Here is a 144179-nt window from a genome sequence, read left to right as displayed (position 1 = left end):
TAGATGTTAAGCTGTTTAATGAACAAACATCAGTTCTAATACATGTATGATGATATCCTTAAATTTCATGTTCAGACTTCCAGATTATTCTGAGTGAAAGTATAAACTCAGCGACTGTGTGCTCACTTGGGCCTTTGGTCCTAGTGAGATGATAATATGATTATTTGTAAAGGTACAAGTACTTGTTATGAGCATACCAGCTTCATTTAAGTTTGAAACACAATATGCCTCACTCTGAGGGTGACATGTACCAGATTTCATCACACTACAGAGAGCTGTTACTCAGTTACTGTGAACATTTTTACTGAAAGACATTGAAAGCTAATTTGACCTTCAATATCAGTTGCGACTATTTCAAAAACAATTGTAAAGTGCTTCATTCAGTGTAATATTGACAAACATATGACAATGATATACAACTATGTGTATAAGAGTTATTTAGACTTCTGCGGGAAAAGGCACATTAGAGAACAAGAGTCATCAGAAAGATGACATATCCCCCCGGCAGCTGTCTGTAAAGTAACCACTAGTGCATTTCTGTATGTAATGAGTCAACAGTTGAATGTTCTTTCAGAAGCATACATTGTTTACCCACAAAAGATCCACCATGGTCGCATCCATATGAATGCCAAGTTTCGATCAAATACATTGAATGTTTTTCGAATTCTGCCCCAGAAATGAACCTCATCCCCAATTGAGTCTATGTCCAACTTGATTCCATTAAAAAAAAAAAAAAAAAAAAATTAGAAAAATCCCAAAATTTGAAAGGCACCACTTCAGTATGTGCATGATAGCTTTGCCAAGTTTCGATCAAATACACTGAATGGTTTTCGAATTCTGCCCCGGAAACGAACCCCATCCCCAATTGAGTCTATGTCCAACTTCACTCCATAAAAATTTAAAAAAAATAAAAATTAGAAAAATCCCAAAATATCAAAAGGCACCACTTCAGTATGTGCCTGATAAGAGTTGCCAAGTTTCGATCAAATACACTGAATGGTTTGGGAATCCTGCCCCGAAAAAGGAAATGATTACGGACGGACAGACGGACAGACAGGCTGATCACTATATCCCCCGTATTATATGCCGGGGGATAAAAAGTAAGTGTATGACCTGTTGCCAACTTCTATCCCTGCCCTAAGGAAGAGTTTGGCCATTAACAATTTTTTTGTCTGGCTGTGACATTGACCTTTGACATAGCAGATCAATGTGTTATTCCAAAGATGTCCAAGCAATGCATGGTTTTATACGATAACTGTGGCTATCAAACTGAGGCAAAATATTGGAAAATCCCCATTTACACAGCTGGCTAAAGAAACAAACAACAAACAAATTATCAATTTATTTTATTTATATGCATATATCACACATTGGACAGTGTTCATATAATGGTTCCTGATGCAGTATGCACTTTCCTCCTATTCTTCAATACTCATAACAGAGCGGGATAACTGTTCGCTTGAAAGCATCAGCAGACCATGCTCACCAGTTCAGAGTTACTTGCCCTCAAACATCCTTTTCCTTCTATATTGCCATGGAAAAACAGGAACCAGGATGAGGGGAGGCCAGATGGGCTCTATCCCTGTTGCATTGTGTTAGTAGAATTGTGAACATTCTATTTGGTGTTTGGGTCCACATTTATAGACAAGTAGTCGCAAACATCATTCCTTTCAAGTGATTACCACATGGCCAAAGACAATAATTTCTTCAACGTCCTTGAAGGATCCCACTCCGACTTGGCATTGGTTGGTCTTCTCCCATTTGCCTGACCACCCTTTGTGAGTGTGTCCCAGTGTCAATTGGCATATAACTTCTCGGTAGGCTCCCATTGAAATAACAGGACTCTCCTCATCGCTGTCTGCCAATCACTTCGGATATCTGGAAGGGTCCTTCCAGACTGTCAACCTGTCACCCGGGTATCTCAAGCTGGACTTCAGTTTCTGCAAAATTATGTATAAAGATTGTAGCAAAAGAAAAGAATTGTTGCAACATGTACTTACAGATAAAAGGCAGCAAATTCACTTAATTTATCATCTTTGAGTTTTGTTATATACCAAACATTTGAGATATATATTGTTCCATGCTGATGAGTTGCAACAATCATTAACTGACATCTCTTAAAAATGTTCCTAGCAACCTATGCTTGCCATACAAGCCAAAGTAATAGATGAGGTAGCAAGTGGGCTCATTGAAAGCTCGTAATCATACCCAATAACATGGGATGTTGTCCATAACAGTCATCATCGGTGCGTCTGGATCGAGCTCATAACATTAATCTCTGGTTTGTCTAGTTGAGATTTGAGATTTGATTAATTTATAATCCTTGTCATTTAGCCGAACTATTGCTGGATGTGGTGTTAAATGAGTGAATTGGGTTTAACGCCTCTTTGAACAGTATTCCAGTTATATCATGGCATGTAAGCTTGATGTGGGAAGAAAGCCCGAAGTGATGCAGGTCTTACATGTTTACCACTTTGATGAAACCCACAAGCAAGTGTATGATGCTACCCTCGATTCAAACCCACGACCATCGGTTTCTGTCAAGCCCAAGAGATGCAACTATGCACAGCAAGTTGTAGTGCCTTTGATAATTAGGCCATCCATGCCAACAGGTGATAAAGAACAAGCAAACTGAAGAAATATTTGCAGAATAGCTACATGAACATGATGAACCAAACAGAATAATTTCAAATATTTACCACTCACTGCTACTCTTCTCTTGTTCCTCATTGCTTCCCTTTTTCCATTGATGCTGTGCAGATGACTTGACTCATTCATTCATCCAGACATTCTGCAAACATAAGTAGCATTCACATTAGAGAAATGTCCAAACTGTACATGCTGTACATTGAATTCAATTGAAAAGGCCCCAGTTGAGTTTCCAACTTAGAACTGTCCTTATTAAAATATTTCATCCCAAACATTCAGATATAAAACATAACCCCATATTTAACAACTGTCAAACAATTATTTGACAACAAAGCCAGGGTCATTCAACATACACTTTACATAAGGAATCACTTGTTGCAAAAAAGATCCTCGCCAAGGTCAGAGTCATTCCATGACATATTGAATGATTAAGTTATGAAGCTTATACAAAACAAGGACATAACAGTGTAATTATAACAATATCCTAAGCGTAAAAAAATAAAGTCTTTGGTGGCCATTATTGTAAATTATAATCTGTATTAGCATCCCACGAAAGTTAAGAGTTAATAATCGTTCCTAGATCTTGGTACTTTTCTTCATTATCCATAAAAAAGCGGATTTAATTTGGATCATCTTGTTTTGACCACAAATCCATTACGCCTCTTATGCTAACAAACAGTTGACCATAATACTAAAAAAGGACCCTTGGCGTTTACGGTAAAGTATGTAGAGCAGGAAAATATCTACATCAATCCGTTCCATAAGATCTCTGCACAGAAATCATAAGGCCTCGAAGCCCTGCTACGTACCTGGCAATGCCAATCGCCTTTCCAAATACTGTTGACTACCGCGTTGTGGATGGCTGAGAGGAACTTCGGCCGGCATTTCCGTGGTGGAGGTGAATGAGAACAATGTATCGATACACGAGGTAAGCTTATCGTAATCAAGAATCACAGTGTATATCGATACACGAGGTTTGTTTACATCCATGTTCTAAAATGGCGCCCTGGACGGTAGGGGAATATGGCTTGTTCCGGGTTAACACTAAGCTGGGCCCCGTCTCTAATATCACATTATTGTTTGGCGCAAGTTGACGACGCGCATAGGGAGCCGGGAACCAGGTTAACACGACATAAGCTGGTCCCCGGCTCTCTATGCGCGTCGTCAACTTGCGCCAAGTTATATTAGAGACGAGGCCCAGCTTATACACTGAACACGATCGGTCATTTCGTCAAAACTGGCCAAATATTGAGATTGCAGCTGAGGTCATGCTGGCAGCTGAAGTGACACATTAAGGTAAGGAATATGTGAATATTACAATGATCACGTATTAAAGTAATTTACCACATGTAAGCCTGTCACATGTGACACATTAACTTTTATAGCCAACATGTAAGTAAATGTATAATTATATTTTTATATGACAAGTAGCCTGTCTATCATATGTTAGTATTTGCTTATGTATATAATGTAGAAATATGTTTACTTTAACTGGATAATTTGTATGCTAATGTGACTCACTGTCTTATTTCATATACTCCCTGTACTCTGTGAGAATGATTAATAGCCTCAACATAATTTTCCAGTCGTGAAGAATCAAGAACAGCTTTAATAACAGGGAAGTTTTGCATCAGAGATCATCGTGAAGTGGAAGAAAAGACATTTTAAGGGTATGAACATTTTCACTTGAACTAGTTGAACAATAACCATGATGACAACTTTATCATGGGGGAATTTTTGGTGGTGGGGTAGCCTAGCGGTTGAAGCGTTCACTCTTCGTGCTGAAGACCCAGGTTTGATTCCTGCCACATAGCTGCGATATTGCTGAGTGTGGCGTTAAACATCAAACAAAGCTAACAGCCGCATACTTACTCACGTGGGGATTCCAGGTTGAAGTTAGTCCCCATAAACATGATCAACCTATGCTAGTTGTGACAGATAACTTAATGGATCGGGTGATCAGGCTCCCTGACTTGGTTGATCCATGTCATTGTATCCCAATTGTGTGGATCGATGCTCATGATGTCAATCACTGGATAGACTGGTCCAGACTTGATTATTTACAGACCGCCGTCATATAGCTGGAATATGGCTGAGTGCAGAGTTAAACAACAAACACCAACATGATTCTACAACATGCTCTTGTGGATACCATTTTGAAGATCCTACACATAACTTCTTTTCGGGTCTTAACTATTGCAATATGTTCTACATGTGTTTTAAACATATATTTTTTTTATAGTGAACTGGATTTGCAAACAAGCCGATGGCTTATCTAAATGATGCTGAAATACAAAATAAGTATTAATAAAATACTAATTCTATACTATTGCAAACTATCAGTTGAGCAATAATGTAATCATCTGATTATAAGTAGATAATGAAGGAGAAGTCCATATTGATTAAATGTACCAGATTCTGAGATAAATGCACGTATTGATTGATTTATTTCAATGTTTTCCTGTACATAATTTTCAACAATTCCATATAAAGCTTTCTTATATCATATCCATGCTGTATCATAATACCTATTATTTCTAATAATAGCATAATTTGGACACACAAATAAGTAATGAATGGTATTTTTATAACAGGTCCCACACATGCGGGATAGGTCATTTGACATGAATCAGTTTTATGTGAATTTAAATCACTACAAGCTGAACTGAGTCATGAAAGGATATGCCTTCGATTCTGTGAAAATGGAAATGCTAAAACATCTCCCAATATTAACCATGCTATTACAGAATCTGTTCACTTGTTTTTGTATGTAAAATATTTTTGAAAGATTACATCCATCTAATGATTGTTTGTATGTGTGATATGCCAGTAGAGGTATATGTGTACAAGCATGTGCATACACATAAAAAAAATTATGTTTGTTTGGCTAGGTACCAGTATATGAATAGGTTGTTTAGTGCGACTTGTATATAAGCATCATCATAGTTTCAACAGACAGTTTATGTATATCAAATGTTAAATGTCTTTGTAGGGAGAATTGCATATCAAAACTGTCATTATTTTATTACTTATGAGTAGAACTTTTTAAGTATCTGGCATGATACATTTCCTTGGTCCACAGACACATGTTACCGAGAGAGAGAGATTTAGGAGATTTTACGACCGCTTCAGCCGTCGGCTATTTCGCAGTCGGGGCCAGGCGGGTTTAATGTAAACAATCAATAATGGGAAATAAAGGTATAATCGACTGGCCCAAAAAACTGTAATTAAAAGGAGAAAAGCGAGAAAAGAAAGCAGTAAAGTTGGTGAGAGGGATAAGACAGTTTAGTGGGGGGATATGCAGCTGTAGGAAACCTATATTACTTGGGAAACTAATGGGAGAGACAGATACTGGAAGAATCAGTTAGGCTGATATACTAGTGTAGTGGTATCACTATTTAACAACAAGTTGTAAAAATGTAGGGGGGAAGTAACCTATTCTATCAGTAAAAATAGAAATAAAAAGGGACTCTTGGTTATTTACGTTGGGGGGGGGGGGGGGGGGGGGGGGGAGGGGGGGGGGTCAGGCTTGTGTGGGGGGGGTGCGTGTCTGGAGCGAGTTGGCTGGGCTTGGGTAGATGGCTGGTTTAATGAACATGATATTGTGTGTCTGGTTATGAGAGAAGTTGCCGTGAGCGTGTATGGAGCTAGCTGACTGGGCTTGGGTATATGGCTGGTTAAATGAACATATAAATGAGTGGCTGGTTATGGGAGAATTTGTCGCGCGGACGTCGGAGAAGACAATCCGTGCTGAGAATTTGGATCCCGATCCTAAATTTTAGAGATGGTGATTTGGTGATAGCTGTTATTTACTAAGATTTGTTTGGGATAGTTCTAAAGTCTGTGGATTAAGTTTGTTGATTTGAGAAATTTGGCTATATGGGTGAATTTAGTTGGGTTTTCAGTCGGGTTTATTAATAGAAGAATGTTGTTTCTATAGGGGGGGGGGGGGGGGGGGGGGGGGGGGGGGGGGGAGAGAGAGTTGTATAGATGATTTTGTTGGCTTTTGTAATGTTTGCAATGGTTGAAGATGTGATCTAGATTTTCTGGTGTATTACAGTGGATGCAGTTTGGGTGGGGATGTCTGTTTTGTTTGTGTAGAGTTTCATTTATGTTGATTTGGCCGCTGAATATTCTATTAATGATTTTTTCCGTGATAATTGACTTTGTAAAGTTTCGACATTTAGTAACTGGTTTAATGAAAAGTGATTTAGTCCAGTTTGACTTTGAATTTTGAATATTAGTTTGGAAATTTTGACTATTTATGTTTTTTCTGATTAATGATTTGACTTCGGCCTTACTTGTATTGAAATTTATGGAGGGTGATGGGTGTGTGGTTGCTAATTTTGCTGCTGTATCTGCTAAGTGATTTCCTTGTATTCCTATGTGTGCAGGTGCCCAGAGTAATGAGATTGTTTTGTTTGTTGCTGTGATATTGTTGTGAATGAGTATTATGTTGTTTATAATATCTTGGCGTGTTTTAGATGTTTTGTTGTGTATTTGGGATAGGGAGCCTAATGAGTCTGAAATAATTAAGAAATTTGTGTCCTGGGATTGTTTAATGTAGTGGTATGCACATTGGATGGCGAGAAGTTCTGCTGTAATAGTATGTGAATAATTAGTATAATGGAAATTTGTAGTAATGGGAGCTGGTTGGGTGACTTGTATTCCTAGTCCTGTAATGTTGTTGTTGTTTTGGGAGGCGTCAGTGTATATATGTGAGTGATTAGGCCAGTTTTGATGTATGTATTGGTTTGTTATTTGTAATTTGTCTTGTTTTGTTAGGTCGGTTTGTGAAATAAAGAGTTTATGTAGTGTACAGTCAGTGCTTGGAGCCGGTTTGTCATTTATATAGGTATGGTTGGGGGGGGAATGTTTGATATGTTCAAGATTGTGGGTTTTAATAAGTTTGTATAGGTGGGTGATGAAGGGGGCTAGGTTGTTGTTGTTTTTAAACTTTTTGAGTGTTGCAGGTCTAAGATGTTTGTATTTGTCTGTAATTTGTTTGAATATAGGGTTGTGTTGGGCCCCAGCCCAGTAATTTAGTGTAGTTTGGTCACGTCTAAGCTTGATCGATGTATTACCTGATATTAATAATAGTGATATAAGAGAGGCACCGGTTCTGGTCCCCAGGGCTGTTTTGAGGGCCTTATATTGTATGGAGTTTAGTTTTTGGTTAAGTTTATCAGTGATTGAGTGGAGAACCGGGGCGGCGTAGTCAATTTTGGGTAGAATGAGTGATTTATAGATGTTTAGAAGGGTTTGTTTGTCAGCTCCCCAATCGGAGCCGCTGATGGCTCTCATTAAGTTGAGATCTTTTTGACATGATGCGACCAAGTTATGAATATGGGGTGCCCATGTTAGTTGTTGGTCAAATGTTACTCCTAGGAATTTTGCTTCATTTTTGAATAGGATGGGTTCATTATTAAGTGTTAGTTTAGGTGTGTATTTTTGCATATGTTTATTTTTGAATAGTAATCCGATGGTTTTTTGTGTATTAATTTTGAAACCCCACTTGGAAGCCCAGTTTTGGATATGATTTAAAATAGGTTGAATTCTTTTTTGGATTTGATTTATTGATGTAGACGACGTCCAGAAAGATATATCATCAGCGAATTTAGCAGTGGTGGTGTTAATTAGGTTTGGGGGGAATATGTCGTCTATCATAAGATTAAACAGGGTTGGTGAGATAATGCTTCCCTGTGGGGTGCCATTTTCTAAAGGATGAAGATCTGAGAGAGAATTGTTTGTTTTGATTATAATATTTCTGTCAGTTAGGAAAGAGTGAATGAAATTTAGGATTCTACCATCTATGTCTTTTTCTCTAAGTTTTTGAATCAGGCCATTATGCCAAACCATGTCGAAAGCTTTACTAAAATCTATGAAAATGGCCAGAGTGTATTGTTTCTGGGCGAGTGCAGTTTTAACGTCGTGTTCCAAATGTAGAATATGGTCTAGTGTTTGTCGATTTGGTCTAAAGCCACTCTGGTCCTCCTGTAGGAGGTCATGGGAAGAGATTTGGAATTTTAATCTATTATTAATAATGGATTCCATAATTTTGCAAATATGGGACGTGAGAGAGATAGGTCTATAGGAATCCGGATCTTTTAGGGGTTTCCCTGGTTTTAGAACCGGTACTACCTGAGCTGTTTTCCAGGATTTGGGGATGGCGCCAGAAGTCCAAATTTGGTTATAGAGTTGTAATAAGAGTTTTTGAAATTTCATTGGGAGATGGTTAAGAATGACGTAGCTGATATTGTCCGGGCCTGTGGCTGGGGTAGTGTTTTTACTGTGTATAGCTGTTTGAAGTTCGTGTATGGTTATTATTTTGTTAAGTGCTTTGTGAGTATGGGGGGGGGGGGGGGGGGGGGGGGGGGGGGGGCTAGGTGTGTAGATGGGGTGATTTTGGATTTTGTTTTGCATGCTAGGGGTGTGGTTGGTGGAGCTACTAGTTGCCGAGAAGTGAGCAGCCATGGCATTAGCCTTTTCTTTGGACACATGTTACCAGTAAACTGGCTTGATAAGTAGCATAACAGTCAGTGTGGTTGGAAACTAATTAAGCCGTCACTACTCAATTAAGTAATTAACAGACAATTGCAAGTGATAATACCCACCTGACACTAATTGCCCTGTTAATCCCTAATCCACCATGAGTTGACATTGAGCTCATCTTGCTAATGAGCTGTTGTGAGCGTAACGTGATGATAAACATCAAAGGTGGGGCAGGCTTTGATCAAGTGTTCTGTAGAAGAGATTATGTCACTTGTTTAATGTTTATTTAGGACTAGCTACATCCCTTGATGCGACCAAGACCATACTTGAGGTTATCAGACATCCAACACTAACCATAAATAAACTAGGCATGTGGCTAAGGCAACAAAAAATCAATTACCTAAACATCAAACGTAGCTTCAAAGGATATCAGATAATCTTCCCAAATCAGGAATCCTACATAGCAGCAACTAAAATTAAACAAATATTCCAATTCACCGTAAATAGCTCTAAACCTAACTGGCAAATATACACTAGGGGAGTTATTCGAGTGCACCCAAGGGAAACCGACGAGGACCTCGACATATACGCCCAAGAAGCTAACACTATCCAAACCCAACCACAAATAACTAGCCTCCGCAGGATTAAATCAAACAGAAACGGGAAAACCACCCCCACACCTATTGTAATAATAAACTTCAAAAAAACAGCTAAACACCCTGAAGCCCCCAAACATATCACTTTCGGCGCTAACCATAACTTAGAGGTCAAACCATACATCAAGCAAGTAAAGCAATGTTCCAATTGCCTACAATATAATCACGCCGCTAACCAATGTACTTTCAAAAAAACTAAATGCAAAAACTGTGCCCAAACAGACTGTCCAGGCATATGCACACCCTGGTGCATCCACTGCAAATCCATAAAACACTCATCACTCTCGAACCAATGCCCCCACAGACTATCACTCACCCAACAGGCCAACAGACATATAGACATAAACACGGCCAAAATCCAAACCAAAAAACCCACACCGCAAGCATACAAACAACTACTACCAACACCACCCCCAAACAACAACACTAACGCACGCAAAACAGTATACCCAATCTCCATATGGGACCAAAATCAGCAAGACGCATACATCGCAAATGAAACAAACACCCCACACATCCCACAAACTCACACTCTCACCCTCCCCGCCTCTCACCCCACAATAACCACATCTACACCCGCAAGCAAAACCCAACGCACAACGACCACCACACAACCAGCACAAACACAAGCCATCACAGCCACAAGGGCAACAACACTCCAAAACCTACAGGCACCCCCCGAACACCCAGTCAACAGGGAAACTACAGAAACCACTCAGACTCTCACACCCAAACCCAGCATGCAACCCACCACCGAAGAGAGTGACCAAACTAAAGATAACTTAACCGAAGAGGACGAGTACACATCCTCAGAGGAAATAAACGATCTTACCTTGTCAGCCCCCAAAACCAAAAGCTATAGAAAAAAACTCACCCAAAACGTAGCAAGCAAAAAACTAAACAACTTAGTCCTCCTACTAGCTTACATGTTAAAGCAGTCTAATCCAGAAGCCAGCTCCAAAGCCTTCTTTGGTGTAGCACATAAACTAAAACTCGTCACCACCTCTTTCGACCGTTTCAGCAGCAACCTTAATAACCTACTAAAGTAAATACCTAAACCAAGCCTAAACCAAACATATATCCACCCAGTTTCCCAATGGAAGGCCTAAACATTTTTCAATGGAATGCCAATGGCCTCGCCGGCCATGGTTCTGAACTTAAAGCTAAATTCAAAATAGATAAAGGTCCCCATGTAGCTTGTATTCAAGAAACCAAATTCTCACATAAAACTAAATTCAACCTACCAAATTATAACGCAGTAAGAACCGACAGGTCCAAAACCATCCCAGGCAGAACAGGAGGAGGTCTAATCATCTACGTTAGAGAGGATATTAACTACGAGGAAGTTAAAGTAAACACTCCTAATCTAGAAGCTAATGGAATCCAAGTCACCATCAATAACCAAAAAATAAAAATCATTAACATCTATCACTCAACACTAAAACCAATTAAAGATACAGACCTAGACATCCTTTACCAATTAGGAAATAAATCAACAATCTTCCTAGGAGACTTCAATGCCCATCATCCTACCTGGGGCATTGCAGATAAACTAGACAACCATGGACAACTAATATCAGAGTGGATCGAAAAAAATGACCTAATACTATTAAACAATAACCAACCAACTAGATACGACAAAATACACCACACCATGTCGGCTATCGACTTAACAATATGTACGCCAGACTTAGCACAAAGTCTGACGTGGGACGTCCACCCAGTACCTCTAGGCAGCGACCACTTTCCCATAAATATAACCCTAGGAAATATAAAAATACCAAATCAAACCCCTAAACAGGAACCTAAATTTCAGTACAAAAACGCCAACTGGGACCAATTCCAAGAATTATGCAACGAAGCTAATCTAAACGATTTAGAAACAACAGACCCCGAAACATTCTGTCAAAACCTAACTAACTTCATAATCAACGCAGCCAAATCCGCAATCCCCTTCAAATCATCCAACCCAGGAAAACCCACTGTCCCTTGGTGGAATGAGGAAATAGAGCTAACTAGACTAAAACGCAAATCAGCTTTCAACAGAGCTAAACGAGACCCCTCTCATCTCAAAACAGCTCATGAACTAAACCACCAAGTCCAAAACCTAGTTAAAACTGCTAAAACCAAAAACTGGAAAAAATTCTGTGAGGAGCTAAACCACCACACCGACGCTAGGAAGGTGTGGCGCAAAATTCACGCCATCCGAGGCATCAAACGGCACAAAAAAAGCCCCAATATAAACAACTCAACTAACCCCAACCAAAAGGCCAACAACCTAGCCAAACACTTCTCTAAAGTTAGTAGCAACAGTAACTTCAGTAAGAAATTCCAAGATAAACTAAATAAAGAAATAAAATTTTCCAAAGAAATCAGACAAGACAACCTAGAAATAAATCAACCTTATACCATAGAAGAACTAAATCACGTACTAAACAATAGAAAAAAAAGGAACAGCCCCTGGCCTAGACCTCACCTCTTACCAAATAATCAAACACTTACCTACCAAACTACTCCAAACTTTACTTAAACTATACAACCTAGTTTACCTAAACGGACAGGTCCCATCCTCATGGAAGGAAGCTCTAGTAATCCCAATACCTAAACCAAATAAACCAGCAGATCAGGCAAACTCCTATAGGCCCATATCCCTAACCTCAAATCTCTGCAAAATAATGGAACTTATGACTAAAAATAGGCTACAGCACTACCTAGACCAAAACAACATCATAAACCCCGACCAAAGCGGCTTCACTCCTGGCCGATCAACTCTCGATAACCTTGCCCGACTAGAACAGGATATAAAAACAGGACAGCTAAACAAGCAATACACCATAGGCATATTCCTCGACTTCTCTAAAGCTTTCGATATGGTATGGCACCACGGGCTAATACAAAAACTAAAAAAAATAGGACTAAAAGGCCAAATAATAAACTTCATCCAAGATTTCCTAAACAATCGCAAAATTACCGTGGGTATAGACCATACGCTATCGGACCAGTGTCCCCTAAAAAATGGAACTCCCCAGGGCAGCATTCTCAGCCCAACCCTCTTCAATATAATGATAAATGATCTATTCGAGGGCTTATCCCCTAAACTAAACACTTCAAAATTCGCGGATGATGGAGCCCTATGGATCCGCACTAAAAGCATTAAAATGGCAGAAAACTTAATCCAAAAATCTCTAAATAAAATACAACAATGGGCAGACAAATGGGGCTTCTCCCTTAACTCAGATAAAACAACAGGAGTAGTATTCAAACATAAAAACATGAAACCTGCCTACCCAATCCTCCAGCTAAACAACCAAACAATCAAATTCCAAAAACAAACCAAATTCTTAGGACTTATTTTCGATCAACACCTCACCTGGGAGGCTCACGTCCAAAACCTAAAAACTAGATGCAGCAAAGACCTTAACACACTAAGATGTCTCACCGGCTCTAACTGGGGAGCCTCCAAAGATACCCTCCTCTCACTCTATACAGCACTAATTAGATCAAAACTAGACTACGGCTGCGCCATATACAACACCCTAAACCACTCTCTATCTAAAAAACTTGACTCAATCCAATACCAAGCCCTTAAACTAATTACACGCACCCAACATGGCACCTCCTACACCTCACTTCAGGCCCTTACAGGAGAAATGCCACTAAATCTACGCAGGGAACATCTAAGCCTTAATTTCTGGGCCGCGTCCCAAACAAACCCTCTCATCCAAAACCTAATTAACCAAAACATTAGCCCAAGAAACCAAGCTCTAGCTCGCAAACACCCCTTACTCACCCCAATATCCCAAAGAATAACTAACTACCTCAATGAACACCAAACTCAAAATCTTAAACAAAACTGCAAAAAATCAAATATCTTCACCCCTAAACTCAAAATACCCCAAATAGACACAACACTAACTAACCAAATAAATAAACAAACCGACCCAAACATAGCTAAAACAACCACACTTTCATACATACACGAAAATTGGCCAAATTGGTGTCACATATACACTGACGGATCTTCAGACCCGATCTCCAAACACACAGGTTTCGGAGTCCATACCACACAACCAGTTATATCCACACAATCTTACCGACTCCCAAACAACCAATCTATATTCACGGCCGAACTTATGGGCATGGCCTCAGCCCTGCATAACCAACATTCAAAAAACCACAAAAAAATCCTAATTCTCACTGACTCGCTTAGTGGACTACAAGCCCTCCAAAACAAAAATACCAAAAAACGACCTAAATTAATAAACCAAATACTTAAAAGCTCCAACGACCTAACAAAAGCAGGCAAACAAATAACCTTCTTGTGGATCCCCGCCCACGTAGGAATTTACGGCAACGAAAGCGCCGATAAAGCAGCTAAATTATCTCTCAAAATACCAGAAATAAGCCTAAACCTACCCATCTCAAAATAAGAAATTAAAAGTGTAAACAAACAAAAAATAACCAAAAAATGGCATAATCAATATCAAAACTCAAATAGCCAAGTCAAAAAAGTGCTCAGAAAACCACTAGCCAAACCTAAAATCCTTCACCCCTCTAAAAAAATTGACAGATTAATTACAAAACTCCAAACAGGACACACGAACCTAAATAACCACCTAAAACAACTTAAAAGACACACCACAGGCAACTGCCCCCACTGCAAACAACCCGAAACCACAGAACACGCACTCATCCACTGCACCCACTACCAAACACACAGAACCACACTACAAACCAACCTCAATCTAAATAAGGTTCCTACTCTAGATGAAATACTAAACCCTCAAAATAAACTAGAAAACTTCAAGGCCCTAGGCGTATTCCTAATCAAAACAGGCCTAATTAAGCGCATCTAAAAACTAATTAATCTACCAACCCAAAATCCAATAAACATACAAATACCCACCTCACCCACCTCACCCAGCTCCCTTAGTTCCCTCCTCCATCCACCTAGGCATTTATTCCAAATTTTAAAATTTCAAAAATCGATATAAGCAACCCCTAAAAGCCCCCCTCTTGTGTTGCACACACCACTTTCACCCTTCTCGGAATACACTAAATGGTCTGGCCAGGCCCGTGTGCGAAATACGCTGCAGTCGGAAAGCGCACGTTAAATCTTCTATATCAGTCAGTCAGTCAGTTGTCTGGATACAGCCTGATGTCTCAACTGTACTTATTGGATTCTGCCTTGTAGCAAACTATGTGTGTGACAAGGACTTTGACCACTCTGTGCAGATGCATAACAATGCATAATGAACTTGGGGTATGATTCAATTATGTCACACAAGTCAAAGATAGGTTCCAATGTATTTAGAAACAGACGATAGATGCAATACTGTGTAACTTTATAACAATCAAATGATTTACAATTACCCTTGAAAAGTTCCAAAACCAAATAGAACTACTTAAATTATGATTACACTTGACCAATATATTTGGCAGTTTTTGCCGTTATTGTTAATCTGAATTAAAGATAGGATAAATGATAAAAATATGATAATGCATATCACACACAAGTGTGTATTATACGCAAATAAATAAGTCTTGTATACATTGATTAATTGGAAAGGGTCCTAATTGGGATTGTTCACTAGCCAATATATTAGCAAATATTCCCATGGGCGCTTATTAGAGCGAGGCGCTTATTACGTCAAATACTTTAGTTCTGTTTTTATGTATAAGAACCTATTTTATGCAATTTGCATTGCCTTGTTTACCTTTCCTTATGTTTTGATGTAATGCAAACATTTGAGAAAAATTCAGGTGAGCCTGCCTTATGGCACTACAGGGATTGTTTTCAGAAGATCAATTACAATTTTGTATTTTCTGTACAATTTACTGTTTGCTATGGCTTTTTTACATTGGTTAACATGGTTTGGTTAACAGTTGCTTGATAAATTGTCATTACATTACTCATTGAGAAACCAAATTTTTACCCTTTGTCAATATATGTGTGTTTCTTATATTTTTAATAACAAGCTTTTATAGATGTTATAAATTGTTTCAGGCACCTGGATTTCACAATGACACCAGATCAGACAAGTCATACAAAGGACTCTCCGGATGATGAATAATCCTCCCCAGAACAACTAACAGGTTCACCTCAGAAAGTGATGATTCTGAATGAATAATGCCACATCAGTGTGATTCTGTAGGTTGTTTTATTACGACATTAATCAAGTCTAAAGGAATTAATACCACAGCAGTGAGACTGTTTATGTGGTGTACACTGACGCTGACTATACAAATCTGAATGACTTTTGTGGTTTACTGCACAAACATAATTGACTTTAGATATTCTTCTACCTTGAAATTCTTCTGAGATTTGACTAATTTGTTTATTTAGAAAATGGCATTGAAGCATCTGTTTCTGTTTTTGAATGTTCTTGCAAACACCTCTGGTTACTGAACCAATGAAATGTCATAAAATCAATAAATATGATTTTTTATCTTAACAATTTTTTTGTTTTGCTTCTTTAAAGAAATATGATATTGATCATTCATAACATAGGTGCTAACATATATCAAATATACTAATGCCCTGAATGTTTTCCTACAATTAATACAGCTCACTGAACGAAGTTTTTAGTTCCATGTCAGTAGAAAAGTTACATTGATATTTTTATGTACCAGTACTTTATTAGGTGTTTTCTGTGGATGCCATTAGTCTTATGCACCCATTTGGGTTAATGATATTCTGTTTCGAACTTCAATGAAACTCGTCTGTCAAGATGTAACAAGTATTGATACAGTTCCAAAATAAACTTTTAATCTCACCAGGAACAAAGGCCCAAGTGAGCACATAGCCAATGACTTTCATTTTTTTGTCAGAGTGAGTATGGTGTCATGCCACTTTATGAGCAAAATTCAAACAATATTATGATGGGTGACACCAAGCAATGTACCGATGTGGTGAATCGAATGCTTCAACCACTAGGCTAAAACAAACTGGGAATATGAAGATGATATGTAAGGATACCATCATACCAGGACTGAATGCTTTTCATTTAATACGCTGAACATCTAAATTGAAATATATATGAACTTGAAAAATGTTTTCACCAAAAGTACATGCCCATAGATCTCAACTTCAAGGGGCTATTTACAACTAAAATAACACAGAATATTACTACAGCTATCTGCTATGCCCAGGCTAATATTATTTGTTAGGAGAAAGACATCTCGAAAAATTGCATCCGGATACCTGCCGGATACCTGCCGGATACCTTCAGCAATGTTCAATTTTCATGGTTAGTTTCCAATATATTTTTAGGTGTTTCACACTTAATTGAACAAAATGCACCCCCCAAATTGTGACATGTTTTTGGAAACTCGGAATGAGGTATCCGGTGCCGGATCCCTGGACACCCAGATTGAGGTATCCGGTGAGGTATCCGGTGCCGGATACCCGGATTCCAGGTGACATACTTTCCGGTGAGGTGTCCATGCCGGATACCACAGATCTGGTATCCGGCAAGGTATCTGCCACCGGATACCCGGACGCGTTTTGGGTAAGTGTCCGGTGGTATCCGGCAGGTATCCGGATACCGGAAACTGCATTTTTTTGCTGTGTACCTAACTTATGTTAATCCTTGCTAATGTATATGATGTAGAAATATGTTTGCTTACTTATATTCCTTTATCTAGATACTCTAAAGTGTCTCATTTTTTTAGGTCATACCGTACCGACTAAACTTACTTTTGCAGGTGTGAAGAATCAAGAACAAATTAAATGACAGGAGTTTTGCAACAGTGAACATTGTGAAGTGGAAGATAAGACATTTGAAAGGTATGGATATTTTCACTTGAACTTGTTAAAGAATACCGTGATGACAACTTTATCATGTTGGGAATTTTGGCGGTGGGGTAGCCTAGTGGTTGAAGTGCTGAAGACAAAGGTTCGATTCTTGTCATGGGTACAATGTGTGAAGTCTATGTCAGGTGTCCCTTGCTGTGGTATTGCTAAAAACAGCGTAAAACCATACCCACTCATGTGGGGATTCCGGGTTGGAATTGGTCCCCATCAACCTATGCTAGTTGTAAGAGAGGGTTATACTATAAAGGGAAATAGCACCTTGCCTACTATTGCCTGGTGAAAACAGCTCCTTGTTATTTTTTTTACCTTGGGTCTGAATATGCCCGAATACATGAAATTAAACTTGCTTGGTCACTTGTAAACACAAATAACTGAGAAATTCAGACAGAGACCATAATACATAGACTGTTATAGTGTCTCTGATTCAGGTAAGGAATATGTTAATAATATTGATCATGTATTAAAGTTATTTATCTTCTGTAAGCCACTTATTCTGTTTTATATATGTTAGTAAATGTGTGATTTATTTTTTGTAGGATAAGCAATCTACCTAACTTATGTTAATACTTGCTAATGTTCAAAAAGGTTTACATTTAAAACTAGCATCTACTCGCCGACTCTGATTTGGAGATGCAACTAAACTTATTGTGAAAATATATTATGCTTTGATTTCTTTGAAGTAAAATAAATGCAATTAAACTTGCAAACACAAATAATTGTTAGATGTTAATCACCTAAAAATAGTTTACATTAGAAATTAGCCTCTGCTCAGATTTACTCATGATTCTGATTGGGAGGTGCAACTAAACTTATCATTGAAAGATCACATGCTTTGAAGTCTTAAGTAGCTTTACTCAGATTAGCTCAATGTCAAGCTGAAACTGAGTCTGGCGAAAATGTCAAGAAACTGGACAACAGGTATACTATATATGTCATATTTATTTTAGTAAGTAAGAAATAAATAGTAATTTTATAGAAATTTCATTTATATATCTTTCGGCCAGGAATCAACATGTCTCTCCAGATAACAGACAACAATTAGTAGCCCTTTTTGCCAAAACAAGGTGCTGTTTTCGTCCGAGAAATCAGTGACATTTTGCCGAGGTGCCGTTTTAGCCTCACCCATAAGAGATAACCTAATAGATCAGGTGATCAGGCTCGGTGACCTGGTTCATGGCATCTGACAGTAACCATCTAACAGTGTGGATTGATGTTCACAATATCAATCACTGGATTGTCTAGAATTTTGGGCCTACCTTTAGAATACAGTACCTAACTTTTCAAACAGGTCACAGTACCCTGTGGTGTAATTCGTAGTATTCTGTTGCCTGACACACTGGCAAAACAATGCCTTGTGATGTCAGGGGTCATTGGATGTGCATATATATGCTCTTTTCAGTGGTCTATCGTCTCCACACGCTATGTTGTTGCATAAGTTTTAATTATTTGTTTACTAAATATTGTTTTAAACATATTTATTTCACAACTTGTGAACTGGATGGGTAAACAAGCAAAAACTTATTTGAATACCGCTCCAGAATTAGAATACAATATGATATGACAAAAGTACAGTCAAGGAATACAATTATATACATGTTCTTATTATAGAAACTACGTTGTCGGCGCTGTCAGGTCGCATTTTTAGTAGTAATAGTGTACTGCAATATACGGCAAGGAATAGTATTATAAATTTAAGATGCTATGTAAAATCACAAAACCTATTGGATAGCTGATTGTAGTCTTGTACTGATTTAAGAATTTCTAAGTTTATTTTTGACGTCCTTTCAGGATTACCTAATAGAACTGAATTTAGATCATATCCCTTAACATAATAGTACATATTCTGTCTTAAATCATTGTAATTTGGGCATATGAGAAAGAAGTGAAGTGCATCCTCAGTGTGATGGCCACAGCTACATTCAGGATTATCTTATAAATATTGCCTGCGGATGCACATTGTATAACAAGTGCTTGTTTATTTTCTATATGCTTTTATTTCATTTTTTACTTATTCAGTGGTTAAAATGATTTTAAATATAAATTGAAACTTATAATGTGCAATAAGCGGGTTATAGCTGAAACGACACCTTAGCAAAACGGCACTGACTGGCGAAATACTGGCCGAAAGCGAAAACGGCGATTATTACTTGACGAAAATGATACCTTATTTTTTTTTTTACCTTGGTAAAATAAATGAAATTAAACTTGGATTGATAACTTGCAAAGACCAATAATTGTGAAATGTTAAAACAAGTTTACATTAGAAATTAGCCTCTACTCCAACTTATCCTATACCCTACTTAATTTATTGTGATAACATGCTTTGAAGTAAAATATATGGAATTAAACACACATCGTCTCATACAAACACAAATACATGTAGTTGTTAAACGTTGAAACAAGTTTACCTTCGAAATTAGTCCCCTACTCCAATTTACTCACCGACTCTGATTGGCAGACACAGCTCACTTGTTGTGAATGTATTTTTCACTTTAAAGTTTAAAGTACTCAATGTCAAGCTGAAACTGTATTTAAGAATCCTAACATGGTGATGTCAGATTACAATTTTTCACAATAGCCTTTCGATGTGTCATTTGAACATGTTGAAAGGTTTTACAAGGGATATTTTTCAGTAATAACTGATGCTATTTCTGCCCTTACATTACAACAAATAAATCCGCCAATATGGAACTATTTTATTGATATGTGGCACCAAACATACTTCAGGCTGTACAGTTTACAAATGGGTTAATATCTATGTCATCTTGTTCCTCCTTATGTCTGGGCAGTTGCTCGCTACAATTTCGGAACTTCTTTACAGTTACAGACAGAAAATACCAGAACCGTTAACTACTACAAATCAAATACTGTATGGGTTTCACTGAAAGTGTCGCCACAACTGAAAATCTTCAAAAACCAGTATTTGGCTATAACTTTGGCTATTTTTTTTCTGTTCCTGCCTATTATCTATTCCTGCATCAGGTAAGGATGCAATGATTTATTTAAGTGCACACATATATCACAGATAAACTCCTGAAGTCTATGAAAGTTATTTACAAGTTATACACATAAGGACTAAAGTGGAGAATGTATTAATGTCAACTTCTTTATTATGATGATCACAACATTTCTGAGTATGTACTTACTCCTTCATTGGGTTAATATTCACAATTCTGCTCCAAATGCTTAGATCAATGCTCATATTGTCAACCATATTTGCCATTTTTATATCATATTCATGTGTATAATACTTTTTATTTCTAATAATGGCGTAATTGGGACACACAAATATAAAGTAACCCAATACTTTCCTTAACGGGCGACAATGCTTGTCTAAAGAGTTGACTAACGCCATCAGGTGGCGATCAGGCTCGGTGACTTGGTTGATGCATGTCATTGATCCCAATTGTGTGGGTCGATGCTCATGATGTCAATCACTGGACTGTCTGGTCCAGACTCGATTATTTACATATAGCCGGAATATTGCTTGAGTGCGGCATAAACCAACAAACAAATCATAAGTGCGGGATGAGTGATTTGAAATTAGCAAGTTTTATGTGACCTTCAATCACTACAACCTGATCTGAGTCTTGAAAAGATATGACTTTGATTCAGTGAAAATTTGCATCATGATAGTTTCAACTGTAGATACAGTTAATCTGTTTTTTGTACAGTTTCTGTTTATTCAATGTATATGTTGTTCAAATAAGCTTTCCTCTTTTGGAATAAATAGTGTCTAATAATTCAAACACCATCACTACTAATCATCCTAGTAAACACAACAAAGAAATGCACATCAAAAACGTCATTATTATTATTTCTGATCTCTGATAAATTAGAAAAAAACTGTTATCCAGCAAGATACATTTCCTGTTACATGTTACATAGTAAACTGACTCGATAAGTTGAATAGCAGTCAGCGTGGTTGTAAAGGCACAACTGACTAAGCCGTCACTACTCAATTAAGTAATTAACAGACAATTGCAAGTACTAATACCCACCCGACACTAATTGCCCTGTTAATCCCTAGTCCACAATGAGTTGACATTGAGTTCATTTTGCTAATTAGCTGTTTTTAGAGTAGCAAGGTAATAAACATCAAAGGTGGGGCAGGCTTTGATCATGTGTTCTGTAGAAGACATGATGCCACTTGTTTTATGTTTATTTAGGATTAGCTACATCCCTTGATGCTACCAAGGCAGCCCTTGAGATTATCAGACAGTTTGGCTAGACACAAACTGATGTCTCCCTTGTAGCACACTAAGTGTCAGACACAGACTTTGACCACTCTGTGCAGATGCATATCAATGCATAAAGAACATTGGGTAGATGATACAACAATGCCACACAAGTCAAAGTTGGGTTTCACTGTATTTAGAAACAGATGATGGATCCACAACTTTATAACAGTAATTATGATTAATTTAAACTTTGCCAGGCCAATATTTTGGCAGATTTGCATGTTATTGTTAATCTTCATTTAGTTAATTTTCAAAAAAGATAGGATAAATTATAAAATATGATAATGAGTCATGAATATTTGAATTCAGATCAGAACAAACAGGGAGGGTCACCTCAAAATGTGAGAGTCTCTAGGGGAGGCTTTTGACAAAATGGACAATAAAATATAAAGTGCTTTGCATTTTCTTTCAGGGAGGGTTGTGTCAAAAAATGAACGAGAGCATACCGGTAATACATGACCGGCCCCTTTAATGTAATATACATAGTTTTTAGTTGATGGTTCAGGTTGTACTTTTCAGTTGAATTTCTTATCACTGTCTATGATGGACTACCAATTAACGGTAGATATTAAATATCCATAATAACTTAGATAAATGCTTCTACAGTGTCATCCTAATTTGTCAAAATTTGAATTTCAATATAGCTTCCATTAATGAATTAATGAATTTGGTGAGAATATCTATTGTCTGAATTCCTAATATACTTTCTTTTGTATTTGGTGTGCAAGGGTAGCCTAGTGGGTGAAACAGTCTCTGAAACCCGGGTTCAATTCACCACACGGGTACAATGTGTGAAGCCCATAGCTTGAATATTGCTAACAAGCTGCATGAAACTAAACCAAATCACTCGCTCATTATGTTGTATTTTGAGATCACTTACATGACATGTGTTTTGATAATTATGAATAGTTGCATTTATGTATTTATGTATAAGAACCTATGTAACTTAGTTTTGCATAGTCTTGTTTACCCTTCCTTACATTTTGATGTAATGCAAACATTCAAGTAAAATTCAGGTGAACCTTGTGGTATTGTTTTAAAAGACCGGATACATTTTTGTATTTTCTGAACACTTTTCTGTTTGCAATGGCTTATTGACATGTTCAAAGATTGGTTAAATATCAGTTGCAAGATAAATTGTCAATACCTCACTGTTGGAGAAAACAACTTTAAACATTTGTAAATATGTGTGTGTTTCATAACTTTTGACTAACAAGTTTCTAAAGATGTTATGAAATGTTTCAGGTACCTGGATTTCACCATCTGACACCAGCTACATTTAAGAAGATCTTGCTCACACAATTCAGACAAGCGACTCGCCGGATGATGAACAGTACTCCTGATAACAACCAACATATTCACCTCAGAAAGTGATGATTCTGCATGAATAATGCCACACCAGTGTTACTGTAGGTGGTTTTATTATGACACTAATGAAGTCTGAATGAATTTATGCCAAAGCACTGTGACTATGTCCAGTTTGTGTACACCGATGCTGACTATACAAATCTGAATGACTTTTGTGGTTTACTGCAGAAACATAATTGACTTTAGATATTCTTCTTCAATAAAATTCTTCTGATATTTGACTAATTTGTTTATTTAGAAAATGGCATCGAAGTGTCTGTTCTGTAAGGCCTTGCAAACACCACTGGTTTCTTTATGCTAGTTCCTCTTCTTGCTTGATCAAATTTAAATTTGTGATATGTACCAATGAAATGCAATATAATCAATAAATAAGATTTTTTTCCAAAAACATGATTTGTTTTGCTTCATTAGCATAAAGAAATATAATACTGATCAGCCATAACATAGGTGCTGAACAAATATAAAATGTACTAATGCCCTGAATGTTTTCCTACTATAAATACAGCTCACTTAACAACAGTTGTAGTTCCACCTTAGTAGACAAATGACATAGATATTTTGTCTGTACTTTATTTAGGTTTTATCTATGGATGCCATTAGTCTTATGCACAAATTTGGGACAATTGTATTCTGTTTTATATTCCCATGAAACTACACTGTCCCGATATAACAAGTACTGATACCGTTCCAAACTAATCTGTTTATCTCACCAGGGCCAAATGCCAAATCACATAGCCAATGACTTTCCATTTTTTTTCTGAGTGAGAATGCTGTTTTGCCACTTTTAGTAATATTGCAACAATATCATGGTGGGGGGCACCAGCAATAAGCATCACACATTGGACCCATGTCGCAAAACAATGCATGCCAACATATCTCAGTTTGAGGAGGATATTTACAACTAAAATAACACAGAATATTACAACAGGTACCTGTAATGCACAGGCTAACATTATTTACCAGAAGCAAGTCATGAAGAAAATTTGCATCCGGATACCTTCGAAACCTTCCGGAAACCTTCCAGATGCCTTCAACAACCTTCAAATTGCTTGGTATGTTCAAGTTAATTTTTTTATGTGTTTCACACTTAAGTGAACAAAATGCACCCCTCAAATTTGGACATTTTGTTTGGAAGGTTTCCGGAAGGTGTCCGGAAGGTATCCGGGCCGGATTCAAAATGGGTAGGTATCCGGAAGTTTTCCGGAAGGTTTCCTGAAGACGGAAACCTACACTTTTTTTGCTGTGATCACCACCACAGCGAGGGTTAGGTACACACTTACAGTATGATCACCACCACAGCGAGGGTTAGGTACACACTTACAGTATGATCACCACCACAGCGAGGGTTAGGTACACACTTAAAGTATGATCACCACCACAGCGAGGGTAAGGTACACACTTACAGTATGATCACCACCACAGCGAGGGTTAGGTACACACTTACAGTATGATCACCACCACAGCGAGGGTAAGGTACACACTTACAGTATGATCACCACAACAGCGAGGGTTAGGTACACACTTACAGTATGATCACCACCACAGCGATGATTAGGTACACACTTACATTAGGAACACCACCACAGCGAGGGTTAGGTACACACTTACAGTATGATCACCACCACAGCGAGGGTTAGGTACACACTTACAGTATGATCACCACCACAGCGAGGGTAAGGTACACACTTACAGTATGATCACCACCACAGCGAGGGTTAGGTACACACTTACATTAGGAACACCACGACAGCGAGGGTTAGATACACACTTACAGTATGATCACCACCACATCGAGGGTTAGGTACACACTTACAGTATGATCACCACCACAGCGACGGTTAGGTACACATTTACATTAGGAACACCACCACAGCGAGGGTTAGGTACACACTTACATTAGGAACACCACCACAGCGAGGGTTAGGTACACACTTACAGTATGATCACCACCACAGCGAGGGTTAGGTACACACTTACAGTATGATCACCACCACAGCGAGGGTTAGGTACACACTTACAGTATGATCACCACCACAGCGAGGGTTAGGTACACACTTACATTAAGAACACCACCACAGCGAGGGTTAGGTACACAATTACAGTATGATCACCACCACAGCGAGGGTTAGGTACACACTTACAGTATGATCACCACCACAGCGAGGGTTAGGTACACACTTACATTAGGAACACCACCACAGCGAGGGTTAGGTACACACTTACAGTATGATCACCACCACAGCGAGGGTTAGGTACACACTTACAGTATGATCACCACCACAGCGAGGGTTAGGCACACTTACATTAGGAACACCACCACAGCGAGGGTTAGGTACACACTTACAGTATGATCACCACCACAGCGAGGGTTAGGTACACACTTACAGTATGAACACCACCACAGCGAGGGTGAGGTACACACTTACAGTATGAACACCACCACAGCGAGGGTTGGGTACACACTTACATTAGGAACTCCACCACAGTGAGGGTTAGGTACACACTTACAGTATGATCACCACCACAGCGAGGGTAAGGTACACACTTACAGTATGATCACCACCACAGCGAGGGTTAGGTACACACTTACATTAGGAACACCACGACAGCGAGGGTTAGATACACACTTACAGTATGATCACCACCACATCGAGGGTTAGGTACACACTTACAGTATGATCACCACCACAGCGACGGTTAGGTACACATTTACATTAGGAACACCACCACAGCGAGGGTTAGGTACACACTTACATTAGGAACACCACCACAGCGAGGGTTAGGTACACACTTACAGTATGATCACCACCACAGCGAGGGTTAGGTACACACTTACAGTATGATCACCACCACAGCGAGGGTTAGGTACACACTTACAGTATGATCACCACCACAGCGAGGGTTAGGTACACACTTACATTAAGAACACCACCACAGCGAGGGTTAGGTACACAATTACAGTATGATCACCACCACAGCGAGGGTTAGGTACACACTTACAGTATGATCACCACCACAGCGAGGGTTAGGTACACACTTACATTAGGAACACCACCACAGCGAGGGTTAGGTACACACTTACAGTATGATCACCACCACAGCGAGGGTTAGGTACACACTTACAGTATGATCACCACCACAGCGAGGGTTAGGCACACTTACATTAGGAACACCACCACAGCGAGGGTTAGGTACACACTTACAGTATGATCACCACCACAGCGAGGGTTAGGTACACACTTACAGTATGAACACCACCACAGCGAGGGTGAGGTACACACTTACAGTATGAACACCACCACAGCGAGGGTTGGGTACACACTTACATTAGGAACTCCACCACAGTGAGGGTTAGGTACACACTTACAGTATGATCACCACCACAGCGAGGGTTAGGTACACACTTACGGTATGATCACAACCACAGCGAGGGTCAGGTACACACTTACATTAGGAACTCCACCACAGCGAGGGTTAGGTACACACTTACAGTATGATCACCACCACAGCGAGGGTTAGGTACACACTTACATTAGGAACACCACCACAGCGAGGGTTAGGTACACACTTACAGTATGATCACCACCACAGCGAGGGTTAGGTACACACTTACAGTATGATCACCACCACAGCGAGGGTTAGGTACACACTTACAGTATGATCACAACCACAGCGAGGGATAGGTACACACTTACAGTATGATCACCACCACAGCGAGGGTTAGGTACACACTTACAGTATGATCACCATCACAGCGAGGGTTAGGTACACACTTACATTAGGAACACCACCACAGCGAGGGTTAGGTACACAATTACAGTATGATCACCACCACAGCGAGGGTTAGGTACACACTTACAGTATGATCACCACCACAGCGAGGGTTAGGTACACACTTACATTAGGAACACCACCACAGCGAGGGTTAGGTACACACTTACAGTATGATCACCACCACAGCGAGGGTTAGGTACACACTTACAGTATGATCACCACCACAGCGAGGGTTAGGCACACACTTACATTAGGAACACCACCACATCAAGGGTTAGGTACACACTTACAGTATGAACACCACCACAGCGAGGGTTAGGTACACACTTACAGTATGAACACCACCACAGCGAGGGTGAGGTACACACTTACAGTATGAACACCACCACAGCGAGGGTTGGGTACACACTTACATTAGGAACTCCACCACAGTGAGGGTTAGGTACACACTTACAGTATGATCACCACCACAGCGAGGGTTAGGTACACACTTACAGTATGAACACCACCACAGCGAGGGTTGGGTACACACTTACATTATGATCACCACCACAGCGAGGGTTAGGTACACACTTACAGTATGATCACCACCACAACGAGGGTTAGGTACACACTTACAGTATGATCACCACCACAGCGAGGGTTAGATACACACTTACAGTATGATCACAACCACAGCGAGGGTTAGGTACACACTTACAGTATGATCACCACCACAGCGAGGGTTAGGTACACACTTACAGTATGATCACCACCACAGCGAGGGTTAGGTACACACTTACAGTATGATCACCACCACAGCGAGGGTTAGGTACACACTTACAGTATGATCACCATCACAGCGAGGGTTAGGTACACACTTACATTAGGAACACCACCACAGCGAGGGTTAGGTACACAATTACAGTATGATCACCACCACAGCGAGGGTTAGGTACACACTTACAGTATGATCACCACCACAGCGAGGGTTAGGTACACACTTACATTAGGAACACCACCACAGCGAGGGTTAGGTACACACTTACAGTATGATCACCACCACAGCGAGGGTTAGGTACACACTTACAGTATGATCACCACCACAGCGAGGGTTAGGCACACACTTACATTAGGAACACCACCACATCAAGGGTTAGGTACACACTTACAGTATGAACACCACCACAGCGAGGGTTAGGTACACACTTACAGTATGAACACCACCACAGCGAGGGTGAGGTACACACTTACAGTATGAACACCACCACAGCGAGGGTTGGGTACACACTTACATTAGGAACTCCACCACAGTGAGGGTTAGGTACACACTTACAGTATGATCACCACCACAACGAGGGTTAGGTACACACTTACAGTATGATCACCACCACAGCGAGGGTTAGATACACACTTACAGTATGATCACAACCACAGCGAGGGTTAGGTACACACTTACAGTATGATCACCACCACAGCGAGGGTTAGGTACACACTTACAGTATGATCACCACCACAGCGAGGGATAGGTACACACTTACAGTATGATCACCACCACAGCGAGGGTTAGGTACACACTTACAGTATGATCACCATCACAGCGAGGGTTAGGTACACACTTACATTAGGAACACCACCACAGCGAGGGTTAGGTACACACTTACAGTATGAACACCACCACAGCGAGGGTTAGGTACACACTTACAGTATGAACACCACCACAGCGAGGGTGAGGTACACACTTACAGTATGAACACCACCACAGCGAGGGTTGGGTACACACTTACATTAGGAACTCCACCACAGTGAGGGTTAGGTACACACTTACAGTATGATCACCACCACAGCGAGGGTTAGGTACACACTTACAGTATGAACACCACCACAGCGAGGGTTGGGTACACACTTACATTAGGAACTCCACCACAGCGAGGGTTAGGTACACACTTACAGTATGATCACCACCACAACGAGGGTTAGGTACACACTTACAGTATGATCACCACCACAGCGAGGGTTAGATACACACTTACAGTATGATCACAACCACAGCGAGGGTAAGGTACACACTTACATTAGGAACTCCACGACAGCGAGGGTTAGGTACACACTTACAGTATGATTACCACCACAGCGAGGGTTAGGTACACACTTACAGTAAGAGCACCACCACAGCGAGGGTCAGGTACACACTTACAGTAAGAACACCACCACAGCGAGGGTTAGGTACACACTTACAGTATGAACACCACCACAGCGAGGGTCAGGTACACACTTACAGTAAGAACACCACCACAGCGAGGGTCAGGTACACACTTACAGTAAGAACACCACCACAGCGAGGGTTAGGTACACACTTACAGTATGATCACCACCACAGCGAGGGTTAGGTACACACTTACAGTATGATCACCACCACAGCGAGGGTTGGGTACACATTTACATTAGGAAATCCACCACAGCGAGGGTTAGGTACACACTTACAGTATGAACACCACCACAGCGAGGACAACAACCAGGATGAGGAACACAGGGACAAGTATCGCAACCAGGTCTGGTGTTGTGTCTGTGTTGGATTCACTCGGTGCTGCCGACGATGTGTCTGTGGGAAAATACAGACAATGATATGAGACGCACAAAATCAGCAATAACAAGCACATATGATTCTTAACGTCACTTTAACCCATATGAGTCTTAGTTTATATAGTGTACTCACGTGTGCTGTATTCCCTGGGTGGTGTCGCCGACGTGCCTGTCAGACACAGATGTATTCAGCGTTATTAGTATGTGATATCGATACAACGATACATATAACTAGTCATCTTTCAGTTTGATATGCTCAAGTTCTTGATCGTTTGAGAAAAAATACATAGATACTGAAATCAGGTAGCAAACGTACATATACTAAGTACTATGTATGAAACTGATATAAAGAAGATGATGGACTAACGTGGACTTTATTATTTTATTATATATATATATATATATATATATATATATATATATATATATATATATGAAATAATAGCACAGAGAGATTGTGATACAGGCAAATTGTATGAAGCGTTGTATTTGGTATTTGTGAGTGCATGACCGTCTTATATTTGGTTGATAAAAGTCAAACATTATCTGTTCAGTTTCCTTTCCGATAATAACATGTGAAATGTAAAATTAATAAACAATGGTAATAAATTCGAATAATAATATAGCCAAAACTTTCAATTGTTCATATCACATTCCTAAGATAACATCTGATATTTGTTTCTTTGTTGTCAACGACACAATGAACAATTTTCAAGCTATATGACGATGGTCTGTAAAGAATCGTGAACCAGGCAATACCATAATGCATATTGATCTATCCTATAACGGAGAAATGCCATTCATCAACGAGTGAGTGAGTGAGTATGGTTTTACGCAGCTTTTACCAATATTCCAGCAATATCACGGCGGGGGACACAAGTAATGAGATTCACACATGGTACCCATGTTGGGAATCGAACCCGGGTATTCGGCGTGACAAGCGAACGCTTTAACCACTATGCTACCCGACCACCCCTTTCATCAACAAAGTCATCGACCATGACCTTCTGATACGTTTCTCGCCTCTGAAGACAGGCATGGGTTGCTGAAGACTAATTCCAATACAAATCTTCTTGGGTTGAAGATCTAACAAATCAATAACGTTGTGTGTATGTTTCTTGGTAATAATTGCCTGATTTAGTAGCATTCATATATCCATCCGTATATACATATTATCCATTCAAAGTTCAATGGGTTATATTTCTTCAGATAGAGAGCAGTTATGAATATTTTGCCTGTCGATTTTGTTTTTGCATAAAAGTGATGAGAATTTCTTCTACTGTTTAAGAAAAGAATCAGCTTATTTTCATACCTGGAGCAACGTTGCAAAACTGCCCTTTGTAATCTCCACTACAACCGTTCGTGCAGATGCCATTTTGGTAATTACAGACGCCCCCCTTACAGTTCTTGCTGCAAGCTTTATCACACAGGTCATGGAACCACCCCGGCACACACCCCTCAGAACACTTCCCTGTCACCTTGTGGCAGTGTCTGAGGTTTCTGCCTGGGTTGGTGAAACAGTTCAGAGGGCAATCATTCTTGCAGTGTTCACCATACTTCCCCCATTCACAACTGTCTTGACCGTGTGATTCGAATACTGAAAGGTTGAAAAAAAGCAAACATTATAACTTTGTTTCTTGATATTTTAAAATGGCGACCATACACATAGTTGCAGCTCTAACGTCGTAGGTTGAGAAAAACTTGTAAAAAAACAACTGCTGTCTGAACATGCAGTCATATTGATAATCGGATACTATTCAATAATGGTCAAATAACCAATTACCTATTTCAACTTGTACCGTCCGTTCCCGTGGGTTTATTTGTTGGGTATATAATGTACATGATTTTGGTCGTGTTTCATCTTTTCCCGTACATCCAGTATTATCACAATAGTGATTTACAAACATATTCTTTTCATGGGAATAGTATGATAGGTACTTATTGAAATGGCTCTCTTGCATTTAATGACTTGCATCAAACTGTATCGCTTGGTAATTTAGGTTTATGCCATCAATGTGACGCAACAGAGTAATCATGTATAAAACTATGTCATGTAATGTGTTCCACAATGTTAGAACAATGTAGCAGCTGATACTATAGTAAATGTTTGAGTAGAGTTGTCAGCACATTAAATGTTTACATTTTCTATGAAAATATTGTTTTTATTATTAGTTGAGAAGGTGGATATGTTCAAATCTGTTATGTCCAAGGGAGCAAGTGCCTTTAATACTCACCGACTATCATCAGAAAATGTAGGACTACCTGCATGACTCTGGTACATACGGTGCTGCAGCGCCTGAAAAGGGCAATAAAAACAATGCTTAGATGTACAAGACACATTGTGCTACAGATACATAGGAACATTGCGCTAAGTTTAACTGTGAACAGTATGCTGTTTTATACATGATGTTTTTAAATATGTTGTTGTATATTTTTGCTCACAACGGTTCACGATGACTCTGATGACAAAACCTTGGTGTGATATGTCGATCTGCATAGATAATTAACACTTATAAAATGTAATGTGAACATAATTTGCACTGTGATATCTGCTCCCTGTGGCCCTCTCCATCTCAAATCTCCATATATGGCTTCTACTACGTCAGCTTTTGAAACCTATATTTTCAAGCTCAAGACTAAAACCTCTTTACTGTAGTGTTTCGGTGTAAGTAGTCAATTATACTAATATAACAAAATCTTCTCACAACTGCAATAGTAAATTTACTAAGTTTCAAGTAATTATGTGCTACATATTGTCAAGTATCAAATGAAACAAACAATACAGGTGAAAGATAACATATAACTGACTTCAGTGGCATTTCAAATTTATTTGCAAAATAATGAATAGTTTTGAAACTTTTGTTTTATCACATTACGAACGGGGACGAGAAGAAAAAAGAAGATATTTCCGTACAGTCATCAACCGTGACGAGTTCTTCGAGAGTAGGTTCACGTCAAACGTCTTTGTTAATGACGTCACAGCGCAAGTGTTTCCTTGCACCCGCCGTGGCACTTTATGTACGACCAGGGTTGTGAGGGGGAGTTGAAGGGTTGTGTAATGTTAGACCACTCGGTTTCGATGTTTAATCGTCGAAATGGTAAGTTAAAACCGGACCCACCACAATGCATCAGTTCAACCCTGCACACCTGAACTCCACCAAATTACTCCCATCCACAACCCCTGTCAACTTCACACAACTCCTTACATCCCACACTCAACCCGGGACTCAGACTTACACCTCCTCAGAACCCAACACCCCTCAACACTACCTAGCATCAACACCTCAACCTCACGCTTTTTACATCAACACCGCATCTCCACACCACAATCCTGCACCTCCCCACAACAATCCAACACCATCCTGGCACAGACCTGTAACTTCCCACCACAATATTCACCTACCCTTCACATCCTTGCACCTCACCTCCACAACCCTTCAACTCCTCACCGCAATCAATTTGCCTCCCCCTCACAACCCTTCAACTCCCCACCACAGCCCTTCAACTCCCCCTCACAACCCTTCAACTCCCAAACACAGTCCTTCACCTCCCCTTCACAACCCTTCAACTCCCCACCACAACCCTTCATCTCCCCCTCACAACCCTTCAACTCCCCACCACAACCCTTCACCAACCCCTCACAACCCTTCAACTCCCACTACAGCCCTTGACCCCCCCCCCCCTCACAACCCTTCAACTCCCCACCACAGCCCTTCATCTCCCCCTCACAAACCTTCAACTCCCACTACAGCCCTTGATCCCCCCCCTCACAAACCTTCAACTCCCCCTCACAACCCTTCAACTTCCAACCACAACCCTTCACCTCCCCCTCACAACCCTTCAACTCCCCACTACAGCCCTTGATCCCCCCTCACAACCCGTCAACTCCCCACCATAATCCTTAACCTCCCCCTCTCAACCCGTCAACTCCCCACTACAGCCCTTGACCTCCCTCTCACAACCCTTCAACTCCCCACCACAGCCCTTCACCTCCCCCTCACAACCCTTCAACTTCCAACCACAACCCTCCACCTCCCCCTCACAACCCTTCACCTCCGCACCACAGCCCTTCAACTCCCCCTCACAACCCTTCAACTCCCCCTCACAACCCTTCAACTTCCAACCACAACCCTCAACCTCCCCCCACAAACCTTCACCTCCCCACCTCCCCACCCCAGCTAACACACGGCGTTGTCACAACGTTGTGGAAAGGTTGTGGATTGATAACGTCAACGTTCAACGTTATTTCACAACGTTATTACAACGTTGCACATTCACGTTGTGAAAACGTTGTGCATCGGACATCGCACAACGTTTTGTAACTACGTTTCTGAAACGTCGGTAATACGTTATAGAGTTTGCTTCTTGATAGTCATAAAGGAATAGAACTGCTTTATCAAAATCAACATGAATTTGTCAGAATACCAAGGCAGTAATGCATTACCTTTCTGTATATTCGGCATTTGAATTTTCATCTCTTAATGCTAAAATTTCCAGAACGTAATTGCGTATCTCTATTACAACGTTAGTATGACGTTACATTGTAACGTTATTCCACAACGTAACAACAACGTTGCAAATTAACGTTGTGATAACGTTATGCTTTGGACATTACAACACTTTTTGTACTTCCCGCCCACAACTCTTCATCTCCCCACCACAATCAATTACCTCCCACCCACAACCCTTCAACTCAACACCACAACCCTTCACCACCCCCTCACAACCATTAACCTCCCCACCACAATCAATTACCTCCCCCTCACAACCCTTTACCTCCCCACCACAATCAATTACATCCCCCCCCACAACCCTTCACCTCTCCCTCACAAACCTTCACCTCCCCACCACAATCAATGACCTCCCCTTCACAACCCTTCACATCCCCCTCAAAGCTCTTCACCTCCCCACCACAATCATTTATCTCCCCACCACAACCCTTCACCTCACCACCACAATAAATTACCTCCCCCTCACAACCCTTCACCTCCCCACCACAATCAATTACCTCCCCCCCCACAACCCTTCACCTCCCCCTCACAAACCTTCACCTCCCCACCACAATCAATTATCTCCCCACCACAACCCTTCACCTCACCACCACAATAAATTACCTCCAAACCAGAATCAATTAACCCCCCCCCCCCCCCTAATCAATTACCTCCCCCCCCCTCCCACAACCCTTCATCTCCCCACCACAATCAATTATCTCCCCACCACAATCAATTACCTCAACCTCACAACCCTTCAACTCCACACCACAATCACTTACCTCCCCTAACAACCTTCCACCTCCTCACCACAATCAATCACCTCCCCTCACAAACATTAACCTCCCCACCACAATCACTTACCTCCCCCACACAACCAATAACCTCCCACCACAATCAATAACCTCCCCTTCACAACTCTTAACCTCCCCACCACAATCAATTACCTCCCCATCACAACCTTTCACCTCGCCCTCACAACCCTTCACCTCCACCTCAAAACCCTTAACCTCCCCACCGCAATCAAATACATCCCCGTCACAACCCGAAAGCTCCCCACCACAATCAATTACCTACCCCTGACAACCCTTCACCCCCCTACTACAATCAACTACCTCACCGAAAAAACCCTTCACCTCGCCCTCACAACCCTTCACCTCCACCTCAAAACCCTTAACCTCCCCACCGCAATCAAATACATCCCCGTCACAACCCGAAAGCTCCCCACCACAATCAATAACCTCCCCCTCACAAACCTTCACCTCCCCGCCACAACCCTTCACCTCCCCACAACAATCAAAAACCTCAACATCACAACCGTTCACTTCCCCACCACAATCAATTATCTCCCCCTCAAAACCCTTCACCTCCCAAACACAATCAATTATCTCAAAACCACAATCAATTACCCCCCCCCCCCCCCCCTAACAACCCTTCACCTCCCCACCACAATCAATTACATCCCACTCACAACCCTTCAACACAACTCCACAACCCTTCACCTCCCCCTCACAACCATTAACCTCCACAGCACAATCAATAACCTTCCCCTCACAACCCTTCACCTCCCGACAACAATCAATTACCTCCCCCTCACAACCCTTCAACTCAACACCACAATCAATTACCTCCCCCTCACAACCATTAACCTTCCCACCACAATCAATAACCTCCCCTTCACAACTCTTAACCTCCCCACCACAATCAATTACCTCCCCATCACAACCCTTCACCTCGCCCTCACAACCCTTCACCTCCACCTCACAACCCTTAACCTCCCCACTGCAATCAAATACATCCCCGTCACAACCCGTAAGCTCCCCACCACAATCAATTACCTCCCCCTCACAACCCTTCACCTCTCTACTACAATCAACTACCTCACCGAAAAAAACCTTCATCTCCCCACCACAATCAATAACCTCCCCCTCACAATCCTTCACCTCCCCGCCACAACCCTTCACCTCCCCACAACAATCAATAACCTCAACATCACAACCGTTCACTTCCCCACCACAATCAATTATCTCCAATTCAAAACCCTTCACCTCCCCAACACAATCAATTATCTCAATACCACAATCAATTACCCCCCCCCCCCCTCCCTCACAACCCTTCACCTCCCCACCACAATCAATTACCTCCCCCTCACAAGCTCTCATCTCCCCGCCACAACCCTTCATCTCCCCACAACAATCAATTACCTCCCCTTCACAACCTCTCATCTCTCAACACAACAATCAATTACTTCCCCTCTCACAGCCCTTCTCCTCCTTACCACAATCAATTACCTCCCACTCAGAACCTTACACCTCCCCACCACAATCAATTACCTCCCCCCCCACAGCCCTTCATCCCCCCCCCCCCCCCCCCCGGCAATCAATCACCTTCCTCTCACAACACTACACCTGCCGACCACAATCATTAACCTCCCCTCACAACCCTTCACCTCCCCACTACAATCAATTACCTCCCCCTCAAAACCCTTCATCTCCCCACCACAATCAATTATCTCACCACAACAATCATTTACCTCCCCCCTCACAACCCTTCACCACCCCACCACAATCAATTACCTCCCCCTCACAACAATTCAACTCAACACCACAATCAATTACCTCCCCCTCACAACCATTAACCTTCCCACCACAATCAATAACCTCCCCCTCAAAACCCTTCACCTCCCCCTCACAACTCTTAACCTCCCCACCACAATCAATTACCTCCCCATCACAACCCTCCACCTCCCCCTCATAAAACTTCACCTCCCCACCGCAATCAATTACCTCCCCCTCACCACCTTTCCCCTCTCTACCGCAATGAATTACCTCGCCCTCACAACCCTTCACCTCCACATAACAACCCTTAACCTCCCCACCGCAATCAATTACCTCCCCCTCACAACCTTTCCCCTCCCTAACGCAATGAATTACCTCGCCCTCACAACCCTTCACCTCCACCTCACAACCCTTAACCTCCCCACCGCAATCAATTACATCCCCCTTACAAACCGTAACCTCCCCACCACAATCAATTACCTCCCCCTCACAACCGATCACCTCCCTACCAAAATCAATTACCTCCCCGAAAAAAACCTTCATCTCCCCACCACAATCAATAACCTCCCCCTCACAACCCCTCACCTCCCCGCCACAACCCTTCACCTCCCCACAACAATCAATTACCTCAACATCACAACCGTTCACTTCCCCACTACAATCAATTATCTCCCCCTCAAAACCCTTCACCACCCCAACACAATCAATCACCTCCCCCTCACAACCCTTCAACTCAACTCCACAACCCTTCACCTCCCCCTCACAACCCTTCAACTCAACTCCACAACCCTTCACCTCCCCCTCACAACCATTAACCTCCCCAACACAATCAATTAACTTCCCCCCACAAACCTTCACCTCCCCACCACAATCAATTACCCCCCCCCCCCCCCCCACACACACACACACACACACACACACACACCAACCCTTCACCTCTCCCTCACAAACCTTCACCTCTCCACCACAATCAATTACCTCCCCATTACAACCCTTCACCTCCCTCTCACAGCTCTTCATCTCCCCACCACAATCAATCACCTTCCTCTCACCACACTACACCTGCCGACCACAATCATTAACCTCCCCTCACAACCCTTCACCTCCATACTACAATCAATTACCTCCCCCTCAAAACCCTTCATCTCCCCACCACAATCAATTATCTCCCCACCACAATCATTTACCTCCCCCCTCACAACCCTTCACCTCCCCACCACAATCAATTACCTCCCCCTCACAACAATTCAACTCAACACCACAATCAATTACCTCCCCCTCACAATCATTAACCTTCCCACCACAATCAATAACCTCCCCCTCAAAACCCTTCACCTCCCACTCACAACTCTTAACCTCCCCACCACAATCAATTACCTCCCCATCACAACCTTTCCCCTCCCTAACGCAATGAATTACCTCGCCCTCACAACCCTTCACCTCCACCTTACAACCCTTAACCTCCCCACCGCAATCAATTACATCCCCCTTACAAACCGTAACCTCCACACCACAATCAATTACCTCCCCCTCACAATCATTAACCTTCCCACCACAATCAATAACCTCCCCTTCAAAACCCTTCACCTCCCACTCACAACTCTTAACCTCCCCACCACAATCAATTACCTCCCCATCACAACCCTCCACCTCCCCCTCATAAAACTTCACCTCCCCACCGCAATCAATTACCTCCCCCTCACAACCTTTCCCCTCCCTAACGCAATGAATTACCTCGCCCTCACAACCCTTCACCTCCACATAACAACCCTTAACCTCCCCACCGCAATCAATTACATCCCCCTTAAAAACCGTAACCTCCCCACCACAATCAATTACCTCCCCCTCACAACCGATCACCTCCCTATCAAAATCAATTACCTCCCCGAAAAAAACCTTCATCTCCCCACCACAATCTTTAACCTCCCCCTCACAACCCTTCACCTCCCGGCCACAACCCTTCACCTCCCCACAACAATCAATTACCTCAACATCACAATCGTTCACTTCCCCACCACATTCAATTATCTCCCCCTCAAAACCCTTCACCTCCCCAACACAATCAATCACCTCCCCCCTCACAACCCTTCAACTCAACTCCCCAACCCTTCACCTCCCCCTCACAACCCTTCAACTCAACTCCACAACCCTTCACCTCCCCCTCAGAACCATTAACCTCCCCAACACAATCAATTATCTTCCCCCCACAAACCTTCACCTCTCCCTCACAAACCTTCACCTCCCCACCACAATCAATTACCTCCCCAACACAATCAATTACCTCCCCCCCCCCCAAACCCTTCACCTCTCCCTCACAAACCTTCACCTCCCCACCACAATCAATTACCTCCCCATCACAACCCTTCACCTCCCCCTCACAGCTCTTCACCTCCACACCACAATCAATTATCTCCCCACCACAATCAATTACCTCCACCTCACAACCCTTCAACTCCACACCACAATCAATTACCTCGCCGTCACAACCTGCTCCTCCACGCCCCAACCCTTAACCTCCCGAACACAATCAATTACCTCCCCCTCACAACCCTACACCTCCCCGCTACAACCCCTAACCTCCCCACCACAATCAATTACCCCCCCCTTCACAACCTCTCATCTCTCAACACAACAATCAATTACTTCCCCACTCACAGCCCCTATCCTCCTCACCACAATCAATTACCTCCCCTTCACAACCCTTCACCTCCCTACAACAATCAATTATCTGCCCCCCACAACCCTTCACCCCCCCCCCCCCCCCCCCCACACACACACACACACACACAATCAATCACCTTCCTCTCACAACCCTAAACCTCCCCACCACAATCATTAACCTCCCACTCACAACCCCTCACCTCCCCACTACAATCAATTACCTCCCCCTCAAAACCCTTCATCTCCCCACCACAATCAATTATCTCTCCACCACAACCCTTCAACTCAACACCACAATCAATTACCTCCCCCTCAGAACTATTAACCTTCCCACCACAATCAATAACCTCCCCCTCACAACCCTTCACCTTCCCATCACAACTTTTAACCTCCCCACCACAATGAATTACCTCCCCATCACAACCCTTCACCTCCCCCTCATAAAACTTCACCTCCCCACCGCAATCAAGTACCTCCCCCTCACAACCTTTCACCTCCCTAACGCAATGAATACCTCGCCCTCACAACCCTTCACCTCCACCTCACAACCGTTAACCTCCCCACCGCAATCAATTACATCCCCCTTACAACCTGTAACCTCCCCACCACAATCAATTACCTCCCCCTCGCAACCGATCACCCCCCTACAAAAATCAATTACAGCCCCGAAAAAAACCTTCATCTCCCCACCACAATCAATAACCTCCCCCTCACAACCCTTCACCTCCCCGCCACAACCCTTCACCTCCCCACAACAATCAATTACCTCAACATCACAACCGTTCACTTCCCCACCAAAATCAATTATCTCCCCCTCAAAACCCTTCAACTCCACAACACAATCTATCACCTCCCCCTCACAACCCTTCAACTCAACTCCACAACCCTTCACCTCCCCCTCACAACCCTTCAACTCAACTCCACAACCCTTCACCTCCCCCTCAGAACCATTAACCTCCCCAACACAATCAATTACCTTCATCCAACAAACCTTCACCTCCCCACCACAATCAATTACCCCCCCCCCCCCCCCCCAACCCTTCACCTTTCCCTTACAAACCTTCCCCTCCCCACCACAATCAATTACCTCCCAATCACAACCCTTCACCTCCCTCTCACAGCTCTTCACCTCCCCACCACAATCAATTATCTCCCCACCACAATCAATTACCTCCACCTCACAACCCTTCAACTCCACACCCCAATCAATTACCTCGCCCTCACAACCCTGCACCTCACCGCCACAACCCCTAACCTCCCCACCACAATCAATTACCCCTCCCCCAAACCCTTCACCTCTCCTACACAAACCTTCACCTCCCAACCACAATCAATTACCTCCCCATCACGACCCTTCACCTCCCCCTCACATCTCTTCACCTCCACACCACAATCAATTATCTCCCCACCACAATCAATTACCTCCCATTCACAACCCTTCAACTCATAACCACAATCAATTACCTCGCCGTCAGAACCTGCACCTCCCCGCCACAACCCTTAACCTACCGAACACAATCAATTACCTCCCCTTCACAACCTCTCATCTCTCAACACAACAATCAATTACTTCCCCACTCACAGCCATTCTCCTCCTTACCACAATCAATTACCTCCCACTCAGAACCTTACACCTCCCCACCACAATCAATTACCTCCTCTTCACAACCCTTCACCTCCCCCTCAGAACCATTAACCTCCCCAACACAATCAATTACCTTCCCCCCACAAACCTTCACCTCCCCACCACAATCAATTACCCCCCCCCCCCCCCCCCCCCCCCCAACCCTTCACCTCTCCCTCACAAACCTTCACCTCCCCACCACAATCAATTAACATCCCCATCACAACCCTTCACCTCCCTCTCACAGCTCTTCACCTCCCCACCACAATCAATTATCTCCCCCCCACAATCAATCACCTTCCTCTCACAACACTACACCTGCCCACCACAATCATTACCCTCCCCTCACAACCCTTCACCTCCCCACTACAATCAATTACCTCCCCCTCAAAACCCTTCATCTCCCCACCACAATCAATTATCTCCCCACCACAATGATTTACCTCCGCTCTCACAACCCTTCACCTCCCCACCACAATCAATTCAACTCAACACCACAATCAATTACCTCCCCCTCACAACCATTAACCTTCCCACCACAATCAATAACCTCCCCCTCAAAACCCTTCACCTCCCCCTCACAACTCTTAACCTCCCCACCACAATCAATTACCTCCCCATCACAACCCTCCACCTCCCCCTCATAAAACTTCACCTCCCCACCACAATCAATTACCTCCCCCTCACAACCATTAACCTTCCCACCACAATCAATAACCTCCCCCTCAAAACCCTTCACCTCCCCCTCACAACTCTTAACCTCCCCACCACAATCAATTACCTCCCCATCACAACCCTCCACCTCCCCCTCATAAAACTTCACCTCCCCACCGCAATCAATTACCTCCCCCTCACCACCTTTCCCCTCTCTACCGCAATGAATTACCTCGCCCTCACAACCCTTCACCTCCACCTTACAACCCTTAACCTCCCCACCGCAATCAATTACCTCCCCCTCACAACCTTTCCCCTCCCTAACGCAATGAATTACCTCGCCCTCACAACCCTTCACCTCCACCTTACAACCCTTAACCTCCCCACCGCAATCAATTACATCCCCCTTACAAACCGTAACCTCCACACCACAATCAATTACCTCCCTAAAACCACCTTTCACCTCCCTACCACTATCAATTACCTCCAACTCACAACCCTTCACCTCCCAACGACAATCAATTAAAAAAAACCTTCACCTCTCCCTCACAAACCTTAACCTCCCAACCACAATCAATTACCTCCACATCACGACCCTTCACCTCCCCCTCACATCTCTTCACCTCCACACCACAATCAATTATCTCCCCACCACAACCTTTCACCACCTCCTCACAACCCTTCACCTCCCAACCACAATCAATTAAAAAAACCCTTCACCTCTCACTCACAAACCTTAACCTCCCCACCACAATCAATTACCTCCCCATCACAACCCTCCACCTCCCCCTCATAAAACTTCACCTCCCCACCGCAATCAATTACCTCCCCCTCACCACCTTTCCCCTCCCTAACGCAATGAATTACCTCGCCCTCACAACCCTTCACCTCCACCTCACAACCCTTAACCTCCCCACCGCAATCAATTACATCCCCCTTACAAACCGTAACCTCCCCACCACAATCAATTACCTCCCCCTCACAACCGATAACCTCCCTACCAAAATCAATTACCTCCCCGAAAAAAACCTTCATCTTCCTACCACAATCAATAACCTCCCGCTCACAACCCTTCACCTCCCCGCCACAACCCTTCACCTCCCTACAACAACCAATTACCTCAACATCACAACCGTTCACTTCCCCACTACAATCAAATATATCCCCCTCAAAACCCTTCACATCCCCAACACAATCAATCACCTCCCCCTCACAACCCTTCAACTCAACTCCACAACCCTTCACCTCTCCCTCACAAACCTTAACCTCCCCTCCACAATCAATTACCTCCCCATCACAACCCTTCACCTCCCTCTCACAGCTCTTCACCTCCCCACCACAATCAATTATCTCCCCACCACAATCAATTACCTCCACCTCACAACCCTTCAACTCCACACCACAATCAATTACCTCGCCCTCACAACCCTGCACCTCACCGCCACAACCCCTAACCTCCCCACCACAATCAATTACCCCCCCCCCCCGCTCTCCCTCACAAACCTTCACCTCCCCACCACAATCAATTACCTCCCCATCACAACCCTTCACCTCCCCCTCACAACTCTTCACCTCCACACCACAATCAATTATCTCCCCACCACAATCAATTACCTCCACCTCACAACCCTTCAACTCCACACCACAATCATTAACCTCCCCCTCACAACCCTTCACCTCCCCACTAAAATCAATTACCTCCCCCTCAAAACCCTTCATCTCCCCACCACAATCAATTATCTCCCCACCACAATCAATTACCTCCCCCTCACAACCCTTCAACTCAACACCACAATCAATTACCTCCCCCTCACAACCATTAACCTTCCCACCACAATCAATAACCTCCCCCTCACAACCCTTCACCTCCCCCTCACAACTTTTAACCTCCCCACCACAATGAATTACCTCCCCATCACAACCCTTCACCTCCCCCTCATAAAACTTCACCTCCCCACCGCAATCAAGTACCTCCCCCTCACAATCTTATACCTCCCTAACGCAATGAATTACCTCGCCCTCACAAACCTTAACCTCCCCTCCACAATCAATTACCTCCCCATCACAACCCTTCACCTCCCCCTCACAACTCTTCACCTCCACACCACAATCAATTATCTCCCCACCACAATCAATTACCTCCACCTCACAACCCTTCAACTCCACACCACAATCATTAACCTCCCCCTCACAACCCTTCACCTCCCCACTAAAATCAATTACCTCCCCCTCAAAACCCTTCATCTCCCCACCACAATCAATTATCTCCCCACTACAATCAATTACCTCCCCCTCACAACCCTTCAACTCAACACCACAATCAATTACCTCCCCCTCACAACCATTAACCTTCCCACCACAATCAATAACCTCCCCCTCACAACCCTTCACCTCCCCCTCACAACTTTTAACCTCCCCACCACAATGAATTACCTCCCCATCACAACCCTTCACCTCCCCCTCATAAAACTTCACCTCCCCACCGCAATCAAGTACCTCCCCCTCACAATCTTATACCTCCCTAACGCAATGAATTACCTCGCCCTCAGAACCGTTCACTTCCCCACCGCAATCAATTACCCCCCCCCCCCCCCCCCCCCACAACCCTTCACCTCTCCTTCACAACCCCTAACCTCCCCACCACAATCAATTACCTCCCCTTCAGAACCTCTCATCTCTCAACAAAACAATGAATTACTTCCCCACTCTCAACCCTTCTCCTCCTCACCACAATCAATAACCTCCACCTCACAACCTTATAACCTCCCCACCACAATGAATTACCTCCCCTTCACAACCCTTCACCTCCCCAGCAAAATCAATCTCCTTCCTCTCACAACCCTACACCTCCCCACCATAATCATTAACCTACACCTGACAACTCTTCACCTCCCCACTACAATAAAATACCTACCCCGCAAAACCCTTCATCTCCCCACCACAATCATTTACCTCCCCCCTCACAACCCTTCACCTCCCCACCACAATCAATTACCTCCCATTCACAACCCTTCGACTCAACACCACAATCAATTACCTCCCCCTCATAACCATTAACCTTCCCACCACAATCAATAACCTCCCCCTCACAAACCTTCACCTCCCCCTCACAACTCTTAACCTCCACACCACAATCAATTACCTCCCCCCCACAACCCTTCACCCCCCATGATCAATCACCTTCCTCTCACAACCCTACACCTCCCCCTCACAACTCATAACCTCCCCAACACAATCAATTACCTCGCCCTGACAACCCTTCACCTCCACCTCACAACCCTTAACCTCCCAACCGCAATCAATTACATCCCCGCCACAACCCTTCACCTCCCCACAACAATCAATTACCTCAACATCACAACAGTTCACTTCCCCACCACAATCAATTATCTCTCCCTCAAAACCCTTCACCTCCCCAACACAATCAATTACCTCCCCCTCACAACCCTTCAACTCAACTCCACAACCCTTCACCTCACCCTCACAACCATTAACCTCCCCAACGCAAGCAATAACCTTCCCCTCACAACCCTTCACCTCCCCACCACAATCAATCACCTCCCCCTCACAACCTTTCAACTCAACTCCACAACCCTTCACCTCCCCCTCACAACCCTTCAACTCAACTCCACAACCCTTCACCTCCCCCTCAGAACCATTAACCTCCCCAACACAATCAATTACCTTCCCCCCACAAACCTTCACCGCTCCACCACAATCAATTACCCCCCCCCCCCCCCCCCCCAACCCTTCACCTCTCCCTCACAAACCTTCACCTCCCCACCACAATCAATTACCTCCCCATCACAACCCTTCACCTCCCTCTCATAGCTCTTCACCTCCCCCCCACAATCAATCACCTTCCTCTCACAACACTACACCTGCCCACCACAATCATTAACCTCCCCTCACAACCCTTCACCTCCCCACTACAATCAATTACCTCCCCCTCAAAACCCTTCATCTCCCCACCACAATCAATTATCTCCCCACCACAATCATTTACCTCCGCTCTCACAACCCTTCACCTCCCCACTACAATCAATTACCTCCCCCTCACAACAATTCAACTCAACACCACAATCAATTACCTCCCCCTCACAAGCATTAACCTTCCCACCACAATCAATAACCTCCCCTTCAAAACCCTTCACCTCCCACTCACAACTCTTAACCTCCCCACCACAATCAATTACCTCCCCATCACAACCCTCCACCTCCCCCTCATAAAACTTCACCTCCCCACCGCAATCAATTACCTCCCCCTCACAACCTTTCCCCTCCCTAACGCAATGAATTACCTCGCCCTCACAACCCTCCACCTCCCCCTTACAACCCTTAACCTCCCCACCGCAATCAATTACATCCCCCTTACAAACCGTAACCTCCACACCACAATCAATTACCTCCCCCTCACAACCGATCACCTCCCTACCAAAATCAATTACCTCCCCGAAAAAAACCTTCATCTCCCCACCACAATCAATCACCTCCCCCTCACAACCCCTCACCTCCCCGCCACAACCCTTTACCTCCCCACAACAATCAATTACCTCAACATCACAACCGTTCACTCCCCCACCACAATCAATTATCTCCCCCTCAAAACCCTTCACCTCCCCAACACAATCAATTATCTCAACACCACAATCAATTCCCCCCCCCCCCCCCCCCACGCCTACAACCCTTCACCTGCTCACCACCACCAATTACCTCCCTAAAACCACCTTTCACCTCCCTACCACTATCAATTACCTCAAACTCACAACCCTTCACCTCCCAACCACAATCAATTAAAAAAAACCTTCACCTCTCCCTCACAAACCTTAACCTCCCAACCACAATCAATTACCTCCCCATCACGACCCTTCACCTCCCCCTCACATCTCTTCACCTCCACACCACAATCAATAATCTCCCCATCACAACCTTTCACCACCCCCTCACAACCCTTCACCTCCCAACCACAATCAATTAAAAAAAACCTTCACCTCTCACTCACAAACCTTAACCTCCCAACCACAATCAATTACCTCCACATCACAACCCTCCACCTCCCCCTCATAAAACTTCACCTCCCCACCGCAATCAATTACCTCCCCCTCACAACCTTTCCCCTCCCTAACGCAATGAATTACCTCGCCCTCACAACCCTTCACCTCCACCTCACAACCCTTAACCTCCCCACCGCAATCAATTACATCCCCCTTAAAAACCGTAACCTCCCCACCACAATCAATTACCTCCCCCTCACAACCGATCACCTCCCTACCAAAATCAATTACCTCCGCGAAAAAAACCTTCATCTTCCTACCACAATCAATAACCTCCCCCTCACAACCCTTCACCTCCCCGCCACAACCCTTCACCTCCCTACAACAATCAATTACCTCAACATCACAACCGTTCACTTCCCCACCACAATCAATTATATCCCCCTCAAAACCCTTCACCTCCCCAACACAATCAATCACCTCCCCCTCACAACCCTTCAACTCAACTCCACAACCCTTCACCTCTCCCTCACAAACCTTAACCTCCCCTCCACAATCAATTACCTCCCAATCACAACCCTTCACCTCCCTCTCACAGCTCTTCACCTCCCCACCACAATCAATTATCTCCCCACCACAATCAATTACCTCCACCTCACAACCCTTCAACTCCACACCACAATCAATTACCTCGCCCTCACAACCCTGCACCTCACCGCCACAACCCCTAACCTCCCCACCACAATCAATTACCCCCACCCCCCACCCCCAACCCTTCACCTCTCCCTCACAAACCTTCACCTCCCCACCACAATCAATTACCTCCCCATCACAACCCTTCACCTCCCCCTCACATCTCTTCACCTCCACACCACAATCAATTATCTCAACACCACAATCAATTACCTCCACCTCACAACCCTTCAACTCCACACCACGATCATTAACCTCCCCCTCACAACCCTTCACCTCCCCACTAAAATCAATTACCTCCCCCTCAAAACCCTTCATCTCCCCACCACAATCAATTACCTCCCCCTCACAACCCTTCAACTCAACACCACAATCAATTACCTCCCCCTCACAACCATTAACCTTCCCACCACAATCAATAACCTCCCCCTAACAACCCTTCACCTCCCCCTCACAACTTTTATCCTCCCCACCACAATGAATTACCTCCCCATCACAACCCTTCACCTCCCCCTCATAAAACTTCACCTCCCCACTGCAATCAAGTACCTCCCCCTCACAATCTTTCACCTCCCTAAGGCAATGAATTACCTCGCCCTCAGAACCGTTCACTTCCCCACCGCAATCAATTACCCACCCCCCAACCCTTCACCTCTCCTTCACAAACCTTCACCTCCCCACCACAATCAATTACCTCACCATCACAACCCTTCACCTCCCCCTCACAGCTCTTCACCTCCACACCACAATCAATTATCTCCGAACCAAACAACCCTGCACCTCCCCACAACAACCCCTAACCTCCCCACCACAATCAATTACCTCCCCTTCATAACCTCTCACCTCTCAACACAACAATCAATTACTTCCCCACTCACAGCCCTTCTCCTCCTCACCACAATCAATTACCTCCCCCTCACAACCCTTCACCTCCCCGATACAACCACTAACCTCCCCACCACAATCAATTACCTCCCTCTCACAACCTCTCATCTCTCCACCAGAACCCTTCACCCCCTCCCCCCACAATCAATCACCTCCTCTCACAACTCTTCACTTCCATCCCAAAATCAATTATATCCCCCTCACAACCCTTCACCTCCCCAACACAATAAATTATATCAACACCGCAATCAATTACCTCCCCATCACAACCCTTCACCTCCCCCTCACAGCTCTTCACCGCCCTACCACAATCAATTATCTCCCCACTACAATCAATTATCTCCCCACTACAATCAATTACCTCCACCTCACAATCCTTCAACTCCACTACACAATCAATAACCTCCCCCTCACAACCCTTCACCTCCCCCTCACAACTCTTAACCTCCCCCTCATATAACTTCACCTCCCCACTGCAACCGATAACCCCCCTACCACAATCAATTACCTCTCAAAAAAAAAACTTCATCTCCCCAACACAATCAATTATCTCAACACCACAATCATTTACACCCCCCCCCCCCCCTCACAACCCTTCACCTCCACCTCAAAACCCTTCACCTACCCACCACCATCAATTATCTCCCCCTCACAACCGTTCACCTCTCCGCCACAACCCTTAACCTCCCCACCACAATCAATTACCTCCCCCTTACAACCTCTCATCTCTCCACCACAACCCTTCACCCCCCACCCCCACAATCAATCACCTCCCTCTCACAACAATTCAACTTCAATTATCTCCCCCTCAAAACCCTTCACCTCCCCAACACAATCAATTATCTCAACACAACAATCAACTACCCTCCCCCCCCCCCCCCCCCCTTCAAAACACTCCACCTCCCCCTCACAACCCTTCACCTTCCCAACACAATCATTAACCTCCCCCTCACAACCCTTCACCTCCAAACCACAATTAATAACCTCCCCTCACAGCCATTTACCTTCCCACCACAATCAATCAACTCTCCCTCACAACCCTTCACCTCCCCGCCACAACCCTTAACCTCCCCACCACAATCAATTACCTCCCCCTCACAACCTCTGATCTCTCCACCACATCCCTTCACCCCCTCCCCACACAATCAATCACCTCCCCCTCACAACCCTTAACCTCCCCACCACAATCAATTATCCCCCCCCCTCAAAACCCTTCACATCCCCGCCACAACCCTTCACCTCTCCACAACAATTAATTACCTCAACACCACAACCGTTCACCTCCCAAACACAATCAATTATCTCAACACAACAATCAATTAACCCCCCTCCCCAACACACCCCAACACACCCCTTCAACTTCCCGTTACAACCCTTTACCTCCTCATCACAATCAATTACCTCCCTAAAACAACCTTTCACCTCCCGACCACATTCAATTACCTCCCTCACAACGCTTCACCTCGCCACAACCCTTAACCTCCCCACCACAATCAATTACCACCCCTCACAACCTCTCATTTCTCCCCCCCACCCCCATACAACCACCTCCCTCTCACAACCCTTGACCTCCCCATCGCAATCAAATATCTCCCCCTCACAACGCTTTACCTCCCCGTCACAACCCTTACCCTCCCCACCACATCCAATTACCTCCCCCTCACAACCCTTCACCTCCTCGTCACAACCCTTAACCTCCCCAAAACAATAAATTACCTCCCCCTCAGAACCTCTCATCTCTCCAACACAACCCTTCAATCCCTCCCCCCACAATCAATTACCTACCCCTCACAACCCTTCACCTCTCCAACACATCCCTTCATCTCCCCATCACAATCAATTATCTCCCCAAAACAGTCATTTACCCCCCCCCCCCCCCTTCAGAACCCTGCACCTCCCCGCCAAAACCCTTAACCTCCCCAACACAATCAATTACCTCCTCCTCACAACCCTTCACCTCCCCGCCACAACCAATTACCTCCCCCTCACAACCTCTGATCTCTCCACCACATCCCTTCACCCCCCTACCCACATAATCAATCACCCTTCACCTCCCCGCCACAACCCTTCACAATCAATTACCTCCCCATCAGAACCCTTCACCTCTCCCTCACAACCCTTAACCTCCAAACCACAATGAATTACCCTCCCTCACAACCCCACACCTCCCAGCCACAACCCTTAACCTCCCCACCACAATCAATTACCTACCCCTCACAACCCTTCACCTCTCCAACACATCCCTTCATCTCCCCATCACAATCAATTATCTCCCCAAAACAGTCATTTACCCCCCCCCCCTTCAGAACCCTACACCTCCCCGCCAAAACCCTTAACCTCCCCAACACAATCAATTACCTCCTCCTCACAACCCTTCACCTCCCCGCCACAACCAATTACCTCCCCCTCACAACCTCTGATCTCTCCACCACATCCCTTCACCCCCCTACCCACATAATCAATCACCCTTCACCTCCCCGCCACAACCCTTCACAATCAATTACCTCCCCATCAGAACCCTTCACCTCTCCCTCACAACCCTTAACCTCCAAACCACAATGAATTACCCTCCCTCACAACCCCACACCTCCCAGCCACAACCCTTAACCTCCCCACCACAATCAATTACCTCCCCCTCACAACCTCTCATCTCTCCACCACAACCCTTCATCCCCCCACCCCCACAATCAATCAGTTCCCTCTCACAACCCTTCACCTCCCCAACACAATCAATTATCTCAACACCACAATCAATTACCCCCCCCCCCCTCCCACAACCCTTCACCTCCACCTCAAAACCCTTCACCACCTCACCACAATCAATTACCTCCCTAAAACAACCTTTCACCTCCCGACCACAATCAATTACCTCCCTAAAACAACCCTCACCTCCCGACCACAATCAATTACCTCCCCATCACAACCCTTCAACTCCCCACCACAATCAATTTTCTCCCCGCAACAAACCTTCAGCTCCCAGCCACAATCCTTAACCTCCCCACCACAATCAATTACCTTCCCCTCACAACCCTTCACCTCCCCCTCACAACCCTTCACCTCCTCACCACAATCAATTACCTCCCTAAAACAACCTTTCCCCTCCCGACCACAATCAATTACCTCCCCATCAGAACCCTTCACCTCTCCCTCACAACCCTTAACCTCCAAACCACAATGAATTACCCTCCCTCACAACCCCACCTCTCCCAGCCACAACCCTTAACCTCCCCACCACAATCAATTACCTCCCCCTCACAACCTCTAATCTCTCCACCACAACCCTTCAACACCCACCCCAACAATCAATCACCTCCCTCTCACAACCCTTCACCTCCCCAACACAATCAATTATCTCAACACCACAATCAATTACCCCCCCCCACACACACACACAACCCTTCACCTCCCCCTCACAACTCTTCACCTCCCCACCACAATCAATTACCTCCCCCTCACAACCCTTCACCTGCCCCTCACAACCTTTCACCTCTCCCCCACAACCCTTCACCTCCCAACCACAATCAATTATCTCCCCACCACAATGAATTACCTCCCCCTCACAACATTTCTCCTCCCCACCACAATCAATCACCTCCCCAAAAAACCCTTCATCTCCCCGCTACAACCTTTCACTTCTCCGCCGCAACCGTTCACTTCCCCACCACAATCAATTATCTCCCCCTTACAACCCTTCACCTCCCCACCACAATCAATTATCTCCCCACCACAATGAATTACCTCCTCCCTCACAAACCTTCACCTCCTAACCCCAATCAATTACCTCCCCCTCACATCCCTTCACCTCCCCCACACAACTCTTCATCTCCCCACCACAATCAATTACCTCCCCCTCACAACCTTTCACCTCCCCACCACAATCAATTACCTCCCCCTCACAACCCTTCACCTCCCCACCACAATCAATTAACTCCCCGCTACAACCCTTCACCTCCCCACCACAATCAATTACCTCCCCCTCACCACCCATCACCTCCCCACCACAACCCTTCACCTCCCCGCCACAACCCTTCATCTCTCCGCCACAACCGTTCACTTCTACACTACAATAAATAACCTCCCCCTCACAACCCTTTACCTCCCCGCCACAACCCTTCACCTCCCCACCACAATCAATTACCTCCCCCTCACAACCTCTCATCTCACAACCACAACCTTTCATCCCCACCCACTCAATCAATCACCTCCGCCTCACAACCCTTCACCTCTCCCCCACAACCCTTCACCTCCCCACCACAATCAATTAACTCCCCGCTACAACCCTTCACCTCCCCACCACAATCAATTACCTCCCCCTCACCACCCATCACCTCCCCACCACAACCCTTCACCTCCCCGCCACAACCCTTCACCTCGCCGCCACAACCGTTCACTTCTACACTACAATAAATAACCTCCTCCTCACAACCCTTCACCTCCCCGCCACAACCCTTCACCTCCCCACCACAATCAATTACCTCCCCCTCACAACCTCTCATCTCACAACCACAACCCTTCATCCCCAGCCACTCAATCAATCACCTCCGCCTCACAACCCTTCACCTCTCCCCCACAACCCTTCACCTCCCAACCACAATCAATTACCTCGCCCTCACAATCCCCCCCCCAACCCTTAACCTCCCAACCACAATCAACTACCCCCCTCACAACCCTTCACCTCCGCGCCACAACCCTTAATCTCCCCACCACAATCAATTACCTCCCCCTCATAACCTCTCAAGTCTCCACCAAAAACCCTTCACCCACCCCTGACACAATCAATTACTTTCCCCATCACAACCCTTCACCTCTCAATTACCTCCCCCTCACAGCCTTTCACCTCTCCACCACAATCAATTACCTCGCCCTCACAACCCCCCCCCCCCCTCACAACCCTTAACCTCCCAACCACAATCAATTACCCCCCTCACAACCGTTCACCTCCCCGCCAGAACCCTTAATCTCCCCACCACAATCAATTACCTCCCCCTCATAACCTCTCATCTCTCCACCAAAACCCTTCACCCATCCCCTACACAATGAATCACCTCCCCCTTAGAACCCGTCACCTCCCCACCACAATCAATTACCTCCCCCTCACAACCCATCACCTCCCCACCACAATAAATTACCTCTCCCTCACAACCCTTCACTTCCCCGCCACAACCCTTAACCTCCACACCACAATCAATTACCTCCCCCTCACAACCCATCACCTCCCCACCACAAAAAATTACCTCTCCCTCATAACCCTTCACCTCCCCGCCACAACCCTTAACCTCCACACCACAATCAATTACCTCCCCCTTACAACCCATCACCTCCCCACCACAATAAATTACCTCCCCCTCAGAACCTCTCATCTCTCCAACACAACCCTTCAATCCCTCCCCCCACAATCAATTACCTACCCCTCACAACCCTTCACCTCTCCAACACATCCCTTCATCTCCCCATCACAATCAATTATCTCCCCAAAACAGTCATTTACCCCCCCCCCCCCCCCCCCCCCTTCAGAACCCTACACCTCCCCGCCAAAACCCTTAACCTCCCCAACACAATCAATTACCTCCTCCTCACAACCCTTCACCTCCCCGCCACAACCAATTACCTCCCCCTCACAACCTCTGATCTCTCCACCACATCCCTTCACCCCCCTACCCACATAATCAATCACCCTTCACCTCCCCGCCACAACCCTTCACAATCAATTACCTCCCCATCAGAACCCTTCACCTCTCCCTCACAACCCTTAACCTCCAAACCACAATGAATTACCCTCCCTCACAACCCCACACCTCCCAGCCACAACCCTTAACCTCCCCACCACAATCAATTACCTCCCCCTCACAACCTCTCATCTCTCCACCACAACCCTTCATCCCCCCACCCCCACAATCAATCAGTTCCCTCTCACAACCCTTCACCTCCCCAACACAATCAATTATCTCAACACCACAATCAATTACCCCCCCCCCCCCCCCCTCCCACAACCCTTCACCTCCACCTCAAAACCCTTCACCACCTCACCACAATCAATTACCTCCCTAAAACAACCTTTCACCTCCCGACCACAATCAATTACCTCCCTAAAACAACCCTCACCTCCCGACCACAATCAATTACCTCCCCATCACAACCCTTCAACTCCCCACCACAATCAATTTTCTCCCCGCAACAAACCTTCAGCTCCCAGCCACAATCCTTAACCTCCCCACCACAATCAATTACCTTCCCCTCACAACCCTTCACCTCCCCCTCACAACCCTTCACCTCCTCACCACAATCAATTACCTCCCTAAAACAACCTTTCCCCTCCCGACCACAATCAATTACCTCCACATCAGAACCCTTCACCTCTCCCTCACAACCCTTAACCTCCAAACCACAATGAATTACCCTCCCTCACAACCCCACCTCTCCCAGCCACAACCCTTAACCTCCCCACCACAATCAATTACCTCCCCCTCACAACCTCTAATCTCTCCACCACAACCCTTCAACACCCACCCCAACAATCAATCACCTCCCTCTCACAACCCTTCACCTCCCCAACACAATCAATTATCTCAACACCACAATCAATTACCCCCCCCCACACACAACCCTTCACCTCCCCCTCACAACTCTTCACCTCCCCACCACAATCAATTACCTCCCCCTCACAACCCTTCACCTGCCCCTCACAACCTTTCACCTCTCCCCCACAACCCTTCACCTCCCAACCACAATCAATTATCTCCCCACCACAATCAATTACCTCCCCCTCACAACATTTCTCCTCCCCACCACAATCAATCACCTCCCCAAAAAACCCTTCATCTCCCCGCTACAACCTTTCACTTCTCCGCCACAACCGTTCACTTCCCCACCACAATCAATTATCTCCCCCTTACAACCCTTCACCTCCCCACCACAATCAATTATCTCCCCACCACAATGAATTACCTCCTCCCTCACAAACCTTCACCTCCTAACCCCAATCAATTACCTCCCCCTCACATCCCTTCACCTCCCCCACACAACTCTTCATCTCCCCACCACAATCAATTACCTCCCCCTCACAACCTTTCACCTCCCCACCACAATCAATTACCTCCCCCTCACAACCCTTCACCTCCCCACCACAATCAATTAACTCCCCGCTACAACCCTTCACCTCCCCACCACAATCAATTACCTCCCCCTCACCACCCATCACCTCCCCACCACAACCCTTCACCTCCCCGCCACAACCGTTCACTTCTACACTACAATAAATAACTTCCTCCTCACAACCCTTCACCTCCCCGCCACAACCCTTCACCTCCCCACCACAATCAATTACCTCCCCCTCACAACCTCTCATCTCACAACCACAACCCTTCATCCCCAGCCACTCAATCAATCACCTCCGCCTCACAACCCTTCACCTCTCCCCCACAACCCTTCACCTCCCAACCACAATCAATTACCTCGCCCTCACAATCCCACCCCCAACCCTTAACCTCCCAACCACAATCAACTACCCCCCTCACAACCCTTCACCTCCGCGCCACAACCCTTAATCTCCCCACCACAATCAATTACCTCCCCCTCATAACCTCTCAAGTCTCCACCAAAACCCTTCACCCACCCCTGACACAATCAATTACTTTCCCCATCACAACCCTTCACCTCTCAATTACCTCCCCCTCACAGCCTTTCACCTCTCCACCACAATCAATTACCTCGCCCTCACAACCCCCCCCCCCCCCCCCCACTCACAACCCTTAACCTCCCAACCACAATCAATTACCCCCCTCACAACCGTTCACCTCCCCGCCAGAACCCTTAATCTCCCCACCACAATCAATTACCTCCCCCTCATAACCTCTCATCTCTCCACCAAAACCCTTCACCCATCCCCTACACAATGAATCACCTCCCCCTTAGAACCCGTCACCTCCCCACCAAAATCAATTACCTCCCCCTCACAACCCATCACCTCCCCACCACAATAAATTACCTCTCCCTCACAACCCTTCACTTCCCCGCCACAACCCTTAACCTCCACACCACAATCAATTACCTCCCCCTCACAACCTTTCACCTCCCCACCACAATCAATTACCTCCCCCTCACAACCCTTCACCTCCCCACCACAATCAATTAACTCCCCGCTACAACCCTTCACCTCCCCACCACAATCAATTACCTCCCCCTCACCACCCATCACCTCCCCACCACAACCCTTCACCTCCCCGCCACAACCCTTCATCTCTCCGCCACAACCGTTCACTTCTACACTACAATAAATAACCTCCCCCTCACAACCCTTTACCTCCCCGCCACAACCCTTCACCTCCCCACCACAATCAATTACCTCCCCCTCACAACCTCTCATCTCACAACCACAACCTTTCATCCCCACCCACTCAATCAATCACCTCCGCCTCACAACCCTTCACCTCTCCCCCACAACCCTTCACCTCCCCACCACAATCAATTAACTCCCCGCTACAACCCTTCACCTCCCCACCACAATCAATTACCTCCCCCTCACCACCCATCACCTCCCCACCACAACCCTTCACCTCCCCGCCACAACCCTTCACCTCGCCGCCACAACCGTTCACTTCTACACTACAATAAATAACCTCCTCCTCACAACCCTTCACCTCCCCGCCACAACCCTTCACCTCCCCACCACAATCAATTACCTCCCCCTCACAACCTCTCATCTCACAACCACAACCTTTCATCCCCACCCACTCAATCAATCACCTCCGCCTCACAACCCTTCACCTCTCCCCCACAACCCTTCACCTCCCCACCACAATCAATTAACTCCCCGCTACAACCCTTCACCTCCCCACCACAATCAATTACCTCCCCCTCACCACCCATCACCTCCCCACCACAACCCTTCACCTCCCCGCCACAACCCTTCACCTCGCCGCCACAACCGTTCACTTCTACACTACAATAAATAACCTCCTCCTCACAACCCTTCACCTCCCCGCCACAACCCTTCACCTCCCCACCACAATCAATTACCTCCCCCTCACAACCTCTCATCTCACAACCACAACCCTTCATCCCCAGCCACTCAATCAATCACCTCCGCCTCACAACCCTTCACCTCTCCCCCACAACCCTTCACCTCCCAACCACAATCAATTACCTCGCCCTCACAATCCCCCCCCCAACCCTTAACCTCCCAACCACAATCAACTACCCCCCTCACAACCCTTCACCTCCGCGCCACAACCCTTAATCTCCCCACCACAATCAATTACCTCCCCCTCATAACCTCTCAAGTCTCCACCAAAACCCTTCACCCACCCCTGACACAATCAATTACTTTCCCCATCACAACCCTTCACCTCTCAATTACCTCCCCCTCACAGCCTTTCACCTCTCCACCACAATCAATTACCTCGCCCTCACAACCCCCCCCCCCCCCCCCCCCCCCCCTCAAAACCCTTAACCTCCCAACCACAATCAATTACCCCCCTCACAACCGTTCACCTCCCCGCCAGAACCCTTAATCTCCCCACCACAATCAATTACCTCCCCCTCATAACCTCTCATCTCTCCACCAAAACCCTTCACCCATCCCCTACACAATGAATCACCTCCCCCTTAGAACCCGTCACCTCCCCACCACAATCAATTACCTCCCCCTCACAACCCATCACCTCCCCACCACAATAAATTACCTCTCCCTCACAACCCTTCACTTCCCCGCCACAACCCTTAACCTCCACACCACAATCAATTACCTCCCCCTCACAACCCATCACCTCCCCACCACAATAAATTACCTCCCCCTCAGAACCTCTCATCTCTCCAACACAACCCTTCAATCCCTCCCCCCACAATCAATTACCTACCCCTCACAACCCTTCACCTCTCCAACACATCCCTTCATCTCCCCATCACAATCAATTATCTCCCCAAAACAGTCATTTACCCCCCCCCCCCCCCCCCCCTTCAGAACCCTACACCTCCCCGCCAAAACCCTTAACCTCCCCAACACAATCAATTACCTCCTCCTCACAACCCTTCACCTCCCCGCCACAACCAATTACCTCCCCCTCACAACCTCTGATCTCTCCACCACATCCCTTCACCCCCCTACCCACATAATCAATCACCCTTCACCTCCCCGCCACAACCCTTCACAATCAATTACCTCCCCATCAGAACCCTTCACCTCTCCCTCACAACCCTTAACCTCCAAACCACAATGAATTACCCTCCCTCACAACCCCACACCTCCCAGCCACAACCCTTAACCTCCCCACCACAATCAATTACCTCCCCCTCACAACCTCTCATCTCTCCACCACAACCCTTCATCCCCCCACCCCCACAATCAATCAGTTCCCTCTCACAACCCTTCACCTCCCCAACACAATCAATTATCTCAACACCACAATCAATTACCCCCCCCCCCTCCCACAACCCTTCACCTCCACCTCAAAACCCTTCACCACCTCACCACAATCAATTACCTCCCTAAAACAACCTTTCACCTCCCGACCACAATCAATTACCTCCCTAAAACAACCCTCACCTCCCGACCACAATCAATTACCTCCCCATCACAACCCTTCAACTCCCCACCACAATCAATTTTCTCCCCGCAACAAACCTTCAGCTCCCAGCCACAATCCTTAACCTCCCCACCACAATCAATTACCTTCCCCTCACAACCCTTCACCTCCCCCTCACAACCCTTCACCTCCTCACCACAATCAATTACCTCCCTAAAACAACCTTTCCCCTCCCGACCACAATCAATTACCTCCCCATCAGAACCCTTCACCTCTCCCTCACAACCCTTAACCTCCAAACCACAATGAATTACCCTCCCTCACAACCCCACCTCTCCCAGCCACAACCCTTAACCTCCCCACCACAATCAATTACCTCCCCCTCACAACCTCTAATCTCTCCACCACAACCCTTCAACACCCACCCCAACAATCAATCACCTCCCTCTCACAACCCTTCACCTCCCCAACACAATCAATTATCTCAACACCACAATCAATTACCCCCCCCCACACACAACCCTTCACCTCCCCCTCACAACTCTTCACCTCCCCACCACAATCAATTACCTCCCCCTCACAACCCTTCACCTGCCCCTCACAACCTTTCACCTCTCCCCCACAACCCTTCACCTCCCAACCACAATCAATTATCTCCCCACCACAATCAATTACCTCCCCCTCACAACATTTCTCCTCCCCACCACAATCAATCACCTCCCCAAAAAACCCTTCATCTCCCCGCTACAACCTTTCACTTCTCCGCCACAACCGTTCACTTCCCCACCACAATCAATTATCTCCCCCTTACAACCCTTCACCTCCCCACCACAATCAATTATCTCCCCACCACAATGAATTACCTCCTCCCTCACAAACCTTCACCTCCTAACCCCAATCAATTACCTCCCCCTCACATCCCTTCACCTCCCCCACACAACTCTTCATCTCCCCACCACAATCAATTACCTCCCCCTCACAACCTTTCACCTCCCCACCACAATCAATTACCTCCCCCTCACAACCCTTCACCTCCCCACCACAATCAATTAACTCCCCGCTACAACCCTTCACCTCCCCACCACAATCAATTACCTCCCCCTCACCACCCATCACCTCCCCACCACAACCCTTCACCTCCCCGCCACAACCCTTCATCTCTCCGCCACAACCGTTCACTTCTACACTACAATAAATAACCTCCCCCTCACAACCCTTTACCTCCCCGCCACAACCCTTCACCTCCCCACCACAATCAATTACCTCCCCCTCACAACCTCTCATCTCACAACCACAACCTTTCATCCCCACCCACTCAATCAATCACCTCCGCCTCACAACCCTTCACCTCTCCCCCACAACCCTTCACCTCCCCACCACAATCAATTAACTCCCCGCTACAACCCTTCACCTCCCCACCACAATCAATTACCTCCCCCTCACCACCCATCACCTCCCCACCACAACCCTTCACCTCCCCGCCACAACCCTTCACCTCGCCGCCACAACCGTTCACTTCTACACTACAATAAATAACCTCCTCCTCACAACCCTTCACCTCCCCGCCACAACCCTTCACCTCCCCACCACAATCAATTACCTCCCCCTCACAACCTCTCATCTCACAACCACAACCCTTCATCCCCAGCCACTCAATCAATCACCTCCGCCTCACAACCCTTCACCTCTCCCCCACAACCCTTCACCTCCCAACCACAATCAATTACCTCGCCCTCACAATCCCCCCCCCCAACCCTTAACCTCCCAACCACAATCAACTACCCCCCTCACAACCCTTCACCTCCGCGCCACAACCCTTAATCTCCCCACCACAATCAATTACCTCCCCCTCATAACCTCTCAAGTCTCCACCAAAACCCTTCACCCACCCCTGACACAATCAATTACTTTCCCCATCACAACCCTTCACCTCTCAATTACCTCCCCCTCACAGCCTTTCACCTCTCCACCACAATCAATTACCTCGCCCTCACAACCCCCCCCCCCCCCCTCACAACCCTTAACCTCCCAACCACAATCAATTACCCCCCTCACAACCGTTCACCTCCCCGCCAGAACCCTTAATCTCCCCACCACAATCAATTACCTCCCCCTCATAACCTCTCATCTCTCCACCAAAACCCTTCACCCATCCCCTACACAATGAATCACCTCCCCCTTAGAACCCGTCACCTCCCCACCACAATCAATTACCTCCCCCTCACAACCCATCACCTCCCCACCACAATAAATTACCTCTCCCTCACAACCCTTCACTTCCCCGCCACAACCCTTAACCTCCACACCACAATCAATTACCTCCCCCTCACAACCCATCACCTCCCCACCACAAAAAATTACCTCTCCCTCATAACCCTTCACCTCCCCGCCACAACCCTTAACCTCCACACCACAATCAATTACCTCCCCCTTACAACCCATCACCTCCCCACCACAATAAATTACCTCTCCCTCACAACCCTTGACATCGCCACCACAATCAATTGCATCCCCCCCCCACCCCCGACCCCACCCCCGCCCCCACCCCCACCCCCACCCCACCCCCCAAACACACACACACCCTCACGACCTATCACGTCCCCACCACGATCTATTACCTCCACCCCACAACCTTTCCCTTGTGAGCACCTCTCTACATCTAGCTCAACCATTGTCACAACCCCGCACCTCACCATCTCAACTCTGGAATCTAAACCTTAACACCCCTGCCAAATCACAATCCCGCACATATCCACCTTGCCCCATGAGCGAGGTTTTGGTGTAGATTCTAACACTGTTATCAAACAAACGCTGCTCTGAATTGTAATACAGAAGTTTTCATTCATATCAGTTCATTAGAACGCCACGTCACTCCAAAAGTGTACTAATTTTCACTTTAAATCATCCACCTCACCTACACCTCGCCCACACCCTCCACTACACTACACGTTTCACCTGCTGTGCCAGCCACGCACTAGTCATACCCTTCACTCCTCCATTGTATCCAGTCCAGACCCCATTTACTGACACTTACTGCCTGTTGTACAGGCCAGCTAATCCAGCTTGTGCAGAGCTCACCGCTCAGTTGTGATACACATCCAGGTCACTAGGATTTGTCAAGCCCCTTTCCCTGGGAGTACAGTGGTGGCGTGCCTACTATGTGTTAGGGAAGCAGGAAGTATAAGCCAGGGAATGTCTAGTTATGAGATGGCTTGCAAAATTGCCTCATCTAACTTAATAACTATAAATATAACACTACAGAAAGCTTGTATGAGTTTTTTATAATTTATCACGTTATATTCGAATTGGTCGTCTACACATTTGGGCAATTCTACCTATTTCTGACAACTGGCATACGCGCCATGGCCCATTCACTCAGTAAGATTGCAATTGGGCACCGGCTATAAACCTGCCAGATATGCACAATCAGGATGCTTGCGGAGGCGTTAATATACAGTTTCAAATGACTCAGATAGTACGAAAATTCAGTAGCAGTCATGTATAGCTTCCCAGCATGTTTATTGATAGCTCAAATGTGTGAATTGGTGGCACAGAATGCATTTCAAAGTATGTCCCGAATATCTCGAAGACGATAATTCAGTGCACGGTTGACACACAAGCATTGTAAATTAGTAAACACTATCCACTTATCACTGTATTCATCAAACAATACCAACTCTATCCTGTACCTATGCTTCCAACTCCGATTTAGTACTTTTTTTAAAACCAACCTACTTCCAGACAAATGGGGGTTCCAAACGCTTTATAATATGACGATAGAATAAAGTATCTTAACATATCCTTTCAATGTAAATATGAACAAATGTTGCGAATCATGAACAACAAATGTCACTACCCAGTATTAGAACAGGGATGAAAGTTGATGGCATACATCCCATGCATGGACGTTTATGTATCTGAAACGTAAAACCAAACACAAAAACTGGTGCCAATCTCGTATATTGACATAAGGGGAAAGCTCAATCATCCGTCAATCATAAAATAGTACTCCATTGAAGTTGGTCGTTCTGAACAAGGAAACACTCGTGTTTCTGCTGTGTTTCCTTTTTCAATTAGGCGATTGTTAGAAACGGGACACCAAAACAAAATTTAGTAAAGATGACTGTTCCTCACTGACAGCAAAAAATAGATGTGGACAATAATCGCCTCATATATTTAAAATATTAGGGGCACACCCTACAATTTACATGCGGTGAACGAAGGAGCGCCTCACAAACGTCATACCTAACGGGATCAAGGTATCAGTACTGCGTATCTGATAAACATTAGTTAAGCTTCTAATATTAAATAATAAATTGAGTCCATTGAGCATCAAGTTTTACAATAAGTGTACAATAGATTATTTATAAGAAACATCCTGGTGCCAATCTTGGACATAGACATAAAGGGTAAGCTCAATAATCGGTAAATCATAAAATATTACTTTACGCTGAGCAAGGATGTTTGTGTTGTGTTTCCTTCCCTGATCTACATTAGACACAGACCTCTCAACTTCAGGCCCCATGTCATACCGCCCCAACACTGCACCTTGTGATCTGAACCTCTGATTTCCAAACTCAATACTTTGCCTTACAACTACAAACCAACAACTCCCTTTCGCAACTGCACAGTCTTTCACTACAAACCTGCACTCCCCCAACCCGCAGCTCACCCATTCAACGATTCGCCCTCGCACAGTATTAGTGTATCAATGCAACCAGTGTGCGAGAAGACAGTGAGGGCGTGTAGGGGAAGCAGCTAGCTGCAGTTAGGGAAACAAATATTGCTTACTTCCAGGCATGTATCTATGAAATTGCTAGGCAATATTCATTTAACTATTATTTCATTCGTCAATTGCGACCAACCTCTCACCTCTCTGTTTTTTTCTACTCATTCCTGAGGAATGATTTAGCCGGACGACGTTACATGTAAGAGGCCTCTTCATATTTCACGTGCAGTAAAGGCTGTCAAATCAGGTGATATGATACTATACAAATAATAGATTGAGGACTTTGAAACCACTCGGTCAGATAACGGTGACTGAAATCAGGGTCGCAAACATCTGTACACGAATCGACGTGCGCTAAATATTAACTATGGTGACTGATTTCCAAGTGTATAGTTGAAACTAAAGCGCTTGGTTTAAAATTAGAATAAAGAGGTATCTACTCTACAGTGGGACTACATCAAATTTCAAAACACAGTAGGTTTATCTCCTAATCCATCTCTCTGCTTATGTCCTTGCAGGTTTCCAAACAAGGGGCATTAAGACAACTGTAATTAATGTCATTTACCAACTACAGGTAATTCAGTGGCTGATAGCATGAACAATCACTGTTTGACAGCTTGAACAACTCCAGGTACATCAGTGGTTGATAGCTTAACCAGCTTCAGATACATCAATGTTTTATAACATAAACAACTCCAGGCAAATCCGTGGTTGATAACATGAATCACTCTAGGCACATCGGTTGTTAATAGCATGAACGAATCCAGGTAGTTCAGTAGTTGATAACATGAACGTCTCCAGGTAAATCCGTGCAAGGTAACATGAACGACTCCAGGTAAATCCGTGCAAGGTAGCATGAACGTCTCCAGGTAAATCCGTGCAAGGTAACATGGACGACTCCAGGTAAATCCGTGCAAGGTAACATGAACGACTCCAGGTAGTTCAGTAGTTGATAGCATGAACGACTCCAGGTAAATTCGTGCAAGGTAACATGAACGACTCCAGGTAGTTCAGTAGTTGATAGCATGAACGACTCCAAGTAAATCCGTGCAAGGTAACATGAACGACTCCAAGTAAATCCGTGCAAGGTAACATGAACGACTCCAGGTAAATCCGTGCAAGGTAGCATGAACGTCTCCAGGTAAATCCGTGCAAGGTAACATGAACGACACCAGGTAGTTCAGTAGTTGATAATATGAACAGTTCCACGCAAATCCGTGATTGATAAAATGAACAACCACAGGTAAATCAGTTGTTGATAGCGTGAACATCTCCAGGTAAATCAGTGGTTGATTGTTTGAGCTACCCCCAGTAAATCATTGGCTGATGATGTAAACAACTTCACCCTCCTTTGCATCTAAGACAACCATGAATACTGTTGACGCATTATTATTAAATGTAGCTCCATGAACTTAGATAATCATGGATAAGATTTTAAGGTATATATTGTCTTTGTAAGGTTGTTATTGCTATTTCTTCTGTACTGACAACATTATGAACTTAATAACATGTACTTAATGACTAAAGGGAGGCTAGATGTGTTTGCCAGTGTAAAACAATGTTTTCTCATTTCATTTAACTGTCAATTACATGTCGTAGTATTGTCAAAATATACTTCAAATGTCACTGCAAGTCATAACAAATCATCTTCCGCCTGTATTGCTTATGTCCTTTTCCTATTGAATTGTTGTTGTTTTCAGCAGAGGTCAAGAGGGAGGGCAGGAGGAGCAATACATGAACATCCATTAAATTGCAGAAACATGGATAAAACATTTACAAACTGATCGATATGTTTATTTTCTAATTTATGATATGCCACCTAATAATTGGCAATCTGACTAGCAGAGACCATTAACATGTTAGTGTGAGTGGACAGAGAAATTCACTGACCATGTTAGTTTTATTATCGAATCATATACTTATAAGAACACACACTATTTGATCGCTATTATTGTTAAATAATATATGTCTTTAATTTAAGGTATATAATTGTCGAACAACTAATGTGCGCCAACCCGAATGTGCAATACACAGTTAGGGTGGACACACAAGGACAACTACGCTTCGATAATGGAGGCCGAGGCGAAATTGAAGTTGACGAAGCCGATAACAGTTCATTACGATTACGAAAAGTAACGTTGAGTCCATTGTTTCTGTCTGTACTCTACATCATAAGTTCTGAATCACTGAAGTAACATGTTGTGGTAAAGAGAACTAATCACAAACAGAACTCACCACAACATTGTTGATAACAACGGCTATGCTGCCACCATATCCGATCCCTTCCCTGTGCTAGGAGGCCAGGCTATAAATAACATCATGCTTCGGGTATTGCGGGCTCTCAATCGGTGTACACCTCAAGCGCATTAGCGTATTATAGAGAAGGTATTCATGTGTATTTAACACAGCACGTGGTGTTCACTTTCAGTAGTTGTCCATCAGGTGAACTGTCTGAACAATACAATTGAACAAGATGTCAGACAACGTGGCATGCTGTGGTCAACCAGGAAGTACCCTCTACTTATTTCTCCATGCTCCTTATCCATATTATCTATTGTGAAAATGCGTTTCTTGAAAACGATTTCCGATAAAAATGTCCAAAATACCACATGAAGACGGCATCTTTGTCTACCTTTTATGTTGTAGAGTGGTCGGATAGCCTAGTGGTCAAAGCGTTCCCTCATCACGCCGAAGATCTGGGTTCGATTCCAGGCATGGGAACAATGTGTGAAGCCCATATATTAATTATGACATTTGATTTATTTTAGTTTAGTATGGTTCGTTGTTCACCTTATCCTTTTCAGCTTCACAATTAGTCTTAAGGATATCACGCAATTGAGACGTGTGGGGATGGCAATTTGCTTTATTTGACAATCCCATGACGTCACAATAGTACAATGAAGTTCTATGTAAATTACCACTTTGTGTAAATTGATCAGTTGATTAAATCTCATTTGCTATATGTGTAGCTGTATAATATATGTGAACTGAATGACATTGTATATACATGTATATGTACGTGTACATGTTTTTGTGTATGTGTGTGTGGGTTGGGGTTGGTGACATGTTGTCACCATGTCTCAGAGCTCGTCATTAAGGGGATAAAACAAGCAGCATTAATATGGATTCAGTATATTGTGCCCATGTCGGGTATGCATGTTAGCATTATAAAACCTGCATTATGTCACGTCCTCGGTAGGGTCTATCTTAAACAGTTTCGGTCGGTTCTATCTGAACAGTTTTTGTCGGGTCTTTGGGCAGAACTGCGTTTTGTGAGGTATGTTGACATGGACAGTATACTATCCTATCTTTGAGTAAGAATGTGGATTATCCAGAACCAGCATATCAAACATCAAACATCAGGTACAACTCTCCACACGAACCTGGGGAAGCAAATACACTATGCAATTTAACATTAAGTCCAGCTGCATTAAATTCTCCACCAAACACTTGGTGTCAAGTTGCAAATGAAATCCCAAAATACGATTTTAAACTTCTACTTCCGCGATGGGAACCTGATCACAGAAGGGTTATTTCACAGGATCCACAAGTGGCCACCAAGGTTATAGTGACCCAGTCATCTATTCACCCTTATTCTGTTAATAATCAAGGCTGGTGGGGGAGATCGCATACAATTACAAAATACAAGGTAAGCTGACCTTAAGATTGCTTCTTTCTATGGGTAGGCATTGGTTGACCTCTGAGGCCATAAGATCTGAAGGTGATGTGGTCCGGAGCAACATGTTTGGCTGCCCGAAGTGACGCCATAGGGAAGCGGAAGTGAGGTCAAAAGTGACGTCAAACATCGCCGAAGGGGAGTCGGATGTGCCGTCATAAATATGATTGTGAATAATAAATACTAACTGGCATATGGTTCGATACGTGTGGCAATAATCAAGTGACCTCAGAACCGGACATTAGTGACAACATCTATATAATGGGAAACGAGTGTGACATCATTAGAGTCAGTGACGTCAGAATTAATGAGGCAGGTCGTCAATAAGGCTGACTGTGACAACATTAAAAGTGGAAAATATTCATGAAGATGTCACGAACAAAAGCGGTATGCCTCTGTCTGTCCTATAATCCTACTTCACTGGTTCTTACTATCTTGGTTTACTAGATGCCAGATCCCGTCAGTGCTGGTTGTCGAGGGTAATCAAAGTAATTATCAAGCATCAGTTATCAGTGCATATAATTGTAAGAATACGACCTGCATAACATCAGTAATTAGTCCCACCCCAATATATCTGCACCTAGTTGATGGGTTATTTTTCCAGTTGAATGAAAACTAATAAGATAAGTTGTCAGTGAGAAGGACGTAAGTAACCTAAACTATGTGATTGTGTGATGAAAGCCAAAACAGGATATTATGGCTATGATGTAAAAGGTGTACACATAGTGTTTATACCATTATACAAACTGGTAACTATTGTATGAATTAAAGTTTGCATCTTTACAATGTTGCCATTAATAGTGTTCATGAACTGAACACTTTTTTGAAGGGTCCGATGGTCTGGAACCATTTCTTCAACCTATTGGTTCATTTTCATAATCATTTAGTTTGCCTATAATGAAGTTTTGTTTTCTCGTTCATCTCTCGAGGCTACTATAGGACGCCTACACCGTGTGGAGTACACTGCATTAGGTAGAATAGGTCTCATAAACCAACGCGCGCAGACTAGCATGGAAGTATAAATCATGGACAAAGTCTGTGTTTGAGCCTCGTTATCTTTATTTACACAAGCATTGTCAGTTTTCGAGCATCGTAACTGTTTTGCCTCACCCGCTTCCTTCTCTTTTGATTTTGGCATTTGTGAGGATTGTTTGTTTTGTGTGTGCTTTAGTCTGAGAGTCGTATTTAGAAGATAGATGACTTCATAACAGGCCGCCATAGTGGACACATCAGACGAGATAGAGAACTAAAACTGATACATATATAAAAAGACGATAACGAATTTCCAGTCCTCCATCATTCATGCAGCATTGATCCCTTTTTTTAGCCAAAGATGATGAAACGTGTAACCTTATTCAGCGGCAATAAGCAAATTAGTCACATTTTTTTATTACAATCAGCTGGAGACAAATTTCATATGTAAACTTAAAAAAGCATACAAGCGTATGTAACAGAGTAATATTTGATCGTAAAGTAACAAGGCTAGTTTATGTGTGATTTAGTTCTGACGTAACTGTGATATATATTGTTAAATATATCTTAATAATCAGAGATAAATATACAATCAATAAGATGTAGATACAAAACAATATGATTAGTTAGCTATCACAACACGAACCTGTAATCTATTGGATAAAACATACATACATATTGTCAGATGAATACGATCAATACGAAAATATGTTGTCAGATGAATATGAATAATGCATGAATATGCTAACAGATGAATATGAGGAAGACAATAATATACATGCAATATCTGCCGCGGCTGAATTAATATAGGTTCGAAATGAATGCCACATTGATGATTATATGACCGTTACATCTATGTTAATCATCAACTGGTGATAAGTAGCAGACCGCTACTCCTGACGGAACACAGGCATTGGGTCCTGAACAAGGATTTACATTTGCGACTTCACCTTCAGCAGGAAAACAATCTGCTAAAACAGGCATGATTTGATTGTTTTCCTCTCCTTGGTTCATTATCGGCTGTTGACAACGAACGGCGATGTCTTCCTCTCGTATTTCACAATACCCATCTTCAGTCCTGTACTCGACAGCATTGTTCTGGTGACGAGCAGTGGCATGGTTGGTACTGTAAAATTAGAAGAAAAGATATGCATTTCAAGATCACAGGTTATTTTGAATATATATATATTGAATCTCTTCATTTTGCACCTCTTGGTCCGCTAATTTTGCTTTTATGGCCCCACATATCTTTTTTTGAAAAATGTCGTTGTATATCAAACAAATTTTGCAAGAACTAATAGTGTTGAAATTTAATAACATATATTTAGGGACAATGAAAATGTAAAGTACCCTAGTTTGATCCGTTTTAGCAAGTGGCAATTATCGATTATAAAATGAAACATGTATTCACATCAACTTCGAAAGAGGAGGACTTGTACAGGTAGTTGAAAAACAGAATAATAGCCTGGATTGGTGAAGTGGTTAGCGTGAGATATAGAGGTAGTGGTGTAGTACAGGTAGTCGGTGAAAGAGAAGCCTTTTGAGGTAGTGTTGGGTCTATGTAGGCATGACATTGGTGACAGCGGGAGAGATATGGGTTGTGGTAAATGGAACAGAAACATATTAACGTAGAAGTACGGGTCGGGGGCATTTGAGAAGTGGTCATCGTGAGTGATGACGTAGTAGTGGTTGCTGCAGCATAAACATATTGAAGGAGGAGTAGGGATCAACAGCGATTTCTGAATCGGTGTGTGTGTAAAAATCCATGGAGATGGTTGTGGTCTATGACGTTAACAAGAACCTAATTTGGGAGGTAAGCCAAATGTCGTAGTTGACTTTAATGTTTAAGAATCCCTACCGTTTCCTCCCCGGGTAGTTTATACATTATGCATATTATGACAACCCCTTTTTGTTTTCCATATTCATCTTATCTCCCCCAAAATGTCAATCTTTTCCCCAGTTCCCAACGCACACATCTACCTCTTTCAGTTCTAGAAAGTACCAAGTTGTTCATCTGATCTCTGAACGTCACATCTTCGAGTTTGCATCATCAAACTCCAGGGTTAATCCTCCCTGAGAGCGTCAAGTCGCTGGTTTAAGTCAGACGCAATGTTGGTGATTGTACTGATCACACTGATCACTTGTACTGACAACAATCAAAACGCTTTTACTTACCCAGAGTATTGAAAGCAGATGGTAGCATTTTAAGCAGACACTTTTAATAGCCAATAGCACATGGTTGATGTTTAGCTTTGCTGGGTGAGCTATTCCTCAGCTTGGCAATTGAAGGTTTGTTTTCTGTATGTTGGTATAAGGTATTAAGAGCTACAGCACACTGCAGTTATGGGTATAGTCTGTCTTATCAATAGGGGCGCATCTAGATAAACCTTTCTCAGAATGTACATTGCTTCGGTAGTGTCTGATCATGTAGTTGCCCCGATAGATCAACACTCTAATTTTGTTGCAATATTTATTTGAATACACACTGTTTTATCCTGCATTTAATACCCTTTACACTATGTTCATTAACGTCCGACGAGGTGGGATAACGAGACTGCACACTTCACTGGAGACTTGATGTTGGCCAGGAGGTCGTCTTTGTCAAGCTGGAGTGGTATTTTCGTTGTCGATATTTCCTCCTTCCTGGTTTTGGAAGATTGCTATGTGCATGGGTCTGGGCTATGGTCAGAAGTGTTGATGATAGCTGGACATGTAGCAGTAAAGCATTTCCATAGTATGGTGGAACCTCGTGTTTTACTAACGCTAACCTCGTGTTTTACTAAGGCTGTGGCCACCACGACTGGTAGGAGTAAACTCGATATATATTCTCAAGTGCACTTGCCATTTTGCAATGAACCTACTTGGTGTGCTCAGTATTTAGATGCAATATCTTTGATCTCTTGTCAACTTTCCGAAACAACCATCTTAATTATTGCAATGATCAAATTGAGTTAACTGAGGTACCGTTCATCCAGAGTTTAGTTCACTCACTGAATATGCTGCCCCCAGTGCTTGTAATAACACAGTAACTGTAAACTCGTTTACTAGTCCAAATTAGATTTTCATTGAATTAAAAACATTGTATGAAACATTGTATGAAATCAAATCGTATATTGAATTTATATAAGTATATAAATAAAATGTTATGTACACTTCATATATGAGTAACAGATTAACTATTGTTAATCTCCCCATTGTCGCCTCATTTACCATGGCTGACTGCACTTATAACCAGAACAATAGGCGGTGTCAAAACGGGAAGACCCCAATTAAAGCGGCATTTCAATGTTGTAAATATAAAAAGTGAATTACTTGAAAAATATGGCTGGTTCTAATTAGCTTGCGAAGTGAGCGACGTCAGCTTCCATTTTGCTATGGTGGATAATTTAAGTGATGTTTCCATATAAGTAGCTGTTAAGAACGAGGTACATGAACTATATGTAAAATATATACAGAATATAAACATATAAATTAATGTGAATAATGTGAAGTATCTAATTATAAATTGTGAACTTTTGCAACTGGAACAGTGAAAAACTGAGTTGCCAGACATTTGAACTTTCATCGAAACACGAGACGTTACCAACAGGATGGCAACACTCATTCCTTGCAACGAGGTGATGCTCCAAGTGTGATGTCACGTCAACAAGACCTCAATATTCGGTTTGTGCATCTACAGAATCGACAACAAACTGTCACATTAACAGCTCGGAAACTTCCTGTGTTGTGATCAATTCGTTGCAGAACCATACAACACTGGTTGAGGGAGCACAACGTCCTGCTCTGATTTCACCCTCTTTGCTTCCTAGACACGCCTTGCTTGGTGCAGACAGTACTGGGACTGTGTACTGGGATGAGGCAATTCTTCATATGGACAACTCTGAAGGTCGTGCAATGGTCTGCAGGCGTCCATGAGAACAAAATAGAGGCGCTTGCGTTAATCAACTTCGTCAGTGTGGGTTCAGAAGTGAAATGGATATTGTGTGGCTCATTAGTGTTACTTGAAGGTCATAATCTACAGTGACGACATTGTTCGATACCATATTCGACCCTTTGTGTAAATGCAACGTTGTAACGTCAATTTGCAGCAGGATTATGCCCGGGCACGGATTGGACATGTTGTAACATACGTTTTGAGATAGCATGACACTGCTGCACTGACATGGCGGACTGTTTCTCCAAATATTTCACCAATAGCATATGTTGGGGATGTGATGAAACAGCTGATATTGACATTGATGGGTTAGATGTTACTCCATCCTCCTTTAGTGTGTAGCGCTTTGGTTACCAGGTATGGGTTTGTCAACGAAATTCGTATTTAAGTAAGGAAGATCAAATCCAAACATTAGATTCTATTCAAACCTTCATTTGGTATTGTAAAATCATATCATCGAGTATCAACGTCCCCTAGTAACAATGTGTTGAATTGGCATCAACCTTGTGTGAAACATATACATTTACAACATATGTAGCTGTATCCTTTACTTGTATATTGTTGTGGATATCACGTGTCACTGACGTGGTTCCTGCTACAGCTGTGTTTCAATTTATGTGATATATATATTTATATATAATCTATATAACGTCATGAACCTAAACACATGATGTAGCACGTTCTTGCTCGCGCGTCATTGATGTCGTTTCTGGTTCTGCTGTGTCTGCATGCCCAGGTCACGTGACATGTTTGCATGCTGTGCCGACCTCAGTTGATCATAGCCAGAACAACTGGCACGTACTGGCTGCCTCCCACCAGTGAGCGGATCATACATTTTTGCTTCATCGACGACAGCATATTCTCGAGCATCAATGGCCTCTGGTGACACATGCGTGCAATGAACAGGAGAGACGTACTGCTAAAACCTGCAAGTTGATTACTTTTTGAGAATAATCTTCTCGAATTCACAACACTGTAATTATGGCCTTCTCTATTTTGGAGCAATTATTTCTATACCCAATTTCTCACTGAAAAGAAACTACCTGAGCCTTAACAATAAATGTATAAATGCATGAGTCCGAAAATATGTGAATTATGTGTTACAAACTTGGAAACTGAGAATATTAAGATTGTTATTTTCGATACGTTTAACTATTGATATTCACTGTAATTGTCATTGGTTTCATAATGACTTGCATGTAAGACTAGCAATATTAACAAATATCATGTTCAGGATGACATAGTTAGCACTCAAGTGCCCTGCACTGCCCAATCATAATATGGTGCACAAGCAAGGTCATCATTTCCTTGACTTACGGATAGGTGTCTCTGTGAAGAATTGATGAATGGAGAGTTACGCTGCAAGCTGTGATCCAAACCAAATGATGGTGAGTGTAGGTTTGACACCAAATAACTTATTCAATATTTAGATGACACTAATACACATTTCATATTTAGATCTATGCATTCAGATTCTGAGAGACAAACATATCACTGCAAAACTTTATGACAAGAAGGATGACTTCAACTTCCTATCAGTCAACTTTCAATTTATGCAGAGCAATATTCCTGCAGCTCCAGCCTTTGGTGTCTATATTTCATAGCTTGTGAGTCACAATCGGGCATGATCTTGATTTTCAAAGATCGTCATACAATCTTTGCTCACAAGCTGTTTGATCAAGTTTCCAATATTCAAAGCATCAGTAAAACTTTCAAGTCGGTTCGTGCAAAGCTTATGAAAGACATTTCCATATTTGATTACACGATTATGTCCGATGAAACTATGTACGTATTTTCACGTATTTTGTTTCAGGTGAACAATTGCCTTGCTCGTGCATGTACTTATAACAAGGGACACCGAGAGGACAGGATTCCCGAACACCCTGTATCATCACAATTTGATAGGGATATATAAACCCATGGTGATAAAATAGTTCGAATCGTGCAATCGACTCTGTGTTTAGAAGACATTTTATTTTATTGGTATGTCAATGATTTTGTCACCTTTATTAAATATATATAACTGATGGCGGATAACACAAGACTTCATCAATGCTTAAGTTGTTGAGCTGTTTCGTACATCAATCAGCATTAGTCAAGCTTTATCATGGCGGCCTGTCAATAATTGAATCTGGGCCAGGTAAACCAGTTGATGATGTCATGTTCAACATTCCATGTCATCAAGTTAGGATGAGACACAGCCATCAACACCACAGTGGCTGGCCACCCTATTGGTCCCAAATTTAGAAGCCTGCACTTACGACAAGCCTGGCACGGGGACTAAAGGACTCATGGAAATGAAAAAATAAACTGTTTTGATGGATTTAATAATCGACACAAAGCATTACGTAGATGTAAATACGAAATAACAAAACAACTGGAAAAGTACTAGTCTGGATGTGCTAGTTTTATCTCAGTGCTCAATAAAAAATGTACTTTACAGGAGGTAATTTGTAGGCACTTTCAACATTCAAAAATAAAACTAAGTCCAAACTGACATGGCAGAAACAGGCTATAGGCATTGTGCTAATTAGCCTTGAAAACAAATATCAAAACAACAATAAAAAATAACAGCTATGTTTATGTACATAATAATAATAATGACATGTAAGTTATTGTTTGAGAAGGGAATACGTTACTTTTACGTTCTGATATTTTGACGATGATTCACTATCCCACAATGCCACTCACAAATCTTTAACCACTGACAAATCACATGCACGTGGCTTTCAAGCACCTGTTTTCACCTGTCGTCAAAGTGTCATAGGTCATGGAATTTCACCTTGATCTACTAACACCTGGTTATGCTCAGTTTCACAATAGTTTTGTTCATATTTTTACACACTTTTACGTGTAAAAAGACATAAAAAACCTTTGATACGCTGTAGTTGTGCCAATTAGTACTAATTAGTACTAATTAAGTTGTTTAAATATTTATATATTTTGTATATAAACTGCATTTAGTTAACATCTGAGATCGAAAAAACATTTCTTTTTCATTTCCGTGAGTACTTTTATTGTGAAACTGAACATGGGGATACTGCAGACGGTGGCTTGTTCACATGCTCCATCACTAACCTGTTTCTCCTCGAGCGTTGACAATATCGGCAGAACACAACAAGGGAGATCGTAACAATGAATAGGAAAGATGATGTAGCTAGTCCTATAGCTACTCCAGTAAACAGTCCCCCGTTATCACCTGAGGACGAAAAAGGTTGATTTGCAAATACTGTCTGGGTAGAATAGCGGTGTTTGCAGGGTTAGGTTTCAGACAGAGGTAGGTTGAGTGGAAGGAGTTGGGGTACTGTAAAGGTGCGGTTGGGAGAAGTTCGAGGTTCTGGAGGGATCGGTCCAGGTATTAAACATATGGGTAGGGGTGGGTAGATGTGAGAAATGAGTGGTGTGTGGAAGAATTAGGGATAGTGGTAGTTTCATGATATGTCGAGCAGTAAGTGTGCAATATAGGATGTATAGTAGATCTAAGACATGGGGTAGTGAGAAGGGGATTGGTAGGCTTATGCAATGGGGAAGCAGGAGGTCTGAGGGACCTGACAACTGGCAATCTAGATCACATACTTTGTATACTCATCTGACCAGTGTAAATTGGCATGGCTCCCATGCCATTTAGAAAGTGGTCAAATGTAAAAAAAAAAGGCACTTTCGGAAATCCAGTTGGTATAAATAAATTACATGAAATTAAACCAACTATTGGTAACACCTACTTGTGATGTCAGTCATAATATGACGAAGTCGTATTGGCCATGAATATCTCTTGAAAAGTGTGGATCCTCCATTTTGTACTCCTTGTGATAAGAGTATCACGGTCAAGCATATCCTGCTTGACTGTATTGATTTTGCCATCACAGGGAATAAATATTTCAAATCGTCATCTATTTAGGATCCTTTTAACAGTATCAATTCTCGTGTAATCATTGTTTTTGTTTTTTTTAAGAAAATAGAGTTGTTTGCAAAATGTTGATTGTGTCTTGTAAAATATAAATGTTTTATGATTGGTAGATTTAATAAGCAGCCCTCCTGAGAGGGTACGTAAGTTCCACTTATTTCAAGGTTAATTTAGATCTACCATGTTTTTAATCGTAGAATATGTGTCATTTTAAGATGTTAGACTAACTCTGCCAATAATCTACAACACTTGAAGGGACGATGTAAATCCTGCTGGGGTCGATGCAGGTAGAAAAGGTGCTGTAAGTCCCCATGGTCCCCAGTATGGTGACCTCCCTTCAGCTGCTGGCGATCTAAAGCCCGTTTTGATCATGCTATTGTTGTGTATAAGTGCTATTCTTTTTTTATGATTCCATACTAGTTTTAAAATCTTTATTTTCTGTGAAAAATCCAGTAATTTTACTGTCTTCGTTGGCAGTTTTTTATTTAAGTTTAATTGTATTTATTACATTTAACCCTTGATAGTCACGATATGGCTGAAATATTGCCGATGTGGCTTAAAATTTCAACTCACTTACTCACTGAGTGAAGGGGTTCTCGTACCTTTTTGGGGATGAGTCCCATCTGGGATTTGAACCCACACTGCCATTGCGTGTTCAAATCTTTCACCCATGAGAGCCGTGCCAATTTACCCTTGTCAGAGGGGTGCACAAAGTTTGTGATCTAGACTAACAGTTGTCGGACTTTCATTTTTTCGTGGAAGCCTCAGTGGCTTAGTGGGTTAGATCGCTAACTTTGTGTGCTGTCGAATCGATGCCTCATTCTGGCAGTGTGTGTTCGAATCCCGGACGGGACTCAACCCCAAACATTTCGAGAATCTTGACTCAGAAAGTGTCATCTCAAATATAACATTTGCTTTATATTTGACCACTTTCTAGGTGGCGTTGTGTGTTCAAAGAAGGTTTATGACAACAGCGCATACAGTAGTTTTAATGTGCTGCACGCAACAGTGACACACATGTGTGTAGGTAGTGATTCATGATTTTGGCCACTTTAAAGAAGGTCGAGTAATCTCTGTTGACCATTAGTTCTGATTCTGCAACAGTTGGCATGATGGAAACTGGCAGTGGTCAATACGATCAACGTTTCACAGTCTGAGATGAGCAGACAATGGATTAAGTACCAAGAAACCCAAATATGTTGGCAATCGACCTCGTTCAGGGCGTCCAATTTCAACGACTAGAGTACTTCATCGATTGTTCTGATAACAGGCTCTACAAAATCGAGCTCAAATGGCGAATGAAATTGCTGCAAACTTTCATCATGCAACTTGAGTTCCAGTTACGGGTCAGGCAATAAGAAATCGTCCACAAACAGGTCAGCTCCATTCTCCATGGCCACGTGTTGTGTCGACCCTTACACATCGTCATACTGACAACATACGTCAATGGTGTACACAACATCTTAACTGGAGTAATCATAGCTAGTCACGTCATGTTTTGAGATGACTACCGATTTACTTGCACTGCCATGTTCGTGTCACCATTATGGCTAAGTGAACCCCATTCCATTTATGGGACAACATACTGACACCCTTTGTTGTTCCGTTTGCGAGGCATGTGGGTCGACGTTTAGACTTTTGCCATACTTTCCATGCACGAATCGTCAATGCTCAGATTGAGCAGTACAACATATATATAATGTTGTTGCCAGCAATGAGCCCAGACCTTGCCCCTAATGGACGTGTCATGGACAGGACAGGGAAGCGTATACGTCAACGTTATAGGCCACAGTCCACGTTGGCTTAACTTGGCCAGGCGCTGCAAGAGAATGAGACAGACTCACTTAAATCGCCATGGGGGACTGATACACAGTATGCCTCGTCGAGTGCATTCATGTTTGACAAATCATCCAAGAAACGTCAACGTCTAAATTTCCCATCGTCCTTCAAGAAAGGTGGTGGTCATAGCATCCACTGGCATTCCTCACTACCGGTTGTAATGTGTTCCAATGTTCGACCATGATTATCATACAACTATTACTAGAAACTAATGTCAGATATTTGCGAGTGTCCCCTACTTTTTGTAAAAGAATGAGAGACAGATTGGTGTACCGGAAACATATTGAAGCAGGAGTAAGGGTCAATGATGGTGACTAAGGTCATAGCAGAGATTTCTTATGGAATGAGTGGTGTCTTCAGTGAGACACCAAGCTGTCTGTGCACCATCATTCAAAGCTGTGTTACTTAGAGCAAGTTCTGTGCAGGCGTTAATAATATTCACTATATCCAAACATAAGATAATACCTACCAGGTTTCTCATGACAACCAGTCCCGTAGTAGGAGTCGACACATCCAGACACACAGAAGGAGCCCAGCTGACAATACCCTTCCTCACAACCACCTGGACATGTTGTGCATCCATCTCCTGGATTATCACATGATATGTTGCAATCCAAACCTTGATATCCTGGCACACAGCCGTCAGTGCAGTTACCAGAGCCAGTTTTGTTATTTAAAAGAGTGCACTTCTCATTCTTACAGTTGTCACTGCAAATTGATCTGCATTTCGGATCAAAATACCCCGTGTCACACTCAGTGAGGCAATGTCCCGTTGTGTTGGCACAGTCTGAACAGTGTTGGTTATCAATGCATGGGTCAACTGAAAGTAGAAATGCAGATATGTATTAATATGCGTGTGAATAAGGTTCAATGTATCCTGAATACGATGTTTAATACAAATTGAAGGTGTATAATTGTGGACCTGAACAGCTGTCTAAAGGTTTCGATTCTTCTCTTGCGTAAAGTAGTTTGATGAACTCTCTGTGCGGCCAAGCTAACAAATGTATCCCGCCACCATGTTTATCATTTACACATTTTGAAAACAAATGAAATCCAGACGCTTTATTTCTTTGAGTTGCATACTTATAGTTAGGTTGTGTGCATCACGTACACCTAAAGGCAATGTTAATACACACTACCAGACACCCTTTCGCTGTAAAGGACCCCATTGTAAATATAGGCGATATGCAATATACATAGATCATAAAGCTAGCAATGCGCGTCATACAAAACATGGTTTTCTTTACTGAATGACATTGTTGTTTAGCACTTTTAAGTGTTTGTGGTGGGTGCCACAAGTGAGACAGTGGAGTCTCTACAGGAACATATTTCTTATGATTATGGAAACAATTTTGTTTATCCTGCAAAAAGACTACCTTAGTGGGACACCTTTTCTCGTCAGGTTTAACTCGTACCAGCATATTAAGCTATTGTACTGTGATTATGAACTGCAAGATCTGATTGACTCATGCATCTCATGTTGTAGCCTAAATGATATTTCAACCGGTCATAAGACAACACCTACCATGTCTCTCTACACAGTCAGTCCCGTACGAGGAGTCTACACATCCAGACACACAGGAGGAGCCCAGCTGACAATATTCTCCAATACACCCATCTGGACATGCTGTACAGCTGCCTCCTGGACTATCACATGGTATGTTGCAACCCAAGCCTTGATATCCTGACATACATCCCTCAGTGCAGTTACCAAAGCCGTTGCTGTCAAGTACGCATTTGTGATTCATACAGTTATCACTGCACTCTGAGCTGCATATCTGATCATAATACCCAGTGTGACACCCAGTGAGGCAATATCCCGTCGTGTTGTCACAGTCTGAACAGTGATTTGTTTCATTGCATGGGCCAGCTGAAAGTAAAGATGCAGGTATATATTAATAGTTGTTTTGTGAATAAGACTGAAGTGTGTTGATTATGGTGATAAGTGAGTGAGTGAGTGAGTGAGTTGGGTTTAACACCGCTTTTAACAGTATTCCAGTTATATCTTGTTGTATGGTGATACGTACGAATTGAATTGGAAAATGTGTCACACACGACACCTGACCAGCCATTATATGTTGAACGCTTATGCCAAAAAGAATACTGTTTGATGTACTCTTTTTAACCGACTACCCTGACAACGAAAATTATTTGCCGTCATGTTTCATCATTTACCGCATTTTGAAAATAAACGTTTATTCACAATACAATTCTAACTTAGCTCCAGACAACTACTTATTTTCGCGTGGGCTCTGTGCATCCCGTACATCTAAATTAATTCCCTCAAACACGCACGCACGCACCGTACGCATGCATCGCACGCACGCACCGCATGCACGGACGCACGCACGCACGCACCGCACCGCACCGCACCGCACCGCACCGCACCGCACCGCACCGCACCGCACCGCACCGCACCGCACCGCACCGCACCGCACCGCACCGCACGAACTACCATATGAAGACACTACAAAGACAATCTCAACAATATATTATTTTACCTCTAATAGCAAACATTAAGTACGCTATCCATATCATTAGCGCGGCGGCCATTCTTTTGCCTGAAACTGACGTGAAAGAAGAAACATTTGATAAAACATGCATCACCCATTAAAACACAAAGTAAGAGAACACTAAACAAAGTATAAACGTTCTGAAAACAAGGTGCTGCAGATGCAATGGACATGTTGATATTTACCTCCTCTCTGAAACTGAGAATGCACAAGACAAATAAACCCTCAGCATGAGTATTTTGTGGTGTCCAGAACATCATAAATGCTCTTTTATTATCATCGACATGTACTTCCATTATGTCGTATTTATACACTGAAGCTTTCCGTTGATACCTTATGCTGAAGAACTGTATGTGGACCAAATGAAGGAGTTTACAATTGACGTCACATCGGCAACATTTCAGCCACATCGTGACGAGTACTGTATGTGGATCAAGAATGGCCTATATCATACATGTGTCAGAGGGGGCTGGTAATTTAATATTTTAATGCATTATTTTATGTAAATATCTTATCAGTGAAATTTAGACAATGCTATATAAGAAGGCACTTTTAAGAAAAACACATTAGTTCTTTACATCGAGGGAACTAAGTTATATATTCAAGTAGGTGGTCTCAGATGTTGACAAGGAACAACTCTGAGAGAAACCCCAAAGATGATGATGGCCTTAGATGTTTACAAGGAACCCGTGTTGGAGAAAAACCCAAAGATGGTGGTGGTCTTAGACATTTAGAATAAACTTCTGTGGGAGGAAAGCCCAAAGATGGTGGTGGTCTTAGATATTTAGAATAAACTACTGTGGGAGGAAAACCCAAAGATGGTGGTGGTCTTAGATATTTAGAATAAACTACTGTGGGAGGAAAGCCCAAAGATGGTGGTGGTCTTAGATATTTAGAATAAACTACTGTGGGAGGAAAACCCAAAGATGGTGGTGGTCTTTGATGTTTGGAAGAAACTACTGTGGGAGGAAAGCCCAAAGATCGTGGTGGTCTTGGATGTTTAGAAGAAACTAATGTGGGAGGAAAGCCCAGAGATCGTGGTGTTCTCAGATGTTTAGAAGAAATATGTCGCTCGAAATGTATTGACTGTCAAACAGCTCTTCACCAAACAATATAAACATTGACTACCCTTTTCAAAATCCAATCCCGTGTATGGATACTTTTATCGGGAGACATTTTTCCTTACAAAAATAATCGTAGATGACCTATTCACTGATATTTCCAAATAGAAACAAGCTGACTAAAAATTTACATTTTGAGACTCAATTAATATGATCATGCCTTTTTTCAATTGAGGAAGTTACAAATACGTATGTGACACTGATACCTTTCCCCCGATAGTTAACCGTTAATACTGACCTCTTGCCCCCAGGATATAAAATCAGATGTTATGTACAACCACGTGTAAATTTGATAGATTGAGTGAAACAGGTTGCATGCATGTGTTGTTACCATGCCAATCTGCATCATCTCAATAATGTGGAACATGTTCTCTGGATGCATATAGCACCGAACATTACACTCTGTGCACGAAGCCTCCTTTCCAAATAAAATTGACAAAACCCTTTTCTTAATTATAACAATGATCAGCTGAAACAGTGAGTCCATTGAACGTTTCTTTAAAAAACAACAGCCTTGAAAAAACCCCATGTTGACCCATGTTAATATATTATGAGCATCGCCCCTATACCAAGCCGCCATGCATAGAAACTCAACAACACAAGTTACCTTGACACCACTATTTTAGTATATGTTTCAAACAAGTAAAGTTTGGTTTTCAATATTGTAGTACATGTATGAAATCAAGTCACAAACACGCAACTGCTACAAAAAAGCATGCATTCTATGCAAACACTTACTTTTATGCAAGCCCCATGCATTTCACTACCTAAGAATGGGTATTAAAACATGTGCCTTAACGGGATTCCATATGCACTGTTTAGCATCGTGCTGACAACAACCACTCAGAAAAACAAGAACACTACTCAATTATTCAACATTACGAAATTCCACGCCTGTCCGAAAATGAGCGTCTGCGAGCCATTGGTATGCTTGAAGCAGTATCGAGTCAACGTGATGTTGCAAGACAATTTAACGTCCACCGAAACACCATTTGGTGTTTATGGCAACGTTGGCAACAGACGAATGCAGTCAGAGACCATCCTGGGAGTGGCAGGCCACGCATAACCAATAATCGACAAGACTACTGGATTCGAACAGCACACCTACGAAATCGATTCCAGCCAACAACAGAGACTGCAAGAAGCATCCCTGGCCTTGGACGAACATCTTCACCATCCGTACGTCGTCGCCTCAGATGTGCGGGGATTGTCGCCAGAAGACCCGACAGACGTCCCATCTTGACAGGAAACCACCGCCAAGCACGTCTACAGTGGTGCAGACAGCGTCTACGCTGGACGGCCATGCAGTGGGGACAAGTTCTATTCACTGACGAGTCTCGTTTTCACCTCAGCCACAGTGATGGACGGATTCGAGTGCACCGACGTCGAGGTGAACGTTACGTCAATCATTGTGTCATAGAAGAAGATCAGTTCGGGGGCGGCAGCATTTTGTTATAGGGTGGGATTACAGCAAGACAGAGGACCCGTTTGATAGTGGTAGAGGAAAATCTCAATGAACAGCGCTACCGCGACGAGATCTTCGGCCCTGTTGTACTACCGTTTTTGCGTCGTCATGGCCCAGGCATTACCTTTCAACATGCCAACTGCTCGACTTGATCAGGATTCTCTCCAACAAAACAACGTGAATGTCATCCCCTGGCTGGCTCGCTCCCCTGATCTCTCACCAATCAAGCACATGTGGGATGAGATGGATCGGCGCCTTCGACGTCAACCACGTGTTCCACAGACACTCCACGAACTTCGAAACATGCTCCAGCAGATATGGACAGATATCCCACAGGACTTTGTGCGACTCCTGGTCCATTCCATGAGACGAAGATGCGTTGCTTGCATCGCAACCAGAGGTGGACACACACGCTATTGATTTGTAAATTGACATTTTGGCACGTTCATGTTTTTGTTTTTTATGAAATCACGCATTTTCTGAAGTCAGTATGGCAAATTAAACCATTTAAACACTTACAGGAGTCTTTTATCTGTTTGAAACCGAAATTGTTTCAGATTTGGTAAAAAACATAACTTTCTTTGCATTAAATCTTATTCAATGTCACAGGAACTTTTCTTGTTCAGTATATGTATTACCAACACACATTTTTATAGAATGAAGATTTCCGGTTCATGAAACAGTCACTACTTTCAACTTCCTATGCATTTTCATTGACAGAGGACCGCCCGCGTCGTTTAATGGATGGAGTTGACGGGAAGAAGAAACTGGGTGATTCATACGGAGTCAAGGTCATGCTATTGTCCTATATATGACAGGGCACTATTACACGTCATGCAAAGAAATAATGCCAACAATCACATTTTTGATGAAATAAGTCACCGGAACCGAAGGAACTGGGTGGCAGGGATTAGGTTTTAACTAAATGCGAGTAAATATGTATCATCCAATGACGGTCACACTAGACTGCAGAACCTCACCCTCAGGTACACACGTCTCATCATGTGGTACAACGGTTTCACCCACTAGTACAAACGTCTCATCCTAAAGAACAGCTATGCCAGCCTGTGGTGCCAACTCTCTGCCTTGAGCAAATAAGCCTCATCCTGGTGTACATGCGTCTCACGCCGAAGACCCGGGTTCGATTCCCGACATGTGTACATGCCTGTCCCTTTCGCGAACACCTGGTACCATCACAGACTGTCAGTGATGCATCACTACGTTAAAGTTTTGTATTTACGTAAGTATATAACTCTCCGCCAGCTGGTGATAGATACGATTGTATTCAAAGTAGACTTCCAGATATTGATCTATCTCTTGTATCTCTTTAGTATCTGTCCCTAAGGCGTTGAATTCTGCTATTGTAGATGTTAAAACGATGGATTACTGACGACTGAGAATCTCCAGCGTCTGTTCGTGTGATAGCGTCATTTCGAGTTTCAAGGTCTAGACGTGGCATATCAACAATTACTCACAGTTCAAGCAACATTACAGTTTCCGGAAATAATTCCACCTTTTATACCCAACACCCATGCCTTCAATTTACCCTAACACGGAGTGTGAATTGCATGCAAATATTAGTCCAGGCTTCTTTTGTGACTGCCATTCATTCGAAAGCATGGTTTCGTTTATAATAAGGACGTATTTAATTTGACTTGAACAAATAATACACTGACACATCGCACAACAACAACGGATGAAGGATTCTGTTCCCCAAATACACATATCACTAATGAAACATACTTCCGGTATTGTACAAGCTAAACAAACAGTGAGGATACAGGGAAATTCAAATTGCTGTGTTCAATGTAGTTTCTGTTGAATTTAAAGAAAACAAACACACTCAGTTTGAGCAGACCACACAGATGGTGCGAACATAAAAAAAGTTTAAATGATGTGATGCGTGATGTAATCAAATGTATATTCGGGTTCCTTTCGAATAAACGTTCTACATTTCTACAAGACACGTGTAGACGCGTTACAGTAATGCTGCACTGATGTAATGAATATGATGAAATGCTTCCTTCTGACACAATAAAGATCTCATCCCTCTCTCTTTTGTGTAGCTTTGAGACTAGTGGCAGATTAGTGTCGGGCGAAACTGGAAACAGTCAACATGGGAAATTGCATTGAAAAGCATTTCACGCTCACACAAGTGCCAGCACGCATATATCTTCATATTTTAATGTCTGATCAGTTGAATGATGTGTTTTTACAGGTCCTGTTGGCTGGCTTTTATTTATCAATTCCAGTCCTTACATTTCCACGAGGTTCAGCGTTTTCACAACACATGCAAACAGTGAATGGTAAATATCGAACGTGAACACAGTGAAACTGAATAGCTGGTTTTCGCCATTGAAATTAAATGAATGTTGTTGCCATTTGTCAAAAGCATATTCTGCTGGTGTGTTATCCCGAGGATTTAGAACCCGCTTCACGATTTACAACAGGTATCAGTTCACAATACCTGCTGCTTTTCAATAGGTAGCAGTTTAACATTTTAAGTACGGCGTATGGCTTTCTTTTCAATTACACTTGAAATGCTTGTGCTGCCTGGATGACTCCACATTTGTATTATGTACCAGTATGACACAAATAACTAGTGCGCCTGCAAATTGCTATAAGCGTAATTGAAAGGAAATGACAGTCAGCCATAAGCCGTAATTGAAACGACATTTTTTTTCCCTGTGTGTATAACTTGTTCACAACCTTATTCAAGGCGCAATATAGACAATAGGTTGACGCCGTTTAGTCAATGCAACCATTACTCTGTGCCTGAAATACAAGGAACGCTTGAAACAGGAAATATGTCATCGTTATGCATGTTCTTTATGTCGAGTGTTGACTATATTTGACAGTGTTACCTAAATGTGGTTTTAATGCTCTTTTCGTATTTATGAAACTTTAAATAATTACTTATTTATTAGTGGAGTGTCATATGGTTCAATGAATTAACCTCAGTTAACGATTCTGGGGTCGTATCGGTGTTCAGTACTTCATGAGAATTGTTTTCATTGAAAGGGTTGCCTGAATCAGCCATATTTGAAAATTTTGAACGGACAACCCTTGTAACAACCGACGTGGTGTTGAGCCTCTGTGACGGATTGCGTGGCTCGTTACTACAGGGTTTCATTCACTGGGTACCTCATCTAGATTCAAATATATTCAGACTGTCGTGATACATTTTGGGGCACGGCTGACAATGTAATCATTCTCCCCGGGAAAAGCGACTTCACTTGAATACTCTGAGTGACACACATCAACCTTCTTGACCCACTCTGATAAAGCCCCCCAGACTACCGTGGCGTGCAAAGACTCACTGAGTGGGTTTAAATTCCAGCCTTGACTATGCTCCTTTGTCGTGTCATAGTTTCGCAGTTTCGCAAACATTTCCTCCTACATTGATTTGACTTGTGGTAACAAAAGGAAATATTTGCGTGAACCGCGTTAAAGTCAAACTACTCACTCAGAAACAGAGCAGTATGCGTGAACGTTTATCGCAGGATATCACAACTCTGATAATCTCTGAGAAATGTGTCTGGCTCAGTAAACGAGTAAATCAACGTCTACGCAAAACGATCAGCGTATCTTCCCCACAAGTGGCACACATGCGTCAAACAATGTTAATGTACATGCACAGTGTAAATTATCAGTATTATTTTATGTATATAAAATGGAATATGTCAACATAGGGGTATTCCGTACATAACGTTGGGCACAGATGCGTCAAATCTGGAAAAAAGGGCCTCCACATGTCTACCTATAAAACGTTTAAGGCTTTGAATGCTATTAATTAAACATTTTGAGGGCGAGATCTGCACAACACTATTTGAAATCTTTGTCGACAGACCATGCTTGATTGCACCTCAAAAGTTGTGACACTGAAGGCTAGAACTGTTGGAATATTGCTCGACATAAGGGGGACGTTGACTATCGTAAAGTTGGTGCAGTTCCTGCTTTACCTGTGTCCTGGTCACTTGATAACCCCATAAGGTCATTAACCCTGTGCGTATGTAAGTTACATGAATGCTATTTTATATTTCTAACAACACGTCTGTATCTATTTGTGAACACGAACAGAATACATTCTACACACAAACTGAAACCTGTGAGAAACAATGACATGGTGCAAACATTTACCAAGAACGTATAAACCACATGCATCACACATCAGTCATTTGTTAGACTGGATGTAAAAGTGTCTCGTCATCCTATAGTATAGTATACACGCCTCCCCTATATAAACACTCTTTAATTCGCATGGCGCCCCCTCATCCCATAGTAGACAGGTCTCATCTTTTAATACATACGTCCTCGGGGGGTAAAGACATCTCTGATCACATATAGCCTTCCTCACACACAATGTAGTCCGAAAAGTAAAGTAAATTAAGCATATGGTGTATTCAGGAAATGCGTTCTCAGAGAAATCCAGTATTGATCAGAGTGAGTGAGTGAGTATGGTTTTACGCCGCTTTTAGCAATATTCCAGCAATATCACGGCAGGGGACACCAGAAATGGGCTTCACACATTATATCCATGTCGGGAATCGAACCAGGGTCTTCGGCGTGACGAGCGAACGCTTTAACCACTAGGCTTCTCAACCGCCCCCCGGCCCTATAGTTACGGTGATAAGATAAAACCTTTCCATTAGCGTAAGCAATAACTGATAAAGTCAAGTGAACGATACCGACTCTATCACAAGCATGTACTTGGATTACTACGAATCAGTGACGATTCAAGGTGTTTGCAAAACGATGAGCGTATCTGCCCCACAAGTGGCACACATGCGTCAAACAATGTTAATGTACATGCACAATGTACGTTATAAGTATTGTTTTATGTATATAAAATGGAACATGTCAACATAGGGGTATTCCGTACATAACGTTGGACACTGATGCGTCAAACCTGGAAAAAAGGTCCTCCACATGTGAACCATAAAACGTTTAGGGCTTTGAATGCCATTGATTAAACATTTTGTGGTCTAGAGCTGCACAACACTATTTTAAATCGATTTCCTCTCAAAAGTCGCGTGCAGTTCCTGCTTTACCTGTGTCCTGGTCACGTGATACAACCCCATAAGGTCATTAATCCTGTCCGTATGTAAGTTACATGAATGCTATTTTATATTTCTAACAACACGTCTGTATCTACTTGTTAACATGAACAGATGACATCCTACATACAACCTGAAACCTGTGAGAAACAATGACATGGTGTAAGCATTTACCAAGAACGTATAAATCACTGCACCGAAGACATGCATCATACATCAGTCATTTGTTGGACTGGATGTAAAAGTATCTGTCAAAAGAACACACTCATCATCCTATAGTATACACGCCTCCCCTATAGACACACTCTTTAAATCGCATGGCGCCCCCTCATCCCATAGTGGACACGTCTCATCTGTAAATACGTACGTCTCTTCCTTTAGTACACAGGTATTGTCCTCTTGTACACACTTCTGATCTCACGCCTCACCCTTATGTAACAATCGGGACAGCTTATAGAACACACACCTCACCCTATCTAATCCTATAGTAGACATGTCTCAATGCATTGAAACAATCTAAACCTATAGTACAGTCGACGTATCATGTAGTGCTTTCCTTTCACACTTTTGAACACACGTTTTATCCCACAGTCCAGTCAGCCCATCCTTTAGTCGACACGCCTTATCATATAATATTCCACACTCACCCTATTGAAACAACTGTCTCAACCTAAAGTACTGACATGTCTTCCTGTACTATACGCATCACATCCTCACATCCACGTATACAAACCCCCATTCCTATATTACAAACGTCCCATCCTACAGTACACAAGTCTCATCCAAAAGTATAAACGTCTCAAGTTATAGTACACACATCTCATCCTGTAGCACACACATCTCATCCTATAATATACACGTCTCATCCTATAGTACACACGTCTCATCCTATAGTGCACACGTCTCACCCTGTAGTACACACGTCTCATCCTATAGTGCACACGTCTCATCCTATAATATACACGTATCATCCTGTAGTACACACGTCTCATCCTTTAGTTCATACGTCACATCCTATAATAGACACGTCTCATTTTATAATAGACACGTCTCATCCTATAATATACACGTATCATCCTGTAGTACACACGTATCATCCTGTAGTACACACGTCTCATCCTTTAGTTCATACGTCACATCCTATAATAGACACGTCTCATTTTATAATAGACACGTCTCATCCTGTAGTACAAACGTCTCATCATGTATTACACACGTCTCATCATGTAGTACACGCATTTCATCCTGTAGAACATGCTGTAGTACACACGTCTCATCCTATAATATACAAGTCGCATCCTGTAGTACACACGTCTCATCCTGTAGTACACACGTCTCATCCTGTAGTACACGAGTCTCATGCTGAAATATACACATAGGGTACACCCGTCTCATCCTTCATTGCACACGTCTCATCCTGTAGTACACAAGTCACATCCTCTGGCACACACGTCTCAACCTCTAGTACACACGTCTCAACCTCTAGTACACACATCTCATCCTGTAGTACACACGTCTCATCCACCATTGCACACGTCGGACTATCCTATAATACACACATCTCATCCTGTAGCCCACACGTCTCATCCTCCATTGCACACGTCTCTTCCTAAAATACACACGTCTCATCCTATAATACCCATGTCTCTTCGTATAATACACACGTCTCACCCTACAGTATACACATTTCATCCCTTAGTCCACACGTCTCACCCTCCAGTCCACACGTCTCATTATGTAATAAACACGTCTCGTGCTATGGTATATACGTCTCATACTAGAGTACGCATGCATCATCCTAAAATTTGCACATCTCATCCTAAAGAACACACGTATAATTCTCCAGTACACACGTCTCATCCTATAGAACACACGTCTCATCCTGAGGTACATACGTCTCATCCTATAGTACACACGTCTCATCCTGTGGTACATATGTCTCATCCTATAGTACACACGTCTTACCCTAGAGCACACACGTATCATCCTCTATTACACTCGTCTCATCCTATTAAAGACACGTCTCATATAATAAACACGTCTCATCCTACAGTATACACATTTCATCCTTTAGTCCACACGTCTCATCCTTTAGTACACACGTCTCCTCCTATTATAGAGACGTCTCATATGTAATAAACACGTCTCATGCTATGGTACACATGTATCATCCTAAAATTGGCACATTTCATCCTAAAGAACACACGTATCATTCTCCAGTACACACTTCTCATTCTATACTGTACTACATAACTACTGCACAAGTATCTTCCTATAGTACACACGTCTCATTCTGAAGTATACAAACTTGATCCAATAATAGACACATCCAATCATAGAGTACGGCCGTCCTATCTCATAATAGACACATCTCAACATATGGTATCAAGTCACATATTGTAATAGAGAAATATGTTCCTCTAGTACAGGATTCTCATCCTACAGTCCACACGTCTCATCCTATATACAGACGTATCACCCTACAGTACATACATATCATCCAATAATTCACGTCTCATCCAGTAGTTCAAACGTCTCATCTTGTAGTACACACGTCTCATCCTACAATACACACGTCTCATCCAGTAGTTCACACGTCTCATCCAGTAGTTCACACGTATCATCCTACAGTGCACACGTCTCATCCTTTAATACACACGTCTCATCCTGTAGTTCACACGTCTCATCCAGTAGTTCACACGTCTCATTCTACAGTGCACACGTATCTTCTTACAGTGCACACGTCTCATCCTGTAGTTCACACTTCTCATCCTGTAGAGCACACGTCTCATCTTGTAGTACACACGTCTCATCCTGTAGTTCACACGTCTCATCCTACACTGCACACGTCTCATCCTACAGTGCACACTTCTCATCCTACAGTTCACACGTCTCATCCTGTAGATCACACGTCTCATTTTGTAGTACACACGCTTCATCCTACAATAGACATGTCTTATTCTATAGTACACACGTTTCATTCTATAATATACAGCTCTCTTGCTAAAGTATAGACGTTTCATACATTAGTAAACACGCCTCATTCTGTAGTACACACGTCTCATCCCATAGTAGAGACGTCTCATCCTAAAATATGCAGGTCTCTTTCTATAGTATACACGTTTCAATTAGCACATACGTCTCATCCTACAGTGCACACGTCTCACCCTGTGTTTTACACGTATCATCCTATGGTACACACGCCTCACCCTGTCTTTCACATGTATCATTCCATGGTACACACACCTCACCCTGTGTTTCACATGTATCATCCTATGGTACACACGTCTCATCCTGTGTTTCACATGTATCATCCTATGGTACACACGTCTCACCCTGTGTTTCACATGTATCACCCTATGGTACACACGCCTCACTCTGTGTTTCACATGTATCATCCTATGGTACACACGTCTCATCCTATCATATTCACGTCCCATCCTATAATACTAACGTCGCATCCTATAATAGTCACGTCTCATCTTTTAATAAACAAGTATAATCCTTTAGTACTCACGTTTATCCTATAATAGTCACGTCTCATCCTACGATTATCCAGGGATTGATATCTTCTGCAACCAAGCCAGCGTACCTGTCCACCTGATCTCTTTGGTAGCCGCTTTCGACCAGCAGAGTTTGTTGGGGACATTTTCTAACACAGTATCCTCCTTGATTCGCCTTTACAACTTACGGCAGTAATTCAGTTCATAAAGATTGTATTTTCTATGAAGCCTACATCGACAGATAAATAAATGGTAAATAAATAATAAATGTCAAGGAGAAAATAGTTTACCTTATGGACTCCACTTCGAGCTTGTTAACTGTCAGAGGCTGACCAACGTGGCCTTCACCACCGACACATGGGCTGCACATGTCATGATCATCCCATTCAAAAAGGTTTATGTTTCCTTCTTAATAGGAAGCAGGACATACATAGCTTCATTTTACTGTATAACGACTGAGAGGTAATACATTCAATTAAATTGGAATTTAACTGTAACTTTTATGGATATTCTCGTTTGAAAGGCGAAATAGTCAAGGAAAATACATTGCCTCGATTCAGTTTCACATTAAATGCGTTTGAAGCTAGCTGGACTCTTGGTAGATTGGTAATCTTCAGATGGATAAACATGTGTCTCTAAGATTAGAGTACATGTGTGTACAACTGCCTATGCAGCTGGTTATATGTAGTTTCCACATATCGTGGTCATAACGCTCAAATAGCCCTCATCGGCGATATGGGGGCACGGGTGGCCCAGTCGTCTAAGGCGCCTCGCCTCGACTCGCTGTGCAGAGTTGCGTCCCTTGGGCACGCCAGAAACCAGATTATGTTTCTAGGTTTGCTAGCCCCATACCCGTGCTCGTGGGTTTCACCGAAGTGGTATACGTCTGAGACCTGTCATCACTGCGGGCTTTCCTCCCACATTGAGCTGACACGCCGCGATATAACTGGAATACTGTTAAAAGCGGCGTTAACCCAACTCACTCACCCACTTATCGGCGATATATATGTGGCCCATCACATAGTCAACATGTCCAGCAGACCTTAGATGGGTATAGCAAAGTTGTGTACGTAGTTTACATCTGTGTACACCCTACCAACAGCTAGGTAACAATTGGTATGTACATAATGATACCTCTCGCCCCAGGTCTACGTTAGCCCCAGCGCTCAAATGAAGCGCTTTTAAGCAGTTCTTTGAACTGGATACCAGCGCTATATAAATCTGTAGTTATTCTCTTTCACACATATCTACCCAGCATTTGTATAACAATAAATATGCCATATGTCGTTGAACTATCGTGATGTATTCATGAATTTATGGATGTTTTGGCTAGTGTTTGCCCAAGGTAATAATGCGAATGAGAGTGATGCCTCAATTGAAGGATCAGTGATTGAAGTTACTTACAAATATTTATATAATGAATTTAATTACATTGTAGTCTGTAAATCATCAATTTCGCACCCGTTTTTCACAATAATTTCCACCCAAGCGGGTTTTGAGATATGTCATTCCATCTGTCGGATTTGACACAGGCATTTAACACAGCTTGTGACAAGCATGGGTGACACATTAAGCCATTGCTGTGATGTATTAAACCCCCACTTCTTACCCCTACTATACTATAGTAGTCACAAAATTACCTGAACACAATGGAGAAATAGTTTTTTTCGAACATGAAACATTATAAAAAAGACGTTTTTAGTTAGGTAACTGGATATTATCCGATTGCGTGTAAAAATAATTGTGAAAATACAGGTGTCAATATGATTGTTGGCAGTCAAGAACATACTTTATCTGACGCACAGTTGAAAATGATATTCTCAGTTAATGTTCCGACTGTTACTATTTACATTCGGACAATGTAAACTGAAGCTAATGTCGCTTGTCAATGTAATAACATCACGGATTTTCTTAATATATATCAAAGAAAATGAAGCACAAAATCAGTTAATAACATCACTACCGAGCTATCATGTGATCTGGTTTTAAAGTTTCCTTTAAGGTGAAGCTGCATGATTTTCGTGTACCTTTATGACGCCTGTGCGATCATTTGTTTCATGAAAGGGTGGCGTCACCAAGACACAGTCAATAGTCAGCGAATAGTCAAGAAAGAGCATGCACAACTAAAGTGTTCCAATTGACAGCCCTGATAGCATCTCCAATTGTCACACTTGGTGTCTCTATGCACCCTTATAAAAAGAGAGAAATGAATAATACAGAACAAGTGACACTTAATGAGTAGTTATCTACAGCTCCCATACTCTCTCCTTCGTCAAAATGAGGGCAGGTTGAAAGTGTGTAAACTTTAAATGAATACACTTGGATTTGCAAAATGTACTCATAAATGATGCCTTATGTTCTGCCTATTTTCTTTAAAATGTCCATAAGAAGTGTCTGGTAAAATGAAAAGATATGTCACACTTGACAGTAAATAGTTAAACCATGGGATCATTTCGCGCTCACACATGCGACAGCACGTACGCATGCAGCCACACATACGGACTTGTGAAAGAATATTACCATTTTTTCTTTTGCTTTACTATTCCCTAAACTTCTTCCAAAATTGATCTGACAAGTGGTAACACAGCTAAAGTAGATTGTACGCTCGCTGCCATCACGGGAATGTTAAAAGTTATCACTTGACAACATATATGTAGGTATTACACAGGATATTGCAACATCTTCTCTCGGGGAGAATATCACATTCATGGTTATCGACCTCAGTGATTTGACTAAATACACATTACCAAGGGACTCATGCCGTTGTTTTGGAGATATAGATTGCCACTGCCCAGAACGATGGGCATCCAAGAACTGAGGGGTTGTGGTGGGTGAGTGGACAGCTCAGATATACTATTCTAATTTGAAGTGAACACTATACAGCTTTTCCATAGGTAGAGAGGCCGGAACCTCACTGTCAATAGTGTATGAGCGACACAATTTGACGTTCATACGTTTTTGCACGTGACTGTATTCTTGAAATGATGTAAACACTGACGGACTACTTCCACATTCATAGGGAAATCCCAGGGATTTCCCTTGCACGAATACATACAAAAGCTTTTCTTTCGAATCATTTAGACCTATTTATCTTGAACTCAGCCTTTTAACATACATTGAGAAACGTCAGAACGTTTGACTGCATTATCATTTACCAATACCCTTGCTTTGGCTCATCCGATGTAACAAAATGTATTAATGCACATCGACCAGGCTATTGTAGTATCGATTCGATCCGGGTCTAGACTGTTATATACAGTCTACAGCCACAGATTCATTGACAGCTTCGAAAATCTCCTGTGCTGGCCATTTTGAGGTACTGTACTTGATGTAAATGTAAGACGCGCTGTTATTGTGACTTCCTCACTGATGTAGTTCTTAACAGACATTTCTCACCTAATGATGATATTATTTGAATACATTCATTTCAAACAATCTACAACCGATGTTCCTTTTGAGCAAGTTGAGCATACATACGTTCATGAATAAAATTTATCTTTGTGTGTTAATCTGAGAATGAACCTTCAAACCAGGACCAAACTGTATGAACGTCAGAGCTTGTAATTCCCAAACACTCATCACCCGTGTAAGATACACCACCAAATTCTTCCCGAGCCTCCCCCCAAAGGGACAGTTGATGTTCCTGGGTCAATAGTTCAGATTACTTTACCTCCAAACCCTCCTTCGTCAATCCATGACATGGAGCAGGATCCTGCTTTCGTCTGACCAACTGACTTTCAGCAAGGTTCTCAGATCGCATGTTTGTCATCCTAAACTCCATGTAGTACTAAACCTCTGAAGGCTTCCATCGCAGCTTTTGTTCCGGCCATGGTTTCTCCCCATTCGGTTGACTGCTGTGTAATAGTTGCCAAGTTGACGACTGATAGACTGGAATGGAACCCTGTGGAATGCATTCTGATTGTTTCGTTGCGCCTCTGATTTCCTCTTCCAACCGCGATCAAAAGGAATGATTAAAACAGTGCAAAGCAACGATCCTAAATACCTAATTTCTATGCCAGGGCCTACATTTTCGAAACAATCTTAGCCCTAAAATTATCGCTAGGAAAGCGTAAACTATTGTGGCCTATTTTCGAAAGGTTTATCGTTAGGTATATGTGAATGATATAGACTTAATCACACAGGCTCCGAGACACTGATCCTAAAGCACTGTCATACCACTCCAGTGCACAAGACGACGCTCCCAGTCAGGGACGAGATTCGATCTTTTGATAATGTCGATAATACAGCGTTCAGTCCACCGGGTCTTCTTTTGTACATATGTAAATTAATGAGATTGTTAAGCATGAGTTAGCGAGTTTTATTCACATATTGCTTATGGAAGGTAGCGTCACTAATAAAACAACAAATAAATAGATAGTGAGTTGTCAAATGCCAAGAGTACTTTGCTACAAGCTATGACTATCGATAGATCTGTGATCGTACATATCTATTAATCTGTATTACTGACATGAGTTCTCCTCTGCAAGTGACTGTGTGGTGTCCCTTTTCGAAGCAAGACATGTTGGCGACAGCAGAGGGTGTGTGGACCTTATTCTGTGCATAACAAGTGTATTTATTTCTGTAAGTGTGTATTTATAGCTTACCGTGAGTGGTTAATGTGTTGCTGTCTGATGCTGAAGTTTGGAGCCCATTCTTATCATTGAGGCTTGAACATTGACAAACGCTAATGTACGTTTTCTATTTCCACTTGCAACCTATGTTGTTGGGTCAAATTATATCCAGGTGCAAATGTAGTTACTTAGATCTATTTTACAAACCAAATCATGCCATCAATAAACACTTACGAATATAATTGTTTAGTCATATTGTTCGTTTTAGTGCAAGGCATATATAGGTATGTGGCTATGCGCTCCTCAGTGACGTGTATTTGTACTGGGTTACAAGCTCCATAAAACACATACCGCACTGAGATACCATGCCACAGTTTTACACAAATACCCAACTCAGAAGCCATTACTGTTCCACATCAACAAACAAGGCCGTAGCAAACCTTTCTTGAAACATAGAGTACAACAATTATTGTAACTGTATGACATTGCTCCTCTTGAGATTCGGTAGGAGTCCATTGCATTGTATTTGGACATAAACTAGTTGTCAGGAATGTAGTGTTATTTTATGTAAGCAGTGGCGAAGATGTTACTACATTTAATTCCTCTTGTGATGCGTAAATTTCGGACACTGTGTTGAAAGTTCTGAAAGGTGTTGGGCTTTATTAGAGGAAGAGGGCGTGGGTAGATCATCTCTCACACATTTCGTCATACATTTTTTTTTTTACCTAAGAATACATCAAGGCCAGCTTTCATGTGAAGATCACTCTGGATTTCTGGCCATAGGTCTTTCTCGGAAGCTTGACAGCTGTCCCTGCTTGGTGAATACATTATTATCACTGACTTTTTCTATTGCCACTATTTACATATTTCACACTGAACACTGCCATCATATTATTTATTGCTAAAACAAGGACTGGTCGCTTTGAGTCAGCATACTGTATCTGAGTGGGCAATTCATGTTAAGCTGATCAGGCAATGTAATATATATATAGTCATACAAAACTTAACATTTGAATGTTTCACTAAAAATCTTGTTTTCCTTCTGTCACAAAAAAGTGGTAGTATTTAATATGTTGTCATTTAGGATACATACATGAATGTAGGATTGGCAGATTGATTTGCAGAGGATTAAGCATCACAACAAATACTGTTCCCAACATTTGTATGTCTTACTTTATTTGACTCACATAGTGTCGAAAGCAGCGTAGATACTCTCCACTCGCTCCAGTTTGGATCAGATATGGACAGTATAGTCATCACATGACATATCTAAACATGATGTGTAACTACTACATCATTCTAGCTGTTGACATGAGGATTCAGACAAATATTACCGTGCAATTATGCTGGTTCTGTAATATTCATGACCTAATTTTCCTTCCGTATATACGTCGTCCTCTTTATCACTTTGCTACTTCCTGCCTGATAGTATTATACACTCATTATCTTCCTCACACACAGTTTTCGTTATATTTTGAACATTGTTTTTTTCTGCATATCCAAGATTAATACGTTCCTGTCATTTATAGAAAATGTGATTCTGGGAAAAGTTTGATCACTATTTCATTTATAAACATCACGATAAAGTAGGAATCGAGAAATCGACTCTGCTTTTAGCAGATCTTTGTTATGAACATGGAAAGGGGCATTTTGTTTATTATTACAGTGATGATAACTCAGAGGTATTGTGCACATTTAAGTGTTAACGTGTTGGCTTTCATCACCTCTGTGTCTAAATACAAATACGTCCCACAGAGGTTATAACATCTGAGAAGGAAATATATACACAGTAAAAAAAGTGTTGCACCCCCACATTAATACGTTTGATACATCACAACATTTAAAACGCCCGACTCTGGTTTTAATGGTAGGTATTCCTTGGGGATCTGATGTTAAATGTGTAATGTTTTCGGAGGGAAGATGATCACCAAAACATAGCAATCAGCACGTGAATTGCATGGTGCATGACATTTGCAGATTGCAGTATCTTCTTAAGCTCAACATCGCCTATAAAAAATGTTCTCTGACAGCCCAGTTTATTGTAACCCACAATGCCGGGTAGACGATTGTCAGAAGCAGTCAAGTGGCAGATTATTGGCCTTCATGGAGCAGGTCTTTCGTTCAAGGAGATTGGCAGAAGAACCGGACATCACTACTCAACAATAAGCCGTTTGGTCAGAAAACACGCACAAACTAATGATGTAAGGAATCGCAGACCCTCTGGCAGACCACGTAAGACCACAGTTAGAGATGACAGAGCGTTGTTGAGGGTGGTAAGGCGTCATCCATTTGCTACAAGCACAACCTTGAAACGTCTTTGGCTTCCTCGTCAACAGTTCAGTACCCAGACCGTGAGAAATCGTCTTAAAGCTGCAGGGTTGAAGTCCAGAAGGGTTATCAAGCGACCTAAACTCACAGACAACCACAAACGACTACGTCTAGCCTGGTGTAGACTGAGACAGAACTGGAACTTGAGGTCCTGGAGAAGAGTCCACTGGTCGGACGAAAGCAGGTTCCTTCTGCATGTTGTGGATGGCAGAGTGAGAGTATGGAGGCGTCCTGGAACAGCTTATACTGCAAGAAACATCATGCCAACTGTACCATATGGAGGTGGATCTGTTACGGTCTGGGGATGCTTCTCATTTGATTGTAAGCTTGATTTAGTGACCATACGAGGCAACTTGACAGGGGAGCGCTACATCCAAGAGGTGCTGAATCCAGTTGTGGTGCCCCATTTTGACAATCATCCACTGGCCACCAGACCGATATTCATGGATGACAATGCCAGACCACATCGTTCACGAGCTGTGACCCAGGTTATCCACAACAATGCTCTGACGCAGATTCCATGGCCAGCAATGAGTCCAGATCTGAATCCTCTGGAACATGTATGGGACATTTTGGGACGCCTGATTTATCGTCGGGACCCTCCTCCACAGAACTTGCGTGAATTGGAAGCAGCATTACACGAGGAGTGGCAGCAGCTGCCCATGGAGCGATTCCAACGTCTGGTGAGGAGTATGAGATGAAGACTTCAAGCTGTGATCCAAGTGCTTGGTGGAAGTTCTCGATATTGACTTACTGTGTTCGTCAAATCTCCATATGACATTCTTACCCTATTGGATGAATTTGGTCACTAAAAATTATTGAGATGTCACCATACTTAATGCGCCTCGTTGTTCGTTCATTTTTCGTAAAAGTTCAGCATGAGATTATTACATGCCATAAGGTCATGGAATACCCCATTTAAGTTCATTGTATAGACAATACACTGGTTTGTTGGTATACACGAAATCCTGGTTATAATATTAATTCGGTTATCTTTACACCCTTTCAAAACACCCCTCCATGAAAAAGTATAGGGGGTGCAACACTTTTTTTACTGTGTATATATGTTGATGTGCCAGGTTATTTGTAACCTCTCGTCCCAATATAAATAATTCCAGTATAGATTGCCCCGCTGAGCCAAACCCATTAAAATATATTTCCCTAATGCACGCATCAATTTAAACAGCACTGCTGTTTATCGCACATTTGCACATTGTTTTGATAATGTCAAAGTGATGCAAAATGTGCCCTCCAGCAGCATTTGAAGAATGAGTTAGATATCTCTATTGAACGTAAAATAATCGTGAGCATTTCCTGATTGTGAGTTGTGATCTGAGTGAAGGAAAGCCATAAGTGATGCAGGTTCTTAGACGTTTGCAACTTCAGTGAAACTCACGAGCATGGGTATGGTGCTGAAAAATATAGAAACATAATCGGGGCGAACTGAGATTCGAACCCACAATCATAGGTTTCTGGCGTGCCCAAAGGACGCAACTCTGCACAGGGAATCGCGGAGCCGTAGACGACTGGGCCACCCGTACCGCCTGAACAACTGAGCTATCGTAGACCTGAAATTACGTAATACGATTATCAATATTTTAGTCAACATGCTTGAAATAGATACATTCCTCTATTTTTCAAATGCTGATACAATAAAATACAAAAACAACAAAACAAACGCTTTTGATAAAAGTTAATAGTAGTTTATTTACACACTTGGCAGACGACAAAGATAAAGAAATATGGCTGCCTAATCGGAATTACTGATGCCCATCAAAGTTAATGATATGATCAAAATTGATGGCAGATTAGTAGGAGGAGTGAAAACTGCCCTTCAACCTCTCAGAACATTCAATGTTTACAACGTTCAATAATAAAATGAGCATTTGAAACAGTTTCAGAGACATCGTCTCCTAGTTCTTCCAGAGAGAGTCATCTGCTACCTCTTGAAAGTAAATATACCGCAATCTGTCATCGACGATATTTTGGAAGATGACCTTTTTGAGGATTCTGATCAAGTTAAATGGCAAATAAAACCAAATCTCTAGGGTTTGTTGATGTTCAAGATCACGACATTGTTGGCTTCTTATCTGATCAGGAAACAAATACTGCTCAATAGACGAGGCATAATTACTTAAGTAAGGATAAGATATATTGAACATCTTCTTTATTGCAACACCATTGTCAAGCAACATGTCTCACTACGTGGTGATTTCGGAGAACCTAGCACTATTCCTCCCATTGAACTTTAACAATATTCTGTTCAGGTTTTTCTTCAGTGTGAGGAAGGCAAATAGGGGATAATATGAGTTCAGGGGAACGTTTTCGAGTTTTGACAGGCATTTGAAAAGGCAAAATTATTGCACGTACATGTTCTTGTCAGAGTGTACACACACACGTGATGTTCTAAAATCTAAACATAAATCGTTGATGAAGGAAGGGAAGGATACCTTAACTCAAAGGGCTCATCAGCGACGACGAGGTTGGTAAAGCCGGGGGTTCTGGGGTGGGTGATGAGGGGGAGTGGGGAGGGTACCTGGGAGTACCCAGACAAAAGAAGACGGATACAACAGGGAATACCTTGAATATAATGAGCGTCAAACAAACACACGTACAGGTGAAAATCCAGTTGATGCCCTCGTGTTTGGGCTCATCCGGAATATCTATCACGCTGTCCTGTCAGGATTGACAATTTTTACAAGTAAGCTCTAGCTCGGGAAAACCTGAAACTTAGACCTTCGTGCCGTAAACTTAGTATGACTTGGTCCCTCATATTATACTTTCTATGTATGCATATATCACACACTTAACAGTGTTAACATGATGGTTACTGATGCAGTGTGCAATGTCTCTCTTATCGTCACTATTTATAACAGAGTGTGAACACTTTTCAGTCAACAGCACCTTTGTCACCAGTTATAGTTCAGAGTTGCCCCTACTTACTTCTATATTGCTGGGGAAGGAAAAAAACATATATGTTTCGAAAGTACCTCCCATTTACCACCCCTTTCATGTGTTCACTGCAAGAAAGCAACTTTTTCGGCAGGCGATCCTTGCAAGTATTTAAAGGGGCCTTTTCTGTCTGGAGAAGTGAAATAATATGCCTTTTTAGTTTTAAAACAAGACATAGGATTCCATTTTTTTTGGTTTAGCAGTATAGATTTGATAAAGTTCAATATTGTTTGCTGTGTCGAGTTCATGGTGAGTAAATGATTTAATAACACTATCACTGCCAGAAACTTAACTTGAATTATGAATCTTATGGCACAATGACACTCTTTAAAAAACAAAACAAAATGCAATGTCATAAGATCCACATAACTTGTCATTCAAATCAGTAACTTGGTTTACATACATATGTTGATTAATTGATTTATTAACAAATCACATTTGTGGTAACAGGAGACAGATGAGATGAGGTGAGGTGCAATTGGGTTTAAGGTCGCGTCCAGTATTATTGCACTTACATTTCAATGTGCATGCACGTGCGTGCGTGCGTGCGTGCGTGCGTGCGTGCGTGCGTGTCACAGTAACTTGACACGGTAAGCTGACCCTGAGCCAACCACGACTTGTTTTTGCTCCTTTAGGCTGAGCCCATTTTTTAACGTTTTACTATATGATGCGGCAGGGATCGAACCCCGGACCTCATGCCCTCTGGACAGACGCTCTCCCACTGGACCACCACGGAGGTCGTTGGTACCAGGAGACAGTGGAACATGTTCTTTAAGGGGAATGGTCTTAAAACTCAATAAAAATTGTCAATATTGGGTTTGACCAAAATTCGCGATGATTCAGAAGAGGAAGCTGTGTAGCAATGAAGAATTCAGATGATTGAAAACAGCCCTGGGGATGTTGTTCCAAATGTGAACCAAAAATTTGGCTCAGATCAGCTAGAGTTGCCATAGTCCTGGTGTAGGCAGCTTTCCGTCCCATCCCAGATATTTCCTATGGGGGAGTGGTCTGGAGAAACTGCGGATCATGGTACAGCAAGGTAATACTGCCCCAAAAGGTCAACAGAAGCAAGGTGCGCGCTTGCTTTATTCTGCTGTGCACATAGTGACGTCATGTACCTTCATTTTCACAAAGGGGAGAACATGTGCTCGAACGAGGTCGCCGCGGAAGTGCATGTCATTCAAATTGCCATTAAGTTGTGTCCTCCCATGACTTGTGATGCCACTCCATAACATGACACTTCAACCCCTAAACTAACGACGTTGGGCAACACTGGTGGTGATGTGGCAGCAAAACAGGGCGTTTCACTTGATGTGTGGTTCTGATGGTTCTCTCCCTCAACCGTAAAATTATGTCACGTAATGCATTTGCGTAATACTATGTCCCTAATTGATATCAAGGTATTGTCAGAACAGTTAATAGTATCGAAATAGGATTTTCTTGTTTACCTGTGACAAGTCACTAGTGTTGCCTTGCTGTAGTGAACTTCTCCAAAGAGATATGAAAAGAGCGTTATCTACGGTCAAATACCTGATAACTAAACAATCGGTGTGTGTTGTTCATTTCAACAAAACATTTATGCAAGTATCATGCTACTAACAAACACACAAACATCCAGTTAGCGTGTTGCGCATTAACATGCACATACACTTTGTGAATCACACCCTTTAAGTCGAGAAGTCTTAAAACAAATTGTTTCGAAAGACGCATTATTCAATTTCCGAACAAATATATATTATTGCTGAATTGTATATGAAGCACAGTTATATTTTCCGCTAGTATTTATATAACATTGACATATATTTGAAAAAATAGAAAATAAGGTTATGTACAGTCCTAAGGTTTCATTTTCATATATTCTAACATCATTAACAGCGCAAGTCATGCGGCATACACAATGAAAACATTACTAGCATGTCTGTCGATATGTGAACAACTGAATACACCATGAATGAAGACACAATGCAGATTGAATGTCCATACATGATTTTCATTTCAAAGAACGTCCTTCTATTCTCGTGTTATTTCTCAAACTGTTTAAAAAGTTCTCGCCGCCCCAGAGAGATCAGACTGGGATCTACCTTGTGAAACATCAGGAGTCGGAAGACATCATCATGTCCACATACAGCCGTTACCGTCACAGAAGGGATGGGCGATTCACACGTTGCCTACACAACAAGCCAGAGGTTGGAATGTTTCTGCAGATTAATCTGTTTGTTTCAAATCAAAATCATTGCTGTTTTCAGTGGGGGAGCTTGGACTCTCATTTGTGACTTCTGAGCTTATTCCAGAATGTAACTGCACGTTCTTCTTAGATGGAATAAACAGTTTGCCAACCTTCGTATCTTTCAGTGCAGACAATCGTTTAACCTTCTTGGCTGGTTGTAGTTGTTCTATGATTTGTCTGCATCCTGCTTCACGAGCGAGCTTCAACATGTCATTCCCTGAGTTGTCAACTAACGTCAAGTCTATGCCTCTCCTTCTAAGATATTCGAACACAGCAACTTTGCCAGATACTACTGACATCATCACAGGTGTCAAGCCAGCCTCGTCTCTAGCATTGATGTCAAAAGAGTCTATGATGTATTTCACCATACGAAGCTGACCATGCTGAGTAGCAAGATGTAGAAGAGTGTGTCCACCCTTGTCCACAAGAGTATGGTCAGCTTTATGAGATACCAGGAACTTGTACACAGCAATGTGGCCTCCACTAACTGCCCTCATTAGAGGAGTCTCATCATTTCTGCCTCTGGCGTTGATGTCAAATTTACCAATCAGGGCCTTGACAATGGTTACACTACCACCTTGACAGGCTGCGTGAAGAACAGTATCAGTCTCAGGGGAAGTCAGTGATGGATTACCCCCTCGTGTTGCAATCAGATCATAAGCATCCTTTTTTCCACTGAGAGCTGCCATCATTATTGGCGTCCATCCATCTTCTCTCGGAGTGTTAATGTCAAACATGGGCAAGAGATGTTTTATGATGAAGCTATTTCCACCCTGACATGCAAGATGCAGTAGATTGTTTCCTGAGAGATCAGACAGTTTCATCTGAGCTTTTCTTGACACAAGCAGATTAAACACATTCCCCTGCCCAGCCCTAGCTGCATACATTACTGGTGTCAAGCCATTCTGTCCCTTGATATCCTTGTTAAATATATTAAGAAGATGTTCTACAATAGTTGTGTTCCCACTCTGACATGACAAATGAAGCGCATTGTCTTGGCTGTTATCAGTTACTTTCAGATCAGCATGGTGTGTCACAAGCAGATCAAATACTCTCATTTTGCCTGCCAAAGCTGCCTTCATTATGGCTGTTCTCCCATGATTTCCCAGTCTATTGATCTTCTTTGGCAGAAGACATTCCACAATGGAACTTCTTCCACCTTGACATGCTAAATGAAAAACAGAATCATTGTGGTTATCATTCACTGTTTTATCAGCGTCTCGTGACAACAGCAGGTTAAACACATTATCTGTTCCATAAACAACTGCATTCATCAATGGTGTCCGTCCATCTTGTCCTGGAATGTTGATATCAAACTTAGGCAGAAGAGAGTCTACGATGGAGCGATTTCCACCCTGACATGCAAGGTGAAGTGCATTGTTACCGTAATCATCAATCAGGGTGAGATCCGCTTTTCTTGACACAAGTAAGTTGAACACATCCTTCTGCCCAGCGTTCGCTGCATGCAATACTGGTGTCCAGTCGTCCTTTCCACGAAGATCGATATCAATTATTGTCAACAGATGTTCTACAATAGCTGTTTTTCCTCCCTGGCATGCCATATGTAGAACATTGTCTTTGTAGTCATCGGTCAATGTGAGATCAGCTTCCTGACTCACAAGCAAATCAAACACATCCTTCCTTCCCGTCCATGTTGCATTCATGACTGGTGTTCGGCCATGTCTTCCAGAAGTATTTATGTCATATTTTGTCAACAGATATTTCACAATGGAGTAGTTCCCCCCTTGACACGCAAGGTGTAAGAGAGTGTCATTATGATCATCAATCAATGTCATATTGGCCTTCTTTGACAACAGTAGTCTGAAAAGAGTTGGTTTAGCAAGCAAAGTTGCAATCATTAGTGCTGTTCTCCCATGGTTTCCCCGACAGTCGATAGCAGTACTTGGCAATAGATATTTCACAATGGAAATATTTCCACCTATAGATGCTAAATGGAATACAGAATTGTTGTAGCCATCCCTCAGTGTTATATCAGCCCCCTGTGACACAAGCAGGTTGAAAACACTCTCTTCTCCACTTGCAGCTGCAAACATCACTGGCGTCCAACCGTTGTTTCCCCGACTGTTGATCTCAAACTTTCGCAATAATATTTCCACAATAGAGACATTTCCTCCATGACATGCAAGATGGAGAAGATTGTTGTTGGTGTCATCATTCAGTTTCAGGTTAGCCTTCATTTTTAGCAGGATATTGAATGCATCCATTTTTCCATTTATTGCTGCCGTCATCACTGCTGTCCAGCCGTGTTTTCCGCGAGTATTAATGTCAAACTGTGGTACGATTTGCACTAACATGGATACATCATCAACGTGGGAAGCTGTATGAAGGAGATTGTTGTTGTCAGCGTCAGTCAATGTAATGTCAGCCTTTTTTAACACAAGAAGGTCGAAGGTTTCCTTCCTTCCAGATAACAGTGCAGACATAACTGGCGTTTGTCCATTGCTGCCACGTGTATTTATCTCTGTGTTTGGGAGAAGACTTTCTACAGTGGACTTATTTCCATACCGACTTGCAAGATGAAGTGCTGTGTTGTTGTTGCTATCTCTTAATGTTAAATCAACTTTCTTTTTGCAGAGATAGTCTAAAACATCATACGTGCCAAACAGCACAGCACACATTACTGGTGTCAAGTCATGTATTCCTCGACTGTTGAGATTCAAATCAGAATTCAGTTTCTTAAACTCTCTTTTCACATGTTTTACTGTGGACACATCTCCATGTTGACAGGTCAAATGTAATAAATTGTTCTTGTTGCTGTCACATAAAGTGATGTCAGCTTTGTGTTTCACAAGGAAGTCAAAACATTCCATCTGTCCAGAAACAACTGTATACATCACTGGTGTCCAGCCATTCAACCCACGCCTATTGATTTCACAGTGAGGAAGAAGTCGCTGCAGGATATTCTTGTTCCCAGTGACACAGGCGTAATGGAGAATGTTGTGCTTGGCTTCATAAGACAGGGAAAAAACATTTTCAGTCATTTGAGATAAATAGGCAGCTATTTCCTCTCTTTTCACTATGGAATACATGATGTATTTACTTGGAGCACCGTAGACAAGTGAATCAGCCAGTCTGGCAACAATTATTTCCTTATAGGTCCCTGATAAATAAATGGTGAGCTGGTGTGCACTAACAGGAATAACTTTGGCTTGCTCGTCCTGTACATGCTCAAACAGGAACTTAATACTGCAATGTTTTAGAATTAACTCTGGTTCAATATTGAATACAATAGAAGCACAAACATCGTACATCACAGAATGAGAAAATGTTGTTATGTTTCCTTCTGTCAACAATGTACCACAGAAGCCCCGGACAGCTTTAGTGACACCCTGTCTGGTTGATGTCTTCACAAGAGTTGCAACTGCCTTGAGGTGAGCCTCTAGGTCTGGGCTAGCACCTTCACTCTCCAGTTGACTGATGTTTAGCTGCCCATCAGAAAGTAAGACCAGGATGAGGGCAGCTGACTTGTCATCCAATGAGCTGACAAGCGTTTGAAGTTGATTTTTTACGTAAAATATAGGTTTCTCGAAAAAGGCTTCAGGATGCATTTGAAAAGTATCACAACTTGAGAACAGTTTGCATACGAGAGGAAACCTGACAGTTGTTCCTTCAAAGGCAATAAGTTTGTTCAACTCATTTTGTTTACTACATTGTGTGTGACTTGTGTGATTTAGCCACATTTTTTTCTTCTCCTCACGTGTAATCTGACAACCTAGTGTGACATCTGTTAAACTTCTGAAAATCAGATGGCTCTCCAACTTCGATATTGCAAACTGAAGAATACCTGCTTCTACAGTGAATATAACACAAATGTTTGTTTGTTTGATCTTGCTTGGTTCTTGTTGCAGACGCAAGTATCTTCCCTCGGACCTTCCCTCACACTGATCCAGATGCACATGCAGGTCATATAAAAAATGCATAAGACCGGACAGATCCATATTTGATCTGACTGTCTTCAATACGTCATCCAATATAACACACACGTCTTTGCCTTTATCTATAAAATCAGACAACTGTACTTTATCTACATCCTCAAGCAGTACCAGCTCATACCCCTGCTTCCTGTATTCAGCTCCCAGCATCAGGGCCATGGATGTTTTACCTTCTCCTGGAGAGCCACTTATTGTCACATGGCCAAACGTCTTCAGCTTCTCTTTCATCTGCTTAAAGCTCTCAGTTTTAACAAACACCTTTCGGACATCCTTTAGCCTCTGTTCTAGTGAACCTGTCAAAATTGATAAAAAAATTAGACAATTGAAGCAAAGTGTGAAATCCAGAATCCCCAGTTCAGTTTCTGCTATCCGAGTTTGATATACACTTCTTGTACATTTACATTAAGAGGGCCATCTCAATAAATACTTTACTTTTAATCTGTTGTCATGATTATATATTTACACCCATATCATACCTATACAATTAAATTCTCGATGTGTCCATTGACATTCCTGCATTCTGATTAGCTGAATTGGTCACGTGTTATTGCATTTACTTCCCAATGAATGTAAAAAATCAAGCCACGCCCACCTAGACGCACTTCTTTTATTACTGCGGAATGTCGGGGATTCCCAATATTACACTCGAGGGAATTGCCTTTCTGCTCACGTGTATCGACATGCAGAGGACATTTAGCGACTTTCATGAATATTCATTGTCTGAACTACCCTTTGAAACCGAAAGGCCGAGAATGAATGAAACAACAAGCGTGCAGGCTCGCTCGCCTGTTTTTTCCCCGCACGCCTCGGTTCAACTTTCATGTCTTCGGGTTTCATTTCTAACTCGCATATTTCCAACTATGTTTAACCGTAATCAGGGAAGTAATGTTTAAATTTGGCGGCGACTGACCATGTTATTTGAAACAGCCACCTTCTCCCGGACATATAAATTTCTTCCGGTTCGTTACAGTCTGACTGTTGCCGTTGTTTTCGCCTCCTGACGTAATTGACAGGTCCAATGAACATTGTTTTGATCCTACGCTACGTTGATTGGCTACTGACTGTAGGCGTGTCAAGTTACGTGTATAAATTAAACGATCACCTGATTCATGTCACGCCACAGTATGTATTCCTACACCTGGAATGTTTATCAATCTCTTCATTTTTGTCTGTTTTGATATATACAACTGTTTTTGGTTAAACTATTGTTAATAAAACATGTTTTACGCTGTCAAAGTTAATTATAAGAATTGACTGTGTATTTGATTATGTTCATTGAGGTATGAATCGATAAACCGATGTGCAAACAGTTTGCACATCAGTTTTTCGATTCATACCTCAATGAACAGAACAAAATACACAGTCAATCCTTAAATAAACATCAGTTACACGTAATCAAAGACATTTATTCACCTGATGCGGTACATGTGCCTGCACAGGACGAACCTGAACAATACTCCTCATGGTAATTACTATATGCCGATGAACGTATTCTGTTCTTACCAAACGGCAAGGCTTCATCTTCCACGAGATCAAAACTGCAGGTAGATTCAGCGTCTCCATCCGATGCTGGTGAGAAAATTCAACTCAATAATTGCATAATGTATAATGTTTGCAAATTATCAACTGAAACCTCACTGCATGATGAAATGGTGTTGGCGAAATTGGAAAAGTTGTTCATAACAACAGTAATGTTTCTTTTCCCTTTTATCACTATACATAATGCAATGACTTATATGCGATGATAATATTAATTCGTTAACATATCGTAAGGTACCAATTACTGTTGGTCCGTATATTCGACTAACAGTCATATATTATGAAAATTATCCTCTACACATATTCCACTCAAAAGGAAGGGGTAATTGCATCACCAGTGAACATATTCATTATTAATACACAAGACACTTGACCAACAAAATAAAATTACCACATCTACCATGATATAATGTGAAGTTTACACGAAAGACGGACATATTAAAACAATTGGCATTCACTTCGTATCAGCCCACGTGACAACATTCTTTCATCAACACTTTATATATTACATGTATCCCATACTTACTGGCTCCACCCTCCTCTGCCATGAGAAGTTCTAAAACATTAGATGTGATGGTTAGATGAAGCATGTGTAACCCCGTCTGGGTTGTCTAAGCTCCATTTCAATATCTAAAGTACAAGTAATGGAAAGCAAACATGCTAAACACTAGCTTAACCATGTTTAAGGGAAATATATACCAAGCTTGTATTGCTGAATAACGCGTAGATCATATATCAATATATATATATAATACACACGACAATGTCTCTGTCCACGTCTGTAGTGTCGGAAGCCCATAACTAGGAAACAGTTTCTGTTTCTCGAGATTTACAATCTGCTGTTTCTTTCAAACAACGCTTGTGTTAGCAGACAATTTATCTGGAAATGCTGAATATATATATATTCCCTGTCTGTGATGAAGTTTAATGAGCCCAACAAACATAATGGTGATTTAATTTCTTCTATCACAATTACTTTTAATGTTTGTAAAAACAATATCGCGTTTATACAAACAACCAAGGATAATTAACTGTCATTTTTTGTAGAATTAATGAGTAACGTTGTGTATACTCACCATTTTCACCAGCACTGGATCTGAAATAAAAAATCGAGATCATGACAAATGTATGAATCAGCATGTCCAAATTGATAGTTTTAGAAATCAGGGAATTTCATATGTGTACTTCGCTGTGTTTTGATATATAATCTACTGTACATAGACGTAAGTGATTGGGATGAAGAAGACGTCCTGCCTGAGGTTATATTTCAGTATTACCCGGCAGCCGTACCAGCTGTAGCAGTTGTCCTCCAGCATGGAAGTACCCCTGTCACTGCATCGTGTTATATGTCTGTATTACCTGGCAGTTGTTCTCCAGCATGGAAGTATCCCTGTCACTGCATCGTGTTATATGTCTATATTACCTGGCAGTTGTTCTCCAGCATGGAAGTATCCCTGTCACTGCATCGTGTTATATGTCTGTATTACCTGGCAGTTGTTCTCCAGCATGGAAGTATCTCTGTCACTGCATCGTGTTATATGTCTGTATTTCCTGGCAGTTGTTCTCCAGCATGGAAGTATCCCTGTCACTGCATCGTGTTGTATGTCTGTATTACCTGGCAGTTGTTCTCCAGCATGGAAGTATCCCTGTCACTGCATCGTGTTATATGTCTGTATTACCTGGCAGTTGTACTAGCTGTATCAGTTGTGCTCCAGCATGGAAGTATCCCTGTCACTGCACCGTGTTATATGTCTGTATTACCTGGCAGTTGTTCTCCAGCATGGAAGTATCCCTGTCACTGCATCGTGTTATATGTCTGTATTACCTGGCAGTTGTTCTCCAGCATGGAAGTATCCCTGTCACTGCATCGTGTTATATGTCTGTATTACCTGGCAGTTGTTCTCCAGCATGGAAGTATCCCTGTCACTGCATCGTGTTATATGTCTGTATTACCTGGCAGTTGTTCTCCAGCATGGAAGTATCCCTGTCACTGCATCGTGTTATATGTCTGTATTACCTGGCAGTTGTTCTCCAGCATGGAAGTATCCCTGTCACTGCATCGTGTTATATGTCTGTATTACCTGGCAGTTGTTCTCCAGCATGGAAGTATCCCTGTCACTGCATCGTGTTATATGTCTGCATTACCTGGCAGTTGTTCTCCAGCATGGAAGTATCCCTGTCACTGCATCGTGTTATATGTCTGCATTACCTGGCAGTTGTTCTCCAGCATGGAAGTATCCCTGTCACTGCATCGTGTTATATGTCTGCATTACCTGGCAGTTGTTCTCCAGCATGGAAGTATCCCTGTCACTGCATCGTGTTATATGTCTGCATTACCTGGCAGTTGTTCTCCAGCATGGAAGTATCCCTGTCACTGCATCGTGTTATATGTCTGCATTACCTGGCAGTTGTTCTCCAGCATGGAAGTACCCCTGTCACTGCATCGTGTTATATGTCTCTATTGCCTGGCAGCTGTACCAGCTGTATCAGTTGTTCTCCAGCATGGAAGTATCCCTGTCACTGCATCGCGTTATATGTCTGTATTACCTGGCAGTTGTTCTCCAGCATGGAAGTACCCCTGTCACTGCATCGTGTTATATGTCTGTATTACCTGGCAGTTGTTCTCCAGCATGGAAGTACCCCTGTCACTGCATCGTGTTATATGTCTGTATTACCTGGCAGTTGTTCTCCAGCATGGAAGTACCCCTGTCACTGCATCGTGTTATATGTCTGTATTACCTGGCAGCTGTATCAGTTGTTCTCCAGCATGGAAGTATCCCTGTCACTGCATCGTGTTATATGTCTGTATTACCTGGCAGTTGTTCTCCAGCATGGAAGTATCCCTGTCACTGCATCGTGTTATATGTCTGTATTACCTGGCAGTTGTTCTCCAGCATGGAAGTACCCCTGTCACTGCATCGTGTTATATGTCTGTATTACCTGGCAGCTGTATCAGTTGTTCTCCAGCATGGAAGTATCCCTGTCACTGCATCGTGTTATATGTCTGTATTACCTGGCAGTTGTTCTCCAGCATGGAAGTATCCCTGTCACTGCATCGTGTTATATGTCTGTATTACCTGGCAGTTGTTCTCCAGCATGGAAGTATCCCTGTCACTGCATCGTGTTATATGTCTGTATTACCTGGCAGTTGTTCTCCAGCATGGAAGTATCCCTGTCACTGCATCGTGTTATATGTCTGTATCAGCTGTATCAGTTGTTCTCCAGCATGGAAGTACCCCTGTCACTGCATCGTGTTATATGTCTGTATTACCTGGCAGTTGTTCTCCAGCATGGAAGTACCCCTGTCACTGCATCGTGTTATATGTCTGTATTACCTGGTATTTGTTCTCCAGCATGGAAGTATCCCTGTCACTGCATCGTGTTATATGTCTGTATTACCTGGCAGTTGTTCTCCTGCATGGAAGTATCCCTGTCACTGCATCGTGTTATATGTCTGTATTACCTGGCAGTTGTTCTCCAGCATGGAAGTATCCCTGTCACTGCATCGTGTTATATGTCTGTATTACCTGGCAGTTGTTCTCCAGCATGGAAGTACCCCTGTCACTGCATCGTGTTATATGTCTGTATTACATGGCAGTTGTTCTCCAGCATGGAAGTATCCCTGTCACTGCATCGTGTTATGTGTCTGTATTACCTGGCAGTTGTTCCCCAGCATGGAAGTACCCCTGTCACTGCATCGTGTTATATGTCTGTATTACCTGGCAGCTGTACCAGCTGTATCAGTTGTTCTCCAGCATGGAAGTACCCCTGTCACTGCATCGTGTTATATGTCTGTATTACCTGGCAGATGTTCTCCTGCATGGAAGTATCCCTGTCACTGCATCGTGTTATATGTCTGTATAACCTGGCACTTGTTCTCCAGCATGGACGTACCCCTGTCACTGCATCGTGTTATATGTCTGTATTACCTGGCAGTTGTTCTCCAGCATGGAAGTATCCATGTCACTGCATCGTGTTATATGTCTGTATTACCTGGCAGTTGCTCTCCAGCATGGAAGTACCCCTGTCACTGCATCGTGTTATATGTCTGTATTACCTGGCAGTTGTTCTCCAGCATGGAAGTATCCCTGTCACTGCATCGTGTTATATATCTGTATTACCTGACAGTTGTTCTCCAGCATGGAAGTATCCCTGTCACTGCATCGTGTTATATGTCTGTATTACCTGGCAGTTGTTCTCCAGCATGGAAGTATCCCTGTCACTGCATCGTGTTATATGTCTGTATCAGCTGTATCAGTTGTTCTCCAGCATGGAAGTACCCCTGTCACTGCATCGTGTTATATGTCTGTATTTACCTGGCAGTTGTTCTCCAGCATGGAAGTACCCCTGTCACTGCATCGTGTTATATGTCTGTATTACCTGGCAGATGTTCTCCAGCATGGAAGTATCCCTGTCACTGCATCGTGTTACATGTCTGCATTACCTGGCAGATGTTCTCCAGCATGGAAGTATCCCTGTCACTGCATCGTGTTATATGTCTGTATTACCTGGCATTTGTTCTCCAGCATGGAAGTACCCCTGTCACTGCATCGTGTTATATGTCTGTATTACCTGGCAGTTGTTCTCCAGCATGGAAGTATCCCTGTCACTGCATCGTGTTATGTGTCTGTATTACCTGGCATTTGTTCTCCAGCATGGAAGTATCCCTGTCACTGCATCGTGTTATATGTCTGTATTACCTGGCAGTTGTTCTCCTGCATGGAAGTATCCCTGTCACTGCATCGTGTTATATGTCTGTATTACTTGGCAGTTGTTCTCCAGCATGGAAGTATCCCCGTCACTGCATCGTGTTATATGTCTGTATTACATGGCAGTTGTTCTCCAGCATGGAAGTATCCCTGTCACTGCATCGTGTTATATGTCTGTATTACCTGGCAATTGTTCTCCAGCATGGAAGTATCCATGTCACTGCATCGTGTTATATGTCTGTATTACCCGGCAGTTGTTCTCCAGCATGGAAGTATCCCTGTCACTGCATCGTGTTATATGTCTGTATTACCTGGCAGTTGTTCTCCAGCATGGAAGTATCCCTGTCACTGCATCGTGTTATATGTCTGTATCAGCTGTATCAGTTGTTCTCCAGCATGGAAGTACCCCTGTTACTGCATCGTGTTATATGTCTGTATTACCTGGCAGTTGTTCTCCAGCATGGAAGTACCCCTGTCACTGCATCGTGTTATATGTCTGTATTACCTGGCAGTTATTCTCCAGCATGGAAGTACCCCTGTCACTGCATCGTGTTATATGTCTGTATTACCTGGTATTTGTTCTCCAGCATGGAAGTATCCCTGTCACTGCATCGTGTTATATGTCTGTATTACCTGGCAGTTGTTCTCCAGCATGGAAGTACCCCTGTCACTGCATCGTGTTATATGTCTGTATTACATGGCAGTTGTTCTCCAGCATGGAAGTATCCCTGTCACTGCATCGTGTTATGTGTCTGTATTACCTGGCAGTTGTTCCCCAGCATGGAAGTACCCCTGTCACTGCATCGTGTTATATGTCTGTATTACCTGGCAGCTGTACCAGCTGTATCAGTTGTTCTCCAGCATGGAAGTACCCCTGTCACTGCATCGTGTTATATGTCTGTATTACCTGGCAGATGTTCTCCTGCATGGAAGTATCCCTGTCACTGCATCGTGTTATATGTCTGTATTACCTGGCAGTTGTTCTCCAGCATGGAAGTATCCATGTCACTGCATCGTGTTATATGTCTGTATTACATGGCAGTTGTTCTCCAGCATGGAAGTATCCATGTCACTGCATCGTGTTATATGTCTGTATTACCTGGCAGTTGCTCTCCAGCATGGAAGTACCCCTGTCACTGCATCGTGTTATATGTCTGTATTACCTGGCAGTTGTTCTCCAGCATGGAAGTATCCCTGTCACTGCATCGTGTTATATATCTGTATTACCTGGCAGTTGTTCTCCAGCATGGAAGTATCCCTGTCACTGCATCGTGTTATATATCTGTATTACCTGGCAGTTGTTCTCCAGCATGGAAGTATCCCTGTCACTGCATCGTGTTATATGTCTGTATTACCTGGCAGCTGTACCAGCTGTATCAGTTGTCCTCCAGCAAGGAAGTATCCCTGTCACTGCATCGTGTTATATGTCTGTATTACCTGGCAGTTGTTCTCCAGCTTGGAAGTACCCCTGTCACTGCATCGTGTTATATGTCTGTATTACCTGACAGCTGTTCTCCAGCATGGCAGTATCCCTTTCACTGCATCGTGTTATATGTCTGTATTACCTGGCAGTTGTTCTCCAGCATGGAAGTATCCCTGTCACTGCATCGTGTTATATGTCTGTATTACCTGGCAGCTGTTCTCCAGCATGGAAGAATCCCTGTCACTGCATCGCGTTATATGTCTGTATTACCTGGCAGCTGTACCAGCTGTATCAGTTGTTCTCCAGGATGGAAGTATCCCTGTCACTGCATCGTGTTATATGTCTGTATTACTTGGCAGTTGTTCTCCTGCATGGAAGTATCCCTGTCACTGCATCGTGTTATATGTCTGTATAACCTGGCACTTGTTCTCCAGCATGGACGTACCCCTGTCACTGCATCGTGTTATATGTCTGTATTACCTGGCAGTTGTTCTCCAGCATGGAAGTATCCATGTCACTGCATCGTGTTATATGTCTGTATTACCTGGCAGTTGTTCTCCAGCATGGAAGTATCCCTGTCACTGCATCGTGTTATATATCTGTATTACCTGGCAGTTGTTCTCCAGCATGGAAGTATCCCTGTCACTGCATCGTGTTATATGTCTGTATTACCTGGCAGCTGTACCAGCTGTATCAGTTGTCCTCCAGCAAGGAAGTATCCCTGTCACTGCATCGTGTTATATGTCTGTATTACCTGGCAGTTGTTCTCCAGCTTGGAAGTACCCCTGTCACTGCATCGTGTTATATGTCTGTATTACCTGACAGCTGTTCTCCAGCATGGCAGTATCCCTGTCACTGCATCGTGTTATATGTCTGTATAACCTGGCAGTTGTTCTCCAGCATGGAAGTATCCCTGTCACTGCATCGTGTTATATGTCTGTATTACCTGGCAGCTGTTCTCCAGCATGGAAGAATCCCTGTCACTGCATCGTGTTATATGTCTGTATTACCTGGCAGCTGTACCAGCTGTATCAGTTGTTCTCCAGCATGGAATTATCCATGTCACTGCATCGTGTTATATGTCTGTATTACCTGGCAGTTGTTCTCCAGCATGGCAGTACCCCTGTCACTGCATCGTGTTATATGTCTGTATTACCTGGCAGCTGTACCAGCTGTATCAGTTGTTCTCCAGCATGGAAGTATCCCTGTCACTGCATCGTGTTATATGTCTGTATTACCTGGCAGTTGTTCTCCAGCATGGCAGTACCCCTGTCACTGCATCGTGTTATATGTCTGTATTACCTGGCAGCTGTTCTCCAGCATGGCAGTATCCCTGTCACTGCATCGTGTTATATGTCTGTATTACCTGGCAGTTGTTCTCCAGCATGGAAGTATCCCTGTCACTGCATCGTGTTATATGTCTGTATTACCTGGCAGTTGTTCTCCAGCATGGCAGTATCCCTGTCACTGCATCGTGTTATATGTCCGTATTACCTGGCAGCTGTACCAGCTGTATCAGTTGTTCTCCAGCATGGAAGTATCCCTGTAACTGCATCGTGTTATATGTCTGTATTACCTGGCAGTTGTTCTCCTGCATGGAAGTATCCCTGTCACTGCATCGTGTTACATGTCTGTATCAGCTGTATCAGTTGTTCTCCAGCATGGAAGTATCCCTGTCACTGCATCGTGTTATATGTCTGTATTACCTGGCAGTTGTTCTCCAGCATGGAAGTATCCCTGTCACTGCATCGTGTTATATGTCTGTATTACCTGGCAGCTGTATCAGTTGTTCTCCAGCATGGAAGTATCCCTGTCACTGCATCGTGTTATATGTCTGTATTACCTGGCAGTTGTTCTCCAGCATGGAAGTATCCCTGTCACTGTATCGTGTTATATGTCTGTATTACCTGGCAGTTGTTCTCCAGCATGGAAGTATCCCTGTCACTGCATCGTGTTATATGTCTGTATTACCTGGCAGTTGTTCTCCAGCATGGAAGTATCCCTGTAACTGCATCATGTTATATGTCTGTATCAGCTGTATCAGTTGTTCTCCAGCATGGAAGTACCCCTGTCACTGCATCGTGTTATATGTCTGTATTACCTGGCAGTTGTTCTCCAGCATGGAAGTACCCCTGTCACTGCATCGTGTTATATGTCTGTATTACCTGGCATTTGTTCTCCAGCATGGAAGTATCCCTGTCACTGCGTCGTGTTATATGTCTGTATTACTTGGCAGTTGTTCTCCTGCATGGAAGTATCCCTGTCACTGCATCGTGTTATATGTCTGTATTACCTGGCAGTTGTTCTCCAGCATGGAAGTATCCCTGTCACTGCATCGTGTTATATGTCTGTATTACCTGGCAGTTGTTCTCCAGCATGGAAGTACCCCTGTCACTGCATCGTGTTATATGTCTGTATTACCTGGCAGTTGTTCTCCAGCATGGAAGTATCCCTGTCACTGCATCGTGTTATGTGTCTGTATTACCTGGCAGTTGTTCCCCAGCATGGAAGTACCCCTGTCACTGCATCGTGTTATATGTCTGTATTACCTGGCAGCTGTACCAGCTGTATCAGTTGTTCTCCAGCATGGAAGTACCCCTGTCACTGCATCGTGTTATATGTCTGTATTACCTGGCAGATGTTCTCCTGCATGGAAGTATCCCTGTCACTGCATCGTGTTATATGTCTGTATAACCTGGCAGTTGTTCTCCAGCATGGACGTACCCCTGTCACTGCATCGTGTTATATGTCTGTATTACCTGGCAGTTGTTCTCCAGCATGGAAGTATCCATGTCACTGCATCGTGTTATATGTCTGTATTACCTGGCTGTTGCTCTCCAGCATGGAAGTACCCCTGTCACTGCATCGTGTTATATGTCTGTATTACCTGGCAGTTGTTCTCCAGCATGGAAGTATCCCTTTCACTGCATCGTGTTATATATCTGTATTACCTGGCAGTTGTTCTCCAGCATGGAAGTATCCCTGTCACTGCATCGTGTTATATGTCTGTATTACCTGGCAGCTGTACCAGCTGTATCAGTTGTGCTCCAGCAAGGAAGTATCCCTGTCACTGCATCGTGTTATATGTCTGTATTACCTGGCAGCTGTTCTCCAGCATGGAAGAATCCCTGTCACTGCATCGTGTTATATGTCTGTATTACCTGGCAGCTGTACCAGCTGTTTCAGTTGTTCTCCAGCATGGAAGTATCCCTGTCACTGCATCGTGTTATATGTCTGTATTACCTGGCAGTTGTTCTCCAGCATGGCAGTACCCCTGTCACTGCATCGTGTTATATGTCTGTATTACCTGGCAGCTGTACCAGCTGTATCAATTGTTCTCCAGCATGGAAGTATCCCTGTCACTGCATCGTGTTATATGTCTGTATTACCTGGCAGTTGTTCTCCAGCATGGCAGTACCCCTGTCACTGCATCGTGTTATATGTCTGTATTACCTGGCAGCTGTTCTCCAGCATGGCAGTATCCCTGTCACTGCATCGTGTTATATGTCTGTATTACCTGGCAGTTGTTCTCCAGCATGGAAGTATCCCTGTCACTGCATCGTGTTATATGTCTGTATTACCTGGCAGTTGTTCTCCAGCATGGCAGTACCCCTGTCACTGCATCGTGTTATATGTCTGTATTACCTGGCAGCTGTACCAGCTGTATCAGTTGTTCTCCAGCATGGAAGTATCCCTGTCACTGCATCGTGTTATATGTCTGTATTACCTGGCAGTTGTTCTCCAGCATGGAAGTATCCCTGTCACTGCATCGTGTTATATGTCTGTATTACCTGGCAGTTGTTCTCCAGCATGGAAGTATCCATGTCACTGCATCGTGTTATATGTCTGTATTACCTGGCAGTTGTTCTCCTGCATGGAAGTATCCCTGTCACTGCATCGTGTTATATGTCTGTATCAGCTGTATCAGTTGTTCTCCAGCATGGAAGTACCCCTGTCACTGCATCGTGTTATATGTCTGTATTACCTGGCAGTTGTTCTCCAGCATGGAAGTATCCCTGTCACTGCATCGTGTTATATGTCTGTATTACCTGGCAGTTGTTCTCCAGCATGGAAGTATCCCTGTCACTGCATCGTGTTATATGTCTGTATCAGCTGTATCAGTTGTTCTCCAGCATGGAAGTACCCCTGTCACTGCATCGTGTTATATGTCTGTATTACCTGGCAGTTGTTCTCCAGCATGGATGTACCCCTGCCACTGCATCGTGTTATATGTCTGTATTACCTGGCAGATGTTCTCCAGCATGGAAGTATCCCTGTCACTGCATCGTGTTATATGTCTGTATTACCTGGCAGATGTTCTCCAGCATGGAAGTATCCCTGTCACTGCATCGTGTTATATGTCTGTATTACCTGGCAGATGTTCTCCAGCATGGAAGTATCCCTGTCACTGCATCGTGTTATATGTCTGTATTACCTGGCAGTTGTTCTCCAGCATGGAAGTATCCCTGTCACTGCATCGTGTTATATGTCTGTATCAGCTGTATCAGTTGTTCTCCAGCATGGAAGTACCCCTGTCACTGCATCGTGTTATATGTCTGTATTACCTGGCAGTTGTTCTCCAGCATGGAAGTACCCCTGTCACTGCATCGTGTTATATGTCTGTATTACCTGGCAGATGTTCTCCAGCATGGAAGTATCCCTGTCACTGCATCGTGTTATATGTCTGTATTACCTGGCAGATGTTCTCCAGCATGGAAGTATCCCTGTCACTGCATCGTGTTATATGTCTGTATTACCTGGCAGTTGTTCTCCAGCATGGAAGTATCCCTGTCACTGCATCGTGTTATATGTCTGTATTACCTGGCAGTTGTTCTCCAGCATGGAAGTATCCCTGTCACTGCATCGTGTTATGTGTCTGTATTACCTGGCATTTGTTCTCCAGCATGGAAGTATCCCTGTCACTGCATCGTGTTATATGTCTGTATTACCTGGCAGTTGTTCTCCTGCATGGAAGTATCCCTGTCACTGCATCGTGTTATATGTCTGTATTACTTGGCAGTTGTTCTCCAGCATGGAAGTATCCCTGTCACTGCATCGTGTTATATGTCTGTATTACATGGCAGTTGTTCTCCAGCATGGAAGTATCCCTGTCACTGCATCGTGTTATATGTCTGTATTACCTGGCAGTTGTTCTCCAGCATGGAAGTATCCATGTCACTGCATCGTGTTATATGTCTGTATTACCTGGCAGTTGTTCTCCAGCATGGAAGTATCCCTGTCACTGCATCGTGTTAAATGTCTGTATTACCTGGCAGTTGTTCTCCAGCATGGAAGTATCCCTGTCACTGCATCGTGTTATATGTCTGTATCAGCTGTATCAGTTGTTCTCCAGCATGGAAGTACCCCTGTCACTGCATCGTGTTATATGTCTGTATTACCTGGCAGTTGTTCTCCAGCATGGAAGTACCCCTGTCACTGCATCGTGTTATATGTCTGTATTACCTGGCAGTTGTTCTCCTGCATGGAAGTATCCCTGTCACTGCATCGTGTTATATGTCTGTATTACCCGGCAGTTGTTCTCCAGCATGGAAGTACCCCTGTCACTGCATCGTGTTATATGTCTGTATTACCTGGCATTTGTTCTCCAGCATGGAAGTACCCCTGTCACTGCATCGTGTTATATGTCTGTATTACCTGGCAGTTGTTCTCCAGCATGGAAGTATCCCTGTCACTGCATCGTGTTATGTGTCTGTATTACCTGGCAGTTGTTCCCCAGCATGGAAGTACCCCTGTCACTGCATCGTGTTATATGTCTGTATTACCTGGCAGCTGTACCAGCTGTATCAGTTGTTCTCCAGCATGGAAGTACCCCTGTCACTGCATCGTGTTATATGTCTGTATTACCTGGCAGATGTTCTCCTGCATGGAAGTATCCCAGTCACTGCATCGTGTTATATATCTGTATTACCTGGCAGTTGCTCTCCAGCATGGAAGTACCCCTGTCACTGCATCGTGTTATATGTCTGTATTACCTGGCAGTTGTTCTCCAGCATGGAAGTATCCCTGTCACTGCATCGTGTTATATATCTGTATTACCTGGCAGTTGTTCTCCAGCATGGAAGTATCCCTGTCACTGCATCGTGTTATATGTCTGTATTACCTGGCAGCTGTACCAGCTGTATCAGTTGTGCTCCAGCATGGAAGTATCCCTGTCACTGCATCGTGTTATATGTCTGTATTACCTGGCAGTTGTTCTCCAGCATGGAAGTACCCCTGTCACTGCATCGTGTTATATGTCTGTATTACCTGGCAGCTGTTCTCCAGCATGGCAGTATCCCTGTCACTGCATCGTGTTATATGTCTGTATTACCTGGCAGTTGTTCTCCAGCATGGAAGTATCCCTGTCACTGCATCGTGTTATATGTCTGTATTACCTGGCAGCTGTTCTCCAGCATGGAAGAATCCATGTCACTGCATCGTGTTATATGTCTGTATTACCTGGCAGCTGTACCAGCTGTATCAGTTGTTCTCCAGCATGGAAGTATCCCTGTCACTGCATCGTGTTATATGTCTGTATTACCTGGCAGTTGTTCTCCAGCATGGCAGTACCCCTGTCACTGCATCGTGTTATATGTCTGTATTACCTGGCAGCTGTACCAGCTGTATCAGTTGTTCTCCAGCATGGAAGTATCCCTGTCATTGCATCGTGTTATATGTCTGTATTACCTGGGAGTTGTTCTCCAGCATGGCAGTACCCCTGTCACTGCATCGTGTTATATGTCTGTATTACCTGGCAGTTGTTCTCCAGCATGGAAGTACCCCTGTCACTGCATCGTGTTATATGTCTGTATTACCTGGCAGTTGTTCTCCAGCATGGAAGTACCCCTGTCACTGCATCGTGTTATATGTATGTATTACCTGGCAGCTGTATCAGCTGTATCAGTTGTTCTCCATCATGGAAGTACCCCTGTCACTGCATCGTGTTATATGTCTGTATTACCTGGTAGCTGTACTAGCTGTATCAGTTGTTCTCCAGCATGGAAGAATCCCTGTCACTGCATCGTGTTATATGTCTGTATTACCTGGCAGCTGTACCAGCTGTATCAGTTGTTCTCCAGCATGGAAGTACCCATGTCACTGCATCGATAATCCCTTTGGTGTCTCCCCGTTTCCGTTTTCGTTTGTAAAAGAATCTGAAAATATGGTCGGTTATTGAGAAATATGTGAACTGTAATATGTAAACGCTGTCATGTTGCAGCCCAATATAGCAGTCCTCCTAACCTCCTTAAAACTAACCTAACACTTTACAACTCGCAATGCAAACAAAATGGTACTGAGTTGGCTGAGGTGAGGTGAAATGGAGTTTAACATCACGTTCAAGATTACTGCACTTAAATAGCGACGTGCATGCACGTGTGTATGCCAGTATAGTGTTAGACCACGAAGACAACATGCCGCAGTTTAACATGAATACCCAGCCCAGACATACTCCGAGCGCCTGGCAGGGTACAACAAGTGCCATAACGTATGTTGGTATGACGCGACCGGGGATCAAAGCCCGTTCCTTCCGTTATCCGGAAGGACGCTCCACCACCACCCCATGTTATATAGATTCAGACATCACCAGTCAGTTCACAATACTGATTTAATTTTTAATACATACATATAGTAATAATCTAGACTCCATCTCCTTGAGTTAGGTACACACTTACAGTATGAACACCACCACAGCGAGGGTAAGGTACACACTTACAGTATGAACACCACCACAGCGAGGGTAAGGTACACACTTACAGTATGAACAGCACCACAGCAATGACAACGACCAGGATGAGGAACACAGGGACAAGTATCGCAGCCAGGTCCGGGGTTGTCTCTGTGTTGGATTCACTCGGTGTTGTCGGCGATGTGTCTGTGACAAAATACAGTCACGTAATATCAAGCAATTATGATTCGCAATATCATTTGAGTCTTAGGTTGTAGTTGTACTTACATGTGCTCGATTCCCCCGGAGGTGTTGCCGTCGTCCCTGTACAGACATAAATACAGACAATGTAGTCATGTACAGAGATCACATCATATTTATATCCAACTGCAGACACAGATAAGATACAGTAAAACATTGCATAACAGTGTATATAAGTGTACCGCCATGTTATATTTGATAGATTGAAATGGAAACGAGAAGACCCTTTCCATATTCATTAGAAATATCTGCTACAAGCAGAGTCGGTTGTACGATTCCGACTATATCAGGAGCATGTGTTTATGAATCACTATCAAATAGTGGTCGCAAAAAGGTGAGCGTATCCTGTCCCACCAGTGGCAAATGTAGAAAACCCTTACACGAGTAAGGCTGAAACCCACACTCCATTTGTTTATCTTTGGTTTATTCTTGAGATATAATCCAAACTTTAGCCACAATCAGCAATATTCCAGGTGCATGACAGTGTTCTGTAAATAATCGAGTCTGGACCAGACACACCAGTGTTTGACGTTGATCCACGCACTTAGGTAACGATGACATGCATCAACCAAGTTTGCAAGCGGTTTGTTGTCTTGAACAACACAGGTTGCTGAAGATCTCTTTTTTTTTCCAAATCCTCAGGGGTTTAACAGCTAAGCAATCAGTAGGTTTGCATATACACTAAAAATTTAAGAAACATCCTTAAAACCGACATATAGCTACCATACCTTCAGAAAGACCAAACAATGAATAACAAAGTGTTTTATTGATTCAGAGCAAGTTGAATCACGCCGAGTTACCACCCTTGGCAGCATAAAACAGTCTAAAAGTCAGTCTCCATTTGATGAACCACCCACAGTCAGCCAGAATCACATCATAAACAGACTATCAATGTAAAACCTCGATTCCGATGTCATGAATGTTCACAGCAATGTCAGTATCGAATGTAGCCTCCACAAGCTCTAATCACGGCCTGACACCGCCAAGTGAAGATTTGAAAGAGGTTCCTGAAAGCAGCTTGAGGGATTCGTTGTCATTCACCTGAAGGGCCCAAACTATGGATATAACATTTGACTAACACTGTTATTTTGTGTCAGGACATATTGGTGGTCCTTAACTGATTTTGTTGAGCATTAATTGCCTGATTGGGTAACAAAACAATATAAAACCGTTTTATATATATATCCCACAGCAGATCAGCATCAACTATTACAAATTTGAATCAACTTGCTCTACCTGCTTCTGTAATAGAGACATGTGCCGACCTGGCATTTTGCTTCTATCAGTTGTGTATACGTCGGAGAAGTCTAACACCGTTTTTACACCACACCCGTTAAAGGCGGAAAGTCCACACAGAAGCTGCACACCATGAATCTCATGCTGGGCATGCCTCTCACATAATGCACGTGCATCACGTGACGTTTCATAAGCTTACTGAAGGACCAAACTATGTATATCTGTTTGGGCTATCATTACCTAACTAACTCTGTTTTTGTTTGTCTGTAAATATTAGCGGTCCTTAACTGTTTTAGTTGTGTATACAATTTGGTAGCAAGGAAATATCATAAAACCGTTTTATGTCTGAGAACTATATCCCACGGCAGACTGTTGTTACTGCAGATGAGCAACAACTATCACATATTTGAATAAACTTGTTTTCAAACCTCTAATACTGTTGCAGAAGTCTCCTGTGTAGTCTCCATCACAACCAAACGTGCAGATGCCATTTTGTCGATTGCAGGTGTTTATCAAGCAGTTCTTGCTACAAGCGTGATCACAGAGATCCTCAAACCACCCTGGCACACACCCCTCCGAGCACTTCCCTGTCTCCTTGTGGCAGTGTGTGAGGTTTCGCACCGGGTCAAGGATACAAGTCGAAGGGCAATCTTTGCTGCAGTTTTCGCCATACTTCCCCCATTCACAGTTAGTCTGGCCATGTGTTTCCAATACTGAAACGTTGATAAAAACGCCAGCATTAAAATAAGGATAACAAAAGTAATGAAAGGAATGATGACATCGTATTTCTTCTCAACTGATCAATGTTTTGTTACAGGATGATAACAAAGAACAGTGAGTGAGTGAGTGAGTGAGTGAGTGAGTGAGTGAGTGAGTGAGTGAGTGAGTGAGTGAGTGAGTGAGTGTGAGTGATTGAGTGAGTGAGTGAGTGATTGAGTGAGTGAGTGAGTGAGTGAGTGAGTGAGTGAGTGAGTGAGTGAGTGAGTGACGAGCGAATGCTTTAACCACTAGGCTACCTGACCACTCAGAATTTCAAGTCATGTACTCTACCGTGTGAAAAGAATGTTTTGAGTTGGGAGATATGTTCAAAGATGTGACAGCCGAAAAAACCCGTGTTCTCAATACTCACTGACTATCATCAGAAATGGGTAGAGTAGCTGCATGGCTCTGCTGGACGATGAGTTGGAGCCTCTGTAAAGGAAATATATGGTTTTGTGATACAAACACCATCATACATCAAACTGCTTTTAGTTGTGAGCATTTACGCTGTTTCATACGTTTTTGTTTGAAACACATGTTGTGCTTTAACGTTTACCAAATGTTTGCTCCATGTCATTTGACACGGATGACAGAAATGTGTTTACCAGGTGGTCATCAAGTCAATCCAGAAATTATGAAAAATAGATGCATGAATTAATGTGTTAAAGGTCATGCATCTTACTTCTTCCGCAACATCATTGGAATACTACTCTCACTACTCTTTTGTTTTTTTCCTCAACCCCTTGCCATGTGCATGGATCAGTGAAAATAACATTTGCGATATAAAACTCCCATTTTCAATTATATACCGTTTTCGAGACAATAAGCGCCCAGGGCGCTCTCAAATTTAGAATTAGGGGGCTCTTATTAGAATATTATTTTGGTGAAAAACAACAGAGTTGAAAGATCGTAAGTTTCGTGCTTTATGCTGACAGCCTGAAATGTTTATATACGACAGATATATTTTTTCCACAATTTAATTTCCCATCATTATGAATGCATATAGCATACGTATTATACACGAATAAATAAGTCCTGCGTAAATTGAGCAATCGGAAGGGGTGCTAATTGGGATTGCTCGCTAGCCAATATATTAGAAAATATCGCCGTGGGCGCTTATTAGAGCGGGGGCCTCATTACGTTGAATACGGTATCTCACACACACACGCACACACACACACACACACGCACGCACGCACGCACGCACGCACGCACACACACACACACACACACACACACTACATGTTTCTATGCATACACACATCAACGCATATCCCCGGCGTCCTTGCCTCTGATCCCACAAACACACATTTGGTGAGCTGCTTTGGGTGAAAGACTACCCACGATAATTGTGTCTACTCCGACGTCCGCGCTGTGATGCCTCACATATAATTAATCTTAACACAAGATAACTCTGGTAGAAATCTCTAACTTCAGTGCACACGAGTGCGTCCAGCTGGGCATGCAGAAGCTGTCTGTTAATCTTTGTAGACCAGTGTCGTGGTACTTTATACCTGGCAGTGTCTAGATTTGATAACCTCTGTGTGTTACAATGAGGTCAGTTGTACACTAGCACTGACTAGTTAGAACCAATGATGCTAGCATGTGTAGATGCGACTGTTTAGATATACTGACGCTGTGTGAATCCAACTTTTAGTAGCTTTAATATTATAACAGTGCATATATTTCTTGATACTTTTAATAATTTTCACAAATTATCCTGCACAAAGGACATCCTCACATTTCCAAGTCGCTGGGCACATGATAGCTCATATATGACAACACCAGTCAAACACAGCCGTATTCCCTTAGAAAATATGTGAACCTTGAATTACCTAGTGCATCCATGTTGACACGTGAGTGTGAGTGAGTGTGGTTTTACGCCGCTTTTAGCACTGTTTCAGCAATATCACGGCGGGGTACACCAGAAATGGGCTTCACACATTGTACCCATCGATAACGCATGGTGCATCCAGGTCCACACAGCCTTTCCTCTCTTGGTTGAGCGTCGATAAGTCGTCCCTCCACAGCTTGTTGGATGATCTTCCAAACAATTATACGATCACTATATCAAAACTGTCTTAATACTTTAGTCCTTTAAAACCTGACACAGCAACATATGATTGTGGCATGCAATTAATCGAGTCTGGACCAGACAATCCGGTGATGGACATCGTGAGCATCGGTCTACGCATTCGGAACACGATGACATAAATCAACTTAGTCAGTGAGCCTGATAACCCGGCCCCATCAGTCGCCTCTTACGACAATCAGTTCCCTTTTTGGGGGCTGCTGAAGATTTATCTTATCCCGGAACTCACGCGTCGAATCAAAACGTAAGAGTATATACATGACCTGTACATGGTTCAGGCTACAGAAGGGAAGGTGTCTCTCAAGGTTCACCTCGGTGAAACCCACGCGCATGGGTATGGTGCTCACAAAACTAGAAAGGTGATTCGAACCCTCGATCATAGGTTACTGGCTTGCCAAAGGGACGCAACTCTGCACAGCGTTGTGGTGAATCTTCAGACGAGTGAGGTGTCTCGCACTGTGCCAGTATGACTGTGAGCAATAGGGACAGTAACACACAGTTGGGCACAGCGCACCGCGACATTGATATCGTTCCCCTGCAGGTATAACAACGCTGTAATCCACAACACACCAACAACGAGTTGCCGTCCTATACGAAGCCTCCACTCTCGCTGGGAATATCAAGTTGAATGCTCTCACATTGACGCTCCCTATACGAAGCCTCCACTCTCGCTGGGAATATCAAGTTGAATGCTCTCACATTGACACTGCATCTATATGTTCAAGCAAGCACCTGTACATGTTCGTGCCATGTATCACACGATGTGTAGTTTACTTACCGATACAACAACGAATGTAGTGCTCCTTCCACGGCTACATGCCGGATCCAGGTCAGACACTCTGCTATTTAAAGTACAACCTATTTAAACCTGCCCATCACGTCAGTGTAACCCGTACGCGTGACAAGACTAACCTATCGGTGCTCAATGCAGTAAGTAATGCCAGCTTGTATTCAATGCTCTAAAGGTTTCTTTGTACAACCCAGGTGCATTGCTTCACCTCAGATGTGTGTATGTGAATACCTGAACGCTCAAGCAAATTTGTTTGTTTGTGGGTTTGCTGTCAACACACACTCGGCTATATTCCAGCAACATGCGGCAATCTGTAAAGAGTCGAGTCTGGACCAGACAATTCAGTGATTGACATCATGAGCATCGATTTACGAATTTGCTATGATATTTGCTTGCATGTTTCAAAACATGTTGATGGAAAGTACCTGTAGTGTAGAGCCCTGACCTAGGCTATATCTATGTATCCATCTGTCTGTCTGTCTGTCTGTCTGTCTGTCTATATTGTTCCCCTTCTAACACCGGTCCACGGAAACCCGTAAGTTTACACAACGCACTATTTAAATGTAGTAACTTCATGATGACTGCTTAGAGTAAATAGTACTACATTACGGACCACTACTCACTGCTTATAAACAATGCAATTAGCGTCTACCGAATCTCAATTGTAAAAATGTTACAACGTTACAAACATTGTTAATCCACAAAATACAACAATATATAACAATATATATATATATATATATATATATATATGTACGGTATATCGCACCGTACTATAGTGTGTCGTTGTAGCCTTTCGCAAATCATGTGTTTTCCGACAAAACTTAAAACATTAACTTGAGTGTCAAATAAAAAAAAAAAACGTCCGCGTTTTCGAGGCGTAAAGTTTACTAAATATTCGTTCATGATCGTGAATTATTGATAACAAACATTTATTTCATTTGTAAAAGTATCATGCCGCGTTCAAACTATAGGATAACGTCACAGATAAGTATGCTGCTCAAACAGCACACTAAAGCAATATACCCGTGAACACATTGGCTCCTTTGGCTTGGTTGTAAAATGAGTGAGTGTTAAGCTTGATGCTGCTTTTATCACACTTCCAGTATAATCATAACACGGACGTGAAGAAATGGGCCTCACACATGTCGGAAAAAGAAGAAAGGCCTTTGCGATAAACGCTTCATTCCCAAACTTCTCCTCTCTACCCTACCCTGTTTCACCCTGCTTTCTCCCTACTCCACACTTGCCAAACCCCTACCTCAACCCCGCACCTCCCTACCTCAACCCCGCACCCCCTACCTCAACCCCGCACCTCCCTACCTCAACCCCGCACCCCCTAACTCAACCTCGCACCTCCCTACCTCAGCCCCGCACCTCCCTACCTCAACCCCGCACCTCCGTACCTCAACCCCGCACCTCCCTACCTCAACCCCGCACCCCCTACCTCAACCTCGCACCTCCCTACCTCAACCCCGCACTCCCTACCTCAACCCCGCACCTCCCTACCTCAACCCCGCACCTCCCTACCTCAACCCCGCACCTCCGTATCTTAACCCCGCACCCCCCACACCACACCTCCCTACCTCAACCCCGCACCTCCCTATCTTAACCCCGCACCCCCTAACCCAGCCCCGCACCCCCTACCTCAACCCTGCACCCTACTACCTCAATCCTGCGTCTCCTACCTCAACACCGCACCCCCCACACCACACCTCCCTACCTCAACCCCGCGCCACCTACCCCAACCCCGCACCTCCCTACCTCAACCCCGCACCTCCCTACCTCAACCCCGCACCCCTCACCTCAACCCCGCACCCCCTACCTCAACCCCGCACCTCCCTACCTCAACCCCGCACCACCTACCCCGACCTCGCACCTCCCTACCTCAACCCCGCACCCTTACCTCAACCCCCACCCCCTGCCTCAACCCCCAGCCCCTGCCCGTGCCTCAAGCCCCACCCCCTACCTCAACCCCGCACCTCCCCACCTCAACCCCGCACCCCCAGCCTCAACTCCGCACCCCCAGCCTCAACTCCGCACCCCTACCTCAACCCCGCACCTCCCCACCTCAACCCCGCACCCCCAGCCTCAACTCCGCACCCCCAGCCTCAACCCCCACCCCCAGCCTCAACCCCGCACCTCCCCACCTCAACCCGGCACCTCCCGACCTCTACCCCGCACCCCCTACCTCAAACCCTTTCCCCCTGCCTCAACCCCGCACCACCTCCCTTAACCTTGAACTTCCACATTTGCATACCTACTCAAACGGCGCCTTCCATCTTCAACCCGGCACCCCCAACCTTAACCCCGCACCTGCCTGTCTCACCCTGCACTTCCACCTTTCCATACTTCCTCACACGACACTCACCTAACTCAACCCCGCAACCAACACGCCGCACAGTGCACCTCAGCACCCAGATCCTGTCCACGCTGTCGTGTGTTTGTCCCACTCTTATTTAACTGCAGCCTTCTCAGGGGGATTCCCCACACATTCATGTTTTGAGTTACTGAATATCAACACATACATCTCAGTCCTTCCAGGTCAGGCGCTTTTCCCGAGAATACAGCGTGAGCGTAACCTACTGTATGTAGGGGGCGCGGCTAGCTTCAATCAGGGAACAATATCAGTTACTGTCACACATATCAGTATGGATATTCCACGCTAATGATAGATGTAATGGATATTGATAAACACATCTGTAGGATTCAAAATTGTCGCTCTGTTTTAACACAATCGTCAATGTCTGACTACCTTTCACCCCTCTGGGCGATTCTACTCGTTCCTGAGAAATGACTTGGTCTGGCAAGCGATACAACCGTGTCACAGTCTACTTATAATGTCACGGCAGATGACATGACTGAGTGCGTTCTTTGAAACCACTTGCCCCAGATAGCAATATAGCATAGTCGGTACATGTATACATCTGTGGTTTGTGGGGGTTCGGGTGCCCAAGTCGTCTGAGGCGCCGCGATTCCCTGTGCAGAGTTGCTTCCCTTGGGCATGCCAGAAACCTACGATTGTGGGTTCGAATCCCGGTTCGCCCCGATTATGTTTCTAGGTTTGTCAGCACCATACCCGTGCTCATGGGTTTCACCGAAGTCTGAGACCTGCATCACTTCGGGTTTTCCTCCCACATTAAGCTGACACCCCGTGATATAACTGGAATACTCACACTCGTAGTGGTCGTTCATTCCTGATCATGGAACTTCGCAGGTCCATATTTTTCGTGGTTATTTGTTTTTGCCCCATTACAGGACTATCTCAACTATGTAACTAAACATTTAAGCAAACAAATGTAAGACGTTGATATATTTATCTGTATCTAAAGCTGTTTATCATCCACCCTTATCAAATCTATGTGGCTATCTAATAAACTGACTGTTGATTCACTCAGATCTTGTGATGTTGTGTGGGTTGTCGTGGACAGTGGTACCTCTATAAAGCGAGCTGATGCCCCTCACTAGCATGTTAATAAATTAACATATTAAACAATTGTATCATTCCCTGTGTGTCCATAAGTCAATAGTTCCATCCTACACAAGACATTTAATTATCTACCACAACTCAGGCTTGACGCGAATGACACCTTGTTGCTGGACAGATATGCTCGCAAAACATAGTGTGTTAATTTAATTGCTTGGTGTACCGATGGCGGAGGTCAACGTGACATTAAGGCCGACCATACCGATAACAGTCCAGTTGGGTGTCGGGTTTCCGTCTGCATTTCACCTTTACCATGCACCGACAAAATACAATAATATACTCGGCTCGGTCTATATGAATGTTTCAGTAAGTGTTACATCAGCTGATTTATATCGAAATGGCCGGCAACTTAAATCGTTTGGAGATTTACGTACCTCAACGATGTTGATACCATCGCCTACGCTGCCGCCATGGTGTCCTGGCCATTCATTCACCTCTCAGCTCTATGCAGTGGGGCTGTGGGGCTTGTTGCGGCGTGCTCCACATTATGTCAACTCTGGCACGCACGTCACAGTCGCCTCACTGTCGGTACCAGAATAACTGCCTCAGCTTTAGGTTTTGTTGAAAACTTGTTCGCAACATATGCCCGTGGTTCGAATTATCCGTTCAGATGTACTTTTAGACTGAATATATTCAGACCTATTGGGACGGTGATTTCCCTTTCTTCTTAACAGTGAGGTGAGGTGAGGTGAAATGGGGTTTAACGTCGCGTCCAAGATTATTGCACTTATATAGCGACGTGCATGTACGTGTGTGTGTTTGTGTGGCGGTTTATAGTAGTCCGGACTGAAGCCGATTTATAGTGCTAGCCCACTGAGATACCATGCCGCAGTTTAACATAAATATCCCACTCAGACACAGTATATTGACTTCGAGCCGACCAGTCCTTGTTTTAGCCCCTTAATGCCGAGCGCCAGACAGGGTTACTATAAGTACCATCTTTTAACGTCTTTTGGTATGACGCGGCCGGGGATCGAACCTTCCTCTCTCCGGGCGGACGCTTTACCGCTAGACCACGGAGGCGGTCTCTCAACAGTGTCGTTTTGTTTAGGTAGTAATTATTTAGTACATCCGGCGTGCTTACACCGAGAGTTTCACTTCTGGTAGATGTCTGAATGGTTAAAGGTCTGAGCAACACAATTTGAAAAGACGAGAACGTAGCATGCCAGGATCATATGTCATCGCGCTTAGTAACCGCTTTATTAATAACAAGAGCGAGGGAAGAAAGTTGGTTTATAATGTTAACCGTATCGACTTTACACTAAAGAAATATTGTGTGTCTACCTTTTCGTCCACAGCTATATGACGGCGGTCTGTGGGTAATCGAGTCTGGACCAGACAGTGAGGATCGATCCGAGCAATTGGGATCGATGACATGTACCCAATCGAGCCTGACCACTCGATCCCATTAGTCACCTGTTACAACAAGCATAGTCGCGTTTTACGGCAAGCATGGGTTGCTGAAGACCTGTTCTACCCCGGATCTTCACGGGTCTCTGGTGCCGAAACGATAAAAGGTAACGTATGCATGAGAAAATGTAGCATACGCACCAAAGATTATATATATATATATATATGTGTGTGTGTGTGTTTGTGTGTGTGTGTGTGTGTGTGTGTGTGTGTGTGTGTGTGTGTGTGTGTGTGTGTGTGTGTGTGTGTGTGTGTGTGTGTGTGTGTGTGTGTGTGTGTGTGTGTGTGTGTGTGTGTGTGTGTGTGTGTTTCTTTGTGTGTGTTTGTGTGTGTTTCGTGGAACTGGGGGAGCACCGGGAACAGATGCGACCACCCGATCCCGTTATTAGTTATATATGTATATATGTATATATGTGTATTTGTTGATAATATTGGGGCGGTCGGGTAGACTTGTGGTTAAAGCTTTCGCTCGTCGCGCCGAAGACCCGGGATCGATTCCCTGACATTGGTACAATGTGTGAAGCCCATTTCTGGTGTTCCCCGCCGTGATATTACTGGAATATTGCTAAAAGCGGTGTAAAACCATACTCAGTCAGTCAGTCAGTGTTGATAATATATTTCAGGGAAATCTGTTGTAAGGACCAATATCCCCGATGTGTGCCTTTGTTTACTTCTGGTTGTTGTTTTTGCTATATGCTAAAGCATACATATCCCGGTTGTCTGGTTTTAGAAACATGTCATGGAAAACAGCTAATGCTAGTAGTTGGATTCGGTGCATGTCGCTCACTGTATGATAAAACTAAACTCATGCGTGGGAAATATGAAGGAAGATCAACGGTCATCAATGACTCTGTGCATATGCGATGTGATGAATAAGGTTGGTGGTTGAGTGATTGGGTTTAACGCAGATTTGAAGGACATTCCAGTTATATCACTGTGTGTCAGCTTGATGTGTCCGACGTGTATACGAACTTCGTTGATGAAGCCGACGAGCATACGTTTGGTGCTTGGAAACCTAGAAACATCCACGTTGCACATCGGGATTGGTATCCACAATCATAGGTTCCTGGTGTTCCCAAGGGAGGCAACTCCACACAACGAATTGTGGCGCCTTTGACGACAGGGCCACCCGTCCCACAGTATAATAAGGGGTATAACGACCTTATGTAAAAGTTCCTGGCGTACCCATGGGCCGCAACTCTGCACAGCGAATCGCGGCGCCTTAGCCGACTGGGCCACCCGTGCCCCCTTGTACTCAAGCATCAACTAAGTTGTAGTAAGAAGTCTGGTATGCGAGTTGTGTATTTGTTTTTGTCTAGAGGACACATGTTTGTCTGCAAGACAGCAACATCTGTTCCTATTGATCACATAATGTCATATAATATATGTCGAAATATAATTTCCAGGTCCAAATGCACGTTCGAGACTGAACTGTGCCACCCGAATGAGCAATACACACTGAACGTGGACGTGGAACGCAGTACACAACTACAGCGACGATGAAGGGCAGCGTGACCTGAACTTCGATCTGTGACAGGTATAAATTCCTTATGTGAATTATTTATAGTAAGGTTGGGTGTCAGGTTTCTGTCTGTGAGTCATAGACAAAAAAAAACACATACATAATGTGCACCAAACCGAATGTACAACACACCTTTAAGACGGAAGTGAAATGCAGTACACAAACATGTCTTGTGTTGGACATGACGATCGATAATACTGATACCCAAGAACCATGTGAAATATGGATATTACGTTGCGTGCCGGGTGTGTCTGTGAATAACATAACATTACTGTAAACAAAAAACATAACCTATGAGGCTATATTTATCCTTCCCACGTCTCGGAATGTAAATATTAATCAGTGCATTCCGGTGTTTGTGCTTCTCATCCCTGTTTCAGAAGGTGAATAGAGATGAAATATCGCTTGTGTGGTTCATTATAGTAAATGCAGATTTTACTTACCACTGTGATGCTGAAATATATCCTTTAATCTTTCACCGTGATGTCCCAGGTCTTTCCTCCATACTACTGTGTCCTGGTGTCGTGAGATATGTCCCAGCATGCTCTAGTTCGGCTCCTAGCCAGATCACGTGGAACAGAGAATATGTAATGATTTCGTTACAAAATCATGTTCACGCTTCGATTTTTTTATTTATTAAGATGAACAACATTGAGACGTGACTACTTGTCAACTGTAGTGCGAGGAAACATCTATTTCATGCAGCCCGCACGATTAAGCCGTGCTGTTCACTTTAAAGTCGTTGTCCTTCAGGTGACATGTATATGCTATTATTCCTCCATAGGGGGCCACGGGTGGCCCAGGCCTCTAAGGCGCCGAGATTCGTTGTGTAGAGTTGCGTCCCATGGGCACGCCAGAAACCTATGATTGTTGGTTTGAATCCCGGTTCGCCCAGATTATGCTTCTAGGCTTGTCAGCACCATACCCGTGCTAATGGGTTTCACTGGGCTTTCCGCCCACATTAAGCTGACACGCCACGATATAACTGGAACACCGTTTAAAGCAGCGTTAAACCCAACTAACTCACTCACTCACTATTCCTTCAGATGACACATACAGTAAACTACAGTAAAAACGAACTTCAGTGGTCCCTTTGAGTTCGTTATAACCGTAATTTACTCCATATGCTTTTATTCCTCGATAGGAGAGTACAAAACATGTTATAAGTTAACAGGGAAGAGGAGAGATTTGCGTTGTGAGTCACTTTGGAAGTTGAACATATCATACAGTCTGGTTATCACAGATATTTGGACCAGAATGAAGACACTCCATCATATCATCGTGGGCATTCACGTAGAACACGTTCAACTGTGTCTGAATGCATTTGATGCATCTCTATTAATTGCGGACGTCCTCTCCTGTTTCAACGTTTTCATACCCTGATTAAGCCGCTACCCACTAACCCTCTTTTCCCTACCCACTTCATTCAAACACGAAACAACCACCCACAAACTGCATTAACCTCTACACGTTGTACCCGCCAAACACCAGCTCAATCCGTCGTCCCCGCTGGTATCCCACTCTTGGAATCTCCCGGATCCACCACGTTTCAAACTTCTTACATGTTCACAAAACACACAGCCATGTCTGTACAACAGTTTTAAACTTCTTACATGTACACAAAACACACAGCCATGTCTGTATAACAGGTTTAAACTTCTTACATGTACATAAAACACACAGCCATGTATGTATAACAGTTTTAAAGATCAATCAATCAATCCCAACCAGGTCAGTCAGGCTTGTCAAGCCTCACTCCTCGGGAATGCAACAGGGGTGGGTCTACTATGTGTAGGGGAACTAGTATGGGTCAATCAGGGAATAATGTGTCTATTTATCAGAACTAGTTGACCAATAGCGTGAACTAAGTTAATATGTATGAATATGACTATAGAAACATGAATAATTTGTTTGTGTTTTTCTGTTTTCTTTTATTAGGGAAACATGTCAACTACCTTGCGCCCCTTTAGGGCCTTGTACATATTTCCGAGAAATGACATGACACGCCCGGCTTGATCACGTAGTAATATGTCAGCGAGCGACCTTGCACACAGTAATTGGAGCCTGACAGATATACAGAGTCAGGTCACATTTCCCTGCACCAGTGTCGTTAATGTCACTTCACATGCCCCAGATAACAAGTGCTTTTAGCTGTTCGTTGATAGCTAAGAGAGAATGTCGAGATGTGAAAGGTCGGCTGTGACAGTTCTGTTTGTGTGTTATTTACCGACACACTAAACAATATTCCAGGTGAATGACGGCAGCCAGTAAATAATCGAGTCTGGACCAGACATTTTAGAGACTGAAATCATGATCATCTACGGAATATTAAGATCAACAAAGTCAGCGAACCTAACTACCCGATTCCGTTAATCGCCTTTTGTGAAAAGGTTGCTGGGTACCTTTTTTCCTACCCGGAATCACCTGGAATGCTGTGACTGTAGTTCAGTGAATAGGTGCAGTATTACTGATGTTTCATGACTCAATATTGTGCAGAGTTTGCGATCGAACCTTGGGTTTTCCTGGATGTGTTCGTTGGGCGTATATTGTTGATCTTGTACAGAAAGGCTTCCATACAGCCTTGTCGTGCGATAGAAGCTCGTTGCCCCAGACTATACCCTTAAACTGTACATACCATTCGTGACCCGTGACGATCCGGGGTAGAATAGGTCTTCAGCAACACATGCTTGCCGTAAAAGGCGACTATGCTTGTCGTAAGAGGCGACTAACGGGATCGGTGGTCAGGCTCGCCGATTGGTTGATGCATGTCTTCGATCTCAATTGCGCGGATCGATGCTCATGATATCAATCACTGGATTGTCTGGTCAAGACCTGACTGCCGTTGTATAGCTGGACTATTGCATAGGGCGGCGTTAAACAACCAACCAAACAACCAATCCTGTGATTATACTTGCCATCCAAACCCAATTACTGCTTAATTTGCGCAAACGCAGCTGTTTGCTAGCTTCGTACGTACACCGGGTTGGCATATTATACAGGGATGTCGGCAATATCACTTCCTCTACTTTGATGCCACACATGATAATCGATCGATAAATGATACAAGGACAAGTAAAGTTTTGAATGGTTTCTGGAGATTTGTATATTTAATAATGTTAATGCTTCTTTAGATGTCAATAAACAAATAACGCATCATACAAATACATGTTACAGGGGTCGCATTGTGATGGTTAACAAATAACGACCTTACATAAGTCGCCGCAATTAGCTGTACCTGGGAAGAAACGGTTGACTGCTGTAGCTCCAGATTCCTCAGTCGACAAATACACATCATGTAATATTCTGTGGTGCAAAGTTACATGAATGATTCAAGTCACCATGTCAGTGTGCCCCAACAAGTACAGGGTGGCTGGGTTTTCCGCTCTGATAGGGAAGGACAATGTTTTATTCATGGCGCCTTGATACAACCTAGCACGTAAACATGTGTATCACAAGCGGTTTGCTGAAGGGCTGTTAATACAGCACGTAAAGTGGGCGTTATTTACAACCAGTTTTGCAATTATATCCGTATCGCTTTTATTCAATTCGACCTCTGCCTCAGTAACAATGAGTGTGCCGAACACGCCACTTACAATATACGACACTCAAAACAACCAATAATTCCGTTTTTCAAACATGTCAGTGGACATTTAAAGGTGTTCTGATGTACACGAGGCATGACAAGAAACTGGGCATCTATTTTATCTTATCACTGCAACTTCCATAACTATAGGGCCGGGGGCGGTTAAGAAGCCTATTGGTTAAAGCGTTCGCTCGTCACGCCGAAGACCCGGGTTCGATTTCCGACATGGATAGATTGTGTGAAGCCCATGTTTTGTGTCCCCCGACGTGATATTGTTGGAATTTTGCTAAAAGCGGCGTAAAACCCTACTCACACACTCACTCTATGGGACCGGGTATAGTATGCGCGTGTGTTTTTAGGGTATGTCTGAAGCAGTAGCTGTTGTATTCATTTACCACAACGACGATAACGCAAGTACCACGTGTTGCAGGCGATCTCCGTATGCAGCTTCGTTGTCAACATTCCGCTTGTCTGGACAGCTCAAGGTGACCTGCTGTGTCACTGCCTGTATCTAGTGTACACACGTTGTCAGCATTCCACTTGTCTGGACATCTCAAGGTGACCTGCTGTGTCACTGCCTGTATCTATTGTACACAAGGCAGAAGGTCAAGCAGAGTGTATCTGTTAAGTCTCGCAACGTTGAGATACGGGCTTTCCATTGTCCTATTGTTTTACACCCGCCGTGCTCGGTGACGCCAACCTTCAGCAACAATGCAACTCGGACAGGAACAGTTCTAGTGACATCACTCGTTATTAACAGAAGCAGTATTGTGACTAAATATATATGTTTCTGACTGAGCAGGTTAGGATTTACGTGTCCACTGTTTTACCAGGTGAAACATTAGGGGTTATGCAAACTAGACGCCTGGGTCTGATACATTCTAACCCGGGCCATTTAAATGTATGGTGTTGTTGGGTTGATGATTAATGACACTATTGTGCATTTGTACCGGATGAACTGTGTGTTGTGTTTCTTCAACAAATGATTAAATTAAACTCGCAGTAGAACAAAACAGGCATTGTTCGCCCCTATTGTGTTATGGTTTCAAATCTACAAATATGTTCGTTGTGCCTCCCTTGTGCACGTTAACGTATTTTATATTGTTGAGTTTTTAAAACGTTAAAAATTGCCCAGATGGACGATGGAAATATAGTATATACATTGTTATAATGAAAGACAATTGAAGGATATCTAATTGCTCCGGATAAGAATAAGTCTTCAGCAACCCATGCTTGCCGTAAAAAGGCGAAACGGGATCGGGTGGTCAGACGCGCAGACTTGGTTGATGAATGTCATCGTATCCCAATTACGTATATCGATGCTCATGTTGTCAATCACTGGATTGTCTGCTCCACACTCGATGATTTACAAACCGTCGCAATATAGCTTGAATACAGCTGAGTGTGCCTTAAACAACAACAAAAACAAATCAAACACAATCTAATTGCTCATTGTCAAAGCAACTCGTAAAGATAAGTGTTCGAACTGGTCTCAAGAACCCATGCTTGTCGGAGGAGGCGACTAACGAGATGGAATTATCATGCTCCATGACTTGGTGGATGCATGTCATCGTTACCGATATACCGATGTTCATGATGTCAACCACTGGATACTCTGGTCCAAACTCGCATCAACCATTTTTGTAACATTATACACGAATATATGCGAGAATAAACCTGCATCCAGACACTGTTGTTTCAATGTGTGTACACCATGTGCAATGTATTACACTATTAGGAACATCGTTGAAGACTGTGCCGAATAGTTCTCATGTTTGTTTCCAGAATGAACTCCCTACCCGTATAGGCCTATAATACATTGGAGTGTATTATATTCTTAAGCTACTTTGTTAGTGACATCACCCTTCATAGCAAGTAAATAGAGGTACCACACAGCAATTGCATAAGTTGTGGTGATTTAATGGATGCACAATTGTTTTTTACCACAGTTTATAGATAAATAATAACAAACAGAAGCGTGTGTACAGTGTAGAATGTTTATTACTATAATGTACAAGTATATCACACCTGATCTTTTTCAATCTTTCATGAAAATTAAGAATTAGTGTGCACTACTTGCAAATTTATGGCACATTAATACAAACACACACAACATTGACCCGAAGCGACACGACCCGAAGTTTACGTCTCGTCTTTCGTGACTGAGACACTTGTTAACACAATACAAATAGTATTCTATACACGTTAGATGATAACAACAACTTTGGATTCATATCACCATTGCTAATAGACACATGCATTATCAGCTGGTATAGACGTGTACGTATACTGTATAGGGTAGTGGCATCAACGTTCATGGCATTATGATCGATGTGAAGCTCACCATATACACATTGCTAATAGACACACGTATTAACAGCTGGTAGTAAAGACGTATACTGTATAGGGTAGTGGCATCAATGTTCATGGCATCATGATCGATCTGAAGCTCACCATATATACTTCACGTGTTTTTAACGTTAATGTTGTAGTATAGTGCTGTATACTTTGGGAACAGGGTCAGCTAAATGAAGGCGGAATAACAAACAGAAGATCACCACTGATAAAACCGACAAAGCAACGCCATCAACAACTAGCGCGACCTGACGCTTGACAAAATAGGGAATTGATAGCTCAATAGACAGTGAACAGTTGTGTATAGATAAGTCATACAACATAAACGAGGGAACATATAATCAGCGGTCACAGGAACACAATGGCGGGACCCTTCTCGCCATCGATAACGTCATAATAGGCATGATTCGAATGACGGTTAGTATTAAGTGTATCTCCCTGTACTGTAGGTAAGTACTGCAGATACTCCACCTCATCTTGATGCATCTGATCCTGGTGCTCCTCCTGTTCCCTGCAACACAGAGATATGTATGTGTTTAGGATCTTTGTGCATATACTGCATTTTCTCATGCGTACATTACCTATTATCGTTTAGTCACCAGAGACCCGTGAACATTCGGGGTAGAATAGGTCTTCAGCAACCCATTATGCCATAAAAGGCGACTATGCTTGTCATAAGAGGCGACTAACGGGATCGGGTGGCCAGGCTCGCGGACTTGGTTGATGCATGTCATTGATCCAAATTGCATGAATCGATGCTCATGATATTAATCACTGGCTTTTTCTGGTCCAGGCTCGGTTATTTACAGACCGCCGTCATATAGCTGGAATACTTCTGACTTCGGCATTAAACAACAAACAAACAAACATTAACCACAAGTGAATATTGCACAATAATAACCTGTCGGGGAGTTAACTGTCTTCTATTGGTATGATAACAATTTCCTCCATTGAACATTTTAACTAAATTACGTTGATTTGATAAGTGGAAAAATGAAGTTTTGACTGGTATGAATTGCTAACATATCATGACAAAACTCAAAAATAAGTCATAGTGGTGTGAATAGTAAGTATGGTTTGAAGCATGAGTCAATTGTTTAGCCCCAAGTACAATAAACATACTACACACTACAGGGGTCATGTAGTGACTGTTACCATAACACTGCGACAAACTCACCTTTGTTTGGGGAAACGCTTGCAGTAACAGAGACAGAGTGTCAGCAAGATGCCCGATACAGGGAGTAGCAGTGATGCCAACAGCCAAGTCAGCACACTGCCTGTCTTCTGATCGTCATTCTCATCTGGCAAAAAGACGAGCTACTAAATATTTAAACATGTTTAATGAACTAGTCATTAGTGTCATGCACACTAGATCAGCTCTTGTTTCATGTCCTTGAGCAAATAAATAGCGAATATATCAGGTTCACCTTAATAAAGAACATAGTCATACAGCGCCAGGAACAAGTATACATTGTAAAATATTAAGGTGCATTACACATGTGCGTGGCATGCATGCAGATAATGTGTCTGTGTGGTGTGTTTTTTAACGTCGCACTAAGCAATGCTCCCGTTCTAAAACGACGGCCTGCACGCAATCAAGTCTGGGCTAAGCAGTCCAGTGATGTATTATGTGCAACTCTCTGTGAACCATGACAGACTGGCTTTCGAGACTGACATCCCGATCCATTTAGGCGTCCTTCCTTCCAGCATACGTGTCCGGGGATACATGCATAGTGATGTACTGTATTGAGGAAGTAACTGAGTTAAGCAGTTTTACAAGTGTGATATTAGAAACTGAGGATTTAGTGTCTTCACAACATTCATCTATTAGCAAGGTGTCTGTATGAGGGAAATGTACGCCTACGTAGTGTCCTTGTACACGTTCCTGTCATCTGATGAGAAACAACATTCAGATAGACTACACGAGTATGGTAGTAGTTTTACCGTAACATCCAGGTATACAACCATGCATACAATCCCAGGTAGCCACGTGTCTTACATGTTTACCGCCTCCGTGGTCTAGTGGTAGAGCGTCCCCAGCCGCGTCATACAAAAAGACGTTAAAAGATGGTACTTGCTGTTACCCTGTCTGGCGCTCGGCATTAAGGGGCTAACACAAGGACTGGTCGGCTCGGAGTCAGTATATTGTGTCTGAGTGGGATATTCATGTTAAACTGCGGCATGGTATCTCCGTGAGCTAGCACTATGAATTGGCACCAGTCCGGTCTAGTACAAGCAGCCACACTCACACACACGTGCATACACGTCGCTTTATAAGTGCAATAATCTTGGACGCGACGTTAAACCCCATTTCACCTCACCTCACCTCACATCTTACATGTTTAGAGCTACATAAGGAGGACCATCTTGGATGTAATGAATACTTTTCAAGGATCCTTCATAGGTGATGGGTTATCAAGAACGTTTACCTACATTTATATCAAAGCTTAGAACAGAGTATCGGTTACAGACATACTCACACGATGCTTGTTTACAGCCACCCATTTCACAATCTTCATATGTTCCATTGCAGGGTGGACATTCGCACTTCGGACCAACATATGGAGCGTGACACTCAGTACATTCTCCTGCCGTCCTGTTTCAGGACTTGCACCTACTTGAACACGTCTTACATCCAGCCCCATAGTAGGAGTCTACACATCCAGACACACATGAGGAGCCCAGCTGACAATATCCTCCATCACACCCACCTGGACATGCTGTACAGTTACCTCCTGGATTGTCACATGTTATTTCGCAGGCTGTACCTAGGTATCCAGATACGCAACCGACAGTACAGTTGCCATTGCCGTTGCTTGAAAGTGTGCATTTCCTTTTCAAACAATTCTTATTGCAAACAGAACTGCATCTCGTATCAAAATACCCAGCAGTACACTCGAGGCAATATCCCGTCGTGCTGTCACACTGTGAACAACGTTGGTTGTCCTTGCATGGTGGGGCAGGAGAAACGGAACTTGTATTCATCGCTGAGAATTGAATTTAAACACTTATGTTAGTATGCACGATACATTCAAGTATATTACATAATGAATAAGATACGTCTACCTGTGCATTACACCTCTACATTAAGCTCTAAAACATCAAACGTCAAACTTGTCTTGTTTTGATAGAGACACACATAATAGTAAAACGGAAACGACTGACTCATATTGCCGTCACTGTTCATGTGTGATACATCCTACCAACATTACATCAACGCCTACTGTAGGTTTATTAAGGTGAACTATCCCCCGTCATTCTCACCTTGTGCGGAAACAAGAGACATCAAGCACAGCACAATGAACTCGATCATACTTGTTCTGAGGAAAAATATGTGATCATGAATTTATACAATAAACATTGCATTATTTTGTTAGCTAAGATAACAAACATGTTCCTGCCACACAATGGGAATAAGACACAGCTGTATGTAATGCTACTTACTTGAATCCCGGATAGCCCTTGGATGGGAGAAAACAGACAGCGTAGTGTGTTCGTTGCCAGAGCTTATTTATGAAACTAGTCAACGAATTAGTTGGATTCACTTTTTCATTCCTTATTTACAAGGAAATCTTACCAAACGTTTTTGTTGAAAAAGCAACTGCATTTGAATAAACCCATGCGATCGACATGGCCGTGTTTGTTTTTAAAGGTTTACTAACCACTCAGATTCATCATTAAGGAACAATGTTAGTGCACGGCCAAAATATCAAATAAAGTATATCATGTGTTGGCTGTTAAACGTCACGCCCGTCAATATTGCACCTACATGACGGTGATCTGTACATAGCCGAGTCTGTTGTGAGACTGTATATGTGGCATGTGATCTATGTCATGTGGCATGTGGAATGAGATGTGCCATATGTGATATGTGTCACGTGTCATATGATATGTGACATCTGTGTTGTGTGATTGTATGTGGCATGTGATCTATGTCATGCGGCATGCGGTATGAGATGTGCCATA

At 43.3% G+C, this 144179-nt stretch overlaps 4 protein-coding genes and 1 long non-coding RNA gene across 11 annotated transcripts; 1 reads left to right on the top strand and 4 right to left on the bottom strand.

The window, feature by feature from the left end:
• Positions 1–29435: 29435 nt before the first annotated feature.
• On the bottom strand, positions 29436–65666 carry LOC125378175 (multiple epidermal growth factor-like domains protein 10). Of its 2 annotated transcripts, none has more exons than XM_048393139.1 (5): positions 65602–65666; positions 31793–31854; positions 30871–31155; positions 29692–29727; positions 29436–29577 (listed from the first exon to the last, which is right to left on the bottom strand). In XM_048393139.1, the coding sequence occupies exons 1-5, from the start codon at positions 65607–65609 to the stop codon at positions 29456–29458; spliced, it is 513 nt and encodes a 170-aa protein (XP_048249096.1). In that variant the 5' UTR covers positions 65610–65666; the 3' UTR covers positions 29436–29455. The 2 variants fall into 2 exon arrangements, with proteins under 2 accessions (XP_048249096.1, XP_048249097.1); XM_048393140.1 differs by lacking the exon at positions 65602–65666 and adding an exon at positions 63510–65148.
• A 2932-nt stretch (positions 65667–68598) lies between these two features.
• On the bottom strand, positions 68599–91693 carry LOC125378174 (multiple epidermal growth factor-like domains protein 10). The gene is made up of 6 exons (XM_048393128.1): positions 91641–91693; positions 80193–80258; positions 79217–79561; positions 78161–78511; positions 75027–75147; positions 68599–69140 (listed from the first exon to the last, which is right to left on the bottom strand). Exons 2-6 carry the CDS (start codon positions 80242–80244, stop codon positions 68873–68875), a joined length of 1137 nt encoding a protein of 378 aa, XP_048249085.1. The 5' UTR covers positions 80245–80258; positions 91641–91693; the 3' UTR covers positions 68599–68872.
• Positions 91694–99936: 8243 nt separating this feature from the next.
• On the bottom strand, positions 99937–134963 carry LOC125378170 (serine/threonine-protein phosphatase 6 regulatory ankyrin repeat subunit B-like). 4 transcript variants are annotated; one of them, XM_048393115.1, is made up of 10 exons: positions 134719–134963; positions 125345–125406; positions 124644–124928; positions 123007–123042; positions 122808–122925; positions 122096–122206; positions 109997–110016; positions 109447–109476; positions 108885–108950; positions 99937–107674 (listed from the first exon to the last, which is right to left on the bottom strand). In XM_048393115.1, exons 2-10 carry the CDS (start codon positions 125376–125378, stop codon positions 103407–103409), a joined length of 4968 nt encoding a protein of 1655 aa, XP_048249072.1. In that variant the 5' UTR covers positions 125379–125406; positions 134719–134963; the 3' UTR covers positions 99937–103406. The 4 variants fall into 4 exon arrangements, with proteins under 4 accessions (XP_048249072.1, XP_048249070.1, XP_048249073.1 ...); XM_048393113.1 differs by lacking the exon at positions 134719–134963 and adding an exon at positions 131718–132058; XM_048393116.1 differs by lacking the exon at positions 134719–134963 and adding an exon at positions 130228–130473.
• Positions 132778–142832, top strand: LOC125378177. Its single transcript, XR_007220052.1, has 3 exons — positions 132778–132860; positions 134160–134290; positions 142747–142832. It is a non-coding gene; the product is annotated as an uncharacterized LOC125378177 (long non-coding RNA).
• On the bottom strand, positions 140209–143718 carry LOC124117631. 3 transcript variants are annotated; one of them, XR_007220049.1, is made up of 5 exons: positions 143658–143718; positions 143478–143533; positions 142694–143200; positions 141391–141514; positions 140209–140724 (listed from the first exon to the last, which is right to left on the bottom strand). XR_007220049.1 is itself a non-coding variant. In XM_048393142.1 (3 exons), the coding sequence occupies exons 1-3, from the start codon at positions 142856–142858 to the stop codon at positions 140562–140564; spliced, it is 435 nt and encodes a 144-aa protein (XP_048249099.1). In that variant the 3' UTR covers positions 140209–140561. The 3 variants fall into 3 exon arrangements, 2 of the variants coding, with proteins under 2 accessions (XP_048249099.1, XP_048249100.1); XM_048393142.1 differs by lacking the exons at positions 143478–143533; positions 143658–143718 and having other exon boundaries at positions 141391–141497; positions 142694–142858; XM_048393143.1 differs by lacking the exons at positions 143478–143533; positions 143658–143718 and having other exon boundaries at positions 142694–142821.
• Positions 143719–144179: the final 461 nt, after the last annotated feature.

The sequence above is a fragment of the Haliotis rufescens genome, unplaced genomic scaffold (assembly GCF_023055435.1).
Source record: "Haliotis rufescens isolate VD_foot unplaced genomic scaffold, xgHalRufe1.0.p SCAF_115, whole genome shotgun sequence".
In the NCBI taxonomy this organism is placed as follows: domain Eukaryota; kingdom Metazoa; phylum Mollusca; class Gastropoda; order Lepetellida; family Haliotidae; genus Haliotis; species Haliotis rufescens.
Note: the sequence above shows the minus strand (reverse complement) of the source record. Positions and strands in the feature narration are given on the sequence as shown.

Coding starts and splice junctions, on each gene's coding strand:
- LOC125378175 (XM_048393139.1), bottom strand. Junction 31,156..31,792: donor ACATTTTCTGATGATAGTCG/GTGAGTATTAAA, acceptor TCAACCTTTCAG/TATTCGAATCACACGGTCAA. Junction 29,728..30,870: donor GTTTTGCAACGTTGCTCCAG/GTATGAAAATAA, acceptor TGTGTCTGACAG/GCACGTCGGCGACACCACCC.
- LOC125378174 (XM_048393128.1), bottom strand. CDS start 80,244: ATGGCCGCCGCGCTAATGATATGGATAGCGTACTTAATGTTTGCTATT. Junction 75,148..78,160: donor TGGTTGTCATGAGAAACCTG/GTAGGTATTATC, acceptor TTTCGTCCTCAG/GTGATAACGGGGGACTGTTT. Junction 69,141..75,026: donor CAACGCTCGAGGAGAAACAG/GTTAGTGATGGA, acceptor CTAATTTTACAG/TACCAACCATGCCACTGCTC.
- LOC125378170 (XM_048393113.1), bottom strand. CDS start 131,737: ATGGTATCAACATCGTTGAG. Junction 122,926..123,006: donor TCCGGGGGAATCGAGCACAT/GTAAGTACAACT, acceptor ATTTTGTCACAG/ACACATCGCCGACAACACCG. Junction 107,675..108,884: donor AGATGAAGCCTTGCCGTTTG/GTAAGAACAGAA, acceptor CAATTTTGACAG/GTTCACTAGAACAGAGGCTA.
- LOC124117631 (XM_048393142.1), bottom strand. CDS start 142,858: ATGGGGCTGGATGTAAGACGTGTTCAAGTAGGTGCAAGTCCTGAAACA. Junction 141,498..142,693: donor TGGCTGTAAACAAGCATCGT/GTGAGTATGTCT, acceptor AATGACGATCAG/AAGACAGGCAGTGTGCTGAC. Junction 140,725..141,390: donor AAGCGTTTCCCCAAACAAAG/GTGAGTTTGTCG, acceptor TCTGTGTTGCAG/GGAACAGGAGGAGCACCAGG.